Genomic DNA, 144,179 nt, shown 5'->3' with positions numbered 1-144,179 from the left:
GTCTAAGGATCAGGAGAACCAAAAATTAAAAACTCAACTGGAAACATTGAGGGCTACTTCTCCTTCTTCTAATAGCGACTTGGCTCAGTTGCAAGAGAAAGTGGCCCTACAAGATCAACAATTGGGGACCTTGAAACAAGAATTGGAGGAGTGCGAGCAATTATTGAAAGATAAAGAGCTTGCAAGAAGAACTTTGGAATTACAGGTGGATCGATTACATTCTGGTCTCCGGCTGGAGATTACTTTAAAAGAGAAAGCTCTCTCAGATGCTTCTAATAAAAGTCTTATTTTAGAGAAAGTAGAGAAGCTTCATAATGTCTGTCTTTATGACCAAGCTCAAGACCTAGCCTCTCACGATTTCACTATCCTACAGGAACAAGAGCAAAGGAAAGCTCAAGATGTTGAATTGTCACTACTCCAGAAGGAATTGGAACAGCTTAAATCAGAAAAAGATGCTCTGAAAGATCAAAACACAAAACTACAGGCTGATTTCCAAAGCTATAAGGAGCAAGAGAAGAGTCGATGGGAGGAGTGGCGACTGGCTTACTTAAAATCTCCATCGTTTGCTCGAGAATTCGTTCGTAGGATAGTAGGTGCTTTAAATCATTCTGATTCGGGAGTTCTTCAACAGTTACGAGAGGGTGGCTATTTACCCAAGGAACCCCCCTTTCTTTCATAAATCGTCGCAGGCTTAACGAAGAACTACCCGCAGATCTGAAAGGTCCTTTTCTAGATGTTTAAAGAAACTATTCATAAAAGTCTTGTAAGTGCAGAACTAGCAATAAAAAGAAGTATAACCAAAGTCTGGCAATTAAATGACCGTGCTGTATAGGAAATTTTTAATACTTACCTATTTTTCTATTGTGCTGATTTGAGAATGTCTCTCTTGAAATGCCTCTGAACATTAAATATAAGCTTTATTCTATAATTCCTTGCTCATCTTTTGAAGTTAAGCCTTGTCTCGCAGATAACATCCAGTGTGCTCTATATTTCCAAAAGAATGAATAATCTCGGCTGATATCGGATAAAGAATTGTATAAAACTCTTGAGCTTCGAGCTGAGTATAATATCCCAGACGATTTTTAAGTAAAGACTTTCATATAGATGGGCTTCCAAATGAATAATGCATCATATGCCTAGAATCCCCTTTTGAATTATGGCTTCATGTCCGTATACCCGCAGACGATTAGGCTTTGAAATCATGAGATTTCTTGATCGACTTATGTTCCATGATGGTTTAAAGTCTCCGGTACCTCCCATGAAGACCCGTCCGAGTTACTTCATGAGATTTCCCGATCGACTATGTTATGTGATGGTTTAAAGTCTCCGGTTCCTCCCATGAAGACCCGACCGAGTTACTTCATGAGATTTCCCAAAAGACTATGTTCTGTGATGGTTTAAAGTCTCCGGTTCCTCCCATGAAGACCCGTCCGAGTTACTTCATGAGATTTCTCGATCGACTATTCTCTGTGATGGTTTAAAGTCTCCAGTTCCTCCCATGAAGACCCGTCCAAGTTACTTCATGAGATTTCTCGATCGACTATGTTCTGTGATAGTTTAAAGTCTCCGGTTCCTCCCATGAAGACCCGTCCGATTTACTTCATGAGATTTCCCGATCGACTATGTTCTGTGATGGTTTAAAGTCTCCGGTTCCTCCCATGAAGACCCGTCCGAGTTACTTCATGAGATTTCCCGATCGACTATGTTCTGTGATGGTTTAAAGTCTCCGGTTCCTCCCATGAAGACCCGTCCGAGTTACTTTATGAGATTTCCCGATCGACTATGCTCTGTGATGGTTTAATGTCTCCAGTTCCTCCCATGAAGACCCGTCCAAGTTACTTCATGAGATTTCCTGATTGACTATGTTCTATGTAAAAATATGATGTTTGTACTAACCTTGTGGCAGTTTTTAAAGTTTCTGGGTTCTTGAGGGGAGCGGAACAGGCCTTTAGGGTTCCTCCCCTGTAAATTGCTCGAAATAGATAATGAAAGTCCTCTCGATATTTATCAATCTGTATGAACCATACTTATTTCCGTGGCGGTATTTGTCTTGCTTGGCTTTTATTAAAAGAAGTAAAGTACATAAACTGTGGGTATACTTGTCCTCAGTCACCGAGGACTTCAAACAATTGTGATTTGTTTCTCCAGACACATTCTTGAGTAGTATGATGTAGTTAGGTTCGATAAGGCTGTAAGTGATTTGCACTCTAGGGACGCTCTAGAATTCTCCCTTCAGTATCTTGGAGATAATATGAACCTGATGTGAGTTTTTCTACCACTTTGTAAGGTCCTCCCCATTGTGGTGCCAACTTACTGACATCTCTGACAGGTTTAATTCACTTCCATACCAAGTCTCCTACTTGGAAAAATCTGGGGATGACTCTTTTGTTATAGTTTTGTCTCATCCATTGTCAATATGATGCCAGGCGAGTAGCGTCTTTATCTCTAATCTCCTCTATCAAGTCTAGCTCCATGAGTCGTCGACCTTCATTGTCCCCATCATATAATTGTCTTCTGTCAGATTCTACTCCCACCTCAATGGGAATTATTGCTTCTCCTCCGTAAACTAATTGATTGCTTCTCCTCCGTAAACTAATTGAAAGGGAGTGATTCCTGTAGCTTCTCGAGGCGTAGTACGATATGCCCAAAGAACGCTGGGTAATTCATCTACCCAGCTACCTCCGACATGATCCAGTTTGGTCTTTAAACCTCTTATGATTTCCCTATTGGTTACTTCTGCTTGACCATTACTTTGCAAATAAGCTACAGAAGTGAAGGCCTGAGTAATGCCGTAACAGTTGCACCAGTCTAAGATTCTATCCCCTTGGAATTGCCTTCCATTATCAGAGACTAATTTATGAGGAATGCCAAATCTGCAGATTATATTTTTCCATAAAAATTTAATAACTGCATCTTCAGTAATCCGAGCAAGTGGTTCTGCCTCCACCCATTTAGAAAAATAATCCACCGCTACCAATAAGAACCTTCTCTGTGCAGCTGCCATAGGAAATAGACCTACTATGTCCATGCCCCATTGATCAAAGGGACATGAAACTATAGAAGTTCTCAATAACTGTGTGGGATGATGTAAGATATTTTGATGTTTTTGACAAGAAATACAAGTTCTTACCACTTTGTTGGCGTCTGCGTGTAGAGTAGGCCAAAAATATCCTGCTAATAAGATTTTTCGGGCTAACGATCTTCCCCCTATATGACTACCACATGAACCTTGATGGGCTTCCTGTAGGATAAATTGTATGTCTTCTGTACCAATACATTTGAGTAAAGGTCTAAAAAAAGCTCTTTTATATAACTGTTCTCCTACCATAATGTATTGAGCAGCTCTCTTCTTAAATACCCTTGCCTGTTCTGCATTACTGGGAAGAATACCTTGCTGTAAATACAATATGATTTGAGCCCTCCAATCACCTTGAATTTCTGCTTCAGTCTGTCTTTCAATACAAGATATTAACAGAGTTTGTTCTACGGGCCGATCTAGACAACATGGCACTATAGCAAAAGCCAAGTTAGCCAATTCATCTGCTACCTGATTTTCAGATCGAGGAACCTTTTGTATATTTACTTCTTGAAACTGAGATTTCAACTTATCGAACGCTTCAACATATAACCGGAGTCTGTCATTATTAATTTCAAAATTACCTAATAGTTGTTAAGCTGCTAACTGAGAATCAGAATAGATAAGGACTCGAACCGCCCCTATATGCCGAGCGGCCTGCAATCCTGCTATCAGGGCTTCATATTCTGCTTCATTGTTGGTAGCTCTGTAATTCAATCTGATGGAGAGTTGAAGTCTGTCTTCCCTTGGAGATATAAGAAGAACACCAATTCCACTGCCTTGTCTAGTTGAGGAGCCATCTACATAAATTTTCCAAATGTTTTCTTCCTCAGGGCCTTGAACTTCTATAATGAAGTCTGCCAGAGCTTGTGCTTTGATGGCTGATCGAGGTTGATACTGGATTTCATATTCTCCAAGTTTCGTTGTCCATTTGATCAACCGACCTGATGCCTCTGGATTGAGTAACACCCGTCCAAGAGTACTGTTGGTTAATACAATAATTTCATGTGATAAGAAATATGGGCGCAACCTCCGAGTGGTCACGACTAGTGCATAAGCCAACTTTTCTAGTGTAGTATATCTACACTTAGCTCCTTTTAATAAATGGCTAGAAAAATATACAGGTTGTTGCTCTTTTCCTTCTTGTCTGACTAATACAGAGCCTACAGCATTTTCATTAGCCGACAAATATACCCACAGAGTCTCTCCTACTATAGGCTTAGCTAATACAAGGAGAGTAGACAAATAATCTTTCAATTCTTGGAAAGTCTTATCACATTCCTCATTCCACTAAAATTTATTGGCTTTTCTAAGTATTTTAAAGAAATGAAAACTGCGATCGGCCGACCTGGAAATAAACCTAGACAAGGCTGTAATCCGACCGGTCAATCTTTGAGAATCTCTCATGTTACGCGGCGGCTCCATGTTCTGAAGTGCCTTGACCTTTCTCGGGTTGGCTTCTATCCCTCGTTCGGACACCATATATCCCAGGAATTTTCCTCCTTTCGCGCCGAACAAACATTTGCTCGGATTTAACTTGAGACCATATTATCTCAATGTCTTGCAGGTCTCTTCTACGTCCCTGCATAGATCAACAGCTTGAAGAGACTTAATTAAAATGTCATCAACATATACTTCTATATTTCTACCAATCTGTTTCTGGAAGACCTTATTCATAAGCCTTTGATAGGTTGCTCCTGCATTTTTTAGTCCGAAAGGCATAACATTATAACAATAAGTACCTTCAGATGTTATAAAACTGACCTTTTCTTGATCTTCTTTAGCTAAGGGAACCTGATGATAGCCTTGATAAGCGTTAGCATAGAGATGTATTCGCATCCCGCAGTGGAGTCTACCAATTGATCGATCCTGGGTAATGGATAATAGTCTTTTGGGCAAGCTCTGTTGAGATCCCGGAAATTAATGCATACTCGCCATTTGTTTCCAAGCTTAGAGACTAAAACCATATTAGCTAGCCAGCATGGAAAATGTGTTGGGTTTTTCGGGCCGCAAAAACCGCGTTTTCGCGTCGCGGAAACCCCGAAAGCCCCAAAGCCAACAGATCCGTGCAAAGAAAAATTTTGAAAAACTACGAATACGAGTTTCTACCGAGATCTAATCCTAGATCTACATAAAAGGATTATACCTTTGAAGCGAAGCCCTTCGCGTTCCCGCTCGTCCAAACGGTGCCGGATCTCAAGAGTATCAAAATAGATACTCCTCTAGAAGTATCCACATGAACTAATTAGGTGGAGAAAAACCTAAACGAAGGTGTGCTAGCACCTTGATAGGTCACGGTAAGAGAGGAGAAGAGGGAGAGGGAGAGCTTGAGAGGAAGAAGAGAGAGTGAATGCACACATGAATGAAAAATTCATTCCACACCACACCATAGTGGCCGGCAACATTCAAAAGAATGTAACTCCCATTTTGCATTAAGTGCAATTAATGTGTAGCCATTAAAGTGAAGAATTGTAACCTTCATGAGGTGGCATCTCACTTAATTAATCATGATGATGTGGAGCATCATCATTGGTACACATCTTTCCAACTCACTAATCATGTGGCAAAAAGTCAAGTCAAACTTGACACTTTCTCTTCCTCTCAAGTCAAGTCAAACTTGACTTAATCTCTCTCATGGTTGATCTAATCCAACCATTTAATTCAAGCCAATTTAATATAATGAATCTAATTCATTTAATTAAATTGATTCAATGAGTCATAATCTAAATTAGACTCATTGAACACATAAATCAACTTGAGTCCAACTCAAGTTAGCCCAATTAGGATTACTCTTAATCCAATTTGATTCATCAAATGAATCTAATCCTCTTGGTTCATCATATGAACCTAATCTCCATCTAATTGTCCTTAGTGTGTGACCCTATAGGTTCTTGTAACGTTGGCAATGCCCCTAAACCTATTTAGGAGCATAAATAATGAGCGGTATCTAGCAACACATCATTACAACCCAAGTTACAACAATGTTGAGATCAAACATCACCTTGTGACTACTAATTGTGACTCCTCACAAAATATGACAAGTGTCCTTCTATCCTAGACATCTAGATTGATCAATATGAGGCATAGACCGTGTCATCCTCTAATCAAACTAAATCTTGAACTCCAAGTAGACTCACTAAATCAAATGAGCTCAATATCCTATATTGACTCATTTGGGCATGGTCATGCACTTCGTGGTCTCACTCTATCAAGAATATTGATGTCACTCCCGTCCTATAGGAGGGATAGATCCCATCTACATCACTCACATCCCTCTGCATAATTCATTACATACCCAGTAATCGCCTTTATAGTCCACCCTGTTACGGGTGACGTTTGACGAAACTAAAGTACATAACTCCTTATGTAGGGATCCATAGTGACTTCAGGTCTAAGGACTATTAGTCATACTAATAGCCACATGAGAAAGTATATGACACTCATATAACGATCCATGATACTTTCTCATAGCGGGTCATTTAGTATACATTCTCTAATGTATACCCATGTGTCAACTTAATATCTCTATATCCATGACTTGTGAGATCAAGTCATCGAGTTGACCTACATGCTAGTCTTATTGCATTAACATTGTCCCTGAATGTTAATACTCGACTAGGAATAATTAAGAGTAGTGTTCCCTATATCATCTCACTATCGGTTCAGCTAACCGATTGATATAGGTAAGAACCTTCTACTCAAGGACGTTATTATACTTAGTTTATTTGGCACCAATACAAGTAAGTATAATAACCAAAAACCAAATGCCTTTATTTATATATAGAATATGATACAACAAGTCCAAAATACAATCATCAAATGATTGGCTCTAGGGCTCTAACTAACAATCTCCCACTAGCACTAGTACCAATCAGTGTAGGCTCTAAGCCCCAATGACCTAGTGTGACCATCATGCTTCCTCTGTGCCAAAGCCTTGGTCAAGGGATCTGTGATGTTAGCCTCTGTAGGTACTCTGCAAATCTTCACATCTCCTCTCTCGATAATCTCTCGAATGAGATGGAAGCGCCGTAGTATGTGTTTGGTCCGCTGGTGTGAGCGAGGTTCCTTCGCCTGTGCTATAGTTCCATTGTTGTCACAATAGAGCTCAATAGGGTCAGCAATGCTAGGAACCACCCCAAGTTCAGTGATGAACTTGCTAATCCAAACTGCCTCCTTTGCTGCCTCTGATGCAGCAATATACTTGGCCTCTGTCGTAGAATCAGCTACTGTGTCCTGCTTCGAACTCTTCCAGCTCACAGCACCACCATTAATGCAAAATACGAACCCCGACTGCGATCTATAGTCATCCTGGTCGGTCTGGAAGCTAGCATCACTGTAACCCTTTACAGCTAGCTCATCATTGTCTCCATATATCAAGAAATATTCTTTAGTCCTTCTTAAGTACTTAAGAATATTCTTGACCGCTATCCAGTGACTTTCACCTGGATCTGACTGGTATCTGCACATCATGATCAAAGCATACAAGACATCAGGTCGAGTACATAGCATGGCGTACATGATAGATCCTATGGCTAAAGCATAAGGGATTTGATCCATGCGGTCTCTCTCCTCTCTAGAAGAGGGACCCTGAGTCTTCGAAAGACTCACGCCATGTGACATCGGCAGAAATCCCTTCTTGGAGTTCTGCATGGCAAACCGTAGGAGTACCTTGTCAATGTATGTACTCTGACTTAGGCCAAGCAATCTTTTAGATCTATCTCTATAGATCTGTATCCCTAAAATGCGGGATGTCTCACCTAAGTCCTTCATTGAGAAACAAGTCCCTAGCCAAGTCTTGACAGACTGTAGCAAAGGGATGTCTTTCCCAATGAGCAGTATGTCATCCACATACAATATGAGGAAGACAACTGTGTTCTCTACAACTTTCTTGTAGATACAAGGCTCATCTTCGTTCTTGATGAAACCAAACTGTTTGATTGCATCATCAAATCGAAGATTCCAGCTCCGAGAAGTTTGCTTTAGTCCATAAATGGACCTATGTAGCTTGCATACTCTACTAGTATGTTGTGGATCTACAAAACCCTCAGGTTGTGTCATGTACACATCCTCGAGTAGGTTTCCATTCAGAAACACAGTTTTGACATCCATCTGCCAGATCTCGTAATCGTGGTAAGCTGCAATAGCAAGCATGATCCGAATGGACTTAAACATCGCTACTGGAGAAAAGGTTTCATCATAGTCAATACCATGAATCTGCTTGAAACCTTTAGCTACCAAGCGACCCTTATAGATAAGTCCAGCCATGTCAGTCTTTCGCTTAATGACCCACTTACACCCTATGGGTTTTACCCCTTCAGGTGGATCAACCAAAGTCCATACTTGGTTGGTATACATAGAATCCATTTCGGATCTCATGGCTTCTAGCCATTTCTCGAAATCTGGTCTCATCACAGCTTCCTGATAGGTGGTAGGCTCATCCTCTATGAGCACAACGTCATCATGGTCAGACAAGAGAAATGAGTATCTCTCAGGCTGACGACGTACCCTATCAGACCTGCGAAGAGGTATGTCTACTTGAACTGGTTGTTGTTCCTCAACTCTTTGTGGAACAACATCATCCACAACATTTTATGGTTCCAGTTCAACTTCCATCGAGGCTTCAGTGCTATTGTTCGCATCTTGAACTTCTTCAAGATCGAACGCGCTCCCACTAGTCTTTCTAGAAACAAAGTCCCTTTCTAAAAAGACCCCAGTTTTTGCCACAACAACCTTGTGCTAACTGGGAATGTAGAAGTAATATCTCTTATTTTCCTTGAGATATCCAATAAAGTAGCACTTGTCGGATTTGGGTCCTAACTTGTCAGAGACTTGACGTCGAACGTAAGCCTCACAATCCCAAATCCTCATGAAAGACACCTGGGCATCTCTCCCAATCCATATCCTATATGGTGTCTTTATCACGGCCTTGGATGGAACTCGGTTGAGTATAAAAGCTGCCGTGTCTAGAGCATAGCCCCAAAGGTATGTCGGAAGATCTGTGTGACTCATCATAGATCGTACCATATCTAATAGGGTACGATTCCTCCTTTCGGATACACCATTCCACTGTGGTGTTCCAGGAGGAATGAGTTGGGATAGGATCCCACACTCTGCTAGATAGTCACGAAACTCATGGCTAAGGTATTCTCTACCTCGATCAGATCGAAGTATCTTAATACTCTTGCCAAGCTGGTTCTGTACTTCATTCTTGAATTCTTTGAACTTTTCAAAGGATTCGGACTTATGTGTTATCAAGTACATATAACCATATCTATTGAATTCATCAGTAAATGTGATGAAATATCTATAACTGCCTCTAGCAGCGACATTGAAAGGGCCACATACAACACTATGTATGAGTCCTAACAAATCAATCGCTCTTTCACTGTGCCCACTAAAGGGAGTCTTGGTCATCTTGCCTCGTAGGCATGACTCACATATCTCATATGATTCAAAATCAAATGAGTCCAGCAAATCATCCATATGGAGCAGGGATAAGCGCTTGTCATTTATATGACCTAAGCAACAGTGCCAGAGGTAGGTTTGGTTCATGTCATTTGACTTGAAACTCTTGGTATTTATGTTATAGATAGGGCTCTCAAGGTCTAGAATATAGAGTCCGTTTATCAGAGGTGCGCTATAATAGAACATATCGTTTAAATAGACGGAACAGCATTTATTCTTTATTGTAAACGAGAAACCTTTCTTGTCCAAACAAGAAACTGATATAATGTTCTTAGTTAATGCAAGCACATAACAACAATCGACTAACTCTAGTACAAGACTAGAGGGCAGAGATAGAAAGTAAGTCCCTACAGCAACAGCAGCAACCCGTGCTCCATTGCCTACTCGTAGGTCTACCTCGCCCTTTGTCAATGCCCTGCTATTTCTCAGCGCCTGCACATTAGTACAAATGTAAGAAGCACATCTAGTATATAATACCCATGATGTAGAAATAGATAGATTGACTTCTATAACATATATACCTGAAGTGGAAGTCTCACTTCGCTTCTTCTTAAGATCCTCCAAGTATACCTTACAGCTCCTCTTCCAGTGCCCGGTCTGACCGCAGTGGAAGCAGGTAGCATCCTTGGCGACCCCTCCTTTAGGCTTCAGTGCCTTGCCTTTGCCCTTGGCTTGGGAATTTCCCTTGCCTTTGGGCTTGCCCTTGCCCTTATGTTTCTGAACCATCAGAACAGTGTTGGGCTTAGCCTTCTTAAGGTTCAGCTCAGCAGTTCACAACATACTAAGCAGCTCGGGTAGTGGCTTGTCAATCTCATTCATATTGTAGTTTAGAACGAATTGACTGTAGAAATCCGGTAAGGATTGCAAGATCAGAAAAGTGGCCAGCTCTTGGCCAAGTGGGAACCCCAACCTTTGTAGGTTCTCTATGTACCCAATTATTTTGAGTACATATGGGCCTACAGGAGCCCCGTCTGACATCTTGCACTGAAACAGTGCCCTTGAGATCTCAAATCTCTCATGCCTCGCTTGACCTTGATACAGTTGACGAAGATGTTCAACCATATCATAAGCGCCCATTTACTCGTGTTGCTTCTGAAGCTCGGAGTTCATGGTCGCGAGCATTAGACAAGACACATCTAATGCGTCATCTTGATGCTTCTTGAAAGCATCTCGATCAGCTCGCGGGGCAGTGGTAGGAGGAGCCTCCGGAATGGGCTGCTCCAGAACGTACAGTTTACGTTCTTGGGTGAGAACTATTCTCAGGTTCCTGTACCAGTCCAGGAAGTTTGCTCCGTTGAGCTTGTCCTTCTCGAGGACAGATCGCAGGGAGAAGGTGTTCGTATTCGACGTCATGGTAATCTACAACAGAAATAAATGCAGAAATAAGTATCATATTCTTAATCATTTAATTAGGCATTTAACTAAATGATGCTCCCACTGAATTCTATAATTCATGTAGGACAAGATCCACATCATACTAACCCTTGAGTTAGCTTTGGCTAATACGCCCAAGACTTAGTATGATCGGTAGGTAATGATTACCAATTACATCTCTATGCAACTCTTGTTTATAGCATCAAAATCCGCATTTATATTAAAACTCGAGTTAGCTTTGGCTAATACGCCCAAGAGTTAATATAAATGTGATTTTGACCTATCTACCAACCATTGGATAATGCCTATAGTTAAACTCGATCCAATTGAGTTAACTAGTTACTCAATCTAATTGAGTTGTACTCACCCATGCGTTGATAGGCGGGACCAAAATTGTCCCTCCGTACCCTACCAAGATAGTATGTGTTGCTCTGCTTTGACAGATTCAACAACAACATGCGATCGAGGTAGTGGTAGGTATCATGGCATGGTAGGCATTACGAGTTGACTCAATTTAGATCTAATCTAAATGATGATGCATATCATATACTCGATAGATCTAATCTAATCGAAGGGTGCATCATGTGCACGACTTAGATCTAATCTAATCGTTAGACACTAATTAATTACTTAATTAACTAGCATGCATCACATACATACAAAAGTAATTAATTAAATAATTTTGTGATTATGTCATGGCCCTACTACGATCTTCTCAAGCCAATGAGAAGATCGGATGGTCAACCTAAGGTCAACAGCTTCTCAAGCTCTTTCCTTTGACCACCTCGTGTTGCTCGCGTCCTCCTCGTAACTCCGTCTCGAGTGGACCTTCCACCGCTTCAAAATTTACATTACATTTTGAAACTCGAGTTACATTCGAGTCTAAATCTAATTTACAACAAGAATAAAAGAGAAAGGCACGACGCGCAGGTCGCGAAAAAAAAAATACAACACGCACATCACATCACGGCACGCAGGCCGTATTATGAATTACAACACGAATTATCCAATCGAATTGGGTCTTTGGAACATGACTATCACAAAAATAATATATAATTTAAAATTATATATTTCTATAATTTTCTGTAATTTTTCTATAATTTTTACAATTTTTACGAGTATAATTTCCCTGCGGTTCCGTTTAGCGGTTTTCGGACGCAATTGCTGAACGAATCCCCTTGCGGGGCCAGGGGCAGCGCCCCTACCCGCGATCTAACCATCGCGAGGGTTCCATTGCGATCTAACAGCGCCTTAGCCCGCTGTCCCAAAAGGATTTGGGGCGAAACTTGGTCATTTTGGAAAAATCTTCCCAGTAGCGCAAGCCTACAAGCGCCGAAACACTTGTGCTTCGCTTCTACGAGAAAATTACCCATAAAAACTATAAAAACCTAAATTTACAGAATATTACAGAACTGAAAAGTTGTAACACCCATGGAGTACTTAGCAAGATTTTAGATATTTTTATCATGAATAAAAATAGGCCTTATGTGGAATTTACAAAAAAATAATAACAATAGAAATAGAACCAAAAAGAGAGATGACCAAGGCTTGAACCTAGGATCTCCTACTAGATATATACATGTGTTAACCAATAGACCAAGAGAAATTATTGTTAAAGAAGGAAGTGACAATATAGTTAAGGGTAAGAAAAGAGATTTTTTGTTTCATTGAGAAGGAGAAGTTAGAGTTGCCTCTCCCTCTCAAAAGAAAAGAGGATTTTTACTTCCTCTTTTCATTAAGGAGAAGTAAAAGAAAGGAGAAGGAAAAATACATTTTCCCTTCCTCCTCTCATGATGAATAAAAGGGGAAATTAAGAAGAAACTTCATTTTTTCTTCTCTTCCTCCTCCCTTCACTTCCTCACCGTGACCAAGGAGCCTCCCCTACCTCTCCTTGCCGAAACCCAAAAACAAGGAAGACCCCTCTCTAGGAAGGCTCCACAAGCAAGATCCCTCTTTCCTTAAGCGAATAAGGATGTAAGTATTCCCTCACCTGTGGTACAAGTTGCTTACGGTTTTCTCGAAAGACTCGAACTCTTAGAATTTGAAATAAAAGAAGAGAAGAAACCATGCTTATGAACTTGATAGGTTATGATATGATTTTAGTTAGAAAGGAAATTATGTGTGTGATGTTAAGCTTAATCTTTTTATTGAGATGTTTATTAACTTTCTCTCCTTTTTATAAGTTTCGGCCATGATCAAAAATATAGGGTTCATGAGCTTAAAACCTAATCTAACTTGCTCCTAGATTTATTTATGATGTACTAAGAAAGTTGCTAGAGATTCATGTTCATATGTTATCTAGAGATTTTATTCTTGCTTGAAGAAAGGTTCGGCTATGATAGAAATATAGGGTTCATGAGGCTTAAAACCTAATCTAACTTGCTCTTAGATTTATTTATGATGTGTTATGAAAGTTGCTAGAGATTCATGTTCATATGTTATCTAGAGATTTTGTTCTTGCTTGAAGAAGGGTTCGGCCATAATAGAAATATAGGGTTCATGAGGCTTAAAACCTAATCTAACTTGTTCATAGATTTAGTTATGATAGGTTATGAAATTTGTTAGAGATTCATGTTCATATGTTGTTTAGAAACTATGTTTTTTGCTTGAGGAAGTTTCGGCCATGATGGAAACATTAGGGGTTATAAAACTCAAAACCTAATTTAGTATGATCATAGACCCCCATGTGATATGTTATGAAATTAACTAAAAAGATTTATGTCTACATGTTGTTCATAAGTTTATTTCCTAGTTGTAAAGTTTCGGCCAAGATAGTGATTTAGGGTTTCATAAAGCTCTAAACCTAATTTAGCATATTTATAAGTCTCCTTGTGATATGTTATCAAATTGGCTAAGTATTCATGTTAAGAGATTTATTAGAAGTCCACTTCTTGTGCATGATGTTTTGGCTATGATAATTTTAACGTTCATGAAGCCCAAAAAAAAAACCTAAGTTAGTATGCTCATAGGTTTCTTGATGATATGTTATAAAATGGGATAGAAACTTGTACTTATATGTTGCTTAGGAGTTCATTTTCTACATGATGGAGTTTCGGCCATGATGAATCCTTAGGGTTCATGAAGCTCCAAAACCTAATTTAGTGTACTTATGGACTTCTTTATGATATATGATGGAATTAGCTAGGTGTTCATGCTACATGTGGTTTAGAAGTGTACATCCTTGGCTTATGAAGTTTCGGCCATGATAATAATTTAGGGTTTCACAAAGCTCAAAACCTAATCTAGCATGCTTATAGACTTCCTTATGATATGTTAACAATTTGGCTAAGTATTTATGTTCATGTGTTGCTTAGAAGTTTACTTCTTGTTATGATGTTTCGGCTATGATAAGATGTTAGGGTTCATGAAACTCAAAACCTAATTTAGTATGTTCATAGACTCCTTATGATATGTTATAAGATTTGCTAAGTATTCATGTTGTATGTGGCTTTGGAGTATTCTTTTGTGATGAACTTTCGGCCATGACTATAACTTAGAATTCAAGAAAGTTTTTAACTTAAACTTAGCAAGCCATGAATTTGTTTATGATATGTTTTATGTTAAGTGTGCATGCTTTATGATAAGATCAGTAACATGTTGATTATGTATGTTATCAATTATGCATGATATGATCCTTATGATGATTATATACTCAAGCATGTATGATTTCAACATGTTGCATGCTCATATATGTAAGCTTATGAACCAAGCATGATAAGGGTTTTATATGATGGCCATGTGCCAAGAATGCATGCCTTATGATATGATAAGAAAATGACAAAGAGTTGCTTCCCTTAAGTTGGGATTAAGAGCACTCTTCATGTTAAGACAAGAGCATGACCTTATGATGATATGATATGGCAATTATGATGATATGATATGCATGACATGTATTTTACTTTGTATGGCTTGTACCAAGGGTGGGCTCCATAAGCGCCCCTAGACCGACGGACTATGAACGGGTCTAGTAAAAAGGGATGGCCTCCTTAGTACACCCCTAGACCGACGGACTATGAACGGGTCTAGATCCCTAGCTACCCTGTCCTAGGGATTGCGCGCATTTATGTATGTATGTGGTACAACCGGGCCCTCATGATGATGATATTATGTTCAAGTATTAAAAGATATGTATAAAGACATTTTGCACTCAACATGGCATATGTTTTAAAAAGGTATTTTGCATAATGCACCCCTCCTTATATGATATGTTTCTTTCCATGTTCATGATATGTTATGCTTCTCATGGTTTACCTCATATGATTACTTTGTTTATGATATGTTAGAAACATGATTCATAATAATATGTTATGATAAGAAACCATGCTCACATAGTGATGATTATGTTATTTGTTCATTGATGATATGCTTGTATGATTATGTTTGAGATACGGATTTTTGTGAGTAGGAAAGAATCTTACTGAGCTCGTGTGCTCATAGCTTACTTCCTTGTACCACAGATAAAGGCAAGGGATGGATGACCTAGGGGAGCTGCAGGAGAGGCAAGGAGGTGTGTGTGGCAGTGGCTCGGCTGGGACGAATAAGACCTGCTATAATTGTCACGCCCCCAAAGGAGTCTCTGCCAGACAAAAATCCGGCAGCACCTCCCCAGTACCGGTGACAATCTGAAGCATCACTACAAGCAAAATACATCAGCCACATGCGGCTGGAATATTTATATACACAACCACGCAGTTATAATAACAGCCCACACGGCTGGAATGAAACAATCACAACCACGCAGTCATATATAAAACAGCCCACACGGCTGTACCAAAACACAGCGGAAAAACGAAGGAAAGCCCACACAACACAAATAAATACAATGCATGCCGGCACGGCTTAAACACAAATACAACACCAAAACCATAGGATAGCCACATGGCTATACGCAAATACAATGCCAAAAATAATAAAAGAATATACAAAAGAAAATAAGCCCGGTCTTCGGATGTGACGTAGGACCCGGCAGACAGGATACTCCGAGCGACACCAACCATCTACAAGCTACCTGAAAACATAAATGTATACATGCGGTGGTGAGTATAGGTAACTCAGCGGGTAATAGAAATGATAGTGCATGGTCCATAAACAAAACATGGAGATCAAAAGTATACAGTCTCAGTAGGGAAACAAATAACATGATCATACTATCATAATCAACGCATCTGAACATACCTGACGTGGTAACCCGACATAATCATAACTGACATACAAACTGCACAAACCACTACGGACATAATGGTAAATACATACCCAATCTGAAATCAGCGTAAGGTACCAAGATCAGTAACCTCACTGGATCTGCAACAGACATACCCGTGACACCTGTGCAATATAAATACGACTGCAAATACATGTAAAATAAATGACATGTATGCAGCATGACAACCATATGCAACAATCATATCGCAAACAAATGCAACATACCACAAACACATGCAACTAGTATCTACTAGGCATGTATGCAAATATATCTCCAAAGATGCACCGCGCATCAAATGTCAATGTGCATGCATGCTCCATGGTCACCCCCGCCACCTCTCTAGACACCACGACCCCTGTATGGCCGAGAGGCTTGGGTCTGTGACAAACCGTACTAGCCTCCAGAACAAACACCGCTATAGGCGGCCGAAGCGGACGGTCAGCTAAGTAGTTATATAACCACCTAGCTAAGGGTCCCTGACCACTCACATCTCTAGCCCTCTGACACTGTACCCTCAAGACTCACTACTCCAGAGTGGTCGAGGCTGACAGAACACTGAGCAGCTGTGTAAGCGCGACAGGACTAGCTCCACCCCAAACTACCACTCTCCATCAGTGGCCGAATGGACGGCTATAAAAGACTGACAACCCTCTCAACTACAAGGGAGACGATAGTCGTCAGTATGACATGAATGATGAACATGATGATATACATATATAATCATGATACGGACACCGTCATCATCCATGCAACTCTAAATCCACCTAAGTGTCCCACAACATGAGTATAATCATCATGATATCTCCATATATCCCACCAAACATATGTATATAACCACACATGTATAGTCAACCAAAGATCTCCAATAACCTCAACAGACACACCTACACAACCCCACGTGTACAATCAACATGTATCCTCCAGTAAAAACACATCAAACACGTGTATAAACCACAGACATACAATCAACACGACTCCAATCATCACACCGGACAGAAGTATACCCGACATACGGATGGATAAGCCTCATATGAATACCGCCAATGAAGTAATCCCTACCATACATACTCTACATGTACACAAATACCACAGAGTATAGATAATCCAAAGTGTAGACTGTATAAGAATTAAATAGATCATCACAAGGGTCAAGCATCGGTATCAAGCAGGAAAGCAACAAACGAACATGATATAAGATAAAGCATCCTAAACCATCTCATAAAACCATGCACTAAGCTCAATAAAATCTACACAGAGGCAAGGAAGAAATACCCGCCTTTATCTGTAGATCCAGTCAAACCATCCCATGTCGAGACGCTCGTCCCGAATCCAAGTCCTGCGATCAATATACATACATTTTATTTAGCTAAATTCATAAGAATTAAAATAGCTAAATAAAATCCCTAACCCAATTAGGATAACTCCAATCAAATCGGATCTCTGATTAATCCTCCAAATAATCCTTAATCACACAACTCAAATTCATTCCATTAATCAGATCTCATCATAATATCTAATCCATCCCTACAAATCACAATATCTCCCAATACAATAATCATCCAATCAACCTATCAACTAAATCATCAAACCACAATCAACCATAAACTCTAACCATCCTCAATCAACAAAATTATGCCCTCCTCCAATTCATATAAAAATCTACAAGTCCTCAATAAATCCAACGCACCTTAAATCAATTTCTACAATTCAACTCCACTAATCCAACAACTATAGAAATAAAATTAATCTTCAAAACTTACCTAAACCCGGAAGATCAGGTGGTGATCCACCGCTGAAGATACGCTTGCTTCCGAGACCAAATGTAGCCACTACCACCAACCTTAACCCCTAATCAACACTATATCAAGATCAAATACCCAAATCCAATCCAATACTTAAAATAATCAATCCATAGCACCACTTACCCAAATTGGATCAAGGTGAAGATGTGCCTACTGCCAGAATTCGTAACCAAAGCAAGGAGGAAGTTTGCTTCAACCCAAATGCCCCCAACTGATGCTCCACTACTGGAGAAGGTGGCTGCCGGAAAGGAGACAATGCAGGTGTCTACCTCTTTGCTTTGATCAAGCTGCGGTCCACCAACCGGATACCCCACCGTACACATAACCTCACCTCCTGGAATTCTTCCCCTCTGGTTGGATTAGGAAAACACCCCGGGTGATCAAAGAAAAGAGGAATCGATCACACAATATCTCAATAATCAACATAACTCGATGCCTTACCTCCAAGATCGTAGCTAGGGCACGGATCGCAACAAGAACACGACCACAGCGAGAAAAAGGCTCTGTTGCTTACCCTCGGAGCCCTAAATGCCTCTTCACGCCGACGATCAGCTCCCTTGGTGTCGGCGTCGGGGAAGGAGGGTCGGTAATTGTGAGAGGAAGGCTCGGGAAAGGCTTGAGAAGAGAAGATCAGGATGATCCGACCTCCTTGTTCAACCTCTGGTAAGCTCCAGCGACAAGCTCCTCCGGCGATGTCGACGATCGCCGGGGATCCGCCGGCTTTGATTCATTCGCGAGATGGAACGAGAGACTCGGGAATGAGAAGGGATCTGGAAATCGCCGAGGAGAAGGAGAGGGCACGGGTTCAGTTCGGCGATGGGTTGGCGAAAAAGGAATTTATACATAAAACATTTCCCCACTTAAATGTCGTATCCCAAACAGGCTTTATCCGAACCCATAAATTCGTCCCTGCAAAACTCGTCGTACAAGTTCCGAAAAATTTCCAGAAAATTTCTAAAAATTATGGAAAAATCCAATAAGATTTTTCGTCCAATAATATTTATTATTTAATTTTGCGGTATCTTACAATAATGCTTTGTTATGTTTGACATGAACCATTGTATTTATGTTACATTCCAGTATAACTCTATGACATTTCCGCTGCTTTAAGTTATAAGAAAGAATTTTTGAATATGTATGTATCCTGGAATGGTTAAGTAAGTAAGTAGCCCCGTCCCTTTGAGTAGCAGGGAGGGCGGGCGTTACAGTTTGGTATCAGAGCCAAGTTAGCCTTCCCACTGCACACACACCGAGTCTCTTTCTGCAGCTCCAAGTAAGAAATTATTTTTATGCTTAGTAAAATTTCGTTACAATGCTTATGCTCAGTCTAATTATTTCTTTTATGTCTATGCTCAGTTTATATGTTTATTTCTTATGATGCTTATGCTCAGTTTATTTACTTATTTTATGATACTCATGCTTAGTTTATTAGTTATTTCTTTTATGCTTATACTCAGCTATTTATTTATTTTATTCATAATGTTATGCTCAGTTTATTTAATTATTTTTATTTATAGTACTCTAATAGTATGCATGATTACTTTATTCGTTTAAGTCACAATTTTAGTTTAGGTTGCATGATGGTAGGTTAGGGATGAAATAAGACAACAAACTTATAACTAATTAGAAATGACATTGACCTTTCGTTAGTCCGGTTAGGAATGATAATAACTTACGCTAGCTATGTTGTCATTAATGAAGATAAGGATGGCTAGAAGACGTAATACCAGAGCAGAGGAAACAGTACCTCCACCTGATTTGATGCATGTAGTTACCGAGCTCCAGCGTCAAGTTACGGAACAGCAGCAAATGATCACTGCTCTGCTAAATCAACAAGGAAATCCTATTACTCCACCAGAACACTAGAATGTAGTACCAGTAATACCTACAGCTGTTCCAGTACCGCCAGCACCTGCACCACCAGTAGGCCCAGCTCCAGTGGTTCGTCAGGAGGCATATCTGATACAATGGCAGAGACTGAAGCCAGAAACTTTCTCCGGAAACTGTGAACCATGGGACGCACAGGCCTGGTTCAAGACGGTGGAAAGCCTAGTAGAGTTACTGGATTGGCCTGAACATGAGAAGGTTAAATGTGCATCGTTCTGCCTTACTGGAGATGCCAGAATGTGGTGGGACAGAGTAAAGGTGAAAAGACAAGTAAATCAGATGATGTGGACAGACTTCGAAACAGAATTTTTCGAAGAATTTTTCCATATGCGAGTCACAAATAAACACTTTGATGAATTCACCGAGTTCCGGCAAGGTGATCTATCCGTCAATGAAGCCGTTAAGAAATTCAACCGCTTAGCACGCCTGTGCCCAGAGTTGGTAAGTACAGAGAGAGAAAGAGTCAGACTTATGCTGAAGATGCTCAGACCTGAGATAGCCTTGAACGTAGCCGGCGGAGTTAATAGACCGCAGACCGCCGAAGAATTAATCAGCAGTGCCCTGATCACGGAACACTATCAGAAGGCAATGAATGAGGGCAAGAATCAGACTCAGTCAGGGGGACATAAATCACAAAGTAACCGCACCAGCTGGAAAGGAAATCCCAGTGGCAAGAGGAAGCAATGGGGTGATTCCAAGAGTGGTCCAGCCAGCAAGCAACTTATGTTCCCCCAGTGTACTACTTGCGGAAAGAAGCACCCAGGGGTATGTCGTATAGGTACAAACAGATGCTACAACTGTGGAATGGAGGGACACATGGCTCGGAACTATTAGCTAGAGCCCTAGAGCCAATCATTCGATGATTGTATTTTGGACTTATTGTATCATATTCTATATAAATAAAGGCATTTGGATTTTGGTTATTATACTTACTTGTATTGGTGCCAAATAAACTAAGTATAATAATGTCCTTGAGTAGATGGTTCTCACCTATATCAATCGGTTAGTTGAACCGATAGTGAGATGATATAGGGAACACTACTCTAAATCATTCCTAGTCGAGTGTTAATATTCAGGGACAATGTTAATGCAATAAAACTAGCATGTAGGTCAACTCGATGACTTGATCTCAGAAGTCATGGATATGGAGATATCAAGTTGACACATGGGTATGCATTGGAGAATGTATACTGAATGACCCGCCATGAGAAAGTATCATGGATCGTTATATGAGTGTCATATACTTTCTCATGTGGCTATTAGTATGACTATTAGTCCTTGGACCTGAAGTCACCATAGATCCCTACATAAGGAGTTATGTACTTTGGTTTCGTCAAACGTCACCCGTAACTGGGTGGATTATAAAGGCGATTACTGGGTATGTAACAAATTATGCAGAGGGATGTGAGTAATGTAGATGGGATCTATCCCTCCCATATGACGGGAGCGACATCAATATTCTTGATAGAGTGAGACCACTAAGTGCATGGTCATGCCCAAATGAGTCAACATGAGATGTTGAGCTCATTTGATTGAGTGAGTCTACTTGGAGTTCAAGATTTAGATTGATTAGAGGATGACATGGTCTATGCCTCATATTGATCAATCTAGATGTCTAGGATAGAAGGACAATGTCACATATTGTGAGGAGTCACAATTAGTAGTCACAAGGTGATGTTGGATCTCAACATTCTTGTAACTTGGGTAGCAATGATGTATTGCTAGATGTCGCTCATTGCTTATGTTTCTAAAGGAGTTTAGAAACATTGCCAACGTTACAAGAACCTATTGGGTCACACACAAAGAACAAGTGGATGGAGATTAGGTTCATATGATGAATCAATTGGATTAGGTTCATATGATGCACCAAAGATTGGATTCAAATTAGACTTATTGAGTTAGACTTAATTAGATTCAATTGTTGAATGAGTCTAATTTAAATTTGATTCATTGAGTCAATTTATATTAATGAATTGAGATTCATTAAATTGAAATTGACTTGAATCAAAGGTTGGATTTAACTCAACAAGGAAGAAATTGGTCAATTTTGACTTGACCAAATGGAAGTTGAAACATCAAGTTTGACTTGATGCATTGCCACATCATGTAGGTTGACTCATCCTACATGGCATGACACATCCTTGCCACATCATCACCACCTCATAATGGTGTGCCACCTCATGGAGGTTACACACCCATTCCTTTTAATGTGGCCGGCCACATTAAATGAGGGGGTTACATTTGTGTGGCCGGCCACACACTTGATGATGGGTGAATGCAATTGATTTGCATTCATTCTAGCTTCTTCTTCCTTGGATGCTTGCTTCTCCTTACTGTTGCCATGGGGTTTTGGAAGGTGAGAAGGTGTTGAGTTTCATCCAAGAAAAGATAAGAGAGTGTGAAGGACACAAGAAGAGGATACTACTAGTTGAGTATGTGAGAGTCTTCTTGTTTTTCTCTCCTTTTCTTTTTCAAATTCTATCCGAGAGCTCTAGAAAGTGCTAGCACACTTGGGGCTCTCTTCTCCATCCTTGAGTGCTAGAGAGCACTCCTTGTTCGTGTGGATATCACTAGGCTTTGAGTGATTCGGGGTTTTCGCGACGCGAAAAGCGGTTTTCGCAGCCCGAAAAACCCAACAGGAACTGCCCTACTCAGATCCAGACATCTATCCCTCCGCAGGTTCAGAACAAAGGTGTGCTTCCACAGCTACATATGATGCAAGCTGCAATAGAAGGCCCGCAGATAAGTCAAGGGAGACTTGAAGCTCCGCCAGTAGCGACGAATGCCAGAATTTTCTCTGTCACCAAGGAGGATGCGGCTAATGCTTCCGCAGTCATCACAGGTCAGCTGCCTAACTTTAGTCAGCATACTAAAGTCTTATCTAATACTGAAGGCGAATCAATAGTCAAAATTTTTGAGAAGCCTAGGAACATTACACGTCGCTGGGTCGAAAACATGTCCGGACAACTCTCCACTTTAACCTTAGCACCGACATTGTTCGACAATATGTTAGAGAAGCAAACTAGCGACCAAAGTCTCCAAAGAATTAAGCAAGAAACCTTAGAAGGAAAGAATAACGGGTTTCGTATCGCAGATAGTGGAATATTATACTTCAAGGACCGATTATGTATCCCTGAGGATCCAGGGCTGCGAAAGAAAATACTGGAAGAAGCCCATACAACACCCTATGTGATGCATCCGGGTTCCACTAAGATGTACCAAGATTTGAAAAAGAATTCTGGTGGTCCGGTATGAAAAGAGATGTGGCTCAGTATGTCAGTACCTGTTTGACCTGCCAGCAGGTTAAAACAGAACACCAGAGACCTGGAGGATTACTGCAGCCAATCCGAATTCCAGAATGGAAATGGGAAGATATATCTATGGATTTCATTTCGGGTTTACCCAAGACAACAAATGGCTACGACGCTATATGGGTAATTGTGGACAGATTGACAAAATCTAGCCACTTTCTGGCAATTAAGATGACCTATTCTGTTGAGTAATTAGCCCAATTATACGTCAAATAAATTGTCAGATTACATGGGATTCCTAAGACCATTATTTCTGACCGAGATGGTCGTTTTGTCTCACATTTCTGGGAATGTGTTCAAAAAGCCCTTGGCACCAAGCTATTGTTCAGCACCGCCTTCCATCCCCAGACGGACGGACAAACAGAAAGGGTAAAACAAGTACTAGAAGACATGCTACGGGCTTGCGCCTTAGATTTCAAAGGGAGTTGGTGTCGATATTTAAGTTTAGCGGAATTTGCCTACAACAATAGTTATCAAGCTACTATTGGAATGGCACCCTACGAGGCTCTGTACGGAAGGAAATGTAGGTCCCCTATATGCTGGTACGAAGGTGGTGAAAAGAAGGAGATGGGAGTTCAAACAGAATTTATTGACAACACCACCTGTGCCATACAGAACATCCGCCAACTAATAGAAACAGCTCAGAGTCGACAAAAGAATTATGCAGATACGAGACGAAGGCCCTTAGAATTCAGTGTCAGAGATGCAGTGTTCCTCAAGGTAGCTCCGATGAAAGGAGTGATGAGGTTCGGAAAGAAAGGAAAACTAAGCCCACGTTATGTAGGCCCATATCAAGTTCTGAAAAGGGTGGGCAAGGTGGCCTATGAACTAGCGCTACCTCAGGAGATGTCTACTATCCACAATGTGTTCCATGTTTCGATGTTAAAGAAATGTATTCCGAGCATGGACCAGGTGATTGAACCGTAAACCGTACAAGTGCAAGAGGATCTAAGTTACGTAAGTCGACCGGTACAGATATTGGATCGAAGTATCAAAAGACTAAGGAACAAAGAAGTACCATTAGTAAAGGTTCTGTGACAAAATCAACGGTTCAAAGAAGCCACATGGGAGCGAGAGGACGATATGAAGCAGAAGTATCCGGAATTAATTTAAGTTCGAGGACGAACTTTTCTGAGGTATGGGGGACTGTAACACCCATGGAGTACTTAGCAAGATTTTAGATATTTTTATCATGAATAAAAATAGGCCTTATGTGGAATTTACAAAAAAATAATAAAAATAGAAATATAACCAAAAAGAGAGATGACCAAGGCTTGAACCTTGGATCTCCTACAAGATATATACATGTGTTAACCAATAGACCAAGAGAAATTATTGTTAAAGAAGGAAGTGACAATATAGTTAAGGGTAAGAAAAGAGATTTTTTGTTTCATTGAGAAGGAGAAGTTAGAGTTGCCTCTCCCTCTCAAAAGAAAAGAGGATTTTTACTTCCTCTTTTCATTAAGGAGAAGTAAAAGAAAGGAGAAGGAAAAATACATTTTCCCTTCCTCCTCTCATGATGAATAAAAGCGGAAATTAAGAAGAAACTTCATTTTTTCTTCTCTTCCTCCTCCCTTCTCTTCCTCACCGTGACCAAGGAGCCTCCCCTACCTCTCCTTGCCAAAACCCAAAAACAAGGAAGACCCCTCTCTAGGAAGGCTCCACAAGCAAGATCCCTCTTTCCTTAAGCGAATAAGGATGTAAGTATTCCCTCACCTGTGGTACAAGTTGCTTATGGTTTTCTCGAAAGACTCGAACTCTTAGAATTTGAAATAAAAGAAGAGAAGAAACCATGCTTATGAACTTGATAGGTTATGATATGATTTTAGTTAGAAAGGAAATTATGTGTGTGATGTTAAGCTTAATCTTTTTATTGAGATGTTTATTAACTTTCTCTCCTTTTTATAAGTTTCATCCATGATCAAAAATATAGGGTTCATGAGGCTTAAAACCTAATCTAACTTGCTCCTAGATTTATTTATGATGTACTAAAAAAGTTGCTAGAGATTCATGTTCATATGTTATCTAGAGATTTTATTCTTGCTTGAAGAAAGGTTCGGCCATGATAGAAATATAGGGTTCATGAGGCTTAAAACCTAATCTAACTTGCTCTTAGATTTATTTATGACGTGTTATGAAAGTTGCTAGAGATTCATGTTCATATGTTATCTAGAGATTTTGTTCTTGCTTGAAGAAGGGTTCGGCCATAATAGAAATATAGGGTTCATGAGGCTTAAAACCTAATCTAACTTGTTCATAGATTTAGTTATGATATGTTATGAAATTTGTTAGAGATTCATGTTCATATGTTGTTTAGAAACTATGTTTTTTTGCTTGAGGAAGTTTCGGCCATGATGGAAACATTAGGGGTTATGAAACTCAAAACCTAATTTAGTATGATCATAGACCCCCATGTGATATGTTATGAAATTAACTAAAAAGATTTATGTCTACATGTTGTTCATAAGTTTATTTCCTAGTTGTAAAGTTTCGGCCAAGATAGTGATTTAGGGTTTCATAAAGCTCTAAACCTAATTTAGCATATTTATAAGTTTCCTTGTGATATGTTATCAAATTGGCTAAGTATTCATGTTAAGAGATTTATTAGAAGTCCACTTCTTGTGCATGATGTTTTGGCTATGATAATTTTAGGGTTCATGAAGCCCAAAAACCTAAGTTAGTATGCTCATAGGTTTCTTGATGATATGTTATAAAATGGGATAGAAACTTGTACTTATATGTTGCTTAGGAGTTCATTTTCTACATGATGGAGTTTCGGCCATGATGAATCCTTAGGGTTCATGAAGCTCCAAAACCTAATTTAGTGTACTTATGGACTTCTTTATGATATATGATGGAATTAGCTAGGTGTTCATGCTACATGTGGTTTAGAAGTGTACATCCTTGGCTTATGAAGTTTCGGCCATGATAATAATTTAGGGTTTCACAAAGCTCAAAACCTAATCTAGCATGCTTATAGACTTCCTTATGATATGTTAACAATTTGGCTAAGTATTTATGTTCATGTGTTGCTTAGAAGTTTACTTCTTGTTATGATGTTTTGGCTATGATAAGATGTTAGGGTTCATGAAACTCAAAACCTAATTTAGTATGTTCATAGACTCCTTATGATATGTTATAAGATTTGCTAAGTATTCATGTTGTATGTGGCTTTAGAGTATTCTTTTGTGATGAACTTTCGGCCATGAATTATGCATGATATGATCCTTATGATGATTATGTACTCAAGCATGTATGATTTCAACATGTTGCATGCTCATATATGTAAGCTTATGAACCAAGCATGATAAGGGTTTTATATGATGGCCATGTGCCAAGAATGCATGCCTTATGATATGATAAGAAAATGACAAAGAGTTGCTTCCCTTAAGTTGGGATTAAGAGCACTCTTCATGTTAAGACAAGAGCATGACCTTATGATGATATGATATGGCAATTATGATGATATGATATGCATGACATGTATTTTACTTTGTATGGCTTGTACCAAGGGTGGGCTTCATAAGCGCCCCTAGACCGACGGACTATGAACGGGTCTAGTAAAAAGGGATGAGCTCCTTAGTACGCCCCTAGACCGACGGACTATGAACGGGTCTAGATCCCTAGCTACCCTGTCCTAGGGATTGCGCACATTTATGTATGTATGTGGTACAAGCCGGGCCCTCATGATGATGATATTATGTTCAAGTATTAAAAGATATGTATAAAGACATTTTGCACTCAACATGGCATATGTTTTAAAAAGGCATTTTGCATAATGCACCCCTCCTTATATGATATGTTTCTTTCCATGTTCATGATATGTTATGCTTCTCATGGTTTACCTCATATGATTACTTTGTTTATGATATGTTAGAAACATGATTCATAATAATATGTTATGATAAGAAACCATGCTCACATAGTGATGATTATGTTATTTGTTCATTGATGATATGCTTGTATGATTATGCTTGAGATACGGATTTTTGTGAGTAGGAAAGAATCTTACTGAGCTCGTGTGCTCATTGCTTACTTCCTTGTACCATAGATAAAGGCAAGGGATGGATGACCTAGGGGAGCTGCAGGAGAGGCAAGGAGGTGTGTGTGGCAGTGGCTCGGCTGGGACGAATAAGACCTGCTATAATGCTTTGTTATGTTTGACATGAACCATTGTATTTGTGTTACATTCCAGTATAACTCTATGACATTTCCGCTGCTTTAAGTTATAAGAAAGAATTTTTGAATATGTATGTATCCTGGAATGGTTAAGTAAGTAAGTAGCCCCGTCCCTTTGAGTAGCAGGGAGGGCGGGCGTTACAAAAGTTTTCATAAAACATAAAATAAACTCGTATTCGTCTTTGCACGTGGCTCTGATACCACTGTAGGGTTTTTCGGGCCGCGAAAACCGCGTTTTCGCATCGAGAAAATCGCGTTTTCGTGTCGCAAAAACCCCGAAAGCCCCAAAGCCAACGGATCCGTGCAAAGAAAAATTTCGAAAAACTACGAATACGAGGTTCTACCGAGATCTACTCCTAGATCTACATGAAAATGGTTATACCTTTGAAGTAAAGCCCTTCACGTTCCCGCTCGTCCAAACGGTGCCGGATCTCAAGAGTATCAAAATAGATACTCCTCTAGAAGTATCCACACAAACTAATTAGGTGGAGAAAAACCTAAACGAAGGTGTGCTAGCACCTTGATAGGTCACGGCAAGAGAGGAGAAGAGGGAGAGGGAGAGCTTGAGAGGAAGAAGAGAGAGTGAATGCACACATGAATGAAAAATTCATTCCACACCACACCATAGTGGCCGGCCACATTCAAAAGAATGTAACTCCCATTTTACATTAAGTGCAATTAATGTGTAGTCATTAAAGTGAAGAATTGTAACCTCCATGAGGTGGCATCTCACTTAATTAATCATGATGATGTGGAGCATCATCATTGGTTCACATCTTGCCAACTCACTAATGATGTGGCAAAAAGTCAAGTCAAACTTGACTCTTTCTCTTACTCTCAAGTCAAGTCAAACTTGACTTAATCTCTCTCATGATTGATCTAATCCAACCATTTAATTCAAGCCAATTTAATATAATGAATCTAATTCATTTAATTAAATTGATTCAATGAGTCATAATCTAAATTAGACTCATTGAACACATGAATCAACTTGAGTCCAACTCAAGTTAGCCCAATTAGGATTACTCTTAATCCAATTTGATTTATCAAATGAATCTAATCCTCTTAGTTCATCATATGAACCTAATCTCCATCTAATTGTCCTTAGTGTGTGACCCTATAGGTTCTTGTAACGTTGGCAATGCCCCTAAACCTATTTAGGAGCATAAGTAATGAGCGGTATCTAGCAACACATCATTACTACCCAAGTTACAAGAATGTTGAGATCCAACATCACCTTGTGACTACTAATTGTGACTCCTCACAAAATATGACAAGTTTCCTTCTATCCTAGACATCTAGATTGATCAATATGAGGCATAGATCGTGTCATCCTCTAATCAATCTAAATCTTGAACTCCAAGTAGACTCACTAAATCAAATGAGCTCAATATCCTATATTGACTCATTTGGGCATGGCCATGCACTTCATGGTCTCACTCTATCAAGAATATCGATGTCACTTCCGTCATATAGGAGGGATAGATCTCATCTACATCACTCACATCCCTCTGCATAATTCATTACATACCCAGTAATCGCCTTTATATTCCTCCCAGTTACGGGTGACGTTTGACGAAACCAAAGTACATAACTCCTTATGTAGGGATCCATGGTGACTTCAAGTCTAAGGACTAGTAGTCATACTAATAGCCACATGAGAAATTATATGACACTCATATAACAATCCATGATACTTTCTCATGGCGGGTCATTCAGTATACATTCTCTAATGTATACCCATGTGTCAACTTAATATCTCTATATCCATGACTTGTGAGATCAAGTCATCGAGTTGACCTACATGCTAGTCTTATTGCATTAACATTGTCCCTGAATGTTAATACTCGACTAGGAATGATTAAGAGTAGTGTTCCCTATATCATCTCACTATCGGTTCAGCTAACCGATTGATATAGGTAAGAACCTTCTACTCAATGATGTTATTATACTTAGTTTATTTGGCACCAATACAAGTAAGTATTATAACCAAAAACCAAATTCCTTTATTTATATATAGAATATGATACAACAACTCCAAAATACAATTATCAAATGATTGACTCTAGGGCTCTAGCTAACAAATTGTACTTCCCTGATGTAACCGGCTTCCATAAGTTTAGTTATTTCTTCTTTGATGATCTGGTTTTGTTCCGCGCTAAAACTCCTTTTTCTTTGCATGCCCGGGCGGGCATCTGGGAAGACATGCAAGGAATTCTCCATGACTGTAGGAGAAACACCCGAGACTTCTTTGGGTGTCCATGCAAATACATCATTATTCTTCTTCAGGCATTACACCAATTCGGCTTTTAGAGCAGGATCAAGATCAGTCGCAATATATGTAGTAGCTTCAGGCCGGCCGGCCTGGATTTGCACTTCTTCCTTCTCTTCATAAAGCAGGACGGGCTGCTTCTCCCGAATGGCATTAACCTCCATTCTTTGAATCTTTCGAGCGGTGTTAGCCTCAGTTCGAATTATTTCCACATAACACTTTCGGGTTGTCTTCTGATCACCTCGCACTTCCCCGACTTGGTCATCCACAGGAAATTTAATCTTCTGACAAAAAGTAGAAACGACCGCCCTAAACTCGTTTAAGGCGGGTCGACCCTGTATCACGTTATAAGAGGATGGAGCATCTACTACCATGAAATAAGATCTTCTTGTTCTCATCAGAGGCTCTTCTCCCAGAGATATGGCCAACTTAATTTGGTCCAACAGTTGTATTTTGTTGCCTGTGAATCCATATAGAGGAGTAACTGTAACACCCACTAAGCTTTTAAGAATAAATATGAGAATGATGAATTTGCCTTAGAAAAATAATAAGAAGTGAGTTGAAGTAAAAAGAAATAAAATGAAATAAAAAGAAGTGATGGTCAAGGATTGAACCTTGAACCTCTTATATTATAATTCATAGAATTAATTAGTAGAAACCAATTGGGATAGAGAGAAGATATTGATAGCAAAGGAGGGAAACTCATGATAAAGGTGAGAATAAAAGATAGCCAAAAGAAAACAAGAAAAGAGCAAGAGAAAGGCAACTTGCCTTCCTCCCTTTCTCTCCCTCTTCCTCTTTGATCTTGCCGAAATTTTTAAAGAGGAGTTAAGGGGATTCATTCCCCCTTATTTTATCATGAATGGTGAGAATAAATGGAAAATAAGATAAATAAAATAAAAATAGAGAAAAAGGCTAAGGAAGAAGGAAAGCAAAAAATCAAGTTTGCTACCTCTTCCCCCTTAACATAAAAGGGAGCAAGAAAAGAGAAAATTATTTTTCTCTCATTTTTCTTTCACTCATCCTCTCCCTCACCGAGAACACCACAGTTCCCTCTCCTCCATCTTCGGCCCCAAAGCCAAGTTTGTCCCTAAGAAAGCCTAAGATACAAGGAGGACTTAGCAAATGAATCAAGGGAAAGGAACTAGAAGAAGAGACTATTTCTTCTTCACCATACCTTAGATCCACAAGCGAAAAGGATGTAAGCTTCCCCTCACCTGTGGTACAAGGCGTTTTATGTACTTTTCGGATTTTATGAGGATTTTAAAACCTAGAAATAAGTTTGAGAAAATTCGGCCAAGAAGAGCTTTCAAAATCTAATGATGTTTAACTAGTCCTCACTATATGATAGATTTTTCTATGCTATGTAGAGGGGTTCTTCTTCATGCTTTTATACCTTTATGATGCTTGATCAGAGGAGTACTGAACTCTAGAATTTCGGCCAAAAATATTCTTAAGAGGCTAAGGAAATTTATTGTTTTACCCAACTAGTACAAGGTTCTCCCTATGAAATATTAAGGATTATGTATTGGTTTTCTTCCTTAGAAGATATTTGAAACTAAAAGAAAACCCACTCATATGTTTTGGCCAAGGAAGGGTTTAGGATTAGGAAGGCCTTTAAATTTAAATAACCATGCTCATGCTATAGAATACAAAGATCTTAAAGGATTTGTATGCTTGAATATTGCTAGAATTTCATGAACTCCTTCTTAGTGTTTTTCGGCCATGATGAGATGGATAGCTTAGAAAGCTTAAACAAAATTTTAAAATGCTCAAGACCTCTGTGCTGTTTAGATATGAAAGTTGTTTAATGCCCTCATGCTTAATTAGGGTGTAGAAAAATTAGTAGCATAACATATATCATGTATGACCACAAGGGGTTCTAGTTTACTCATGAACCAATTTGTATATATGTTTCTTAGTAACTTTTGCCATGAAACTTACTTAGATTTTTCATGCTTTAGGCCACTTAAAAACCTAGCTAAAGAATGGTAGGTTTCGGCCATGGGAAAAAAATAAAAGAAAAAGAGAAAAAGAAACCTAGAAAGCCTAAGACACAATTCATATGTATACTCATTAGGCTTGTCTTTACACATGCTATGAAACTCGTATGACTTCACATGTTTTTTTTATGTTATTGAAGCAAGTTTAAGCACTGATGAGTTTCAGCTAAGTAGGGTTTAAATGACCTAGAGGCCTTAGAATTTAAACCAAAGGTGTTAAAATGCTTCTTATGAAAATATGATAACCTATTGATTGTGTCACATGCTTGTATAATTTTTCCATGATATAAAAGGACTATTGTAAGTCTCGGCCATGGAGGTTTAGACACCCTAGGGACCCTAGGACTTAAATTAAATATGCTCATGTCACCCTACATGAAATGTGATAAGTAGAAAGCCAAGGTTCAATTGCTATATGTTGTTTTATGACCTAAAATGATGCTAGGGTATGTTTCGGCCATAACTATTGTATGATGCTTTGTATGAATTTATACATAATGTTAGTCCAAGTTCACATGCTTGTATGCTTGTTTGTAGCCCTAATGAGAACTTGTTAAATTTCGGCCATGACATATGTTAAGGGCTTAAAGAACTTAGGAACTAATTCAAATATGTCAAATGTGTTTACCTTATTTCTTGGTAAAAATGTTATAGATATGATTTCAAGCTGTCTATGTTTTTATGTCATATGGAACCTTGTTTCACACCTTAAGGTTTCAGCCACATGAAATTAGGGACTTGAAGAACTTAGAAACTAAGTTAATCATGTTTATAATGCTTCCTATGAAAATGTTATGATGATAATTTAGGTACCACATGCTTGGATGTTGTGTTTAGCCTAAATTGAGCTCTAAAGGGGTTTCGGCCACAAGGGTTTAGAAAGCTTAGAACCAAGATAAATATGATACCATGTTTCCTATGATAGGATAATCACAAGATACACCCTTATGCTTAATATGTATGCTTGTGATTTATGACTTATGATATGATATGCATGCTTTTATGATATGATATGCTTTGTGCTTAAAATATGCATGCTTTTATGATAAGCTATGTGGATAAAATATGCATGCTTGATGATATGCTTTATGCTTAAGATATGCATGTTTTATGATCTATGCCTAAGTGATGCATATTGTTATAACATGATGTATGCCTAAGTGATGCGTAACTTTATGATATGATGTATGCCTAAGTGATGCATACCTTTATGACATGATGTATGCCTAAGTGATGCATACTTTTATGACATGATGTATGCCTAAGTGATGCATACTTTTATGATGTGTGCCTAAGTGATGCATGCTTTTATGATACATGATATGTATGACATGTACTTTACTTTATGTGTGAGTGGCTTGTACCAAGGGTGGGCTCCATAAGCGCCCCGGGGACTAAGGACCTTGTTAGGGATGGGCTCCTAAGTGCCCCTAGGACTAAGGGCCTAGTATGTTTGCCTCGTAGGGTTCAAGACTTGCTACCTTGGACCTACAAGGTTGCGCGCAATATGTAAGTGGTACATAGCCGGGATTCCCCTTATGTTGAGATTATTTTCAAGTATATATACATATAAAAGAGAATGGTTTTAAAGATCATGAGACATACACATGTTTTTCGGATACATGTTTTCCAAAATCATATTGCATACACCTTTTGATTATGCTATGTTTCATGCTATGCTCTTGATTATGATATGCCATGATAAGGTATGTTTATGTTATGTTCATGCTATACCTTATAGACATGTTTCGGCCATGGATATGTTGATGCTTGATATATATAGATTTCGGCCATGGATTTGATGATACCTTGATGTACATATTCGGCCATAGTTATGATGCTTTGATATACATGTTTCGGCCATGCTTTGATATACCATGATACTTGTTTGTTATGCTATGTCTAGCTATGTTTTATGCAATGCACTATGTATATGTTTCGGCCATGATGATGTTTGATATGCCATGACTAGTTGTGATTATATTATGATGCATGATAAGCTTGAATAGAATGTTATGTTATGCCATGATTAGTTGAGATTATGACTTGTTGATACATTCTTGATTATGTGCTGATTGTTGGCTTTAGTGAGTAGGAAAGGAACTTACTGAGCCATGAGTGCTCATAGCTTACTTTCCTTGTACCACAGATAAAGGAAAAAGCTGGATGAGTTAAAAGAGCAGCAGGAGGGGCAACAAAGATGTGTGTGGCGGTGGCTAGACAACTAATTAAGAACCTGCTTTAAAACCTTTAAGAACTATGCTTTGGTTTTGTGAAATGTAATACAATATGAGTGACTTGATACTAAGTTTTTATTTATTTCGTTATCATGTTATGAAACCATGTTAGTGTAGTTCGGTTTTAATTAAGTTAAGAAAAATAAATTTTAAGTCTTCCGCTGTAGTACGTACGTAGAGTATCGTAGCCCCGTCCCTTAGGGTTAGCAGGGAGGGCGGGCGTTACAGTAACGATCTGTTGAAGCTCACTCGGATCGATTTGCAGTTGATCGAAAGTCTTCTTGAATATAATATTGACAGAACTGCCTGTGTCTATGAAGGTACGAGCAACGGCGTAGTTGGCTATCACAGCTTTGATGATCAGGGCATCATCATGGGGTATTTCTATCCCCTCGAGATCTTGGGCCCAAAACTTATTTCGGGATCGGCCGCTCGTTCCATGCAACATCCCACGGCATGAATTTCCAGTTTTTGGGCATGTGCTTTCTAGCTCTATTAGAATCCCCATCAGTGGGTCCGCCCGTAATCATATTGATATTGCCCCGAGCAACATTGCTCCTGTTTTCTTCCTGCCGAGTCGTCACAGGTTCAAAGGGTGCTTTCTCTGACACTTGGCTGGTACCGGCCGGGACTGGTATTGCCTCCTGCCTAGGATCGACCGAGCGATATTCCAGTTTGAGTGGACTTTGCTGCCTGGGGTACTGTTGTCGATAATAGTTCTGCCTCTGATAACGCTCCCTATTAGCTCGTTTATTTCTTAAAACAAAACAGTCTTCAGTATGATAACTGCTAGTTTTATGATAAGTGCACCATCTCCTTGGTGTCTCTGGTTGTATCTCTACATGTTGTACAGCTTGTGGATGATACTCTGTTTGTCGATGGGGTGGATGAGTTATTCTAGGCCCTCTTGGTGGAGGCACAGGGGTCGGAGCTTTCTCCTTAACCTGGGTAGGAGAAGAGGTAACACCCTCCTTTCTACGAGCAGCTTGAGCTTCTTCCACATTAATGAACTCGGTGGCATGCTCAATTAAGGAATCAAAATTAACAAGAGGATTCCTTACTAAATCTTTAAAGAAATCATTATCATTTAAACCTTGAGAGAAAGCGCTAACTAATATTTCAGTGGTAGCATTAGGTACATCAATAGTTACCTGATTGAACCTTTTGATGTATGCTCGGATGGACTCTTTAGATGCTTGCTTAATTGAAAACAGGCTCCAAGGAGTCTTATGATACCTTTTGTTGCTGGAGAAATGGTGTAGAAAGACTTTTTGAAATCTTTAAATTTCCGAATAGACTTCTCTGTGCAGCTCCTCCGAGGGTAGTGAGAAACATCCGACACTTCACCCCGTCAGAGAATTGTTGTAATAATGCTACGTTCTCGAATTTCAACAGATGATCTTCTGGATCTGTTGTTCCAATGTATTCTCCGATCTGAAGATTTTGATACCGCTTAGGAAGCGGATCATCTAGTACACTTTGAGAGAATGGGGAGATGACTTTCTCTGGTGAGCTATCACTAATTATCATTTTGATCTTACGCTTTTCTCTATCTGGTGCTTTACCAGAGGACTCTTGGAACACGGGCCTCTTGCCCCCTTGATCCATGGGAGTGCGAAGAAAGGCTCATGGACGCCTTGTCGGAGAAACAGCAGCTGGAGGAAAATACGCATGTTCTTCTTCTTCCATCTCCTTTCCTTTCCAATGCTCGGTAGTCGATATTGCTGGATTATGAGCTGTTGGTAGAGTAGCTCCGGTGTGGGCTTGAAGTTGTTGTTGCTGCTGTTGTAAGACTTTCTGAACGTGAGAGTTGATGAGGAAATCTAAATCCTCACGACTGATAGTAAGTAGGTTTGATTTTCCGGCTTCTTCCATCCTGTAGTCTCAGATTCAGGTGAAGTTCCCACAGACGGCGCCAAATTTGATCCTGTCTAAGAAGCTGGGCAGGACGGAGATCCGGAAGAAGGAAACCCACCGCGCTGATGAAGAATAATGTCCACAGAATACCGATCAGAGAAACCCAAAGCGGATCGAGAAAAATAGAGTCACCGAAAGTCCTCGCACGAAGACCCGATGACGAAGAAGAAATCCAAATCTGAAGAGAAAAAACCCAGATCCGAAGCTTCCAAGACTTCCTGCCCACAAGAGACCAACCAACACTACCGTCAGTGACCTAAGACCGGGGTGGAAATCCCTGGCTATGCCCTCCGACACTCAAGTCAGTGATCTCTCTCTCGGTGTGGAAGAAGGAGGAAGAATATGAACAGTAGTTGAGGAAATTAGGGTTATGAGTGTGTGCGATGTTGTGAACTTACCTTGCCAACGGAGAGGATTCCCCTTTTTATACCACTTCATATAACTTCCGTAGTCATGAAGTGGACCCCGATTTGTTAGAGTTTGTTATGAGATGACGTAAGCTGTGTACTTGTGGTAAATGACTTTTAAGGAATCTTTCTTGTACCCCAAATGTACCTCCTTTGTCGTTTAGCACCTGCAAAATAATCTAAAAGCACATTTCCTGCCGAAATATATAACACCTGTCATGTGGTTACATATTGCAGATATCCTCATTAATTGTCCTATTTGAAATATTTATCTCTACTCTTCCTTATGAGACTTCTGTCCGCGCCCTTCTATGTTATTTATCCTAACTAGCCATAGGCTATATTTTATCAGGTATTTTTCCCAAGGTGTTGGTCGACCTGGCTGATATTAACCTTCCTTCTTCAGGGCATGTCGCGATCAATACTATTCTACATTCTTCAGAAGTATCTCCCGGCCGATATTAGCCTACTTCCTTTGAGGTATATAGATCTTCCTCCTGAGAAGCATATTTTGGTCGATATAAACTTATTTCTTATTTAGGTATGTCCCGACCGATATTAGCCTACCTCCTTTGAGGTTTACGCCAAGTGATATAGATCTTTCCCCCTTGAAGGCATATCCCGACCGATATTAGCCTACCTCCTTTGAGGTATATAGATCTTCCTCCTGGGAAGCATATTTCGGTCGATATAGACTTATCTCTTATTGAGGTATGTCCCGGCCGATATTAGCCTACCTCCTTTGAGGTATATAGATCTTCCTCCTGGGAAGCATATTTCGGTCGATATAGACTTATCTCTTATTGAGGTATGTCCCGACCGATATTAGCCTACCTCCTTTAAGGTATATAGATCTTCCTCCTGGGAAGCATATTTTGGTCAATATAAACTTATTTCTTATTGAGGTATGTCTCGACCGATATTAGCCTACCTCCTTTGAGGTTTACGCCAAGTGATATAGATCTTCCCCCCTTGAAGGCATATCCCGGCCGATATTAGCCTACCTTCTTTGAGGTATATAGATCTTCCTCCTGGGAAGCATATTTCGGTCGATATAGACTTATCTCTTATTGAGGTATGTCCCGGCCGATATTAGCCTACCTCCTTTGAGGTATATAGATCTTCCTCCTGGGAAGCATATTTCGGTCGATATAGACTTATCTCTTATTGAGGTATGTCCCGGCCGATATTATCCTACCTCCTTTGAGCTATATGCCAAGTGATATGGATTTTTTTTCCCCTTGAAGGCATATCCCGGCCGATATTAGTCTACCTCCTTTGAGATATATAGATCTTCCTCCTGGGAAGCATATTTCGGTCGATATAGACTTATCTTTTATTGAGGTATGTCCCGACTGATATTAGCCTACCTCCTTTGAGGTATATAGATCTTCCTCCTGGGAAGCATATTTCGGTCGATATAGACTTATCTCTTATTGAGGTATGTCCTGACCGATATTTGTTGGTTGCCACTCGGAAAACCTAGAGGTTCCACTGTACAAAAATTTTGTACAAAAGTCTGAACCTTTTCCTAGCTACCATGTGTTCTTTTAAATTAAATTTTGGATCGCCTGCGGAACTTAACACGTTTGATCCAAAACTTAATCTATTCGTTCTTTTAGGTTTTGACTTGGGCCTCCTGCGGAACTTAACACGTTCGACCCAAATCACCTTAAGTTATTAATTCCATTAAATATTAATTTCCATAATCGGTTCCCAGTACTGACGTGGCGAGGCACATGACCTTCTTGGATATGGGAGCAACCACCACCGACTAGACAAAACCTTTTATAGAAAGCTAATATTTAATTTCCTAAAATAACTTTAGGTTAACCGAAAAGAACAATCAAATCACAAGGAAAAGAAAAAACAAAAGAACACAACATCGAAAAACATATTCGAAATTCTAGAATTATAAGCCTCTTGTATTTGGTATTTTTCCAAAAATAACTAGTATGATGCGGAAAGAAAAATTACTAGTTATACCTTTTAGAAAGACCTCTTGATCTTCTACCGTATTCCTCTTCTAACCTCGGACGTTGTGTGGGCAACGATCTTCCGAGATGAGAAACTACCAACCACCTTCTTCTCCTCCTAGCTAGGTTCGGCCACAAAGAAGCTTTACCAAGGATGAAGAACAAAACACCAACCAAGCTCCAAGAGATCCAAGCTTTCTCTCCTTCTTCTTCTTCTTCTCCAAGTAGTATCCGGCCACCACGAGAACTCCAAGAGGGATGAAGTATTCGGCCACCACAAGAGGAAGAGAGGGAGAAGATGATGGCCGGCCACAACACCAAGGAAAAGAGGGAGAGAAAATAATAGAGGTTATGTCTCATGAAGGCACCCTCACCCCTTCTTTTATATTCCTTGGCCTAGGCAAATTAGGAAATTTAATTACAATAAAATTTCCTTAATTTCCTTGACATGATTTAATTGAGAAAAATAAAATAAAATTTCCCAAATCAAACTCTAATGGTCGGCCACATCAATGAAGGAAAAAATTAGACAAGTTTAAATCAACAATTAAAACTTCCTAATTTGTTTCCGGAAATTTTAAAAATAAAATTTCTCTTTAAAAATCTCTTCATGGTTGATAAAAGGAAATTTCTATAATTTTAATTTTATCAACATGTGGATAATTTTAAAGAAAAAATAAAATATCTCACCAATCTACAAATAAGGAAAGAAATCTAATCTCTTTCTTTAATCTTTTGTAGATCTTTTACAAGAGAGATATTTTAATTTTAATTCTCTTTAATAAATTATTTCTTCCACATAATAAAAATTAAAATTAAAATCTCTTTTAATTTAATTTGGCCGGCCCCACTAGCTTGGGTTCAAGCTAGGGCCGGCCACCCAATTTTATACCTAGGCCGGCCCTAGCTTGGTTCCCAAGCTAGCTTGGCCGGCCCCCTATTAGTGGGTATAGAAGGTGGGTATAGGTGGGTATAGAACTCTATAAATAAGAGGCTACGATAGGGACCGAGAGGAGGAATTGGTTTTGGTCTCCCGATAAAATTAAGCATCCCGTGTTCGCCCCGAACACACAACTTAATTTTATCAATAATAATTCATTCCACTAGAGAACTATTATTGAACTACCGCACCAATCCCAAATTATATTTTTGGGCTCCTTCTTATTATGAGTGTGTTAGTCTCCCTGTGTTTAAGATATCGAATGTCCACTAATTAAGTGAGTTACTGACAACTCATTTAATTAATATCTTAGTCCAAGAGTAGTACCACTCAACCTTATCGTCATGTCGGACTAAGTCCACCTACAGGGTTTAACATGACAATCCTTATGAGCTTCTCTTGAGGACATTATCAACCTAGTATCTCTAGGACACAGTTTCTTTCTATAATCAACAACACACACTATAAGTGATACCATTTCCCAACTTATCAGGCTTATTGATTCATCGAACTAAATCTCACCCATTGATAAATTAAAGAAATAAATATCAAATATATGTGCTTGTTATTATATTAGGATTAAGAGCACACACTTCCATAATAACCGAGGTCTTTGTTTCTTTATAAAGTCAGTATAAAAGAAACGACCTCAAATGGTCCTACTCAATACACTCTGAGTGTACTAGTGTAATTATACAGTCAAGATAAACTGATACCTAATTACACTACGACCTTCTAATGGTTTGTTCCTTTCCATTTTGATCGCGAGCTACTGTTTATAATTTGATAACATTATCTTCTGCATGTGACACCACATACTATGTTATCTACAATATAAATTAATTGAACAACTACAACTAAATGTAGACAATTTAACCAAATGTGATTCTTTATTGATAATGAATGTTTACAAAGCTTAGGCTTTCAGTATACACTCCAACAATCTCCCACTTATACTAATGACTAAGCTGCCATATCTTCTACCATACATCTGATTCTCATTCCCTCCACATGCCGATCAAAAGCTTTCGCCGGAAGGGCCTTAGTGAAAGGATCTGCCAGGTTATCTGCTGATGCAATCTTGGCGATGACAACTTCTCCTCGCTTCACGATATCTCGTATCAGGTGGTACTTGCGCTCTATATGTTTACTTGCCTTATGAGCTCGTGGTTCCTTCGAGTTTGCAACTGCACCGCTATTATCACAATAAATTGTGATGATTTTGGGCAAACCAGGAATCACATCTAAGTCCATTAGAAAGTTCCTGAGCCATCGCTTCTTTAGTCGCCTCAAAGGCTGCTACATACTCATCCATGGAGTCCGAAAGCATTTTGCTTAACACTCCTCCATGAAATGGCTCCACCTCCTAAAGTAAACACATAGCCGATGTAGACTTACGTTATCCCTATCGATTGGAAATCAAGTGTAACCCACAGGGAGCAGATCATCTGCTTGGTAAACTAGCATATAATCTCTAGTCCTTCTCAGGTACTTTAATATATGCTTTACCGCAGTCCAATGTCCTTGTCCAGGGTTACTCTGATATCTGCTGACCATGCCTACGGCAAAACAGATATCAGGTCTCGTACACAGCATTGCATACATTAGGCTTCCTACAGCCGAAGCATAAGGAACTGCTTTCATGTCCTCTATTTCTTTTGACGTCTTTGGAGACATCTCTTTATATAGAGCTACTCCATGTCTAAAAGGTAAGAAACCTTTCTTGAAATCCTGCATACTAAAACGAGCAAGGATTGTATCTATATATAAAGCTTGGGACAGACACAACATTCTTTGCTTGCGATCCCTTATCACTTTGATCCCAAGAATGTGTGCACACTCTCCTAAGTCCTTCATATCAAATTATTTGGACAACCATACCCTTACGTCTGATAATACTTTGACATTGTTGCCAATTAACAAAATATCATCTACGTATAGTACAAGAAATACCACCACGTTTCCGTTACACTTCTTGTATACACAAGACTCATCCGGACACTGAATAAATCCATACGACTGGATTACTTCATTAAACCAGATGTTCCAAGACCTTGAAGCTTGCTTCAGTCCATAAATGGACCGATTGAGCTTGCACACTAGATGCTCTTTGCCTTTTTCAATAAACCCTTCTGGTTGCTTCATATGGATGTTCTCTTCAAGACTTCCATTAAGGAAAGCTGTCTTGACATCCATTTGCCAAATCTCATAATCCATATGAGCAGCAATGGATAAGAGTATCCGGATAGACTTAAGCATGGCTACCGGTGAAAAGGTTTCCTCATAATCGATTCCCTCTTTCTGAGTGTACCCTTTCGCAACAAGCCTAGCTTTGAAGGTTTCTACCTTCCCGTCTGTCCCTCTTTTCCTTTTGTAGATCCACTTGCATCCAACGACTTTTACACTATCAGGTGGTTCTACAAGCTCCTAGACCTTATTAGAGTACATAGACTCTATTTCAGAATTCATTGCCTTTTGCCAAGATGTTGCATCTATATCTTGGAGTGCTTCGTCATATGTTCGTGGATCAGGTTCATGTTTACCCGGGATCAAGTCCGAAGATTCTCCCAAAAACATGAATCTTTCAGGCTGCCTTACAACCCTCCCACTACGACGAGGCACTGTCTGTGGTTGTGTATCATGTGTGACACGTGTTGCAGTCTCTTGTGGTACTTCATCTTGTACTGTTGGTACTGAAATAGACGTGTCCTCTCTAAGTTCTTCTAAAACAACTTTGCTACTGGGCTTGTGATCCATTATATAGTCTTCTTCTAAAAACTGGGCATTGGTGCTAACAATGACCTTCTGGTCTTTAGGACTATAAAATAAACCACCTTTCGTTCCTTTGGAATATCCTACAAACACGCGAACTTCTGTACGTGATTCTAACTTATCAGCATCTGGTTTTAGCACATGTGCTGGACTACCCCAAATCCGAATATGTCTTAGACTGAGTTTTCGCCCATTCCACAATTCTATGGGAGTAGTAGAAACTGATTTAGAAGGTACTAAGTTCAAAACATATACTGCTGTTTCTAGAGCATATCCCCAAAACGAATTTGGTAATTCTGAATAACTCATCATCGATCTAACCATCTCCATAAGAGTCCTATTCCTTCGTTCTGTCACACCATTCTGTTGGGGTGTACCAGGTGCGGACAGTTGGGATTGAATCCCAGCCTCTGATAAGTAATTCCTAAACTCTCCTAAGAGGTATTCGCCACCACGATCTGACCGTAGTGTCTTGATACTTTTACCTAGTCGTTTCTCCACATCAGCCTTGTATTCTTTGAACTTATCAAAGCACTCGGACTTGCGGCGCATTAGGTAAATGTATCCATATCTTGAATAATCGTCTATGAAAGAGACAAAATATTCAAAACCTCCTCTTGCCTGGATAGACATAGGACCACACAAATCAGAGTGAACCAATTCTAACACTTCTTTGGCTCTATACCCCTTGGCCTTGAACGGCCTCTTGGTCATTTTACCTTCCAAGCAAGATTCACAAGTTGGAAAATTTTCCAACTCTAATGAACCCAAAAGTCCATCGGCTATAAGCCTCTGAATCCTACTTAAGTTAATATGACCAAGCCTTAGATGCCAAAGATATGCTTGGTTCATTTCCGAAGGTTCTTTTCTTTTATTTGAGTTAGAAGATGAGTTATAAATTTCCATGTTTTGCTTTGTGGAAGAAATTGGATTTAAAGTATACAAATTGCCAACTAATGTACCAGAACAGATAATCACTTTATTTCTCTTAATAACTACATCGTTACTGAAAGAAACTGAATATCCATCCAAAAACAGTTTAGAAACTGAAATTAAATTCTTTCTAAAACTGGGTACATAAAGACAATTTCTTAAAACCAAAATCCTATTTCTACTAAAAGATAAGTAGACGTCTCCCACTGCAACAGCTGCCACCTTAGTAGCATTGCCCATGTAGACGGTAATTTCTCCTTCAGATAGTCGTCGAGTTTCCTGGAACCCCTACAAGGAATTGCAGACATGATCAGTGGCTCCCGTATCTACACACGAGGTGTTGGTAGATAACACCGCTAAACATGTTTCAACAACTAGAGCATGAGATATACCTTTGTTTTGGTTCTTACGAGGACAGTCCGCCTTCCAATGTCCATGAAGCACTTGCCCTTCGGCTTCTTCACTCTAGCTTTAAATCCCGTACTCTGAGACTTATTCACTTTCTTTGCTGAGCCAGCTTGTTTCTTCTTCTTCTTTCCTCTCGGTTTAGAAGTAGAACCATATCAGCATAGTGAATTTGAGAATTGTGACGAAATAATCCTTCTGCCGCTTGAAGTTCTGTCAGTAGTTCCCCTAATGAATAAATCCTTTTATTCATATTATAGTTCAAGCGAAAACTTCTAGGTAGCGTTTGGAGGATCATATCGATCTGGGTTTCCCCATCAATTTCTCCTCCAAGGATCTGTATCTCGTTCAGATAAGCCATCATCTTTAGGATATGATCCCTTACAAGAGTACCCTCTTGCATGGTGGCTGTCATTATCTTTCTCATGGCTTCTTGCCTAGAAGCCCTATCCTGATGACCAAAGAGTTCCTTGAGATTGTTCATGATATTATAGGCTGTTGGTAAATCTTGATGCTGATGTTGCAATACATTTGACATTGAAGCCAAAATGTAACACCGCGCCATCTCATCTGCTTTTACCCATTTCCTATGATATTCAATCTCCTCTTGGGTAGATTCATCAGTAGGTGCATCAGGGCAAATTTATAGCTTTCAGCAGTAAGAACAATGTCCAGGTTCCTTTTCCAATCTATGTAATTAGGTCCAGTAAGTCTATTTTGTTGAAGTATGATGGACAGTGGGTTGAAAGTCATCCTAAGAATCACAAATAACTTTTGGTCAGAACTCTAAATTTAGAATAATATTGATTTCTCAAACAATACTATTTTAAATTAACCAACACCTCATAACACCGTGAATTTTGTATGCCACGTTAGTGTGGACGTATACAAATTCAACATTTGTAAAAGGATGGTTTTAACCCATTAAATTTATTATCTTGTCAACCTAACTTTTTGACAAATAAAATTAATAGTTGGTATTATTTGGTCACACAAATAATAGCAGTGACTCCGATGGGGAGGATACTATTAGATGTGTCTAAGTGTATACCATTACTTGACACTAAGTCCATTAATAAGATTATGCCCCTTCCGTTGGGGAAGATCACACGCTCTTAATTAACTTCCTATAGTCATCCAAAAATGGAAGTTTGTTCTAGTGATCCACAAACAAGCTCATCCGTTATGGAGGAAGGCACTCAGAGCCAACGCGCAAGCTTGTTTGCATCACTTACAAACCAGTAATGGAGACCATGGGATTTACTTAAAAATCCCTCTCCCACTTAGTTATTTATAAATGAGGAATTTTAACTATGCTAGTCTACTAAGCATGTAAACTAACACATACACACAGCACAATATAAAAGCAATAAATAGAAAATCTAATTTTCAACTATTATGACTTTTATCTCTAGTTGTCCTCCGTGTGTTGTCATCCCAAGCTGCTGCCATATTTGGCCACCGCCACCGGGTCTAGCTGTCGCATCCATCTTGCTCCTAGTTCCGCTGCGCCTCTGGTCCTTAGAAGGTTCCACGCTTTACAAGATTCGATCCGCGACATAAATAGAATTTTACATTTTTGATCCTATATTCCATAAAAGGAATGTACATGTATCTAGATCAAAAATAAAATCCTAATAAAACTAAATACAGCTCCTGCTGTATTTTAATACAATCATGCACACACATATAAATGCCCTTGACATGTCCAAGGGTCCAATCACACACATAATAACTAAAAGCCATAATAGTTGGATCCTGCATCCACAAAGTTAGCACATCCTACTATTAACCTTCCTAAATTATGTATGACATGTGCATAATTAAACTAATACCAAATACACAGAGGCAAAACCCTAGCTCTGATACCAATTGTTGGTTGCTACTCGGAAAACCTAGAGGTTCCACTGTACAAAAATTTTGTACAAAGGTCTGAACCTTTTCCTAGCTACCATGTGTTCTTTTAAATTAAATTTTGGATCGCCTGCGGAACTTAACACGTTTGATCCAAAACTTAATCTATTCGTTCTTTTAGGTTTTGACTTGGGTCTCCTGCGAAACTTAACACGTTCGACCCAAATCACCTTAAGTTATTAATTCCATTAAATATTAATTTCCATAATCGGTTCTCAGTACTGACGTGGCGAGGCACATGACCTTCTTGGATATGGGAGCAACCACCACCGACTAGACAAAACCTTTTATAGAAAGCTAATATTTAATTTCCTAAAATAACTTTAGGTTAACCGAAAAGAACAATCAAATCAAAAGGAAAATAAAAAATAAAAGAACACAACATCGAAAAACATATTCGAAATTCTAGAATCATAAGCCTCTTGTATTTGGTATTTTTCCAAAAATAACTAGTATGATGCGGAAAGAAAAATTACTAGTTATACCTTTTAGAAAGACCTCTTGATCTTCTACCGTATTCCTCTTCTAACCTCGGATGTTGTGTGGGCAACGATCTTCCGAGATGAGAAACTACCAACCACCTTCTTCTCCTCCTAGCTAGGTTCGGCCACAAAGAAGCTTTACCAAGGATGAAGAACAAAACACCAACCAAGCTCCAAGAGATCCAAGCTTTCTCTCCTTCTTCTTCTTCTTCTCCAAGTAGTATCCGGCCACCACGAGAACTCCAAGAGGGATGAAGTATTCGGCCACCACAAGAGGAAGAGAGGGAGAAGATGATGGCCGGCCACAACACCAAGGAAAAGAGGGAGAGAAAATAATAGAGGTTGTGTCTCATGAAGGCACCCTCACCCCTTCTTTTATATTCCTTGGCCTAGGCAAATTAGGAAATTTAAATACAATAAAATTTCCTTAATTTCCTTGACATGATTTAATTGAGAAAAATAAAATAAAATTTCCCAAATCAAACTCTAATGGTCGGTCACATCAATGAAGGAAAAAATTAGACAAGTTTAAATCAACAATTAAAACTTCCTAATTTGTTTCCGGAAATTTTAAAAATAAAATTTCTCTTTAAAAATCTCTTCATGGTTGATAAAAGGAAATTTCTATAATTTTAATTTTATCAACATGTGGATAATTTTAAAGAAAAAATAAAATATCTCACCAATCTACAAATAAGGAAAGAAATCTAATCTCTTTCTTTAATATTTTGTAGATCTTTTACAAGAGAGATATTTTAATTTTAATTCTCTTTAATAAATTATTTCTTCCACATAATAAAAATTAAAATTAAAATCCCTTTTTAATTTAATTTGGCCGGCCCCCACTAGCTTAGGTTCAAGCTAGGGCCGGCCACCCAATTTTATACCTAGGCCGGCCCTAGCTTGGTTCCCAAGCTAGCTTGGCCGGCCCCCTATTGGTGGGTATAGAAGGTGGGTATAGGTGGATATAGAACTCTATAAATAAGAGGCTACGATAGGGACCGAGAGGAGGAATTGGTTTTGGTCTCCCGATAAAATTAAGCATCCCGTGTTCGCCCCGAACATACAACTTAATTTTATCAATAATAATTCATTCCACTAGAGAACTATTATTGAACTACCGCACAAATCCCAAATTACATTTTTGGGCTCCTTCTTATTATGAGTGTGTTAGTCTCCCTGTGTTTAAGATATCGAATGTCCACTAATTAAGTGAGTTACTGACAACTCATTTAATTAATATCTTAGTCCAAGAGTAGTACCACTCAACCTTATCGTCATGTCGGACTAAGTCCACCTGCAGGGTTTAACATGACAATCCTTATGAGCTCCTCTTGAGGACATTATCAACCTAGTATCTCTAGGACACAGTTTCTTTCTATAATCAACAACACACACTATAAGTGATACCATTTCCCAACTTATCAGGCTTATTGATTCATCGAACTAAATCTCACCCATTGATAAATTAAAGAAATAAATATCAAATATATGTGCTTGTTATTATATTAGGATTAAGAGCACACACTTCCATAATAACCGAGGTCTTTGTTTCTTTATAAAGTCAGTATAAAAGAAACGACCTCAAATGGTCCTACTCAATACACTCTGAGTGTACTAGTGTAATTATACAGTCAAGATAAACTGATACCTAATTACACTACGACCTTCTAATGGTTTGTTCCTTTCCATTTTGGTCGCAAGCTACTGTTTATAATTTATAAGGTACTGATAACATTATCTTCTGCATGTGACACCACATACTATGTTATCTACAATATAAATTAATTGAACAACTACAACTAAATGTAGACAATTTAACCAAATGTGATTCTTTATTGATAATGAATGTTTACAAAGCTTAGGCTTTCAGTATACACTCCAACAATATTAGCCTACCTCCTTTGAGGTATATAGGTCTTCCTTCTTCGTTCGACTATCTCCTTCCTACATCCTTGACAACCCATCCTATAGGTTTCATTATCTTGCCTTTGCCCTTGGCTTGGGACTTTCCCTTACCTTTAGGCTTGCCCTTGCCTTTATGCTTTTGCACCATCAAAATGAAGTTGGGCTTTACCTTCTTAAGGTTGAGCTCAGCAGTTCTCAACATGCTTAGCAGCTCAGGCAATGGCTTGTCAATTTCGTTCATGTTGTAATTCATGACAAATTGACTGTAGCTCTCTAGCAAGGATTGCAAGATCAAGTCTGTGGCCAGCTCTTGGCCAAGTGGGAATCCCAACCTCTGTAGGTTCTTTATGTACCCAATCATCTTGAGCACATATGGACCTACGGGAGTCCCATCTTGCATCTTGCACTGAAACAGTGCCTTGGAGATCTCGAATTTCTCGTGCCTTCGCTTGTCCTTGATATAGTTGACGAAGATGTTCAACCATATCATAAGCAGACATCAAATCATGTTGCTTCTGAAGCTCAGAGTTCATGGTTACGAGCATGAGGCATGACACATCTAATGCGTCATCTTGATGCTTCTTATAAGCATCTCGGTCAGCTCGCGTGGTAGTGGCAGGAGGTGCCTCAGGAATGAGCTGCTCTAGGACGTACAGTTTTCTTTTTTGAGTGAGAACGATTCTCAGATTCCTGTACTAGTCCAGAAAATTAGCTCCATTGAGTTTGTCCTTGTCAAGGACAGAACGCAGAGAGAAGGTGTTCGTGTTTGTCGACATGACAATCTACAACAGAAATAATGCAGAAAGTAAATATCATATTCCATTTATTATTTAATTAGGCCTTTAACTAAATGATACTCCCACTGAATTATAGAGCTTTTATAGAATCATGTCATGGATGTGGTCAAACCACACTACTAGATTCATACCAATTCGCTATAATTTTCGTGGGACAAGATCCATATCATACTATGACTTGAGTTAGTTTTGGCTAAATCGCCCAAGACTTAGTATGATCGATAGATAACGAATTTATCAATTACATCTCTATGCAACTCTTGTATATAGGATCAAAAATCTCATTTATATTAAAACTTGAGTTAGCTTTGGCTAAATCGCCCAAGATTTAGTATAAATGTGATTTTTATCCTATCGTCCAACCGTTGGAAAATGCCTATAGTTTTACCCGATCTAATTGAGTTAACTAGTTATGCTCAATCTAATTGAGTTTGTACTCACCCAAGCTTTGATAGGCGGGACCAAGGTTGTCCCTCCGTACCCTACCAAGATAATATGCGTTGCTTTGCTTTGGCAGATTCAATAACAACAAATATCGAGGTAGTGATGGGTATCAAAACTTGGTAGGCATTTCGAGTTGACTTGATTAAGATCTAATCTAATCGTGAATGTGTATTATATACGCATCAAGACACTAATTACCCTACATTATCATGCATCACATACACAAGCAATGATAGATAATTAATTATTTTGTGATGAGGTCATGACCTTACTACGATCTTTTCAAGCCAATGAAAAGATCGGACGGTCAACGTAGGGTCAACGACTTCTTCAAGCGCCTCCCTTTGACTGTCATGTGTTGAAATCACCCTCCTCGTAACTCCTTCTTGAGTGGACCTTCCACCGCTTCATTTTGTACATTACAAATGTGAAACTCGAGTTACATTCGAGTCTAAAATCTATTTACAACAAGAATATAAAAGAGAGGCACGACACGCAGGTCGCATATAACATATACAACACGCACAACACAAAAATGGCGCGCAGACCATCTTATGAATTACAACACATTTTAACCAATCATATTGGGGTTTTTGGGCCATGACCATCATAAAATCACACATAATTCTAAATTATGTATTTTACATAAATTTCTATAATTTTATTACTGATTTTATCGATTTTATGAGTCACAACTTCCCGCGCGGTCCCGTTTAGCGATTTTTCGGGCGCGATCGTGGGACAATGCCCCTTACGAGGTTAGGGGCAGTGCCCCTTCTCGCGAAATGAATATCGCAAGTGTCCCATCTTGATCTAACAGCACCTTAAGCCGTTGTCCCAAAACAATTTGGGCGAGACCTTGCATTTCAGAAAGTTTTTCTTGGTAGTCGAAGCTTACAAGTGTCCAAGCACTTGTTGTTTCAGTTCTATGAGAAAAATATTCACAAAATCTATAAAAATAGCAAACTTACAGAAACTTACAGATCTGAAATATTTTCATAAAATTTAAATATAAACTTGTACATGCTTCGCACGTGGCTCTGATACCACTGTCGGGACTTTCAAGCCGCAAAAACCGCTTTTTACGTTGCGGAAACCTCGAAGTCTTTCCACGGATCCGTGCGAAGATATATAAAATAAATCATGTACATGTTTCTAACCTAGATCTACCTTAGATCTACATGAACAAGAAGTATTACCCTTGTTGCGAAGCCCTTTGCTTATCCCGCTCGACCAAAAGGTTGCCGGATCTCAAGAGTGTCAAGCGTACACTTCTCTATACGTATCCACACGGATAAGAAAAATGGAGAAAACACCTTAGAGTGTGCTAGTACCCCAAAGGAGTCATGGCAATGGAGGAGAGGGAGATCAAGAAAAAAAGAGAGGAGGAAGAAGAAGGCTTGAATGAGAATTCACTCACCACACTAATGTGCACTAATGTGGCCGACCACTTAATGAGGGGTTTTAAACGTCCATGTAATACCAAGAGTCATGACTCTTGATCTCCCTCATGAGGTGGCACACACTTGATGTAGCCATGATGATGTGGAACATCATCATTGGTTGGCCCATGCCAAGTCACTCATGAGTTTGCATTTGGTCAAGTTAAACTTGACCCTTCATCTTCCCTCTCAAGTCAAGTCAAACTTGACCCATTTATCTCCCATGGTTGATCAAATCTAATCATTGATTCAAGTCAATTTGATTTAATGAATCTCTATTCATTAAATTAAATTGATTCAATGAGCCATAATCTAAATTAGACTCATTCAATACATGAATCAAATTGAGTCCAACTCAATTAGTCTAATTTGGATTACTCTTAATCTAATTTGGTTCATCATATGAACCTAATCCTCTTGGTCCATCATATGAACCTATTCTCCATCTAATTGCCCTTTGTGTGTGACCCTATATGTTCTTGTAATGTTGGCAATACTCCTAAACCCATTTAGAAGCATAAGTAATGAGCGGTATCTAGCAACACATCATTACTACCCAAGTTACAAGAATATTGAGATCCGACATCACCTTTGTGACTACTAATTATGACTCTTACAATATGTGACAATGTTCTTCTATCCTAGACATCTAAATTGATCAAATGAGGCATAGACCGTGTCATCCTCTAATCAATTTATATCTTGAACTCCAAGTAGACTCACTCTAATCAAATGAGCTCAATATCTCATATTGACTCATTTGGGCATGGACATGTACTTAGTGGTCTCACTCTATCAAGAATCATGATGTCACTCCCGTCATATAGGAGGGATAGATCCCATCTACATCACTCACATTCCTTCGCATAATTTGTTACATACCCAGTAATCGTCTTTATAGTTCACCTAGTTACGGGTGACATTTGACGAAGCCAAAGTATGCAACTCCTTATGTAGGGAACCATAGTGACTTCAGGTCCAAGGACTAATAGTCATACTAATAGTCACATGAGAAAGTAAATGACACTCATATAATCTATGATACTTTCTCATGGCGGGTCATTCAGTATACATTCTCCAATGCATACCCATGTGTCAACTTGATATCTCTATATCCATGACTTGTGAGATCAAGTCATCGAGTTGACCTACATGCTAGTCTCATCGCATTAACATTGTCCCTGAATGTTAATACTTGACTAGGAATGATTAAGAGTAGTGTTCTCTATATCATCTTACTATCGATTCAACCAATCGATTGATATAGATAAGAACCTTCTACTCAAGGATGCTATTATACTTAGTTATTTGGCACCAATACAAGTAAGTATAATAACCATGAAGAAATGCCTTTATAAGTATATAGGAATATGATACATCTAGTTAATACAATAATCATCATATGACTGGCTTTAGGGCTCTAACTAACACTGCTTGTATTGGAACTCGATGGTATAGGAAAGTAGTAAGGGTGTGAAATCTCCAACATCCAGTTGGGAGACGGAGATGATCGCAGAGGTGGGTAACTTGTCTAATATTCTCGATGGCAGCTCTACGATGTCGGACTCCGACGAAAGCCTTATATAGTAAAGCGTGATTTCCGACCGAGGGCGATTGGGAGGAGAGCAAAAGAGTAGAAGGAATAATTGGGAGGAAATAAGAGAAGCGGAAGGGGGAGAAGAAAGGGGGTGTGGCTGAGCGGAAGAGAAGGAAGAGAAGGAGGAGGAGGAGAAGAATGGAGGAGGCTTGGGCAGGTGGGGAAGAAGAGGGACGGAGAAGAGGTTTGGATGGAGAAGAGACTTGGACGACTTAAGGCCCGGCTGTCTAAAAAAAAAGCGAGAAAAGAATGGATTAGTAATAACTTAGGGTAGGGGTTATGAAATTAGGGTATCATACCTTTTATTTTTAGGGGTGTAATCAATCGAGTTGAGCCGAACTCTTGAATGTTTGAATTTGACTCATTTATAATTGAGCCGAACTCGAACTTTATTTAACGAATATATTATGACTCAAGAGCTTATTCGAGAGCTTAAACGAATTTAATAAATATAAATTATAAATTTAAATATTTATTAAAATTAAATTATATATTTAAAAAAATTATAATATTCTTATTAAAATCTATAATTTTATACTAATAAATAAATTTAATATATTTATTTATATAAAATATAAAATCTATAAATTTAATATCAAAATTTAATTTATTAACCTAATAAATCTCATTAAACGAGCTGCTCACACCTCCTCCGAGTGCTCCTGCCGCAAACGACTCCCAACGCGATCTACGAGAAAGCTGCTGTGTGTAAATCTTCTCCTCTAGTTTTAAGTTTATGTGGTTTCGTCTTCCGTCACCCTCACCTCCTCTTTGACAAATCTCTTATGCTTCCATCTACTAGGTAGAAAGAGGATGAGGGGATCACTAGAGAAGCTCATTGCGGGCTCTCTATCCGTCGCCGGAAGATGGCAAAATCAGCAACTGCGGCGGCTCAACATCCACGAGTACCAGGTCTCTCGTCGGTGTTATTTTCTCATTTTTTCGATCAACTTTTCTTATTTGTTTGTGTCTTATGATCTGAAAAAAAAAGGTATTGAAGGTCCGATTCTTTTGTTTACTTGTGATATTCAAGGATTTTTTTTAAAATAATTTGGTTGCAAGATTTGGTTTGTTAATGGACATATTAAATTCATCTTCATTTTTCCTACCCGATCAGATCAAGTACTGCGGTGTGCTTGAATTCTTTGATGACCAGAAAACCTTTTGCTTCTGTGGCAGGGTGCGGAATTGATGAGCAAGTATGGGATAAATGTGCCAAAGGGTGTGGCTGTTGCATCCGTTGAAGAGGTCAAGGAGGCTGTCAAATCTGTTTTCCCAAACGACAAAGAGGTGTGCTCATAAATAAGACAAACCAGACTATTTTTACATGATTACTATAAACTAACTTTTTTGGATAGAATTTTCAGTTGATCTTGCAAAGATTTCTTTTCTTTCTGGTTCCTATAAACAATATATATTTCATGGAGATAAATCTATTTCCTTTGGGAGGTAGACATTTATGGTAATGGTTTTCACAATCTGAAACTGAAATTTCTCCCAAGAAAAGATACACTACTCTTGTAAAATAAACCTTTTGTTATCTTGTTTGTTGTCACCAAGTCCTGGAAGCTATTTAGTAAATGTTTATGTGACATCAGATAATACTTTATGCTATATGGTGAAAGAGTTGTACTCCACTAAGATGTTGATGTTCAATAACCTTGGGATATGGTAGATCAGTTACATGCCCTAGAGTGTTTTCAAACTGTCATCCTGTAATTGGACACAGACTGATTTGAACAATACAACACTGAAAATTGAACTTCTATGGTGTTTCGACAGATTGTTGTCAAAAGTCAAATTCTTGCTGGTGGGAGAGGTTTGGGGACCTTCAAAAGTGGTCTAAAGGGCGGAGTGCATATTGTTAAAACTGAAGAGGTACCAGATGTTGCAGGTAAGTATTTTGTTTAAACGTTATGCCTATCTGGATAACATGTCTAGTTTGCCTTGATTTTCTATGCAATTATCATGCACTCTAACAAGTTAGAAGAACAAAATCTAGCTAGTTTGTTAACATACATCATTCTTATTTGATTTTGTATAATAATACGGGAACAGGAATCTGATTATTAAGTGGTGCTGCAGATATGGTGAATGAGTGTGATGTTTATAAAGCCTTAAAACACTTTCCTCATGACATGTTATTGAGGCCTTGGTGCTTTAACTAATTAGTTATTAATCTGGTCAAAAGTAGGTGTAAATATCTTCTCCATTGGTGACGAGTTGTTTTTGCTGTTGGGTAGTTCATCTGTTTAAATTTTAGCAGTGCCTTGCCTAAAATCTAAATCTATATATGAAGGCATAAGGTGATTAACTCCCTTCCTGGTTGCACATCTTTTCTCCTTATATTCCATCCCCCTTTTTCCCATCTAGTCACGCATCATTTGTGCCTTTATAAAGTACTTTAGCAGGTGTGAGTATTTACTTTTTGGAGTGAGGATTAGATAAATAATAATGGTTGTGACCACTATTTGACTTTTTGACAATAGTTCAACAATGCATTGGGTAAAGTTGACAAGATTTTTTAGAAACTAACTGTTTTTACCGTCTTCCACTAGTTTGACCATTACTCTGTAGTATTTCTGGATGGTTTCAAATCCTTTAATAACAAATAGAGTTAAGGGTGAATTGGTGGACTTATATGCCCTTCCACATTTTCGGAACTCTTTTATAATTTTTCTATGTCTGAATAGTTTTGGCTAACTCTGAACAATCAAATTGGAGAGTATTTTTGTCAAGAAGTTATTCAAATATTTGGATAAGATTTTTGCATGTCAATGATAGCAAAATATTGCATGCAGGGAAAATGCTCGGCCAGATCCTTGTTACCAAGCAAACTGGTCCACAGGGAAAGATTGTGAGCAAGGTTAGAAGTTCATCCATCAAAACAAATTGTTAAATTACTTGTCATTTTCAACTTTGGTAATCTGCTTATCTCCTTTCTTTCATTGTTGAGTACATTTAAGTTTAGAAGATGAGGCACCTAATTTAGTTATATGGAGAATTGCTAGGTGATAATGTTACATACCTTGATGGGCAAACTTCATGAACTTTGACTTTGGCGTTAGCTCAATTGGTTCACATCTTATCAAGTTAATTAATTTTCTTTCATTGGGCTGGGTTGCGTAAATTGTATCAAACCTACTCCTAGACTAAGTGGGAAGTTGCCATTGCATTTTAGTATATAACCACTGTTGAGCCACATCTAGATTTGGGCTTCAAAAAGGATGTCAAACTTCAAATGTGCTCTGGCTTAGTCCTATATGGAGGAAAATATAGGTCTTAATGTTATTTTGTTCTCCTTTTGATGCATTTCATCCTTGAATTTAAGCTGATGATCATAAGGTTCTTTGCTAGACATTGTTCAATATTTTTCAGCTATCACAAAATTTCTCAGTGAAATATATTCCATTCTTTTGCAGGTTTACCTCTGTAAGAAGTTATCCCTTGTCAATGAGATGTATTTTGCCATCACTCTTGACCGAAAGACTGCTGGTCCAGTATGTTTTCAGTGTTAAAACTTTGATTATGTGATTCAATTTAATTCTGAAAGTGGTGAATCTGTTCTCTAAGAGTAGGTTGCAAATTTAGTGAATCGTACTGTTCTTTTCTAATTTGAATATTGATTGCTCCTTACATTTGTCTAATAATGTTTCCTATTCTACTTTGTTTTTCTTATTTAGGTGCATTTGTCCTGAACTTGTATCTTAGTCCTCTTAGTGTAGCAAACAATCTCCTCATATCATAACAATTTGGTACTTGTCTCTTTTCTTACTTCTTACTTTTGAGAGTATCATTGTTTTTATTGTTAGGAAAAAAAAAAAGAGTAGCCCGGTGCACGAAGCTCCTGCCATGCGGAGTTCCGGGGAAGGATCCATTGTACGCAGTCTTACCCTGCTTTTTGCAAGAGGTTATTTTCAGGATTCGAACCCGTGACCTTTTGGTCACATGACAACAACATTACCGTTGCGCCAAGGCTCCCCTTCTGTTTTTATTGTTAGGAGTTAAAAAAAAAACTTATTTAGTGTTCATACTTATTTTTATTGTCATCATTGTAGGTATTTATGGTTTTTTTTTCTAATAGTAAATGTGTTGTCCTTAAGTTACTCAGGTGGAAAGATAGGAGGGTGAGACCATGAAAGGAAAAGAGTATATATATTATTTGTCGAAGTATACTGTATATCCAGAATAAGAGTAAGACGATATCATGTCCTTTGTGATGATGGTTTTGGACCTTTTTAGACTACAGGAAGGATCACAAAGGAACACATTGATTCATCAGTGTTGTAAAAAGTGGTATGTGGTGGTGGGGCGGTGATCGCCTATTGCCTCGGCCGCCTAGGCGGTTGAATTTTTTTTAGGGTTCCTACAATACAAAAAGATAATCTAACAAGATAATTAATAAAAATTCATTACCATATTAATAATAAAAAGTAATATCATTTCTTATACCAAAAGTCTAAGTTTAAAATTCAAAGTTTCAATTCAGCATGACAACGAGTCAACAAGGATTAAACTAAACATAACTAATCTTCTAAATCGTCTACACATGCACCATCAACTACATCCATAATCGTCTCATCATCGGACTCAAAATCAATATTTTCTTCATTCTTTTCCTTCGTTGTATCTAAATCCTTATCAAGTTCTCTAATGGGCTCCTTGGTTGGAATATTTCATTCGCTCTCGAGGCCTCGGACACTATTCTTCAAGTAAGTTCTGAACCCGACTCAACCTCATCTTCATCACCATCATCAACAAGCCAATCTTGAGTTTCACTAGCTTGAGATGATAAAAGCAAATCTCCGTCTATTTCTCTTTTACTCTCTTTCTTTATAAGATTGGTATTCAATTTGATATATACAAGATCATTCAATATTAATGTCTATTCCCCTTCTTAGTACGTATCTAAACAATTAGAAAGTTATTAAAAATAATGAAAAGAAAGAATAATAACATAATATATGAATTACTACTTACCCTTCAAATTGACTCTAATTTCTTTTACACCCTGATGAACTACTTGTTAAAGAAAGAAATCACATTACCTTTTTTTTTTTTTTTTGTAATTGGTAGTCCAACTTAAAAAAGTAAAAAAGCAAATAAATAAATAAATAATAAATCTAAAAATAAGTAAAAGAGACATGTATACTAATGAATAGAAATAAATGAAAGAGATATACCCGGATCAAAGTCATGGTTCACATCCACCTTCTCATATGCCATGATTATATTGTTTTCCCAAAGTTTCTAGATTTACTCTTATACTTCAACAATTCATTATTAGAAATAGTAGATTGTATGTTCTCGTCGGTGGAAAAAAATTCTCTCAATACAATTTAAAACTGATTCATAATATTGATGTCATTTTATATGCTTGGATCTTTGAAATAAAAAATTAGATTCAACAAGTGGCATAATCTAAAGGACTATCAAGTCTACCTTTAGATTTCTCATCAATAATCTTCAAAATAGGGATGATATTTTCTTATTTTTTGAAAGTTTTTCTAGTCTCGTCTTTGGCTTGTTTAAGTGCACCCAATAAAAAGGTCATTGATGGCTTTTGGTGATCAACAAAGCGTAAAAATTTCATTAAAGGGGTGAAAACATTCAAAGCCAAATAAACACCATTCCAAAAAGAGATACTTGTGACTGTTGCCTCCGCCACTTGCCTCTTCACACTACTTAATTTTGTGTTGCTCCACTCCTTAGATGTAAACATAAGTCTCAATTGATCTTTCTTGCCTTTGAGACTTTCCAATGTCAAAAATGAAGTAGCAAATCTAGTCAACATGTACCTCATAATTTCCTCATAATAGCCAAAGTTCTATGATGTGCATAGATGAATATTGTTAAAGCTTTTTACTTTTTTCAAGTATTTCGTTAAACTTGAGTAGCTTTCTAATTGCTTCAAGCATAAGGTTTATTGTATGAGTCACCCAAGAGGTCCAAAAAAAATTTGAGGTTGTGTAACCTTTAACAATTCCACGACTACCATATTGTTTGTCACATTATCTGACACTACTTGAACCACATGTTGAGGGTCAATTTCATTGATGTATTTTTTCCACAAACTCAAATATGTAAGTCCCGATATTTGCCTTCATGGATTCTTCAATAAAACCAAAGAATGAAGTACCTAATTTTCAATTAACACAAATTTATAATGCTTCTCCTTTGGCAATCCGTCCATGCATCAGTCATAATTGACCATCCATTTTTCATCCACTCTTCATCATGCTTTTTTAGAGATAATTCAAAAGTGGCTCTCTTAGAAGATATTGACTTGGAGGTTTGTAGCACAGATCGAATTGGCCAATTGCCTCTATAAATTGTCTAAAGCCTTAATTGTTAATTGTATGAAAAGGAATCCCCGAATCATAAATCCATTTTGCAAGGTATTCATGCACATCATTTGTAAACTTTAACTTTAATGCATCATTTATGTTTTGTTCTTGCCTTTGTTGGATCGATTGCGGATGCCCACTTATCAATAGGCCCGAGGTACTTGGACTTTTTTTTAGAAGAATCTCCCTTCACTTGACAATCTTCATCCTCTACATTAACACATATATTTACTTCCTCCCTCTTTTCTTTTAGTTCTTCCATCCTTTCTCCCTTCTTATTCTTGTTATTTTCAATATAAACTCTTACTTTTTTTTTGTCTTCATCAGATACTTTAGGACATACTTCAACTTGTCCTACAATACCCGCAATATGATGCTTCATTCGATAAACTCCTCCCTTGATAAGTCTTTTACATAATTTGCATGTGATTTAATCTCTTTTGTCCTTTGCAATACTCTACCCATAATCTCAAATAATATCATTAGACTTCCGCTTCAATTCCACCTTGGTTGTTTCTCATTTTCCGCCATTAATCTTCAATAATCAAATAAAATATTAGAAATTTAAAATTAGAACAACAATTTATTCTAAATATTAAAAAAATTAAAGATATAATGGTTATGCCACCTGATTTGTGCATTTGAGATTTTTTTTATCAGTTTTTTTAGCTTGTGGGTATGCCATTTAGAGTTTAAAGGTTGGGTTATAATACTAAGTACAAAAAATTTCCAAATTGAAAAAATATTTTAGTTGTGGACGGGGTATGCGGTGTAAGTTATGTTTTAATTAGGTTTATTTAAATTATCTCTATCATAGTTAGAAATTGATTAAAATTATTAATATAAAATATTCAATTAAATTTGATTAAATCTTAAGTTTAAAAACAAAACAAAAAAAAACCTAAATCATGTTTTTGTCGTAAGAGGCTCGTGCAACGGACTCTCGCGGGACTGGTCGCGTATGGATAGATGTGTCGCTTGGACCTGGCGAGGCCTTCGTGCACACGCAACGGGTCCGGTGAAGCGCCCTTCCCACAAGCCTATGAAGGAAGCGGAAGCACGTAGAAACTTCAAAATCTAGGTTTTTGAAAACCTTACCTAATGATAGCGGCGACGAGCGACAGCGGAGGACGACAGTAGCTGCGAAGTAGAAGGAGGCGAAAGGCAACGAAGGTTTTTTTTTAAACCAATGTGTTCTACCCCACCTTTTAAGGTCGCCTCCGATAAAAGTGGGGTGGGTGAGCTCCGCCTCCCGCCTAGACACTACCTAGGTGGCTGCCTGCAACGCCATTTAGATCACTGCATTTCATTATGAAATCATCAATTAACTTAACCATGTGCTTGCACCACTGACAGTGATTAGCTCAATAATGTAGCTTGAACTTTCTGGACAACTATATTGATGTCTAACAATGAATGCCACATGATATGACAATCTTAATGAAACTGTTTAGAGACGTGGACTGATGTTTATTCAATAGAACAATAGGAAATCACACTAATGGTTATCAAATTTTGTGTAAGGCTTATTTCCAAATGTTTATTTGTGCATAATATTATATTGAGGTGTTTTCTCCTTTTAAAAACATTTTAAGGAATGCATAGGGAGTCATGGGATTCTAATTGGTTCTAGCTGAATTTGGATTTGGGTGATGTAAAAGTTGAATAGCTACATGTTGGATTTCCTATCCAAGTATATCAAGATTAACTAAACAACGCAAGATACATACTTATTAGCACTAGGATAAGCCCTGGTTCAATCATAATGAATTGTGTTAAATTATAGGTCAATGATAGTAAGAGAAAATAGTATTGTAGTGAGGAGAAGATGAGGAAGGTCAGTTTGGTTTGCCTTTTTTGTTATCTCTCCAATTTTTTTTTCCAACAACAACAACCAAGCCTTTTCCCAATAGATGGGGTCGGCTGTATGAATCCTTTTACGCCATTGAGCTCTATCTCCGACTATATCAATATGTATATTTAAATAAATTTTATCTTATTTTATTGTTCCTAATCAAGTCTTTTTTGGTCTTCCTCTTCCTCGTTTGATATGCATGTTTATCATAGTTTTACATAGCTTAACTGGAGCATTTATTGGTCATCTAAGTATATATCTGTACCATCTTAAACGTGTCTCTCAGAGTTTTTTTTTCATAGCAAACATTTATCTCCATATAATATAGCAGGTCTAACTGCGATTTTATAGCACTTACCTTTAAGTTTAAGAGGTACTTTACGGTCACATAAAACACTCGATGCTCTCCTCCATTTCAACCATCCTACTTGTATTCTATATAAGACATCTCTCTCAATCCCTCCATCGTTTTACAAAAATAATTCTAAATATTTAAATATCTCAGTTTCGGGCAACTTGTCCTCTCTTATTTTAACAATTGTCTCATTACTTCTAATATTTCTAAACTTAAATTTCATATATTCTGTCTTTAATTTACTAAGCTTAAAACCCTTCCCTTTTAGTGTTTCCCGTTAAGATTCAAGTTTAACATTTACTCCTTCACATGTTTCATCTACCAAAATAATATCATCTGCAAATAATATGTACCACGGTACTGTGTCTTGAATGTGCGTAGTGAGTTTCGTCCATAATTAGTGTAAAAAGATAGGGATTTAAAGTTGATCCTTGATGTAACCCTATTTTTATTAGAAATGCTTCAGTTACTCCACCCGAAGTCTTTTCTAGAATTCTCCATATAATTTCTCTTGGGACTCTATCATAAACTTTTTCTAAGTCTATGAATACCATGTGTAGATCATATTTTTACTTCCGATAGTTTTCAATTAATTATCTAAAAAGATGTATAACTTCTCTTGTCGATCTTCCAGGCATGAATTCAAATTAATTTTCGATCACTGTGGTCATTCTTCCTTAATCTTTTTTCTATTATTTTTTTCCAAAGTTTCATAGTATGATTCATTAGTTTAATACCTCTATAGTTTGTATAATTTTGTACGTCCCCCTTGTTCTTATATAAGAGGACTAGAGTATTGATCAGACATTTTTTTCGTTTTCAATATTATGTTAAATAATTTTATAAACCATTCAATACTTTGTTTCCCTAGACACTTCTATACCTTTATCGGAATATCATCTGGTCCAACGACTTTTTCATTATGCATCTCATTTAAAGTTTGTTTTACTTCTGAAATTTGAATTCTATGATAAAAATTAAAATTTCTATACTTATTTGACCTACTTAAATTACCTATGTTAAGTTGATCACTTAAATTTTCATTAAAAAGTTCATGAAAATACCTCTTCCACCGCTCTTTTATTTCTCTATCGTTTACTAATACCCTATTACATTCATCTTTAATACATTTTATTTGGCTAAGATTTCTTGTTTTCCTTTCTCTCACTTTAGCTATTCTATAAATGTCTCTTTCCCCTTCTTTTGTATCCAATTTTTGATATAATCGTTCAAAAGTTTCATTTTTTTTCTTCACTCACTACTTTCTTATCTCTTTCTTGGCTATTATATATATTTTTTTAAATTTTTCTCTTCTTACAAATATATAATTCCTTATAAGCTATTCGTCTTCCCTTCATTTTCTCTTGTATTTTCTCATTCCACCACCAAGATTTTTTACTTAGTGATACATGTCCCTTTGACTCACCGATTACACTCTTAGCTACTATGTTTAACTTTGATACCATCTTATCCTATATTGTATTAGAGTCATCATTTGTTTCACCTAATGCTTGTACTTATACTTTCTCCTTAAATATATTTTGCTTCCCATCCTTTAATTTACACTATTTAATTTTAGAAATCGTATATATTTTTTTTCTATTAATACTATGTTTGAGGCGTATATCCAACACTACTAACCTATGTTGGATAGTTAACCTTTCTCTAGGGATGACTTTGTAATCTTTACAAATCTTTCTATCCTTCTTTCTAACCATAAGAAAGTCAATTTGCGATTTATTATTCCCACTTTTGAATGTGACTAAGTCTTCTTCTCTTTTCTTAAAAAACGTATTACCTAATATAAGGTCATATGCTATCGCAAAATTTAATATAGTTTTCCCTTTCTCATTTCTCGTTCCAAACCCATAACTCCAATGTACCCTCTCATATTTCTTATTTTTCACTCTGATATGCCCATTTAGATCACCTCTTATTAAAATTATTTCATTTGGTGGAATATTTTGTAATATTTCATCTAAGTGCTTCCAAAACTTTGATTTGGTAGCTTCATCTAATCCTACTTGTGGTGCATATACGTTAATTATGTTCATAGTTTCTTTTACCACTATTATCTTAAGGGCTATAATTCTATCCCCTTTTCTAACTGCTCCTACAACTTCATCCTTTAACAAACTATCTATAATAATACCCATTCCATTTCTTGCTTTACTCTTACCATAACTTAAAACCCGAGTTCTCTATCATCTTTGCCTTCTCGCTTACCCATTTTGCCTTCTCTCCAATTCTTTTCCATTTGACAATAATCTTATAGATTTGTTACAAATTTGCCACTACCCTGATTTTGTATTTCTATAGGATATATTCATAATTATATTTGGCCTTACACAAAGTTGAATGATAGAATAAGATCCATGTAATTGACCCTAAATAGTTTGGACTCATGGGTTGTCTTTGTCATTATAATCTTAACTCTAGTGATAATGTTTACTTCAGTTCCTATGAATTGAAAATTTTCCCACTATATGAATGATTACCTGGCAAGCAATCCACATACACCATGGGAAGGACAACCATATGTGAGATACATGGTTGATTGCAAATCTGTCATTTCTCCAAGATTACGGAACACAAATTTGAACCTTAACAAATTCCTTGGGCGGGCAAGAGTAATGTCGTAAGAATACAAGTTGGGTAATATTAGTAATTACTATAGGGAAAAATAATTTGTTAAGTGTTTAGTTGAAAAATCCCTCTCATTAGGTTGCGTAATACCTAAACATTATTAGGCACTCGATATAGTAATGTGATGTTCATGTTATGTTGTTGCTAATAAGAAATTCTTGTTTTTTTTTAATTTGCATCTTTTCTGTTTCATTCATGGTTTAAAATCTCATACTGTGCCGGACAACATAAGCAAAATATCTTGTTCTGCCCGTTGATCGGTACGACAACACCACTGTATACCCCACGCCTCAGCACGCAGGGCCTCATGCAAAGTGTTTGCAAGGCCAGGTGGCCGCGCAGGTCCTCATGTCATAGCGAAGGCTTTGTGGGAACCTCATGCCTGTCGCGGAGCCCTCACGCTAGCTACGGGGCTTGTAGGCCTTATGGGAGCCCTCGTAGCCATTGCAGAGGCTTCGTTGGAGCCTCATGACGGACACAGAGGCCTCATGCGAGCCGCGGGGCTTGCATGAGGCCGAGTTTTGTTTGTTGAATTTATTTTTTTCTTTAACTATAAATATTTTTTAGGTAATTTTTTTTTAACTTATTTTTTTTTTAATAATTAATTCTTAGCCCTCTAAATTATTTCTCCTTCTCTAGATTTTTTTTTTATTTTTATGATTTTTTAAAATTTTCTCTTATTTATTTTTTTTTGAAAAATCTCTCCCTAAACTTATTAAAATAAATTAAATGTGAATTTAAGTTAAACTTACATGATCCTAATCATTACGTTTAGATTTTACAACAACCAGCCTTATCTGACTAGGTGGGGTCGGTTATATGAATCCTTCTACGCTATCCCCTATTAAATCATCATCTATACTTAAATAAATTTATTTTATTTTATTGTTGCTAATCAAGTCTTTTTTATCTTTCTCTTCTTTGTTTGATGTGCGTATTTGCCAGTTTCACTGTTAGCTAGAGCCCTAGAGCCAATCATTTGATGATTGTATTTTGGACTTGTTGTATCATATTCTATATAAATAAAGACATTTGGTTTTTGGTTATTATACTTACTTGTATTGGTGCCAAATAAACTAAGTATAATAACGTCCTTGAGTAGAAGGTTCTTACCTATATTAATCGATTAGTTGAATCGATAGTGAGATGATATAGGGAATACTACTCTTAATCATTCCTAGTCGAGTATTAATATTCAGGGACAATGTTAATGCAATAAGACTAACATGTAGGTCAACTCGATGACTTGATCTCACAAGTCATGGATATGGAGATATCATGTTGACACATGAGTATGCATTGGAGAATGTATACTGAATGATCCGCCATGAGAAAGTATCATGGATCGTTATATGAGTGTCATATACTTTCTCATGTGATTATTAGTATGACTACTAGTCCTTAGACCTAAAGTCACCATGGTTCCCTACATAAAGAGTTATGTACTTTGGTTTCGTCAAACGTCACCCGTAACTGGGTGGACTATAAAGGCGATTACTGGATATGTAACGAATTATGCAGAGGGATGTGAGTGATGTAGATGAGATCTATCCCTCCTATATAACGGAAGAGACATCGGTATTCTTGATAGAGTGAAACCACGAAGTGCATGGCCATGCCCAAATGAGTCAATATGAGATATTGAGCTCATTTGATTTAGTGAGTCTACTTGGAGTTCAAGATTTAGTTTGATCAGAGGATGACACCGTCTATGTCTCACATTGATCAATCTATATATCTAGGATAGAAGGACACTTGTCATATATTATGAAGAGTCACAATTAGTAGTCACAAGGTGATGTTGGATCTCAACATTCTTGTAACTTGGGTAGTAATGATGTGTTGCTAGATACCGCTCATTACTTATGCTCCTAATTGAGTTTAGGGGCATTGCCAACGTTACAAGAACCTATAGGGTCACACACTAAGGACAATTAGATGGAGATTAGGTTCATATGATGAACCAAGAGGATTAGATTCATTTGATGAATCAAATTGGATTAAGAGTAATCCTAATTGGGCTAACTTGAGTTGGACTCAAGTTGATTCATGTATTCAATGAGTTTAATTTAGATTATGACTCATTAGATCAACTTAATTTAATGAATTAGATTTATTATATTAAGTTGACTTGAATCAAATGGTTAGATTAGATCAACCATGGAAGAGATTTGGTCAAGTTTGACTTGACTTGAGAGGAAGATAAAAAGTCAAGTTTGACTTGACTTTATGCCACCTCATTGGTGAGTTGGCATTGATGTGGACTAATGATGTTACTCCACATCATCATGGGGTGCCACCTCATGGAAGTTACAAAGTCATTCTCTTTAATGACTTCACATTAATTGCACTTAATGCAAAATTTGGGAGTTACACTTGGGAAGTGGCCGACCACTTTTGAATGAGAAGAGAATTCATTTTTCTCATTCAAGTGCATTCACATCTTCTTCCTCTAGGAGCTCTCTCTTCTCCCTCTCCTCCTCTCTTGGCCGAACAAGACAAGGTGCTAGCACACCTTTGTTTGATCTTCTCCATCAAGGATTGTTCGTGTGGATACTTCTAGAGGACCGTACGCTTGACGGTCTAGAGATCCGGCACCTTGGACGAGCGGGATTCGCTAAGGGCGCGCTTCAAAGGTATAACCTTTTCTTCATGTAGATCTAGAAGTAGATCTAAGTAGAAACTCGTACATGTAAATTTTTAAAATCTATCATTCGCACGAGATCTAGTGGCATGGGTGATTCGGGGTTTCCGCGACGCGAAAAAGCGGTTTTCGCAGCCCGAAAAACCCAACAGTGGTATCAGAGCCACGTGCGAAGGCGTGTATGAGTTTGTTTTTGATTTTTATGAAAAAAATTAGCTTCTGTGATTTTCTGTAAATTTAGGTTTTTTATAGTTTTTATGGGTAATTTTCTCGTAGAAGCGAAGCACAAGTGTTTTGGCACTTGTAGGCTTCCGCTACCGGGAAGATTTTTCCAAAACGGCTTGGTTTCGCCCTAAAACTTTTTGGGACAGCGGGCTAAGGCGCTGTTAGATCGCAAAGGAACCCTCGCGATGGTTAGATCGTGGGTAGGGGCGCTGCCCCTGGCCCCGCAAGAGGATTCGTTCCGCGATTGCGCCCGAAAACCGCTAAACGGAACCGCTGGGAAATTGTACCCGTAAAAATTGTAAAATTATAAAAAAAATTACAGAAAATTATAGAAATATAGAATTTTGAATTATATATTAATTTTGTGATAGTCATGGCCCAAACGACCCAAATTGGATTTGGAAATGTGTTGTAATTCATAATACGGCCTGCGTGCCGTTATGTGATGTTATTTTATTTTATTTTCACGACCTGCGCGTCGTGCCTTTCTCTTATATTCTGGTTGTAAATTAGATTTAAACTCGAATGTAACTCGAGTTTCAAAATTGTAATGTAAATTTTGAAGCGGTGGAAGGTCCACACGAGACGGAGTTACGAGGAGGGCACGAGCAACACAAGGTGGTCAAAGGAAGAAGCTTGAGAAGCTGTTGACCTTAGGTTGACCATCCGAGCCAATGAGAAGATCGTAGTAGGGCCATGACACAATCACAAAATAATTTAATTAATTACTTATATGTATGTGATGCATGTTTAATTAAGTAGTTAATTAGTGCCTAGCGATTAGATTAGATCTAAATCATGCACATGATGCACCCCACGATTAGATTAGATCTAAATTAAGTATTTGATACGCATCATCATTTAGATTATATCTAAATCACGTCAACTCGTAATGCCTACCATGCCGTGATACCTACCACTACCTCGATCGCATGTTGTTGTTGAATCTGCTAAAGCAGAGCAACATATACTATCTTGGTAGGGTACGGAGGGACAATTTTAGTCCCGCCTATCAATGCATGGGTGAGTACAACTCAATTAGATTGAGTAACTAGTTAACTCAATTGGATCGAGTTTAACTATAGGCATTATCAATGGTTGGTAGATAGGTCAAAATCACGTTTATATTAACTCTTGGGCGTATTAGCCAAAACTAACTCGAGTTTTAATATAAATGCGGATTGTGATCCTATAAACAAGTGTTGCATAGAGATGTAATTGGTAATCGTTACCTACCGATTATACTAAGTCTTGGGCGTATTAGCCAAAGCTAACTCAAGGGTTAGTATGATGCGGATCTTGTCCCACATGAATTATAGAATTAAGTGGGAGCATCATTTAGTTAAAGGCCTAATTAAATGATTAAGAATATGATATTTATTTCTGCTTTTATTTCTGTTGTAGATTACCATGACGTCGAACACGAACACCTTCTCCCTGCGATCTGTCCTTGAGAAGGACAAGCTCAACGGAGCAAACTTCCTGGACTGGTACAGGAACCTAAGAATAGTTCTCACCCAAGAACGTAAACTGTACGTTCTGGAGCAGCCCATTCCGGAGGCTCCTCCTGTCACTGCCCCGCGAGCTGACCGAGATGCTTTCAAGAAGCATCAAGATGACGCATTAGATGTGTCTTGTCTAATGCTCGTGATCATGAACTCTGAGCTTCAGAAGCAACACGAGTTAATGGGCTCTTACGATATGGTTGAACATTTTCGTCAACTGTATCAAGGACAAGCGAGGCATGAGAGATTTGAGATCTCAAGGGCACTGTTTCAGTGCAAGATGTCAGACGGGGCTCCAGTGGGCCCATATGTACTCAAAATGATTGAGTACATAGAGAACCTACAAAGGTTGGGGTTCCCTCTTGGCCAAGAGCTGGCTACTGACCTGATCTTGCAATCCTTGCCGGATAGCTACAGTCAATTCGTTCTAAACTATAATATGAACGAGATTGACAAGCCACTGCCCGAGCTACTTAGCATGTTAAGAACTGCTGAGCTGAACCTTAAGAAGGCAAAGCCCCACTCTGTTCTGATGGTTCAGAAACACAAGGGCAAGGGCAAGCCCAAAGGTAAGGGAAAGTCCCAAACCAAGGGCAAAGGCAAGACACTGAAGCCTAAAGGAGGGGTCGCCAAGGATGCTACCTGCTTCCACTGCAGTCAGACCGGGCACTGGAAGAGGAACTGCAAGGTATACTTGGAGGATCTTAAGAAGAAGCGAAGTGAGACTTCCACTTCAGGTATATATGTTATAGAAGTCAATCTATCTATTTCTACATCATGGGTATTAGATACTGGATGTGCTTCTCACATTTGTACTGATGTGCAGGCGCTGAGAAATAGCAGGGTATTGACAAAGGGCGAGGTGGACCTACGAGTAGACAATGGAGCACGGGTTGTTGTTGTTGCTGTAGGGACTTACTTTCTATCTCTGCCCTCTGGGCTTGTACTAGAGTTCGTCGATTGTTGTTATGTGCCTGCATTAACTAAGAACATTATATCAGTTTCTTGTTTGGACAAGAAAGGTTTCTCATTTACAATAAAGAACAAATATTGTTCCGTCTATTTAAACGATATGTTCTATTGTAGTGCACCTCTGATAAACGGACTCTATATTCTAGACCTTGAGAGCCCTATCTATAACATAAATACCAAGAGGTTCAAGTCAAATGACATGAACCAAACCTACCTCTGGCACTGTCGCTTAGGTCATATAAATGACAAGTGCTTATCCCAGCTCCATAAGGATGGTTTGTTGGACTCATTTGATTTTGAATCATATGAGATATGCGAGTCATGCCTACGAGGCAAGATGACCAAGACTCCCTTTAGTGGGCACAGCGAGAGAGCAACTGATTTGTTAGGACTCATACATAGTGATATATGTGGCCTTTTCAATGTTGCTGCTAGAGGCGGTTATAGATACTTTATCACATTTACTGATGACTTCAGTAGATATGGTTATGTGTACTTGATGACACATAAGTCTGAATCCTTTGAAAAGTTCAAAGAATTCAAGAATGAAGTACAGAACCAGCTTGGCAAGAGTATTAAGATACTTCGATCCGATCGAGGTGGAGAATACCTTAGCCATGAGTTCCGTGACTATCTAGCTGAGTGTGGGATTCTATCCCAACTCACTCCTCCTGGAACACCACAGTGGAATGGTGTATCCGAAAGGATGAATCGTACCCTATTAGATATGGTACGATCGATGATGAGTCACACAGATCTTCCGACATACCTTTGGGGCTATGCTCTAGACACGGCAGCTTTCATACTCAACCGAGTTCCATCCAAGGCCGTGATAAAGACACCATATAGGATATGGACTGGGAAGGATGCCCAGGTGTCTTTCATGATGATTTGGGGTTGTGAGGCTTATGTTCGACGTCAAGTCTCAGACAAGTTAGGACCCAAATCCGACAAGTGCTATTTTATTGGATATCCCAAGGAAACTAAGGGATATTACTTCTACATTCCCAGTCAGCACAAGGTAGTTGTGGCAAAGACTGGGGTCTTTCTAGAAAGGGACTTTGTTTCTAGAAAGACTAGTGGGAGCACGTTCGATCTTGAAGAAGTTCAAGATGCGAACAATAGCACTGAAGCCTCGATGGAAGTTGAACTGGAACCACAAAGTGTTGTGGATGATGTTGTTCCACAAGGAGTTGAGGAACAACAACCAGTTCAAGTAGACATACCTCTTCGCAGGTCTGATAGGATACGTCGTCAGCCTGAGAGATACTCATTTCTCTTGTCTGACCATAATGACATTGTGTTCATAGAGGATGAGCCTACCACCCATCAGGAAGCTGTGATGAGACCAGATTCCGAGAAATGGCTTGAGGTCATGAGATCCGAGATGGAATCCATGTACACCAACCAAGTATGGACTTTGGTTGATCCACCTGAAGGGGTAAAACCCATTGGGTGTAAGTGGGCCTTTAAGAGAAAGACTGACATGGATGGACTTATCTATAAGGGTCGCTTGGTAGCTAAAGGTTTCAAGCAGATTCATGGTATTGACTATGATGAAACCTTTTCTCCAGTAGTGATGTTTAAGTCCATTCGGATCATGCTTGCTATTGCAGCTTATCATGACTATGAGATATGGCAAATGAATGTCAAAACCATGTTTCTGAATGAAAACTTGCTCGAGGATGTGTACATGACACAACCTGAAGGTTTTGTAGATCCACAGCATACTAGTAGAGTATGCAAGCTGCATAGGTCCATTTATGGACTAAAGCAAGCTTCTTGGAGCTGGAATCTTCGATTCGATGATGCAATCAAATAGTTTGATTTCATCAAGAATGAAGATGAGCCTTGTGTCTACAAGAAGGTTGTAGGGGATATAGTTGTCTTTCTCATATTGTATATGGATGACATACTACTCATTGGGAAGGACATCCTTATGCTTCATCTATCAAGACAGGGAGTTGCTTCTCAATGAAGGACTTAGGTGAGGCATCTCGCATTCTAGGGATATAGATCTATAGAGATAGATCTAAGAGATTGCTTGGCCTAAGTCAGAGTACATATATTGACAAGGTACTCCTTCGGTTTGCCATGCAAAACTCCAAGAAAGGATTTCTGCCGATGTCACATGGCGTGAGTCTTTCGAAGACTCAAGGTCCCTCTTCTAGAGAGGTGAGAGACCGCATGGATCAGATCCCTTATGCCTCAGCCATAGGATCGATCATGTACGCCATGCTATGTACTCGACCTGATGTCTCGTATGCTTTGAGCATGACGAGCAGATACCAGTCAGATCCAGGTGAAAGTCACTGGATAGCGGTCAAGAATATTCCTAAGTACTTAAGAAGGACTAAAGAATATTTATTGATATATGGAGGCAATGATGAGCTAGCTGTAAAGGGTTACAGTGATGCTAGCTTCTAGACCGACCAGGATGACTATAGATCGCAGTTGGGGTTCGTGTTTTGCATTAATGGTGGTGATGTGAGCTGGAAGAGTTCGAAGCAGGACACAGTAGCTGATTCTACGACAGAGGCCGAGTATATTGCTGCATCAGAGGCAGCAAAGGAGGCAGTTTGGATTCGCAAGTTCATCACTGAACTTGGGGTGGTTCCTAGCATTGCTGACCCTATTGAGCTCTATTGTGACAACAATGGAGCTATAGCACAGGCGAAGGAACCTCGCTCACACCAGCGGACCAAACACATACTACGGCGTTTCCATCTCATTCGAGAGATCATCGAGAGAGGAGATGTGAAGATTTACAGAGTACCCAGAGGCTAACATCGCAGATCCCTTGACCAAGGATTTGGCACAAAGGAAGCATGATGGTCACACTAGGTCATTGGGGCTTAGAGCCTACACTGATTGGCACTAGTGCTAGTGGGAGATTGTTAGCTAGAGCCCTAGAGCCAATCATTTGATGATTGTATTTTGGATTTGTTGTATCATATTCTATATAAATAAAGGCATTTGGTTTTTGGTTATTATACTTACTTATATTGGTGCCAAATAAACTAAGTATAATAACGTCCTTGAGTAGAATGTTCTCACCTATATCAATCGGTTAGTTGAACCGATAGTGAGATGATATAGGGAACACTACTCTAAATCATTCATAGTCGAGTATTAACATTCAGGGACAATGTTTTAATGCAATAAGACTAGCATGTAGGTCAACTCGATGACTTGATCTCACAAGTCATGGAGTCATGGATATGGAGATATCAAGTTGACACATGGGTATGCATTGAATAATGTATACTGAATGACCCGCCATGAGAAAGTATCATGGATCGTTATATGAGTGTCATATACTTTCTATGTGGCTATTAGTATGACCACTAGTCCTTAGACCTGAAGTCATCATGGTTCCCTACATAAGGAGTTATGTACTTTGGTTTCGTCAAACGTCACCCGTAACTGGGTGGACTATAAAGGCGATTACTGGATATGTAACGAATTATGCAGAGGGATGTGAGTGATGTAGATGGGATCTATCTCTCCTATATGACGGGAGAGACATCGGTATTCTTGATAGAGTGAGACCACGAAGTGCATGGCCATGCTCAAATGAGTCAATATGAGATATTGAGCTCATTTGATTTAGTGAGTCTACTTGGAGTTCAAGATTTAGTTTGATCAGAGGTTGATACGGTCTATGTCTCACATTGATCAATCTAGATATCTAGGATAGAAGGACACTTGTCATATATTGTGAGGAGTCACAATTAGTAGTCACAAGGTGATGTTGGATCTCAACATTCTTGTAACTTGGGTAGTAATGATGTGTTGCTAGATACCGCTCATTACTTATGCTCCTAATTGGGTTTAGGGGCATTGCCAACGTTACAAGAACCTATAGGGTCACACACTAAGGATAATTAGATGGAGATTAAGTTCATATGATGAACCAAGAGGATTACATTCATTTGATGAATTAAATTGGATTAAGAGTAATCCTAATTGGGTTAACTTGAGTTGGAATCAAGTTGATTCATGTTTAATGAGTCTAATTTAGATTATGACTCATTAGATTAACTTAATTTAATGAATTAGATTCATTATATTAAGTTGGCTTGAATCAAATGGTTAGATTAGATCAACCATGGAAGAGATTTGGTCAAGTTTGACTTGACTTGAGAGGAAGATAAAAAGTCAAGTTTGACTTGACTTTATGCCACCTCATTGGTGAATTGACATTGATGTGGACTAATGATGTTACTCCACATCATCATGGGGTGCTACCTCATGGAAGTTACAAAGCCATTCTTTTTAATGACTTCACATTAATTGCACTTAATGCAAAATTTGGGGGTTACACTTGGGACGTGGCCAGCCACTTTTGAATGAGAAGAGAATTCATTTTTCTCATTCAAGTGCATTCACATCTTCTTCCTCTTGGAGCTCTCTCTTCTCCCTCTTCTCCTCTCTTGGCCGAACAAGACAAGGTGCTAGCACACCTTTGTTTGATCTTCTCCATCAAGGATTGTTCGTGTGGATACTTCTAGAGGACCGTACGCTTGACGGTCTAGAGATCCGGCACCTTGGATGAGCGGGATTCGCTAAGGGCGCGCTTCAAAGGTATAACCTTTTCTTCATGTAGATCTAGAAGTAGATCTAAGTAGAAACTCGTACATGTAAATTTTTGAAATCTATCCTTCACACGAGATCTAGTGGCATGGATGATTCGGGGTTTCCGCAACGCGAAAAAGCAGTTTTCGCGGCCCGAAAAATCAACATTCACATCGCTTAATTGGAGGATTTATTAGCAATTTAAGAACATGTCAGTACCATCTTAAACGTGTCCCTTGGAGTTTTTCCTCAATAGATCTGACTTTATCTCTAATGCTCTCTTTTATTATTCTATTCATCCTCGTATGTCTACACATTCACCTTAACATCTTCATCTCTACAACTCTCAATTTCTACTTATAAGCTCGAATTATAGCCTAACATTAAGCGTCAAATAACATAGCAGGTTTAACCGTCGTTTTATAGAACTTTTTAAGTTTTAGAGGTATTTTATGATCATATAAAACACCCAATGTCTTCCTTTATTTCAATCATCCTGCTTGTATTTCATGTAAGACATCTGTTTTAATTCCTTTATCATTTTGTAAAAATGGTTCTAAATATTTAAAACTCAGTTCCGGATAACTTGTCATCTCTTATTTTTATTTTAACAATTGTCTGATTGCTAAACTTAAATTCCATATATTTTGTCTTTAATCTACTAAGTCTAAAACCTTTCACTTCTAGTATTTCATGCCATGTTTAGCATTTACTCATTTACGTGTCTCATCTACCAAAATAATATCATATGCAAATAACATGCACATTGTGTTTTCTATTGTTTACATGTGTCTATATTGATGATGTGTTAGTCTTTTTAAAAATAAAGGATGAACACTTTGCTCATCTCCGTACTATTTTTAACCTCTTCGAAAAACATGGATTAATAATACTTAGAAAGAAAATGCAACTAGCGACCAAACACATAGATTCTCTGGAGCCGAAATTGGACAAGGAAAAATCTCCCTCCAACCTATATTTCTTCCAAAATTCTCACCTTTCCAAATAAAATGGAAGATACTAAAATCTTACGTGTCTTTTTGGGCCTCCTCAATTATGCTTGCCATTTCCTCGAAGATATTGACAAAATTAGTGGACTTATATAATAAAATGTTCATTTCAATCAACATGATATCTACTAGTTAAACAAATCAAGGACTTAGTAAAAACTATTCCAATGTTGCCTTACCACTAGATTCTAACTACTTGGTAATAGAAATCGACACTTGTGAAATCGGCTTGGTGATATTTTATTTAGAAATATTTCCAAGGACAACCCTAAAGACTGAATTATTATGCCGATATGCATCTGGAAAATACAAAGAAAAATGCCATTTAACTTCTTTAGATTATGAAATACTAGTAGTCAAGAATTTACCATCAGGACAGATTGTGAAGTTATACTAAAATATAGCCAACAAATAAAAGAATTAAGAAAAGGATTAAGTACTACAAGATTGCTCAAATTTACTAAAGGATTACAAATTCAGTGGAAACATATTAAAGAAATAAATAATTCCCTAGTTGGTACGTTATCTAAACTTTTACATTAACTTCTCTGTTATTTCAGAAAAATGGATAGACAAAAGAAAGTATTATGCACTTTTGCAAAAAAAAAAAAATCATGAGCTTTGGCAAGTCCAAGACTTACAACAGTTTAGACAATATGAAGGCCAGTTCCACTTCCAGTCTCGAGAAAAACTTGACCACATACAAAACTACCTACTTGACAATATATAAAATATCCCCTAAATACCCGACAACTGTAGTTACAAAATTATTATTATCAACGTCTTATCGAATTACTTTATAACAAAAATACAAAAGTCTAGGCAAGAAATTCTCTTGCTATGTAGTTTTTTCTGGAACATAAGTCGAAGTTTACTATACTTGGAAAAAGCCAACCTATCTATACAAGACTGTGAACATCCTTTTTCAAAGGCTTTTATTCTCTTGACAAGGCTTTTACTGCTGCCAAGGGCAATCTCGGTCTTAACTTTTTCATTAGTACTTTACTAAAAAATGCCAACCAACCGCTAAGATGTATGCTCAAACACTCACTGAAGACAATCTCTAACGCAGCAACACCTACATCCTCTTCAAGCTAAATCCACTTGCCTAATTATTTAACTTTGACCCAATTTAAAGAAAGAGCCAAGGCTACATCAGAACAACGATCTTTCGAAGCCCGATTGTTGGGCTCTCAAATATAATTCTAGAAGACATCTCTTCTTATGTTCGTAGCATGGTTGAAAAATCTGCATTCTAGACTTTTATAGACTTATGTGAAGCCCTTAAAACCTTCTATAGAAGCCCTCCCTAAGGGATGACTATTGTATATGAAGCAGAATTCATCCCTGCATTAAAATGTCAAAAACTCAGCAAAGCTTGTGCTGGCTTAGCTAAATATGATTGTCCATGCCAGTTACTCTACTCATTCCGCAAAATCAATATTGACTTCGAGACATATTACTCATGCCAGTTGCTCCAACCTTTAAAGGAAAACTTATTACACCATTTACATTAATGGATTACGAACTTCTATACAAGCTATGGGTACATGATCCCAACTTAGTTAAAGATTTCCCAAAGAAGATGGGCACTATTATCTCTCTCGCTCGAGAAGAAGAGGAAACTTTTGTGGTTTGCACTTTCGATAGATCTCCAGAATGGGTAGAGCTTAAAATCGAACCTGCTTGACATCTAATCAAGATAGATATCAATGAAGTATGAGGTTTTTGATGTGCCTATTTTATATAGGTGTTTTGTTATGTTTTGACACATTTTTTGACCTACTTTGTATGCATGTATTCCACGATATTCTATCTTTATGTTTCATTTTGATATAATTCTATCTTGGAATACTGCCCTCGTGTATTTTTGTGATAGGGTGCGAAATGGAGCGATAAGGGAGATCGAAGATTTGTGCTTCATTCTGTGCACTAGACCAGAGGGCCCGTACTAGCGGGCACGAGCCGTGTTTGTACTAGACACCAAACCAGAGGGCCCATGCCAGCCGACATGGGCCGTGCTCAGAGCCATTGAAATTGGTCAGTGCTTGACATGTGCCGCCGGGCACAACCCATGTTGGGCAATCACCCCTTTGCCTATTTAAACTGATTCAGACTTTCGGATGAGGGATCTCAAACGGGTGTCATCCAAGGGCCCCAAGAAATCTCTAGGAGGTGACCTAGAGCCGATCCGAAACCTTCTATGCAAGGAGGGAAGATTGAGAGCCGCTTGGAGGAAGATTGATCGCATCAAGCTTAAGCTTTTCTCTTCATTTTCTGAATTTCTGAACTTGCATTAGAATTTGTGATTTGAACATGATTTGTGGTTGTTACCTCGTCACTAAGGGATAAACTCTGGATTCTAGAATTAGGGATTAACCCTTTTTGATGTAAATACGATTTTGATCGATCTATGCATGTTTGATTTCTTCTATTTCGATGATATGTTGAATTATGGTCCGGATCTATCATGTAAACACAATTTCGATGCCAAAAACACGAGTTTGGTATCCTAAGAGGATTCGAGGGATGGACTGAAAGGGGAACCTCATCCTCCGACCCATTGAAAACTGAGACGACGTGAGTCGGCTACGAAAGTATATCAATGCGCCGTGAGGAACTTTAGACTGTAGTCTAATGGATCAACCCTAATTCATCAGCGCATGTAGGAGATTGGTCACTTGGGGGATGTGGGATCTCGTGACAGGTTCCCCTTTAGAAATGATCTTTAATTCTGACCGTTTTGAAATGTGTAATTGGGATTGGTACGTTGGTGTAGTTCCAAAAATTTGCATTAAATTCATAGGATTATCTACCTACACGAATCACCATTGAGAATAGGATACTCAAACATGGATCAAGTGTTTACTAATAATGTGGTGAAATCAAAATTCTTGAATTGCTTTTACTAATTATCTTCTTCTGCCTTCTACTGCCTAGCATTCTCTTTCTTTCACTCTCTTCTCTTCATCATTGTTCTCTTAATTTTCTCATTTACAACACTTACATTATTAATTAGTCTAGACAACTAAGTCTGATTAATAAGCTAGTAAGTACTTGATCACCAATTCTTGTGAATTTGATCTTTTATTACTTGACGACATTTCCTTGCACTTGCGGATTTATCTCATTAAGTTTTTGGCATCGTTGTCGGAGATTAATTTTGATTGATTTTAGTTGAAATTTAGATTGGTTGGATTAGACTGTTTCTTTGCATAGATTTCTATTTTTGCATTTATTTACATTAGTCTTAACTTTGTTTCCTAATCCTTTCAGGGATAATCAAATTGGATTTGTAATATGATTGGTGATTAAGAGGAAGCCATGAGGGTAGTCAACGATACCACACTTCTCAAAGATTTCTACACACCTCTATCTCAGAACTCGAGATCTTGTATTGTTAGGCCCTTGATCGAACCTAGAGACTTTGAATTCAACCCGAGGCTAATTCTTATTATTCAACAACAAAAATTTGGGAGCACACTTTCGGAAGACCCATACCGGTATTTAGATTGTTTTTTGACATGTTGTAATACAGTAATACAGGATGGTGTTTCAGAAGATGCAATTAGATTATTGGGATTCATTTTTTCTTTAACAAGCAAGGCTAGCGATTGGTTATACTCACTTCTATCGAAAAGTATTATGAATTGAAGATAGATTGAGAAGTGCTTTCTAAACAAATATTTTTCACTGACTAAGATGGTAGAATTGAGCGTCAAATCACCAATTTCCAACAAGCAGAAGGAGAATCGTTATTTACATCTTGGAAAAGTCTTGAAGGATGTTGATACAGTGCCTTTATTACGGTTGAGAAGATTGACTCGTAATTCATCTATTTTATGCGGGAATCTCTAAAGTAGCTAGAATTACATTGGACTTGGCGATAGTGAGTTCTTTAATGAAGAAGAATGTGGAGGAAGTCTATTCACTTATAGAGGAAGTGAGAGGGGGGGGGGGGGGGGCATATAAGAGAGAACCCCTCCCACGGAGGCGAAGAAGACGTAGAGACTATCGCACAATGCGTAGCTATACACAAGATGAGCCGAGAAACAGACATACAACAATTGAAGACAAATGTTGAGGTTAAGAACTAGGGCATCAATGAGAGAAGACAAAAAGTTGGGAGGTCGGTTTCCAAGGGGATAGAGCATCCGTTAGACTGCTTAAATCAAAACACTCCACTCGGGATGATGGTAGGCAAGTCAGATCACCAAAAGAATGGGGTTTCTCTAGTTTGGGAAGAATTTCATATCAAGGCAACTTTACAGAATAGAATGCCACAACTGCCAAGTTATGCAAAATTCTTTAAAGATGCATTGACCCTAAAAGGTAAACTGGAGGGATAAAGTGATGTGACATTGTCTAAAGAATGAAGTGCGTTAATACAAGATGGGTTACCTTTCAAATTAAAAGATCTTGGAAGCTTTTCAATACCATGCACTATTAATAACATCCATATTAATAGAGCTATTTGTGATTTGAGATCCAGTGTGAGCCTTATGCCATACGTATTATTTAGAAGAATTAGATTGGAGCAATTGAAACCTATAAATGTGTCCTTACAGCGGGTGGATCACTCAATCCGCCATCCTTTAGGGGTGATAGAGAATGTGCTATTGAAGATAGGAGGGTATATGGTGCTGACGGACTTTATAATATTGGATATGGAAGAAGGCATGCAGATTCTCCTAATATTAGGGAGGCCATTTCTAGCCACAACTAGTGCGATTATTGACGTTAAGAATCATTAACTCACATTAATGATAGGTGGAGAGGAAGTTGAATTTGATTTATCTAAGGCTATTTAATTGCCTTCTGAAGTGGACACATGTTGTAGAGTGGAGATATTGAATACAATTGTTCAAGGAAAGGTCAATGAAGAGCTATTTCATGAGGAAGAAGATTTTGACTTATCATAGGTATAGATAGAAACCCAGACCTATTCAGGGTGAAAGAGAGTGTTGAGAACTTTGAATCAAGTGAAGATAAAGAAGTAAAGGTTAAAGTTCCTCATGCTAAGTTGAAGCCACTACCTTTAAACCTTAGATATGAATTTTTGGGACCAAACTCCACTTACCCCGTGATTGTAAATGCGGATTTGAATGAGACTGAAACTCAGAAATTATTAAAAGAGCTCAGAATATGCAGAAAAATCCTGGGGTGTACAATTGAAGACATAAAAGGAATAAATCTGTCCTATTGTATGCATAGGATTTTATTCGAAAATGGTTATAAATCTTCCATAGAACATCAGAGATGGTTCGGAAATAAATGTTGAATTGTTGGATGCAGCAGTGATCTATCTTATTTTAGACAGTGAATGGCTAAGTCTAGTTCATGTAGTTTCGAAAAAAGGTGGAATAACAATGGTTAAAAATAGAAATGATGAGTTAATTTCAGCTAGAATAGTTACAAGATGACGAATGTGCATTGAAAACTGAACAAAGAAACTAGAAAACACCATTTCCCTTTGTCGTTTATTGATTAAATATTGGAACGTCTGGCCAAACACTCACATTATTCTTATTTGGATGGATATTCGAGATTTTATCAGATTCCAATTCACCCAATGATCTAGAGAAGACTAGTTCACTTGCCCATATGAGATATTTGCTTATAGAAGGATACCCTTTGGCATTTCCAATTCTCCAGCTACTTTTCAACGATATATGATGGTTATCTTTTCAGACTTCATTGAAGATATAATGGAGATTTTTATGGATGATTTTTCTGTATATGGGATCAATTGACTTATGTTTGGCCAATCTTTTTAAAGTATTGCAGAGATGTGAAGACGTTAACTTGGTCTTAAACGTGAAGAAATGTCATTTTATGGTTAGAGAAGGGTTAGTATTGGGGCACATAATTTCTAAGAGGGGCATTGAAGTGGACAAAGCCAAAATCAAAGTTATAGAGAGGTTATCTCCTGGTAAATGTGAAAGGAGTACGGAGTTTTCTTAGGCATGTTGGATTTTATCGGCGATTCATAAAAATTTTTTCTAAAATTTTCAAGCTATTGACCAATTTGCTTTTGAAAGATGCTGATTTTAATTTTAATCTGGAATGCTTGGAGGCCTTTCATAGAATAAAGAAAGCTTTGGTGACAGCTATGCAAACTCCGGATTGGAATCGACCTTTTGAAATTATATGTGATGCTAGTGATTTCGCTGTTGGGGGTAGTATTGGGACAAAGAAAAGATAAAAAATTGAATGCCATATACTATGCTAGCAAGACACTCGATGATGCACAAGTTAACTATGCCACTATTGAGGAGTTGTTAGCCATAATATTTGCATTCAACAAATTCAGATTATACCTGGTGGGATTTAAGGTGATAGTATACACGAACCATACAACAATTCAATATCTTTTGAACAAGAAGGTGATGGAATATGTCTGATACAGTGTGTGTTAAAAATACGTTTCATAAACATGCACAATGGAAGATTTAACGATAAATAAACTAATTTATTACATCACACACATCGCACGCATGCAAGATACAATCGCGCAGACAAGATCATAAAACAAAAACGAAATCGAATAACAATTATTCTAGGTATACCTTACGGATGACCTGTAACGAGAAGGGTATCATCCTTTTATGACATCATCGAACCTCGCTTCTATTCGTATCCATACCGAGCTCTTCAAGACAACTCCAAGAGAACAAGCTTCACCTTCGGAAGATACTAGCCATGAGTGAAAGAGAAGGATTAAGAAGAGGGAGAAGAAGGCTTACGACAACAAGAGAAGAACCTCTTGTTGTGGTCGGTGGCAAGGGAGAGGGAGGTATTGGGTTTAGGTTTCAAAAAACCTAATCAAGCCAATAATGAATTTATATTAATTTTCTCTTAACCATATTAATATATAGTTCTCTTTAATGAGTTAGATTAGAAAGCTCAAATCCAACTTATTATGCCTTAACAAAAAATTAGATTATTAACCCCTTGGTTTGGTTCATAACTAAATCAAGTTGATTCATGGTTAAATCAAATAGGGTCTCAACTCTTTTATAAGAGATGTGACCCATCCGTGCTTCCGTTCCGATAAATATTTTCATATTTGTCTTATGTATGGTCCAATCAAACATTTATCTTTTGATATGAGAATCCTATTCTTTAACTTATTTTACGTCTTTTAGAGACTCGTAGTGTATGCGATCCAATAGGTTCTCAGTTTATCTTGCCCATCTATAATTAAGTACTTAATTATGGAATGATCATGAGTGACACCTAGTATTTCATGATCCCCAATTAATCGAAAATCACAGTTGATCTCAGAATTAATTTTGAACCCTTCAGCAGCTAGTCATGCCTCATTCCTTTCACTCATCTTATACCTACTTAGTTCAGGACATGGTCTATGAGTTTGCCCCCGCTAGACTAACTACGTCACACCTAGTCCAAGTAATACTTTCTCGTTATGTGGATTCAAATTACTACATATGTACGTACAAGAATCCCATACTCTTAACATGTGATGTTTTGACCAAAGATTTTGAGTAATAATCCTAACTAGTGGTCATAGGGTATATGTCTCCTCGCAAGGAGCGATAAATCCTCTATGACTATCCAAACACTTTCAGACACTTTAATTTATACCCAATCTTCTCAGGTTCACATCTCCAAGGAGATGTTTGCTTAAGATGTCAAAGTATAAGCTTCCATGATCAAGGTGACTTGTATACCTCAAATATAAGGAAACTTACACTCCAGTTGCAGTAAGAACTTCACACACACATCTATATGTGTAAAGAATTATATGAAGTCTTACAACAAGTCACTCCAATAAACTGGTTACCATAATTAGTATCCATGTTTAACTCTCGACATCCCAATGTCTCTAGTTAGTGAGAAATAATTGCTTGGACGAACCAAGGAGTATAACCCATGCTAATTTTACAGAATTGATGATGTCTGAATGCACTAATTCGACAACTAGAGAAGTTTTAATACGTTCATAATTGCACATGTAGAGATAATCATAAGTTGTGACCTAATTACAAATTCTCTTATGCTATAAACTATATTACGGATATTCAGTAAATGAGTTTAAGACTATTTAAACATATAATATGCAATCAAATAGTGAATATATATTTATCAAATAAATAGTAAAACTATAAGGTGATTCCTTAGGACATCCTTTAAAATTTAACACTCCTACTTGGCCTAATGACAATCTCCACGGTGTCTTAAACAGTAATCCTAGACGTGACTCTCATGTTTGCTTTATGGTAGAGCCTTTGTCAAAGGATCTACTAGGCTGCTTTTAGTGAGAATTCTCTCGGGTTGTATTTTTTTCCTACCAATGATCTCTCTGATCAGATGATAACGGCGAAGCATGTGTTTGGATCACTGATGAGACTCAGGTTCTTTTGCTTGCGCAATGGTTCCAGTGTTGTCATAATGCTTCATCAGTGGATGGAACCATACCAAGTTTGGTAATGAACTTCTTGATCCAAACTACTTCTTTTGTTGCTTACGAAAATGCAATGTATTCCGCCTCACAAGTTGAATCTGCAATAATGTCTTGCTTGGAACTCTTCCAACTAACTACGCCTCTATTTAATATGAATATGAATCCAGACTGGACTTGGAGTCATCCTTGTTCGTCTGGAATCTGACATCCGTATACCCATATATGATCATATCACCATCTCTATGTACCAAGAATATTTCCTTAGTTCTTTTTAAATACTTAAAGATTGTCTTGACAGCTGTGATCCATTCCTGGATCTGACTGTATCTGCTCGTAACATTCAGATCATACGATATATCAAACCTTGTACATAACATAACATAACATACATGATATATACCCTATTATGGACGCATAAGGTATCTTATCCATGTAAATCCTCTCGTCTTTTGTGCGTGGGCACATAGACTTTGAAAGGTGAATTCCATGCCTTATAAGTATGAAACCTTTCGTGGATTCAGACATGCTAAACCATTTTAGCACTCTGTCTATATTTGTCGACTGTGAAAGACCAAGCAACCTTTTCGGTCTATCTCTATAGATCTTCATCCTTAGGATGTAAGTTGCTTCTCCCATGTCTTTCATGGAGAATGTCGTGGATAACCAAACTTTCACTGTAGAACTGACACATTGTTTCCTTTAAATAATATGTCATCAACATATAATATTAGAAATACGACCACACTTTTACTAATCTTGTGATACACATAAGGTTTGTCTGGATTTTATGAGAAATCAAACTCTTTGATCGCCCCATCAAAACGGATATTCCAACTCCTGGATGGTTGCTTCAGTGAATGGACTGTTGAAGTTTGCATACTTTATTTTTGTTAACAGATATAAAACTGTCGGGCTGTATTATATATACGTCCTCGAGCATGTTTCCATTAGGGAAAGCTATTTTCACATTCATTTGTCATATCTTATAATCATAATGAACTGATATGGTCAGGAGTATCTAAATAAATTTAAGCATGACTACAAGAGAATGTTTCATTATAGTCAATGTATTGCCTTTGATGATAGCTTTCCGCCACCAATCTTGCCTTGTAGGTAATTACATTACCATCTATGTCAGTTTTCTTCTTGAAAATCCACTTGCACCCTATAGTCGTAATGCCTTCAGGTGGGTCCACTAAATTCCAAACTTGATTTTTGTACCTAGAATACATTTTTGACTTTGTGGCTGTAAGCCGCTTATCCTTTTTTTGAACTATTCAGAGCTTCTTCGTAATCAGTAAGGTTTTCATTCTCAATGAGTAACACGTCATTCGATTCTCTTACAAGAGATCTGTATCTCTAAGGAATATTGCGTGTCCTACTTGATTTACGAGGAGGTTGTGTCATAATCAGTTGTCATAATCAGTTGCGATTAGTGTCTATTAGAATCTCTTGAATTTCATCAAGTTCAACAATACTCTCTTTTGCTTCCTGCAAGAGAAACTCTTTCTCTAGGAATGTTGTTGATATGCGTAGATTATATACTCTTTTATGCAAACTTTAACGCACATCTACTTATATTTTATGAGCATAATCTATGTTTATTGTACCCTATTTTATATAATGTCATATTTACACTCCTTTTGTTCGGAGATTTTCTCTTTACATTGTTTTGATTGACAGGACGCGCTTTTAGAGCAAAAACGATGCTAGTAGACGACTCGGAGAACAAATGAAGAAAAAATCCCAACGGTGTGGAATTCACACGGTCGTACCACACTCTAGAAGAGGAAAAGGCTCCGGTTGTATGAACTCACATGACCGTGCCACATTCTAGAGGCAGATCATACCTCGACCGTGTGAATCTACACGACCGTGTGGATTTTCCAGAGCCGGAGCTGAACGTGGCCGTATGAATTCAAACGGCCGTGTCGCCGGACCAGAGCCTAGGCAGATTATGGCCGTGTGGAATCCACGTGGCCGTGGCACGGGTCGTGTCGTGCCGAAAATAGGGTTGTGTTGAATCCTGGGCAAACTGCTGACTTATTTTGAAACGGCCATAACTTTACGCTCGGTTGGAGTTACGGGCAGTTCTTTATACCGAAATATAGCTAATTACAAGATCTACAACTTTGCTTCAGGTTCAGCAGAGAGAAAGCAAGGTCTAGCCGTGTTAAAAAGCATGACCGTGCCTCCAAATCGCGGGTTTATCGGGACCTCTGCCCAAATTGCAGACCAAACTTTGAATCACCATAACTTTAGATTTGGTTGGGGCCAGAGCTCGATCCAAATAATGGATTGTAGATAATTTAAAGGGCTACAATTTTGGTTCAGGATGAATTATGAGAAAATCGGTTTAACAGGTGAAAAACTCGATTTATCGGACCCCTATAATCCTGATTTTCCTTTGCAGTTTAGAGGAGGTATAAAAGGATCAAGAACCCCATTCTTTGACTCATCTTAGATTTGGGACCTTGTCCCTCTCCTTGGGGAAGGTTCTCCCCTTAGGGGGAAATCCTAGAGAGGCCAGTTCATCATCTCCGATGATTCGTCTACCTCCAGAACAAAAAGTCCAACCTAGAAGACCAGCGACACACCGATAAACATTCTTTTCTCTTTCAATTCATGTTTTGAGTTGTAGATGCTATTTTTTATTATCTCTTGGTTGTATTTTTCTTGCAATGATGTAGATTCTCGATCTAGGATACAGGAACTAACTACGATATAATGTGACGTATGAACTATGTATTTAGACATTTTCTTATTTAATGAAGTGTTTATGTCATGTTTTATGTATGTTGTATCTTCTATGTGTTTTATGAAATGTGTGAATGATGTAAACATATAGATGTGTATTGATTGTTCACCCTGTAGGGGGAATGCCCTAGATCGTATGACCGAGAGGCCCTAGTGACAAGGGTATCCTGTTTCCGGACATCTAAGGCATTGCCTTGAAAGGGAGGACAATTCTCCACAAGGAAGCATCTAATTAGGTTTAATGAGTTATCTCTAATCCTGTGTTAATAAGTGTTCTGTGTAATCTAGTGATTGTATAACCGGGGGCCCTAGTGACAAGGGTATCCTTTTAATCAGACTAGGTAGGTTACCTCTTCTACTTAGTGGCATCGGAGTAGCACTCCGACATGACCACCGCGGGGTAGTGTCGATATTTAATTAGACTTCCTACATGTGCATAAGGATAGAGGTAAGAAGATGAATAATGCATAGGAACATTAACTAGCATCATAGTGAAATAGAAATCCTAGAATCGCTTCCCAAACTATTTCTCACATCCTCTTAAGCTCAACCCCTCTCAAGATCAATTCTTCTCTCTCTTTCTCTCCACCTTCTTCCCATTTCTCAACCTCTCCTAGCATACGTGAACCACATTTCGATTGTCTAGAAAATTCATTGTGCGAAGTTAATTTGTGCTTAATCAGTAGTCCTCGTGGGATCGATATTTTTATTACTTGACGATACCCATGCACTTGCGGGCACACATCAAGTTTTTTGCGCTGTTCTAAGGACTGTTTGCATTAACATTAGTTGATTAACATATGAGTTATTCTATACTTGTTAATAAATTTTTTATTTATTTGTTTTCTTTTATTCCTGTATTTCTTTTTTTGTTTTTCATTATGCATTTTTCTTCTTATATATAATTTTATATTTTTGGTTTTCCTCATGAGCACTAACATGTCAAACAGACTTTTAAGAGAATTTTTCATACCCATGAGTGCAAGATCAAGATCTCCCATTAAAGAAAATTATGATTCAGATGATGATCAATTTGAGTTCTTTTGTAAAGTGTGTGATAGTACGTCTCATCCATCTGCTATTTGTCACTTGTTCCAAAAAGCTGCTAATACTCCGGAACTTCAGTATTTGTTTCAACCTTAACATCAAGATACATATGAGCAAGTTCCTGATACTTATGACTATGACTGAGGAGATTATCAAATTCAAAACCTTCAACCCCTGCTAATTCCAAAGCAGAGTGAGCAGTCACTATCTCAGCAGTAGATCCCTGACTCACCTTACTACTACAATCAAAATTGGGCGGATCATCAAAATTTTGATTATAGAAACTTACAAGGTGTTGATCAATCTTTTCAAGCATCTCAGAGTCTATCAGAATTTCAGGATGATTTAACACTAGATGTACCACATCATTTGCAACCAGATAAGTCGACTGACTGGGAAGACTCCTAAGACCCAAATACTCCTACTCTTAGTTAGATGAAGATCACAATACAAGATTCTGAAAAGCTAATAGTGCAACAGGGATTCTAGTTCTACGAATATTACAATAAATTTTTACTAATGTTGTTGATCCTTCTATTGATGATATTAATATTAGTGCACTCTTCATTGCTAAATCTATTGATGTTGTGGATGAAAGTGTAGAGACTTTTGCTATGGAGGCAACAATCCAAGAATCACCTCTTTTGATCAAACACCCGATTGACACTATAGAAGTTGTAAGAATGAAATTAGTTGATGATAAATCTGTAGGGACTTGTGCAATAGAAGTAAAGCCCTAAGAATCACCACTTTTGGAGGCACCACCACTTGAGCTAGATATAGAGCCACTACAAAATTCTGAAAATGACACATTTGCATGTTTAGAACTTCTATGTGCCTCTCCGAAATGTAAAGTATCACTAGTGATCTTTTAGAAAATTTCATCGAGGTACCCATTATTGATTATATTAGATGTGATTCATCTTTTGATATATGCTCCGTTAAAACTAATATTTTGATAGTTCTTTCTTATTTTCCTCTTGTATGGGAGGTGTGCTCTTTTTTTTTGTGTGCAAATTTCACTTGGGCTGAAAATTGGAAGCTCAAACTGAATCGTCTTTGACCACCTGAAAGAACATTCAAGAAGACGAAGATGGAGAGAGTGATACTTCACTTTGTAGCTGCTTTGATGAAAGCTCTCTCAATAAAAACTTTCAATAAGAGCCCTTGTAAGAAGGTGTTGAAATATCTTACCCTTCCAAGAGCGAGATTTTGATGAGTCTAATGAGGTGGTCGAGCTAATGACCTAAAACAAACACATCTTTGAAGACAACCCAAACTCTTTCTTATTTTTGTTTTCATACTTCCTTTTTTTTTATTTTTCATTAACCGAATCCCTCTACTTAATATATTTTTTTTGTCTAATTTCTTTTTATAGGTTTCAAAGTTATGGAGGAATGTGAGCATCAGATAGAGGAGTATTTCCAAGCATGTGGCGTAGCCTTAGAGCTAATCACTTGGTAACTTCTCTTATTTCAAATTCTCCTCCTTATTATATTTCTAGTTTTCATTGGGATAATGAAAATTTTAAGTCTGGGGGATGTGTTGGGTTGTAGTTTAGCTTTTGTACATTTCTTTTTGGCATGGGGGATGTGTTGGGTTGTAGTTTAGCTTTTGTACATTTCTTTTTGGCATGAGTGCGTAACTAACTGGGATAGCACATCAAGTTTTTGGCATGCATAAGGAATGTAACATGCCTTGAAATAAACACCTTTTGTTCCAAGGGGTGATAGAATTAGTAACCCTTAGTTTTCTTAAGGTATCCAATAAATAAACACTTATCAGACTTAGCATCCAACTTATCTGATACAATCCTCTTCACATAAGCAGGACATCCCCATATCTTCAAATAAGATATGAGGGATTTCTTACCAGTTCATACCTCATATGGAATAGTTGAGATTACTTTCGTCAGAATTTTATTTAGCAAGTAAACAACTGTCATGAGTGTATAACCCTAAAAGGTTTTGGGAAGATTTGCACGATCCATTATTGACCTAACCATGTCTAACAGGGTTCGGTTATGCCTTTCTGATACACCATTATGTTGTGGCGTATAAGTCGGAGTCCATTAAGACAATATATCATTGTCCCTTAGATAATTTTGAAACTCTTGCTTAAATACTCACTACCTCAATCGGATCGAAGTATCTTAATACTTTTACCAAGTTGTTTCTCTACTTTATTTTTAATTTCTTTAAACTTTTTCAAAGGCTTCAGACTTGTATTTCATTAGATACACATACCCATAACGAGAGTGATCATCAATGGAAGTAGGTTCACATATATCAATATGTATGAGCCCAAGTAACTCATCAACTCATTCACCCTTTCCAGAAAAAGGTAAGTTTGTAATCATGCCTTTTAAATATGAATCGCATATATCAAATGTATCTAATTCGAATGATTCGAGAACTACAATCTTTTGCAATTCGGATATGCATTTCTTGCTTATATAACCAAGGCGATAATGCCACGAGTAAAAGGTTAATTGATTATCTATTCGAGCGCGTTTATTACTCGTTTTGATATTGAATACGTCACCAGATGTATCTAATGTGTAGATGTCATTGCATAAAGTCTCAGTGCTATAAAGAAAGTCTTTTAAAGTTATATAACAATAATTGCCACTAAAAGTCAAATGGAAACCTTTTCTATTTAAGCAAGAAATAGAAACAATGTTTTTTATTAATGCAGGAACAAAATAACAATTATTCAATTCCAAGATAAGTCCACTAGGAAGCTTTAACAAGTATATACGACTGTAGCAACCTTTGCTCCGTTCCTAACTTGCAGACTTTATTCTCTCTTGACGAGTCCTTTGCTATTCCTTTTATATATATGTGAGTCATATCCAGTATCCAATATCCAAGTGGTTGAGGAAATAACATGACAATCAGTAACGAAAATACCTGAAGAGAATGTGGCATCAGATGCCTTATTCTTCTTTATGGACTCAAGATATATTTTGTAATTTCTTCGTCAGTGGCTCATCTTGCCACAATGATGGCATGGACCCTTTTGTGTTAGTTCTACTGTCTTAGTCTTTTTACTCTTCCCCTTAGCTTGATGTTTTGGCTTCCTCTTAGAACCTTTAGAGGAGTTCTACTAGCATCACAGTTTTTTGTTCACCTTTAACAAAAGACTACATATTAATCATCTCGGGGATGGTTGATTTCAAATTGTTCATCCGATAGTTTATTTTAAATTGTGAACGACTTTTCGGTAAACTATATAGAATTAAGTCAATATTTAACCTATGATCCATCGTGAAACCGAGTGATGCTAAACGTTCTATATAGCCGTTCATCTTTAGTAGAAATTGTACTGCAGACGAACCATCCTACATCTTTAAGCAAAAGAGAAACTTTGAGACCTCGAACCTTTCGGATTTAGCTTGCTCATCAAAAGTTGACGAAGATGATAGATAATATCATAAGCATCAAAATGCTCATGTTGTTTATGTAGTTCAGGAGTCATAGCAGCTAGCATGATACAATTTACAAGTACAAAATCATCCTTATGTTTCTGAAGGGCCAACAATTGATCCGCAATTGTATCGCCATCAAGACTTGTGGGAAGAGGCTGATCAAGGACATATGTTAGTTTCTCAACTTTGAGAATAATTTTTAAACTTTGAAACCAGTCTAAGAAGTTTGCCCCAGTCAATTTGTTTGAGTCTAAAATTGAACGCAGATTAACAGAAGTTATAATTAAATGATTAACCTAAAAATATAAAAATGAGAGTGTATGAGAGACATTATTTTATTTACGTAAACAATTTATATGTAATAAAAGCCTCATTGTTTATCAAATTCAGAAACTCTTATTTTGAATTTAGGAGATATAGGTTTTCTTCAAGTGGATTGATATCCATCATAGATATGAACAACCTTGATTTTAGCCAACAAGTCATTCTTAGCTATAGCGGTAGGTAACAAGTTTACCGATTGCATATCGTTTATATTCGATTATCACATTATGTTAGCAACTAATTGATTTTCGCATAAACATCGGGTTGTTAATATATTAATAAATATACATCAAATGCATGTTATCCAACTTCATCTTTATCCACATTGATCATGACTTTGGCATAAAAAATCAACGCTTCAAGTTTAAAACTAACCTGTTAATCATGAGATTGCATTTCTATGGTTTTAATATATTTAATTTTAAGTTGAGCTTGACTTTAAATAACAACTCAAATAAGAACTTAAACTCTGATTCTTATTATATTAGTAGAAGGTGTAGGTTTTAATATTGTGTAAGAGATTTGATCTCATCTGTAAATATTCTATTTATATGACATAAATGATGACATGATATATCGTATTTATGACATAGCACGACACATCACACATACAACAAGATCTAATCACATCTCACACATGATAAAATCTAATCATGTCATAATTAATGCATCTACATGACATACAATATGACATAAACATGACATAAATTTAAATATGTTATAATTCTATTTTAGAAATAAAAATATGTTATAAATATGATTTTAATAAATTAAGATTTATTTAATCAAATTAGGAAACTAATTTTTAAATTTAATAAACATATCGCATTTAGAATTTTTCTATAAATGAAGAATCTTTAATTATTTTAGAAATAAATTTTTAAATTAATTTCCTAATAATTTAAGAAATAAATAATTAATATTTTTATTTTATTACATAATAATTTAAATCTTGTTTTTTTTGTGATTTTTCAAATCTTTACAAATATGGTATTTTCTAACCATTTAGAAAACTTTCAAAAAATAGAATATTTTATAAATCCAAAAATTCCAGAAAAGACAAAAAAGGCAGCCCGGTGCATGAAACTCCCGCCATGCGGGGTCCCGAGGAAGGATTTATTGTATGTAGCTTTACCCTGCTTTTTGCAAGAGACTGTTTCCATGATTCGAACTCGTGACATTTTGGTCATATGACAATAACTTTACCGTTGCGCCAAGACTCCCCTTAAAAAATTCTAGAAAAGACAATTTCTATAATATCTAAAGTCTGGATTTTTAAAGAATTTCAGAATCTTTCTAAATTTGATATTACCTAATAAATTTAAAAAATTTTCAAAAATGAAATATTTCTTAAAATTCGAGAAAATTTCAGAAATGATAATTTCTAAAATGACAGAATATTTCTAAATTTAATTTTTCGAAATTATGTTAGAAAATTTTCAAAAGTGGAATTTTCTAATAATTTAGGAAACTTCTAAAAATAAAAAATTCTTAATAATTCTAGAAAAATCCCAAGAATTAATTACAATATTAATTATGAACTGTAAAATAATTTTACGATCATGTCGAAGCATAATCAGATTCTGATACCACTGATGGGATATGCCCGATGTGGTGTGTGCTAAGATGACTTAACGATAAATAAACTAATTTATTACATTACACACACCGCATGTATGCAAGATACAATCGTGCAGACAAGATCATAAAACAAAAACGAAATTGAATAATACGTATTCTATGTATACCTTACGGATGACCTGGAACGAGAAGGACATCAACCTATTGCAACGTTATCGAATCTCGTCTCTATTCGTATCTACGCCGAGCTCTTCAAGACAACTCCAAAAGAACAAGCTTCGCCTTCGGAAGGTACTAGCCACGAGCGAAGGAGAAAGATTAAGAAGAGTGAGAAAAAGCAAAAGAAAGATTTTCTTTCTTTGGGTGGCTCATGACAGCAAGAGGAGAACTTCTTGTTGTGGTCGGCGGCAAGAGAGAGGGAGAGGGAGAGAGAGCTATTGAGTTAGTTTTCGAAAATCTAATTAAGCTAATAATGAATTGTATATTAATTGTTTCTTAACCATATCATTTATAGTCCTCTTTAATAAGTTGGATTAGAAAGCCCAAATCTAACTAATTATGCCTTAACCAAAAATTAACCCATTAACCCCTTGGTTTGATTCATAACTAAGTCAAGTTGGTTCATGGCTAAACCAAATAGGGTCCAACTTTTTCATAAGAGGTGTGACCTATCTGTGCTTCCGTTTCGACAAATATTTCCATATTTATCTTATGTATGGTACAACTAAGCATTTATCTCTTGATATGAGAATTCTATTCTCTAACTTATTTTACGTCTTTTAGAGTTCATAATTAACTATTTAATTATAGAATGATCATGAGTGACACCTAGTAGTACATTATGATCTCCAATTAATCGGAAAATTATAGTTGATCTAAGAACTAATTCTGAACCCAGCTATAGTGAGTTGTGTCTCGTTCCTTTCACTCATCTTATAGCCATTTGGTTTAGGACATGGTCTATATGTTTGCCTCCACTAGGTTGACTACGTCACACCTAACCCAATTAATACTTGTTATGTGGATTTAAATTAGTCGTACATGTGTATAAGAGTCTCATACTCTTAACATGCGATGCTTTAGCCAAACACTTTGAGTAATAATCTTAACAAGTGACTATAGAGTATACGTGTCTCCTAGTGAATCATTTGTGGGCTATCCAAACACCTCGAACACTTCAACTTATATCTAATCATCTCGGGTCTACACCTCCAAGGAGATGCTTGCTTAAGATGTCAAAGTCCTTGATCAAGGTGACTTGTATACCTCAAGTCTAAGGAACGTTACACTCGAGCTGCAGTAAGAATTTCACAGATATATTCATATATATAGAGGACCATATGAAGTCTTACAGCAAATCATTCTAATGAACTAGTTACCATAACTAGCATTCATGTTTAACTCTCGACATCTCAATGTCTCTAGCTAGTGAGAAATATCTACTTGGATGAACTAAAGAGTATAACTCGTGCTAATCTTACCAAATTGAGGATATCTGAATCCACTAATTTGACGAGTAGAGAAATTCCAATATGTTCATAATTACACATATAATGATAATCACAAGTTGTGATCTAATCACAAATTCTTTCATGCTATGAATTTTATTACGGACATTCAGTAATTGACTTTAAGGCTATTCAAATATATAATATATACTTAAATAGTGAATATATATTTATCAAATAAATAATAAAGTAATAAGGCGATTGTCTTAGGACATCCCTCAAAATCTAATAGAAGGATACAAAGCCCTTATTGGTTGTTATCCGGAATATCGTACTGGTTTCTGTACAAAAATTTTGTACAAGTCTTGAGCCTTTCCTAACAACCTATTGTGTTCTTTAGAAATTAAATTTGGAATCGCAAACATAACTTAACATTATTGATTTCAAATTCAACTTATCTGTTCTTAGAGGTTTAGACTTGGATCGCAAACGATGCTTAACATTATTGATCCAAATCCATCCATGTTACAAATTCAATTAAATATTAATTTCAGAGATCGGCTTCCAGGTTAAACATGGCGAGACACTAGGCCTTCTTGGGTATGGGATCATCCACCACTTCCTAGACAAAGCCTTTCAACGAAATTCAATATTTAATTTCTTTATAATAACCCTAGGTTTAACCAAAAAGAACAATCGAATCACAAATTCAAAAAACAAAAGAAACACAAAATCGAAAACATAAATTCGATAACCTAGATTCATTAGCCTCTTGTGTTTGGTATTTCAAGATCTAAATAAAAGAATGAACTAGTTATGATGCGGAAACTAATAATTAGTTATATCTTTTATAGCTTATAGACCTCACGATCTTCTGTCATATTCCTCTTTTTATCTCGGACGTCATGTGGGCGACGATCTACCGAGACGAGAATCCACCCAAGCCTTCTTCTTCTCCAAGCAAGTTTCGGCCACCATAAGAACTTCAAGAGAAGATGAGGTTCGACCACCACCACCAAGCTCCAAGGGATGCTAGAAACAAAGCCTCCTTTCTCTCCTTCTTCTTCAAGCAAGTTTCGGCCACCACAAGGACTCTAAGAGAAGATGAGGTTCGACCACAAGAAGAAGAAAAGGGAAGGAAGAGGGCTGACCACACCAAGGAAGAAAAAAGAGGAATAGAAGATAGATTGTTATAAGGTGAGACACCTCTACCCTCTCTTTTATATTCCTTGGTCTTGGCAAATAAGGAAAGTTTTAATAAAAACTTCCTTATTATCTTTGCCATTGAAAAAGAAAATTTCCTTTTCTCAATCAATGTGGCCGGCCACCTCTAATCCTCCAAGTAAGGAAAATTTTAAACACAAAAGTAAAACTTCCTAATTAGTTTCCGGAAATTTTAAAATAAAAATTTCTCTTTAAAAATTCCTTTCATGGTTGGTTATAAAAGGAAACTTTTATAAATTAAAATCTCTCTATTAAAACATGCGGATGATTACAATAAGGAAAGTTTTCTCAAAATTAAAATCTTCCTTTCAATCTACAAATAAGGAAAGATATCAAATCTTTTCACTTAATCTTTTGTAGAAAACTATAAAAGGAAAGATTTAAATTTTAAACTCTCTTTTAAAACCATGACTTCCACATAAGGAAACATTTTAAAAAATAAAATCTTTTTAATATATTGTGGCCGGCCACACTAAGCTTGGGTTCAAGCTAGGGCCGGCCACCAACTCACCTTGGTTTGCCCGACCCTAGCTTGGGCTCCAAGCTAGGCTTGGCCGACCAACTTAAAGTAGGTAAGAAGGTGAGTATGAGTGGGTATAACACTTTATAATTAAGAGGCTACGACAGGGACCGAGAGGAGGAATTGATTTTGGTCTCCCGATGAACTTGAGCTTTCCGTGTTCGCCCCGAATACCCAACTCGAGTTCATCAATAATATCTCATTCCATTAAAGAGTTATTATTGAACTACCGCACAAATCCCATGTTACTATATGAGCTCGTTCTTATCATGAGTGTGTTAGTCTCCTTGTGTTTAAGATATCGAATGTCCACTAATTAAATGAGTTACTGACAACTCATTTAATTAATATCTAATTTCAAAAGTAGTACCACTCTACCTTATTGTCATGTCGGACTAAGTCCACCTGCAGGTTTAACATGACAATTCTTATGAGCTCCTCTTGGAGGCATTATCAACCTAGATTGCTAGGACACAATTTCATTCTATAATCAACAATACACCATATAAATAATATCATTTCCAACTTATTGGGTCTATTGATTTATCGAACTAAATCGCACCCTTTGATAAATCAAAGAAATGGATATTAAGTATATGTGTTTGTTATTATATCATGATTAAGAGCACATACTTTCATAATAACAAAGGTCTTGTTCTTTTATTCAGTCAGTATAAAAAGAACTTACCTTAAATGATCCATCTCAATACACTCTGAGTGTACTAGTGTAATTTTATAGTCAAGATAAACTAATACCAAATTACACTACGACTATTCCAATGGTTTGTTCCTATCCATCTTAGTCATGAACAACTGTTTATAATTTATAAAGAACTGATAATATGATCTTCTGTGCGTGACACCACACACCATGTTATCTACAATATAAATTAATTGAACAACTACACTTAGCTTATAAATGTAGATATTTGACCAATATGATTCTTATTTCTAAGTAAATGTTTATACAAAAAGCTAGACTTTTAGTATACATTCCAATAGCCCTGACTCATTCGCTAGATATTACTACTTCAAAAATTTGATTTAGAAATCAAAGATAAGAAAGGGACGGAAAATATGGTCGCAAACCACCTCTCTCGATTGAACTAGGATTACGAGGAGATGAGTGGCAACTTGCCAATCAATGATTTCTTTTCTTGATGAGCAACTTTTGGTAGTGAGAACTTCAGGAATTCCGTGGTATGCAGACTTAGCCAATTTCTTAGCATGTGGTATTTCACCCTAGGGTACACTTATCAACAAAGGATAAAATTCTTGGCAGATGTAAAATATTTTATTTGAGATAAACCATTCCTATATAAAAGATATGCAGATGGTATCTATAGAAGGTGCGTTCCATATGAGGAGATTCGTGACATCCTTTACCATTGCCACTCTTCAACTTATAGGGGACATGCTGGGGTTATGAAAACGGCAACAACAGTTTTGCAAGCCAGATTCTATTGGCCTCACATATTCAAGGATGCTAGAGATTTTGTAATGACATTTGATTGCTGTTAGAAGACTGAGAACATCGCCAAGAGACAAGAAATGTCACAAAATGCTATTTTGGAAGTTGAACTTTTTGACATTTGGGGCGTGGATCGTGTTCGGGGTGAACAAGTACATCCTAGTAGCTATCGACTATGTCTCGGAGATGCCAAAACAGTTATCAATATGTTTAGAAAAATTATCTTCCTCAAATTCGAAATCCCACAGGTAGTGATTAGTGATGGGAGATCTCATTTCATCGAAAGACAGTTTAGAAATCTGTTAAAGAAATATGGAGTGAGATATAAGATAGCCACCCCGTATCATCCTTAAACAAGCGGACAAGTGGAAATATCAAATAGAGAGATTAAATGTATTTTGGAGAAGATGGTCTTAACATCTCGAAAAGATTGATCCCTTAAATTGGATGATGCATGTGGGCATATCAAACAACCTATAAAACCCCATAGAAATGACTCTTCGGCTTGTTTATGGAAAGCCTTGCCACCTCCCGGTAGAAGTGGAGCATATTGGGCTATTAAGTAGCTAAACTTTGATCCGAAGATAGCTAGAGAGAAAAGGAAACTACAACTGTGTGAGTTGGAAGAAATTCGGCAGGTTACGTATGAACATGCCAAAGCATACAAGGAAAGAATCAAAAGATGACATGACAAACATATCATGAGAAGAGAATTCTGTGAGGGTGACTGAGTATTACTATTTAATTCAAGATTTAAGTTCTTCCTTGAAAAATTGAAATCAAGATGGTTAGGGTCTTTTTAAGTGCAGAGGGTGTATCCATTTGAAGCCATGGACATTTGGGACAAAACATCAGAGTCATTTAAAGTGAATGGATAGAGATTGAAGAAATACTACTCGGACATGCAAGTGGAGGAAGGCAAAGCACAATTCTTCCTTGAACCACCTAAGAGAGTAGGTTAGTACTCGAACCTTTCTTTTGTAAATATGATTAGGTGTTTTCTTTCTTTTTCTTTAAGTGTGATTTCGTTGTCAGTTTCATGTTAGAATTGTTTAGGCTTGTTAATCTTTTTGCATTTAAGATGAAGTATAATATGTATTGAGTTGTCCTTTGAAACATGGTTTACACGATATGGCAATGTGATACCATATGAATATGTTCTCTAAATTTTGTAAGTGCCCCATGGTGGTTTTGATGTGATCAACCAAATCAAGTTAGGTATATTGCCTTATGTCTAAGTGTGTAAGAACTTAGAAGCACAAGAAGTCGAGAAAAAGATGCAGCTAGCGAGAAGGATGACACGGGAGAGAGTTAACGGGCTTGGTGTGTTCGTGGGACGAAGTGCTATGGAAGAGTACGCTAGCGGATGAGAAGGAAGCGTACGACGTTTCCGAGGGACGAGAAGCTGGAGCAGAAGATTGCTAGAGGAGAAGACCGGAAGATGGTTCGGGTGAGCCCAATTCCGGATAGCCGAAATTACCCAAGCGAACGGAACCAAAACAGAGGAAAAATCGGATAGTCAACTTGGTGTTTGACTATCCGGGCGCTCGGACTGGTCCGGGCTCTCGAACCCCTGGGCACCCCGAGGGGTGCCTCCTCAATGCGATGCCGAGCGAGGGCACGTTAGCCGTGTTCGAGCGCCCTGACCAAGATAAGTTTATCCTTTGCGAACCGTTGTTGGTGTGGATAAAGTTTTATCCACGTCTAGGTGCCCAGATCCGATCTAAGCACCCGGAGCTGCCACGTCAGCAAACGATCATATTCGACCAACAGACTATAAATAGAGCCCTAGTCTTAGTAGTTTCAATTTCTAGTTTTGTTCTTTACTATTTTGAGCTTTTAACGTTGTAAGAGGCTACTCTGCCTTTGGAAGAAGGAGATTTTAGTGAGCTACATTTGCCTTGGATTAGCAATCCTCTGATTGTAAACCAAGTAAATATTCTTACCTCTTTCTTTACTTTTATGCATTTAACTTTTTGTTTCTTAACAAGCGTTTGCCTAATTTAGTCTAAAGATTGAGAAAGGGTATTATTTTAATTTCAGGCAATTCACCCCCTTTTGTCGACCGTCTAGGAACCTACAACTAGTATCAGAGAGAGGACGCTTCAGAAGGACTAACCGCTGACCGAAGCAAAGAAATCAATGGTCGGACAAAGGCTCAACCTGCCAAAGTTCGAGTGGGAGTTTGCACACTTGAAATGCTTAATGGAGGTATTCCTACGAATTAATTTCAAAATTCTTTTATTAATAAAATATGATTTTGTAGTTCCTAAGGATTAATAAGAAACTCAATGGATAAAGAAGGAAAAAGATGATTTCATAGCCAATAGCAGAGCGGAATACCACTTGGTAAGTGTATTACCACTTCAAGAAGTCAACCGTATCGGAAGCTACTCCTTAGCCAAAGAACTCTCGGAAAAATTCCTAGAGCTCCATAAAGGAACATCCGAAGCGAAGCTCGCACGACGAGACATTTTTCAGAATCAACTAACAAACTGGAAAAAGGTGAGAAGGTAGCCTAACTACATGCTAAGATCAAGGAGCTGATCACCGGATTGGTTAACCTTGGTGAAATGGTAACCAATCGAGACTCGGTTTGCTACGCGCTCAACGCCTTTCCCAGAACCCCAGAATGGACTTTGATCATAGACGCCTACTACATCTCTAAGGACTTAGAGGTAAGTACTTTAGAAGAACTTTTTTCGACTTCAGAATTCTATGAATCCAGATGTGTAGGGACAAGTAAAGAGTCAAGCCAAAACTTGGTACTAAGAGTTACCAAGGACAAACCCAAATCAGACTCAGATATTGATACAGACCAAGAAGCTTATATAGTAAGGAAATTTAATTTTTTTTTAAAATCTAATAAATTTAAAGAAATGCAGACCCACAAAAAATCCAAGAAACAAGAGAAAGGTTATGCTACCATTGCCAAAAAGGACATATAAAGGAAGACTGTCCAGAGCTCAAGAAGGAAAAAGACAGGCTAAAGCGAAATAAGCACAAAAATCTCAAGGCCACTTGGGACGAAAGTTCGTCATCCGAGTTTGAAATAGAAACATATGCTAGACTAACACTAATGGTTAATCACGACGAACCAAGCAACTCAGAAGCTAGCATCGATAAAGGGGGAGCGACATCAGATGAATGCAACGATACAAGGGGAGAATCTAGCTTCAGATCCGACATGACAAGTGAGGTATTTCTTTTACCTCCTGATCAATTGTATTTTAGTCTAAAATCCATATCTAAGTCAATGTGTAAATTGAAGACCAAAAATGAAAAATTGAAAAAGGAGAATTTAGAAATAAAAATAATCTTAGCAAAATCATGTTTAATAGAGGATTTTGATAATTAAAAATTGAAAATACTAATTTGAAAGAATAAATAGAAAATTTTAAAAAATTCTACATGTTCAAATTTTGCTACTTCAAATTTTAGAAAACTTAATTAGTATTTCAAATATCATAAACGCCAAATTAGAAAATTATCAAAAAAATATATCCCTAGCAAGTATTTGATGAATCCAGTAGGAAGAAACCTAAATTGAGTTCCAAAATCATGCCTAGATTAAATCTTTTTATATGTTTTATTTTTTAATTTGATTTAATAGTTTTTTGGTTAAAATTGTCTAACTTTTTTCAAATATTTTTTTTTTGAAATCCTATCTGCACGAAATTAATTAGATATTATTTTTTTTTTTGGTGAAAAAGCATTTTATTACTTATATGTAGGAAAACTTTAATTTTTTTTTTTTTTTTTTTTTGACCATTATTGAATTTTCTATGAATTTTTAATATTAAAACTTCTCGAACATTTAATTTTCAAAAGTTTTAGAATTTTTCACAATTAAAAATAATATTAAAATTATTTCTTCCAAAATTGGTTTATAAATCGTAAAAATTCAGATTTCCCAAATTTTTTCCGTGTTAGGAAAAAATTGTGTAATCCTTAGTATTTTATTTTATACCCCTATTTTTAATGTGATCAAAGGGGGAGAATTATAGATTAAGTCTAGGGGAGGTACATTTTAATTTGCATATTTAATCCTTTAAATTTGCTTATTCATTTACTTAAATGTTTTGTTTTACGCTAACTTAACTTGGATTAATTCACATCAAAAAGGGGGAGATTGTAAGTACCCCGTGGTAGTTTAGATGTGATCAACCAAGTCAAGTTAGGTCTTGTGTATGTTTGATGCCTTGTGTCTATGTGTATAGGTCCTTAGTAGCACAAGAAGTCGAAAGAAAGACAAAGCTAGCGAGAAGGATGACAGGAGAAAGTTGACTGGCTCAGTGCGTCTGAGGGACGAGGTGCTACGGAAGAGTATGTTGGCGGACGAGAAGGAAGTGTGTGGCATTTTCTAGAGACGAGAAGTCGGAGTGGAAGATTGCTCAAGAGAAGGTCGGAAGATGGGTTCGGGTGAGCTCAATTCCGGATGACAGAAATCACCCAAGTGAACGGAGTTGGAACGGAGGAGAAACTGGATAGTCAACTTGGTGCTGGCTGTTCGGGCGCTCAGACCCTTGGGTAGCCCCAGGTGTGCCTCCTTGACGCGATGTTGAGAGAGGGCACGTCAGCCGCGTCAGGGCGCCGTACCATGATAAGTTTATCCTTTGTGAATCGTTGTCGGCATGGATAAAGTTTTATCCACGTCTAGGCGTCCGGACCCGATCCAGGGGTCCGGAGCTGCCACATCGGCAAATGGTCAGATTCGAGCAACAAGCTATAAATAGAGCCCTGGTCTCAGTTGTTTCGAACGATACTGGTAAACAAGTTCTGTACTTCAATTTCTAGTTATGTTCTTTACTGTTTTGAGTTTTCAACGTTGTAAGAGGCTACTCCACCTTTGGAAGGAGGTTTTAGTGAGCTACATTTGCCTTGAATTAGTAATCCTCTGATTGTAAACCAAGTAAATATTCTCGCCTCTTTCTTTACTTTTATGCATTTAACTATATGTTTCTAACAAGTATTTGCTTAACTTAGTCTAAATATCGAGAAAGAGTATTCTTTTAATTTCAGGCAATTCACCCCTTTCTTGTCGGCCTGACCTACAAATTTTGGTGATTTATATTTTTCTATCTTATAGTAAAATTTCACAAAAGTGTTGTTGAGTCGATTTTTATTTCACCATAAGTCTACTTGATGGTTAATCATTATACCCCTTTGAGATCGAGTTAAGTTACTGAGAAAATTTATCTATTTCTTTTAATATCGAGCCTACATTTGAAACTTTATATTGGGGAGAGGGGATGAATCTCGCGTATGACAGGTAAGTGCCTAACACTGGAAACTTTGGGAGCACAATTGAATGATGACTTGACTAGGAAAGAATTTGAACCCTTAGGAACAAACCATGCATCTTGCACGTAACTAGCTTGTAGGCTTGGTAAAACTAATTGAATGCCTTCGCTTGAAGATGATAGATACCATATGATAGGATTAAATGAGTTTATTGAAGTTTGGGAGAATTCACATGCATTTTGGATTAGTGTTTGCTTGAGGACAAGCAAATGTTTGGTCTGTTGGATTTTTGATGTGTGTGTTTTATATAGGATTTTTGTTATATTTTGATATATCTTTCGACCTACTTTGCATGCATGTATTCCACGATATTCTATTTTTATGCTTTCTTTTGATAAAATTCTATTTTGGAACAAGGTTTAAAATTTCGACCCGTGCCGAGGTTTCGGTCCTGACCGGAACGATACAGTTTCGGTATCGTATTGTGCCGTGCCGATATAATTTTGGTATTTTTTAAATATAAAATATATTAATTAAAAACTAAAATATTTAACATAAATATTTAAAAAATAATCTTTTAAAAAAGGAAAAGATATGAAAATAGATAAATAAATAAATAATGATTTTATTATAAGTTTTAAATTAAAATAAATAAAATATAAAATTAATTAGATAATTTTATTAGGGTTTAATAAAGTTTCTTTAGATTATCTCCATCATAACTAGGAGTTGATTAAAAAAATTAACCTAAGTTTAATTAAAAAAATTTGAAATCTGACACCACTCGCGAGCCCGCACGACTTCAGTGTTGTCGCAGGATTGTGCGACCAGCCATAGCTGCGGGGATTGCATGACTCCTTCGGCGCGACCACGTTGGTCTTGCGACCCCTCTGCAGTGACCGCAAGGTTGCACGATGCCTCCATGGCGGCAGCGAAAGGGTTATGCGACCTCTCCGCTACTGTTGCAGGGTCGAACGACCCCTCTGCTGTGACCACGGGGTCACGCAACACGTCACACCTGTCGTGGGTCTGGTGCCGGGGTCGTGCCGATGCCGGTCGCTGAGCGGACGAGACGTTTTGCCCGTTTCGACCGTTTCGGCATGACACTTTAAACCATGTTTCGGAATACTGCTCTCATGTATTTTTGTGATATGGTGTGAAATGGAGCTAAAACGGAGATTGAAGATCAAGTTTTGGAGGCTCTACCACTTGACAGGGGTGCTCGTGCATGCCGGCACTGGCCGTGCCCGTTCGACCACGGTATCAAATAGTCCGTGCCCATCGGCACGGGCCGTGTTTCACACTAGACACCAAACCAGTTTGGCATGGGGTTTGCTTAAAGCCACCAAAATCGATCAGCGCTCAACACGACGCCCGTGCCACCCCAGGCATGACCCATGTTGGGCAATCACCCCTTTGCCTATTTTAAGCTGATTCAGACTTTCGGATGAGGGATCTTGAATGGGCGTCTAAGGGCCCTAAGAAAACTTTAGGAGATGGCCTAGAGCAGATCTGAAGCCTTCTACGCAAGGAGGGAAGATCAAGAGCCGCTTGGAGGAAGATTGATTACATCAAGCCTAAGCTTTTCTCTTCGTTTTCTGAATTTGTATTCAAATTTTTGTGATTTGAACATGATTTGTGGTTATTACCTGTCTCTAAGGGGTAAACTCTGGATTCTAGGATTAGGGGATTAATCCTTTGTATGTAAACACGATCTATGCATGTTTGATTTCTTCTATTTCGATGATATGTTGAGTTGTGGTCTGGATCTATCATGTAAACACAATCTCGATGCCAAAAACACGAGATTGGTATCCTACGAGGATTCGGGGATGGACCGAAAGGGGATCCGATCCTCGGACTCGTAGAAAACCGAGACGTGGAGTGTTGCTACGAAAGTAGATCGATGCGCCGCGAAAACCCTAGGCTGTTATAAAGTCTAATGGATCAATCCTAATTCATCGTCACATAGTAGGAGATTGGTCACTTGGGGGTTATGGGTTCTCGTGACAAGGTCTCCCTTATGAAATGATCTTTAATTTTGACTGTTCTGAAAATAGGTGATAATTGGGGTTGGTATGCCGGTGTAGGTCCAAAAGTTTGCATTGGATTCATAGGATAGTCTACCTACACGAATCATCATTGAAAATAGGAAACTCAAATATAGAGCAACTATTTACTAATAACATGGTGAAACCAAAATCCTAGAATTGCTTTTACTGATTGTCTTCTTTTATTTTCTGTTGCCTAACATTTGTTTTCTTTCACTCTCTTCTCTTCATCACTGTTCCCTTAATTTTCTCATTTACAACACTCACATTATCTATTAGTCTAGACAACTAAGTCTAATTAGTAAGCTAGTACTTGATCGATCCTGCGAATTCGATCTTTTATTACTTAACGATATTTCTGTGCACTTATGAATTTATCCGATTAGTTTCTAATCAGAACTTAAAGACTATCCCTCTGAACCGAACATTGACAGTGAAGCACTTCCAACACCTGCCGATTAGCTTAAATATTTGCGAGCTTTTGTCCACGTAACAAACTGGCTCGGGACTAAATGGAATACCTGATAACTATTTACTTGTCGGTGAATCTTATACGGAATAAATTTACTAGCTAAAAGATATGGGTACTCGATTTTTTTCGTTCGATTTTACTTCCCAACATACTATCCTTCTACAACATTACCAGAGAAAGGACGAAAGGCTAATCAACAAAAAGCTAGCACTCTCAGCCAGAGCCTACCAAGCAGCCCTGCACCGCATCCGTAACTCTACCCATGCTAGTAGTTCCAGAGTTCCATCATTAGACTTGGTTGGTGAACACAACCTTGAAAACATGATGGAACCCTAACATTAGCCATGATGTTATAATAGCTTAAAGTGTCGTGAGCCATGATGTTATAATAATTTCAAGCTTCAGCCATGATGTTTTACAACCCTATCCTTTCAAAAGCAACTCCACTTAGCTCCCCTCTTTTTCTCTCCATCGCTCCTTTCTAAGAGAAACAACCCCACTCTCCTTTGATGGACAACAGTGCCTTTTCTTTCCTTCCTCCTGCAGCAACCCTCTTCCAGCTTTTCTCCTCTCTCTAGTCTATAAAAAGCCCCCATCTCTCCAAGCAGAAGGCATCTTGAAGGTCTATGCCTGTTAAGCATTCTCATAAGTTTGTAAGCTTTTTTATGTTAGTTTTTTCTATCTAATGTAATTATGTACATTAAGCGTGTATGTTAAGTACTGTAAGTGTTATGTTCTATGAACATTAAGTGTGTATGTTAATTACTGTAAGTGTTATGTTCTATGTACATTAAGTGTATTTGTTCTTTCTTTTGTCTAGTACAAGTTTAATTATAAAGAACTAACTTTTTTCTAGGTCAACAAGAGGCTCTACTCTGTTCTGTCTGCTTGCTTTACTCCTCAGTCCTTATCCTAATAACATTTGTGAATGGTAACTATATAGGGATAGTAGTAAATAATCGCGTAAGACCTGTGCTGACTAATTAAGTAAGACTTGTTGCCTATACTATGAAAAGAGCCAGGGCATCGGTTTGACAGTTAGTTCCTCTACAGGAGAAGCTAACTGGAATAAAAGCAAGAAGACAAACAGTAGAACATTCTTTCTATGACCTAGCTACTAAAACCCTTTCTACCAGAAGCACACTTAACCATCTAGTTAAGGAACAAAAATATCAATTACTGAACAGTTTGTGAACCGTAAAAAGTGAATAATAATTAATATTTTTTGTGCCTTAACTAGAAAGTTAAGTGTGCTTATGGTAAAAAGAGTTTTAGTGGCTAGTCTATAGAAAGGATGTTGTACTGTTTGTCTTCTTACTTTTATTCCAATGAGCCTCACTTGTAGAGGAACCAATAGTCGAATCAATGCCCGACTCATAAAGCAAGTAGAGAGAATAGAGAGTAGAGCCTCTGTTGACCTAGAAGAAAATTCGTTTTTTATAATAAAACTTGTATTGTACAAGAGAATTAATGTACATAGAACAAAACACTTACAGTACTTGACATACACAATTAATGTACATATACATAATTACAGTAGACAAAAAATTGACATAAAGAAAGCTTACAAACTTCTGAGAATGCTTATCAAGCTTAGACTTGCACACACTATCAAACTTTCTTTGGATGCCTTCTGCTTGGAGAGCTAGGGGCTTTTTATAGACTAGAAAGAGGAGAAGAGTTAGAGGAGAGTTGCTTTAGGAGGAAAGAAAGAAAAGGCACCGTTGTCCAAGAGGAGTTGAGTGGAGTTGTTTTTGAAAGGATAGGGTTGTAAAATGTCACGGCTGACGTTTGAAATTATTATAACGTCATGGCTGACGATGCTTGAAGTTATTATATCGTCATGACTGACGTTAGGGTTCCATCATGTTTTCAAGGTTGTGCTCACCAACCAAATCTAATGATGGAGCTCTTGAGATACTGACATGGGTAGAGTTATGGGTGCAGTGTAGGGTTGCTTGGTAGGCTCTGGCTGAGAGTGTTGAGCTCACTAGCTTTTTGTTGATTAGTCTTTCGGCCTTTCTTTAGTAATGTTTTAGAAGGGTAGTATGTTGCGTAGTATAAGTGAACAAAAAAATTGTATCTTTTGGCCAGCATATTTTTTGCGTGTAAAATTCACCTGCAAATAAATAGTTATCAAGATTTTCCATTTTGTCCCAGACCCAGTTAGTTCCATAGGCATAAGCTCGTCAATGTTTAAGCTGGTCGGCAGGTGTTAGAAGTGCTTCCAAGTCAAGGTTGTAAAATGTCACGGCTGACGTTTTTGAAAGGATAGGGTTGTAAAATGTCACGGCTGACGTTTGAAATTATTATAACGTCATGGCTGACGATGTTTGAAGTTATTATAACGTCATGGTTGACGTTAGGGTTCCATCATGTTTTCAAGGTTGTGCTCACCAACCAAATCTAATGATGGAGCTCTTGAGATACTGACATGAGTAGAGTTATGGGTGTAATGTAGGGCTGCTTGGTAGGCTCTGGCTGAGAGTGTTGAGCTCACTAGCTTTTTTGTTGATTAGTCTTTCGGCCTTTCTTTAGTAATGTTGTAGAAGGGTAGTATGTTGCGTAGTATAAGCGAACAAAAAAATCGTATCTTTTGGCCAACATATTTTTTTTGTGTAAAATTCACCTACAAATAAATAGTTATCAGGATTTTCCATTTTGTCCCACACCCATTTAGTTCCATAGGCATAAGCTCGTCAATGTTTAAGCTGGTCGGCAAGTGTTAGAAGTGCTTCCAAGTCAAGTTCCTTGGGGAGGGCTTCTATGGAAGGCTTTAAGGGCTTCACATAAGTCCATGAAAGTTTGGAATGTAGATTTTTCAACCATGCTACGAACATAAGAAGAGATGTCTTCTGGAATTGTATTTGGAAGCCCCAACAATCGGGCTTCGGAAGCTCGTTGTTTTGATGTAGCCTTGGCTCTTTCTTTAAGTTGGGCAAAAGTTAAATAATAGGACCGGTGGATTTGGCATGAAGAGGATGTAGATGTTGCTGCAATAGAGACAGTAGTTTTGAGCATAAGTCTTATCTGTGGTTGGTTGGTATGTTTTTAGTAAAGTACTAATGAAGAAGTTAGAACCGAGATTGATCTTGATAGCAATAAAAGCCTCATCAAGAGAATAAAAGCCTTTGAAAAAGGGATGTTCACAGCCTTATATGGGTAGGTTGACATCTTCCCATGTATAGTTGACTCCGGCTTGTGTTCCGGAAAAAACTACATAGCAAGAATTTCTTGGCCACATGCTTTTATATTGTTGTTATAAAGTAATTGGATAAGGCATTGATCATAACAATTTTGTAACTGGAGCTGCCAGATATTGTAGAGATATTCCATATATTGTTAAGTAGGCAGTTTTGTTTGTGGTTAAGTTTTTCTCGAGACATGAAGTGGAATTGGTCTTCATATTTTGTAAACTGTTGTAAGTCCTGGTTGCTAAACCTCATGGTTTTTTAGGCAAAAGTGCGTACTTTCTTTTATCTATCTATTTTTTTGAAATAACATAGAAGTGTAAAAGTCTGGATAACATATTAGCTAAGGAATTATTTATTCCTTTGATATGTTCGCACTGAATTGGTAATCTTTTATTGATAATTGTATAGTAAATTTAAGCCACCTTTTGGTACTTAATCCTTTTGTTTGTTGGTTATATTTTACAATGATTTCACAATCTGTCCTGATGGTAATTTCTTATTTATTGTAAATAAACGATCGAAAGGTATCTATACAATAAATGACTACTAGTATTTCATAATCTAGAGAAGTTAAATGACATCTTTCTTTGTATTTTCAGCATAATGATTTAGAGTCTTTGGGTTGTACTTGGAAGCTTTTTAAATAAAATACCACCCAGCCGATTTCGTAGCTGTTGGTTTCTATGACTAAGTAGTCAGAATCTAGTGGTAAGGTTACATTGGAATAGTTTTTACTAAGTCCTTGATTTGTTTAACTAGTTCTATATTTTGTTTATTGAAGTATTTTGTCATGTTAGGGATGTTTTATTGTATAATGGTCCACTAATTTTGCCAATAACTTTGACGTAATGGCGAGCATAATTGAGGAGGCCAAGGCATGTAAGGTTTTGGTATCTTCCATTTTGTATGGAAAGGTGAGAATTTTGGAAGAGATGGGGTTGGAGGGAGAGATTTTTCCTTATCCAATTTAGGCTCCCAGAAAGTCTGTGTTTGGTAGCTAGTTGCATTTTCTTCCTGGATATTATTAATCCATGTATTTCGAAGAGGTTAAAAATAGTATGGAGGTGAGGAAACTGTTCATCCTTTGTTTTTGAGAAGACTAACGCATCATCAATATAGGCACATGTAATCATAGAAATGTTTTTAAAAACGTCATCCATCTTTTGTTGAAAGATTTAGGGGGCTACTTTAAGTCCGAATGATAGTACTAGCCGCTCTAATTGTCCTTCGGGACATGAAAAGATTGTCCATTCAATAGAATCAGGATGCATTTTGACTTGCAATATCAAACTTAGAGTACCATTTTGAGTTTTGGATCTTATTAAGTAGTTGGTCTTTTTCGGATATTTTATAACCATCTTCTTGGCAATTGTTATTTAATCTTTTATAATTAAAGACTATTTTTGATTGATCACGTTTTTGTTCAACTCCTTTATTGACTATGAAAGCTAGGCTTCTATGCTTGGAAGTAGATCTTTAAATTGCTTAAGGGTTAATAATTATTTGATATGCATAACACATTCTTCGGTTTCCCAGTTTGTATAGTGTAAGTCTTGTGCTTTTATGGTAAGATCTGGGTTGATTATTGTTAATTGGCAGTATACCTTATTTCTGTCCTAATATTTTATAGGATTTTTTGTAGATAACTTTAAGTTTTTCTAGCCGGGAGATTAGGTAGTCTAAATCTGACTAGTGTGTGTTGATTAATTGAAGTAACTGTGTTGGAGAGAGAATGTCAAGAGGTATATTCTAGCTTGGATGTAGATGTTCAGAAGAAAGGCTTGGACAACCAAGCAGATCTAGTTTTCATGATACTCTTTGAAAGTTAGGGTATGTTTGGTAGGACAGTGGTAGGTTTCAATAAACACTAGGACAGTGTCAAAGGGGGGGGGGGTCTGGAAGTTAAACTCCTTTACCTTTATTAATAGGGAAAGGACAAAGAGTAACAAGTTCGTCCTCGATCAAATTTAACCAGGTTTCTAAGACAGATACCCTGGTTTCAAGAAGCAGATTTCTTGGACTCCCTCTAGTCGGCGGAATTGGTAGAATGGTAATAGAGAAAAATTGTTAGAGACAAATATTGCAAGCCTATTTTCTACAAAGCTTATAGGTTCTGCGTTTGGTAGTTTGATGTGATCAATCAAGTTATTAGATCCTATGTATTTGATCCTTGTGTCTAAGTGTGCAAGAACTTAGGAACACAAGAAGTCGAGCGGAGGACGCAGCTAGCGAGAAGGATGACACGGGAAAAGAGTCAACGGACTCGGTACATCCGAGGGACGAGGTGTTGCGAAAGAGTATACCGGCAGACAAGAAGGACGCATGCGGCAGTCGGGAAGGAAGACTGCTCGAGGAAAAGGTCGAAAAATGGATTCGGGTGAACTCTATTCCGGTTGGCCGAAATCACCGACCGAGCAAAATAGCGGAAGAGCCAAGGGAGAAGACTTGGAGCTCGGTAGTAGCTGCTGAAGACGCCTTTAATCACTTAAAGGCGCCTTAGACTAGGCAAAAACTGCCGTTGGTGAAGGATAAAGTTTTATCCTTTCTTGCCTTGCTGGAGGCACCTTCCAGCTTGTTGGAGGTGCCTTCTAGCCCTGGATAAGATTTTCAAGGGTTATAAAAAGACTCCTGGACCTAGGAATTAAGAATCAACTCTTGTATTCATTTCCTAGCAACTGTTTGAGCATAGGCGTGTCAATTCGGGTGGGTCGGATCGGGTTGGGTCGGGTTGAGTTTTTTTTTATTTAACCCAACCCGAACCCGACCCGAACCCGAGTTCAACCCAAAACACCTCAACCCGAACCCGAACCCGACCAACCCGATCAACCCGAACCCAACCCATATAACTGGAAAATCCTATTCAAAACGACTTTTTTGGGTTATTTTCCCCATAATTCTTCATTTTTATCTCAATACTCCATCATTATCATACAAACATGATATTAATATACATAAAAATATCTAAAATTTTAAAATAAAACTTGATTTAATCCCAAAAAACCAACAAAACCCTATATTTAAGTCAACCCGGGTCAACCCGAACCCAACCTGACCCAACCCGAAACTTTTTTACTCTCCAACCCTCCAACCCGAACCCGACCCGAACCCGAAAATGCCCAACCCGAACCTGATTTTTTTTTGGGTCGACTCGGGTTGGGTCGTCGGGTCGGGTTCATTTTTGACACCCCTATCTGAGCATTCAACGAGTGTAAGAGGCTTCTCCGCCTTCATCGAAAGAGACTTTTAGAGCTTTTTATTTGTCTTGGATTAACAACCATCTAGGTTGTAACCAAGTAAATCTTGTATCTCTTTTTTTATTTTTTAGTTGTTTAATTTACTTGTTATTACTATACTGTTGCTACTAATTTGAGTTGAAAGATCAAGAAAGACATTTTGTTTTACAAGCAATTTACCTCCTCTTGCCGGCCTCGCTGCGCCAACAATTGGTATCAGAGCCCAACCGCCTCAGAAGGACTGACCGCCGACTGAAGCACCCAAACGATGTTCGGACCGACAATCTTCCCACCGAAGTTCGAAGAAGAATTTGCATCTTGGAAGAAACGTATAGAGGTGTTTTTCAAAATTAATTTTGAAATTCTGTTAATAATTAAATATGATTTTGTATCTCCCAAAGACTCCCAAGGAAATGAAAAGGAAGAATGCCAATGGACTAAGAAGGAGCAAGTAGACTTCGTAGCAAACGGACAAGCCGAGTTCCACCTACTCAGCGTACTTCCACCCTAGGAAGTAAATCGGATCGGAGATTACGAATCAACAAAGGAACTTTAGGAGAAATTCCTGGAGCTGCACGAAGGAACTTCTGAAGTAAAGCTCGCGAGACGAGACCTGCTCTGGAACTAACTGACAAACCTCCGGATGGAAGAAAGTGAACATCTGCACTCAAGGATCAAAGAACTCATCACCGGACTCACGAATCTCGGAAAAAAGGTAACGAACCGAGATTCGTTAAGGTATGCTTTAAATGCATTTCCTAGGACACCCAAGTGGATATATATAGTCGACTCATTTTACATATCTAAAGACCTTGAAGTTAGTTCATTAGAAAAACTTCACGAATCCAGATGTGCAGTCTTGCGAAACAAAGGAGAAAAGACAACGCATAACATAGTACTAAAAGCCAATCAAAAGGGTGAACCAGATTAAGACTCTGAGAATTTAATCGACGCAGATGAAGCAATATTATTGGTAAGAAAATTCAATAGATTTATTAAATCTAATAAATTTAAGTCGCAGATAAAAAAGGACTTCAGAAGTAAAGGAAGGTACGATGCTACAACTGCCAAGGAGAAGGGTACATTAAGGACGACTGGCTCGAACTAAAGAAGAGAGAGAAAGATAAGGGAAAAAGACTGACAAGATCGAAGCACAAGAATCTGAAGGCAAAATGGGATGAGTCGTCGTCCTCTGAATCTGAGATCGAGGCCTACGCCGGATTAGCTCTGATGGCAGATCACCAGGGGAACATTGACAGTTCCTCAGAGATGAGCATCGACGAAGGGGGAGGATCCTCTGAAGAAAGCAGCGACAAAGGGGAGCATCAGAACACAAGGTAAGTGAGGTATGTGCTTTACCTCCTGAAAAATTATTTCAATTTATTAAAGTACTTTCTAAGAATCTAGTAAATCAAGATCATGCTTAGATTAAATTGTTATAATCCATTCAACATACTTAAAAAGAAAATTAAATATTTCTTTTCTTTAAGAGACTTTGTCTAGAAGTGGTTGTTGTTCCAATATCCAAGAAGGCCTAATGCCTCGCCACAGTCTGAAAGCCAATTACTGAAATGAATGTTTAATTGCCTAAACTATTAAAAGGTTAACTGTTATAAAATTGGTTTTAAACATTTAAAACATTTTTTCAAACTCTTCATGAATGTTCACCCAAATTTTTTCCAATTTGTGTAACACTTTATTGTATTTTTTTCCCTTTTTTTTGATGTGATCAAAGGGAGAGATAAGTAAAAGTTCAGGGAGATTAAGGGGGAGTTAGGATTTTTTATCAATTTTGAATTTTGTAACTAATTTGTTTAAATTTATTTCAACTTTATACTTATACATTCATCATGTTATTAGGCTATGTTTTTTTTAAACCTTAACTTGAACTTGGGTTGATGCACATCAAAAAGGGGGAGATTGTTGGTACCCCGTGGTAGTTTTGATGTGATCAACTAAGTTAAGTTAGGTCCTGTGTATTTGATCCTCGTGTTTAAGTATGCAAGACAAGTCGAGCGGAAGACACATTTAGCGAGAAGGATGACACGGGAAGAGAGTCGATGAGCTCAGTACATCCGAGGGACGAGGTGCTGCGGAAGAGTACACTGGCAGACGAGAAGGACGCACGCGGTGGTCCGAGGGACGAGAAGCCGGGGAGGACGACTGCTCGAGGAGAAGCCGGCAAATGAGTTCGGGTGAGCCCTATTCCGGTTGGCCGAATTCACCCAAGCGAACAGAACAGTGGAAGAGCCAAAGGAGAAGACTTGGAGTTTGGTAGTAGCTGCTGAAGGCACCTTCAAGTGGATTGAAGGCGCCCTCGAACCCTTCTGATGGAAGGCGCCTTCAAGCACTTGAAGGCGCCATCAAGCCTTCATGGAAGGCGCCTTCAATCACCTTCAACTGGGCAAAAACTGTCGTTGGCGAAGGATAAAGCTTTATCCTTTCTTACCTTGCTGGAGGCGCCTTCCAGCTTGTTGGAGATGCCTTCTAACTCCGGATAAGATTTTCCAGGAGCTATAAAAAGACCTCTGGACCTAGAAATTAGGAATCAATTCTTTTATTCATTTCCTAGCAACTGAGCATTCAATGAGTGTAAGAGGCTTCTCCGCCTTCATCGAAGGAGACTTTTAGAGTTTTTCATTTGTCTTGGATTAACAACTACTTAAGTTGTAACCAAGTAAATCTTGTGCTTCTTCTTTCATTTTTTTGTTGTTTAATTTACTTGTTATTATTATACTATTGCTACTAATCTGAGTTGAAAGATCGAGAAAGACATTTCGTTTTACAGGCAATTCGCCAACAAGAACATTATCCGTTCCTATTTTTAATATCCAATTATGAGGACAGTCGGATAGATCTGGCCATCCTTTAACAGGTGTAAGTTTTAATGTAAGTTGTTTAAACATGAGATCCATATTGGGTAAGCATAAGTCTTCCCATTGAGAAGAAAGCTCCTCTATGTCTTATTTAAAAGAGTCATATGGGTCATGGACTCTATATAGGGTATTTAAGAAGGAATTGATTAAAGTATAATGGAGGTATTTCTTCAAGGTCTTCTACGAAGATTATAGAATAAATAGAGGAAGTATCAGAGATATTTGATTGCTTCCCTAGTATATAATTTTTTTTTGTTAGGACATGCACAACATAAGTGGCCTCACTCATTACACGCAAAGCACGTAATGGTGTTAGCATATATTTTCTTTGGTTTGAATTTTCTAACATATTTGTCTTTGTTGAAATAGGATTTTTTTTCTTGACTCTTTCTTACATAATAGGTTTTCGTGGCATGATGTTATGATGAGTTTGTGTGAGTTTTCTAGTTGGTTTGGTTACCTTATCAGGTTGGCCTATGTGGCGTTGTTTTGGTTGATTTGAGTCCATATTGTTGTGGTGTATAAATTTGGCTAAAAAATCATACTGTTGATTTTAAGTTGTTTTTGTATGTGTATGTATGTACATTTTTATTTCAATATTGATATGATATGTTGAATGTGTACCTCTATGTTATCATATTGAGGTGCTACTTTCATATCCCAAATAGCCTAGGAGTTTACTAAATTGTCGTTCTCCTAATTCATGGTTATAATAATTTCCTGATACTGTTGTTAGTCCTAGGAAGTTATTACAAAATGACTTGATCCAATTCTAGCTAAATAGTCAAAGATGTTCTAAGTCCCTCATAACTTCTCTTTGTCGTATATCTAGACTTATGTTTGCATCTTGAATTGTGAATAACCTATGAATGTTATAACAAAAATTGAGGATGTTGTTTCCTTGGGATGCTATACGAGCTATTTCCTTAGGGTAATTTGTCTTATAGGCTTCCCAAGTCGCTCTAGCCACATCACCAAAGTAATTTTTACCTGTTGGGTTTTTCGGGTCGCGAAAATCGCTTTTTCGTGTCGCGGAAACTTCGAAACCCCCATGCCACCGGATCCGTGTGAAGTAAAACTTTCAAAAAACATTACGAGTACGAGTTTTTATGTTAGTTCTAAACTAGGAGAAGGAATTACCCTTGATGCGAAGCCCTTCGCGTATCCCGCTCTTCCAAGTGATGTCGGATCTCGAGGTTGTCAAGTGTACAACCCTCTAGAAGTATCCACACGAATAAATAGGTGGAGAAAACCTAACACAAAGGTGTGCTAGCACCTTGGTAAGGTTCGGCAAAGAGAGGAGAGGGAGAGCAAGAAGAGAGAGCAAGGAAGAAGATGAGTTGAATGAGCCTTGAATGAAATCAAAATTCCATTTATCACACAAAAGTGGCCGGCCACTATATTGTAACTCCTCTCATTTAATGTGGCCATTAAAATGAGGAGGAGATTTGTAACCTCCATGAGGTGGCACACACATGTTCTAAACATGATGATGTGTAACACCATTATTGGCCACTTAATGCCAACTCACAAATGAGGTGGCAAATAGTCAAGTCAAACTTGACTCTTCCTCTTCCTCTCAAGTCAAGTCAAACTTGAGTTAATCTCTCTCATGGTTGATCTAATCCAACCATTTAATTCAAGCCAATTTAATATAATGAATCTAATTCATTTAATTAAATTTATTCAATGAGTCATAATCTAAATTAGACTCATTGAACACATGAATCAACTTGAGTCCAACTCAATTAGCCCAATTGGGATTACTCTTAATCCAATTTGATTCATCACATGAATCTTATCCTCTTGGTTCATCATATGAACCTAATCTCCATCTAATTGTCCTTAGTGTATGACCCTATAGGTTCTTGTAACGTTGGCAATGCCCCTAAACCCATTTAGGAGCATAAGTAATGAGCGGTATCTAGCAACACATCATTACTACCCAAGTTACAAGAATGTTGAGATCCAACATCACCTTGTGACTACTAATTGTGACTCCTCACAATATATGACAAGTGTCCTTCTATCCTAGACATCTAGATTGATCAATATGAGGCATAGACCGTGTCATCCTCTGACCAATCTAAATCTTGAACTCCAAGTTAGACTCACTAAATCAAATGAGCTCAATATCTCATATTGACTCGGCATGGCCATGCACTTTGTGGTCTCACTCTATCAAGAATATCGATGTCGCTCCCGTCATATAGGAGGGATAGATCCCATCTACATCACTCACATCCCTCTGCATAATTCGTTACATACCCAGTAATCGCCTTTATGGGTGACGTTTGGCGAAACCAAAGTACATAACTCTTTATGTAGGGAACCATGGTGACTTCAGGTTTAAGGACTATTAGTCATACTAATAGCCACATGAGAAAGAATATGACACTCATATAACGATCTATGATATTTTCTTATGGCGGGTCATTCAGTATACATTCTCCAATGCATACCCATGTGTTAACTTGATATCTCTATATCTATGACTTGTGAGATCAAGTCATCGAGTTGACCTACATACTAGTCTTATTGCATTAACATTGCCCCTGAATATTAATACTCGACTAGGAATGATTAAGAGTAATGTTCCCTATATCATCTCACTATCGGTTCAACTAACCGATTGATATAGGTAAGAACCTTCTACCCAAGGACGCTATTATACTCAGTTTATTTGGCACCAATACAAGTAAGTATAATAACCAAAAACAAATGCCTTTATTTATATAAGAATATGATACAACAAGTCCATAATACAATTATCAAATGATTGGCTCTAGGGCTCTAACTAACATTACCTACTCGCATCATAGCTTTACCGGATTCTATGTCAAGTTTATGTCTTGCTTGGTAACATCTTTTGACAGAGAAAATTCATTCTTCTAAGTAGGTGTCATACACTTGAGGATCGTCACATTTAGTGATATTTAACATGACATGGTTCGGACTAAATGATTATTGTTAGTATAGGGTGTAATTCTTGTTTGTGGGGGATTACGTTCTCCATAATCATCGCATTGAACTCTCGGGATATCTTGCTTGCAATGGTTGTGGTCTAGAAGTACTAGTGCTGCTAGATTCTGTAGGGTTCATGAGATTGACTTTTGAGTAGTGCTTTTTAGCAATGATATTTTGGTCTTCATCAAAATATAGGTCCCAATTCAGCTCTAGCTTATTGTGTATTTTGTCAAATGGTGCTAATTCCATTAGGTCCTTGGGGGTTAAGTAGATAGCCATTTCTGCTGGTATGTATAAGAATTTGTCTAGGTCATCAAAAAAACTTGGCTGTGTTATGTCATCTTGGTGTGGGTTTGGTATAGAGTATATTTAATGTTCATTAGATTAACATTGTCCTCATCTTCATTATCCTCTCGTTGTGATGTGGAAGGCTTTAATTGTTAAATCTGACTATTGAACCACTATGTCTGTCCTTATGAATGATTGATTCTATTGATTGCAGGGTTTGTAGTTGTGGATTGAGGTTGAGATTGAGGTTCCAATCTAGTCTTGCTAAAATTTTGGAAGAAAATCTTTGGGTTTTAGAAAATAAATGCATCTTGTAGTTAGACCTTCAATAATGTTGTTTATTTGGTCTATGTTTTGTTCTACATCTATTAGTTCTTCTAACTGATATGTGGATGTACAATTCTTCGCCTGGTTAAGAGTGTTAAATCAAGAGTTAGTGGTATTTGTTTCGTGCTCTCATTGTTTGTGAAGGACTAACAAAAGGTTCAGTTGAGATTATCGGGGTGTCCTTTGTTATATGTAAGAAACTTATAGGCACTAGGTAGTTGTCGTGGGACTATTTTTCCAAGAGAAAGTTTACTAAAGTCTATATTTATATTTCCTAAGGCTTCTTTTAGATCCGTCGCTCGGGTATTCTTATGGAGATGATTGTTAATAGTTGGTTTTCTAGTAATGTTATTCTGTAGTGCAAAGAAGTAAGCAAGGCTAGTATAGTATTATTTTGTTGAACTTACTTAGTCTCCAAGGCATGTTTGGTCAATGCTACACTAGCCGTTATCCTTTGTTTTAGAAAATTATTTTTAGAAATCAAGAGCTTCTTCAGAGTGGGTATTTTTGTACTACAATCGGTTCATTTAAATTTTATTTCGTCTAGTGTTTTATGTATTAGTTTGATCTCGTTGTCTGCTTGGTTTTTGTAGGTGTGAAGTGACTCTTGTATTTGACCTAATAGAGGTTCACAAGTTTGAGATGGCCACTCTCGTGGAAGGTGAGCAAGATTAGGTCGACTTGTTTGGCTAATCCTGTTGTTTAAAGTATCCTATTAAGTTTTTAGAAAATCTAAGTTTTGTCTTAGATGGTTAGGAGTTGGTTTTGGTGTACTTGGGTTAAGGATATTTGTTCCAGTAGTTGGTTGGTATGTTGATGTTGTCCTTCAAGGGCCTCTCCAAGACTAGTAAGTAGGTCTGTGATTGTATTGAGTTGAGGATGATTATTATGTAGACAATGATTATATGCTGAGCTAATATAACACTTATGCTGATATTGATCAGTAGTGTTAATTGGTTTGCCTTGAAAGGGTAGGGCTAGAGTTAAATAATCAAGTCTTTTATGGTTTGTTATGGAAGGCTTTCATTGTCATCTGAAAATCTTGAGGCTCTGATACTAATTATTTTACGTGTTTCGCATCGAAATTATATTTTTCAAAAATTTTAGAAATTTTAGGGTTTATGAATAATAATTGTGAATAATAAAAAGTGAACAATAATTGTTTTTTGCGCCTTAACTAGAAGGTTAAGTGTGCTTTTGGTAGAAAGGGTTTAGTGTCTAGGTCATAGAAAGGATGTTCTACTGTTTGTTTTTTTGCTTTTATTCGAGTGAGCCTCACCCATAGAGGAACCAACAGTCGAACTGATGCTCCAACTCTTTTCAGTGTATAGGTAGCAGAACTTGTTTACTTAGCGAGCACAGGTCTTACGCAGTTGTTTACTATTGTCCCTATACAATTACCGTTCAAGATGCTATTAGGATAAGGACGGAGTAAAGCAAGTAGAGAAAACAAAAAGTAGAATCTGTCATTGACCTAGAAGAAAGTTAGTTCTTTATAAAACATGATTAGTATAAAAAGATAAGGACTTAGAGCTGATCCTTGATGTAATCCTATCTTTATTAGAAATATTTCAGTTAATCCGCTTGAAGCCTTTACTTGGCCGTTACATTCTCATATATATCCTTAATTAGTTCAATATATGCAATGCTAACACTTCTCTTTTCTAGAATTTTCCATATAATTTCTTTTTGGATTCTATCATAAACTTTTTTTAAGTTAACGAATACCATGTGTAGATTTTGCTTTTGCTCAAATACTTTTCAATTTATTGCATGAGAATATATATACTTTCAATACGTCTAGATTTTAGTTAATCCTAAATTAATTTGTATTCAATTTTAATTTTTAAAATATTAATTTGACCTAATAGTAAGTACTATAATAATTAAATATTATAATAATTTTTTTAATTAATATATTTTATATTTAAAAAAGTACCAAAATCGTATTGGTACAATACAATTCCGATACGACTTAAGATTCTAAACCATGGTTTCATCTCTCTTCCTCATTCTACATGAAATTCTTTTATTGCAGTTTAAAATTTTGGAAAAAGTGATCATCCAATCAAGTTTAAAGTACCAACATGAGGTCCCCAGGGCGTAGCATAGTTGGGGGTGCATGGTCTTGTGGCCGAGAGGTCCAGGGTTTGATCCTTGGGGTGTCACGACCTGAGGTTAACGTCTCTGCCATGCACTTTCAACTATATACCTGCATTTACCTCCCTCCATATTCGTGGGACCGGCTCTAGGGGGGTCGTTGATGAGACGGTTCCACATTTTTTTTAAAGTACCAACATGAGTATTTTAGCTCTAATTTTTTTCATGTCACTTGTTAAAAATACTATTCCTATTCAGTTTGGTTGAGGCTTTGACCCAATGAAGTCCTCTAGCTCACATATAAATGGGAATGTTAATATAGAAGTGTATGGATGTGTCATTTGTTTCCTTCGAGTAAAGAAAACCAAGAGGGAAATAATGTGATAGAAAAGCTTTTCCAAATGACACTTTTTCTCCATTTCCTTTGGCAGAGAAAGAGCTGGAAGGAAAAGACCAAAATGTTTTTTTTTCAAATCTATTTTTGTTTTAATGAAATTTTAATTTTCCCTCCCTCTTCCCTTCCCTTTTTTTCCCCTACCCTCTTTCTTTAACTGCTTGTTTCCTTCTTAGGAAACAGGAAGAGAACAAGCATTTGGGATAAATTTTAATTGCCCATTCAAGTCTTTAAGTTGCTATAGCAGCTCTCAATAATATCAAAACTGTTTAATTTTTTCACTTGCAGTTGTGGTGATTCCAAAATTATGCAATTAGGGACAGGTTTCTGGTGGTTGTTTTTCTTGTTTATAATGCTATTTTACTATTCAACAGATCCACCTAGTGGGATAAGACATGGTTGTTATTGTAGTATGCTATTTTACTGTTCTGTCATTTATTCCTAAATATGGGCAATTTTTAGAGCCTCAAAACTGGATAGTGTTACAAACCAGCTTTTTATTAGGCGACAACATGGTTGAGTAGCCTATGAACATAGGACATATTTCTCCACTAATGCTAGCAAACAAATAAAGTGTTTTATCTCATACTAATTGTGATGCTAGTTGTTGCAAATACCTTATTTCATTTATACGACTGTTTACAAGTCAAAGTAATAGTTTATACCTAGTGCCATACTTGTTTATGAAATTCATGCTTTAATTATCCTCTCATTTTGTGAGCCCTATATTTTTTCTGTTTTAGCATAAGTTTAGATCCTTCAATTGATACATGGAACCTAAATTGACATTTTGCTTAGTTATAATTTAGTCTTTATATTGTCATTGCTTTGCAGCATGAAACTTTTATCTAAATAGTTATTATGTTTTTCTAGCTAATTATAGCCTGTAAAAAGGGAGGAACTAGCATTGAAGACCTTGCAGAAAAATTTCCTGACATGATTATTAAGGTCAATTTGCCTTTTTCTTGATCAATGGATATTCTTTTCTACTGGGACTTGAAGGATTCAAGTCCTAATTTTTTCTTTCTTTTGCAAATTGATAAATTCCTTGTTTTTGAATTTAACTTTATGTTTCCTATGAGAAGGTTCCGATTGATGTCTTCAAGGGAATCACTGATGAAGATGCTGCTAAAGTTGTTGATGGTCTGGCGCCTACAGTAGCTGATAGAAATGCTTCAATAGAACAAGTGAAGAAACTGTATCAGCTGTTTTGTGAATGTGATTGTACATTATTAGAGGTATGCTAGACAGATCTCCTTTCTGTTAGTACATTTTTGTGTCAAGTGTTCTCTATTTCCTTTTTTGTTGTCATTTTTTGAATGCTAAATGGGAACTTTCTTGATTAGATTAATCCAATTGCTGAGACTGCGGATAAACAACTAGTAGCTGCTGATGCAAAGTTGAACTTTGATGACAATGCTGCTTTCCGTCAGAAGGAAATATTTGCACTACGGGATCCATCACAAGAAGACCCTAGAGAGGTTAAAATATTTTATTTATAAACTGGAATTTGATCAGCTTTTGAGTTATTTACTAAAAGTTTAGGATTTGCACTTGCTGATAAAATTAAGGATGGTTGCGTCTTAGATTTTGATTCTGTTTATTGTTGTATTTCGTTTTGTTTGTGTAGGTTGCTGCTGCCAAAGCAGATCTCAACTATATTGGTCTTGATGGAGAGATTGGATGCATGGTGAATGGTGCTGGGTTGGCAATGGCTACAATGGACATAATAAAACTGCATGGTGGTACACCTGCCAATTTTCTTGATGTTGGTGGTAATGCATCAGAAGGCCAAGTATGAATTCTCTTATAGTACACACGTTCATTTTTGTACTGGCTTAATCATTTCCATCGCCAGGATATTTAGATACCCTGCCGTTTGGTGGCGTAGAATTTAGAAAACACTACATATTTCTTATCTTCTTTCTCTAATGTTTGTCACCTGTGACTTGTAATGATTGCCCTACTTTGTTTATTGTCTTAGAAAATTGTTTGTCTTCCTAATGTTGCCCAGATAAATTATTGCTCAGGTGGTTGAAGCATTCAAGATCCTAACCTCTGACGACAAGGTGAAGGCCATTTTGGTCAACATCTTTGGAGGGATTATGAAATGTGATGTGATAGCAAGTGGAATTGTCAATGCAGCCAAACAGGTTGGTGGATGATTTTATTGCATTCTCACTTTTTGGTCTCTTACATATCTGCAAAGTGCCTTGGTAGAATTTTTGCTTTGGAGGTTACAGAGCTTGAGACGATTAATACATTTTTCTCCCCCTTGTCTCTGTTCCATTCATATTGTGCTCCACAACAGCATTTTGATTGAAGATTTCAATGTTTTTTTTCCATTGTTTGTCTTAATCTTCCATTCTGATTGACCTGAGACTTATTTAGGTTTCACTTAAAGTGCCTGTTGTTGTTCGTTTAGAAGGCACAAATGTTGATCAGGGAAAGCGAATTCTCAAGGTATTCATGACTCCTAATTAGTCGCTTTTATATTCTTTTACCTCTGTTGGCATATATTCAAAGTAAAACAAGGAGACTTGTGAAAGAGATTTGTAATGTTTCACAGGATAGCGTTATGACTTTAATCACAGCAGAAGATTTGGATGATGCAGCCGAGAAGGCAGTTAAAACTGCTACTAATTAGGTAATATGCCTGCTTTCCTCTCATTCTTGTTTATGAAAACCGCTGATATATTTGTATCACTAAACCTGTGTCTTCCCATAGTAGAGTTCGTAAAGAAGGATTTTCTTATATCAAATAATTGGACTCGGCTGAGTTCCGAGAGCTTGACTTGCAATGTATTCTTGTGAGCGATGATGACATTTTGCTGTTGTGTTATTCAGGCCTGTTTTGGTAGATCATGCTGTTCGTAATTTTCCTAATTATATGAATAATGCGTTGCTTCTGATTCTTACGGGAAAAGCTTAATACTGTAGCTTGCAATTTTATTTTTTCAGTAGCTGAGATATATTTGAGTCATAGTTACAAAACATTACGTCAAATGTTTTTTGTTATCTTCTCGACAAATATATTCCCCACCACTATCACACCAATTTAGTGTTTACCGATTTGCCTCCAACTTAAATTTTATTGGCCAAAAGTCAAAAGGGCCTTTATCATTTGCAAATTTGTTAAATGGTTGTTCCATTTCTAATTAAAGTCAAATGGATATTTCATTTAATTTGAACTTTTCAAAATACCCTTACTCCATATTCTGGTTCAAAAATGTGTTTCTAAACTTGGTTTAAGTTCTGAATCTGGAAGGGTTTAGGGTTTTAATATTGAACCACAGTCGATCAATTAATTTAAAAGGATGTCATTTTTTTTTTAGAGATCATAGGTTGACAATTCTCCCTTTTGTTTGAACTCGTGGCATTAGTTCAGTTTTCCTCTTTAAATACTAAAAATAAATTTGAAGGTATGCAATAGGGTGTTTCGAATAGAAGGTGAAATTAATATAACATTATAGGGTTTCCTATTTGTCGTCTTGAAGCTTTCATTTAAGGTTTAGGGTTTTTACAACATTTAGGTTTTAGTCAAATACCTATTGCTGCTGGTACAAGATTGTAGCAGATGCTTCTACTTTTTAGCAAGAAGGAACTTTCCTTGATGCTACAATTGAACTTGCTAGGATTGTAGCAAGTAGCAAAGATTATGCAATTGTTTTAGCTGTCCAAATTCTTTGGCTGCGAACACATTAGCTATTACAAAGGTAGAAGCTAGTTGCTAGCTTTTACACATTGTATCATAAAGGAAATGAATTTTAATTGAATACCTTAGTAATTGAGATAAGTTCAATTCACCTGATTGTGTCCAATAGTGTTTTCTTAATTTCAACGTCGTGAATAATAAATCTAGTATTTATGATGTATGTCTGAATGGCTTCAAGTGATTTTGAATCTTTGAGGGATGGACATGATAATTATAGAAGTGAAATCTCATGGCATATATAAAATAAATACAATGGAAAATAACTTTATGAAGTCTATGGAACTTAGTGAGCAACAGGTTTAAATGAACTTCATTTGTATGGGTCCTAGATATCTCAAAGAATTTACATATAAAAGGACTGGTGAAGAATATGTTTCATAACTGGGAGGTTGAAGATAGATGTTTCATATTTCAAAATATAAATCTGAATTTCATAAGAAAAGATATTTTTCTAATACCAGGACTACATGAATATGGAGATGTAGTTCCTATTCATATATATACTCTCTCAAGTCAATTATATCTATAACATTTAAAAAATAGAGAATGTTTAAAGAAGGATCTTGAAAAATTGCTTCAGAAAATTAAAAGGACAAAGTTTCTAATGTTGACATTCTGTATCGTTAATTGTTCATATTGTAATTTTTTATTTGTGCATGTTTTTCTACTACTAGCAGTAGACATACGTGACTTACACTATCACTAATAGATTATATAAATGATTTTGATAATATATATAAGTATAATTGGTGTGAGACTATATATGAATACACAAATAGAAGTGATTGGAGTCATTTTGTCATTGAGAGGCAAGCTAGAGGGCTGAGGGCACACAAAAGCCTATGCTCAAAGGCTTTGTACAAATGTTGGTCGTAAGTTGATATAAATTAATAAGTTTGAACATTACCAATATTAATTGTGTGATTTAAATTCCTCAATCAAGTATTTTTGCACTATAGGTTTGTACGTGTGAATTTTAATTATAAAAGTCCAATTGTCTTTTCGAGAGAATTGTCTGTTGGAAGTGGCTTATCTCACGTGTGACATTAATAAAGAAGATGAAAGAGGCCCTTTCATCAGAGAAAATAATTGTTTTGTTAAGTCATGCCATCTATCCTAGTTGACGAAAAAAATGATTAATCATGTCAGAAAATGTCAAACCTAGGATGATCGATACGATTCCACAAAAGTGTTTCATCGATCACTAGGATAAATCAAGAAGTGCTCGCGGCGGATAACCTAGCATCCCTATTGATTGTCTATCCTAGTTGATGAAGACTTTACGAGAGGTCTAGAAGAAGTTGCCGAAACAGTCCATGGTCTGATTGTTAAAAAAAACAAAATGATTGAGTATATATATATATATATATATATATGCGCACAAGGTTGAAGTGGTTGATTTATTAGAGAGCACCACCACTTCCAATGAGAAGCTCATTAATTAAAAGGATAACAAAATAAAGGAGCTTCTTGATTGTTTGGAGAGGATTGTCATGAATAATGAGTTAGTTATTGTTGAGAAGGACAAGATAATTCCTCTAAAGGACAAATTGATAGCTGAGTTGCAAGGCCTTATGAAGTGTAGTGACATAAAAGAGATAATAGCAATCCCCAACTAGGACAAAGGTACACTGCCTCTAGCAGCCACAACTAATTCCAAGCCACCAAATTATACATACAAGGATAAAAAGGTGTGCTATGAAGACAACTAGGCTGTCTTTGGATGTGAAGGAAAGGGGAGAACCATCATCATCCACTTGGTTCATAGGTATACCCAAAAGAAGAAGGGTCAATACTAGACTAATACAAGTTGATAGTACTGGTGGGGTTGAAACTAGAGCGAGAACTGTTGATGAGAAAAAAAGAGAGGAGATTGTAGAGACAATAAACAAGAAACAACACCCTCTTCTAATGCAATTGTAGGATCGTTACACGTGAGAAAGGGGGAGGGTGTGAATCACGTGAATTTTAATTTTTTTTTTTTGACTTTTTAAAATGAGTAAGCAATGGAAAATAAACTAAGTGAGAGAGAACAACACAAAATACAACACTTAGTTCAGAGCCTTATGTGAGTCCTACTCCAAGACCCAAGTCTTTTGGACCATTACGATGGGTAATTCATTAAATTCAAATCTCAAATACACAAATGAGGAAAAGTGTAACACCCTACATTTTCATATGCAAATATAATAATAAGTAAAATTAAAATATACCGACACTTGTAGTGGTAGAGGATTGTAGGTTGAAGTTGGTGAAGTTCTAACTACAGTAGTCGGGCATAGTAGAGTCGTAACAGAGCATAGTATGAGGATGTACGACCGAATGATCAAATAATTGTGTTTAAAAGTTGTGATTTGAATGCTGGCCGAATGCTCATTTTAAACATTGTTGGAGGCACCTCCAGTTGCATTTATATGATCCAATGACTGCGACCTTTATCTGCTCCAAGGCACCTCCAATGCGCTATGATGCACCTCCAGTTCGCTTCGAGGCGCTTACTTGAAGCAAAACTTTATCTTTAAACTCTATTCGCGTGAGGGCGTCTCCACCCTACTCAGGGTGCCTCATTCAACTTTGAGGCACCTCGAGCACTGCTTATCTGAGACTTATTTTTTCATTTTAACTCTGCAAAATATGTTAATCCAAAAAACAAAGTATAACTTGTAAAACAGAATTAGTACATTAAAAATAAGATATATGAATTAGGTCTTGTCTTCCTAAGATTAGGATCTAGTCATAGTCTCAACTCAGACATTCAAAATGGATCAAAGTTGGACCAGCACCTACAACCCCACTAGGGCTCGTCCTCACTAGATCAATCTCCTCCAATACTTATCTCATTTACCATTGCAGACTTACTCAACCATTGACCCATTATGTTTATTGGAGCAATCAGTATGACCCTAGGTTTTGATGTTTGGGCAAATATTTAAGTTAGGATTATTTTTGTATTTTATATGTGTTTGTTGTTGGTGCGGTTAGCACTAACGGTCTAACTCAAGTTTTGATGAATGACAAATCGAGTTAAGTTAGGTTTGTTGTGATCTAACACTCTGACCGAGTGTGCAGACGAAGTCCAAGCGGGTTGACGGACTGACTGGATGCTTGGCGATAAGTCCAGCTAGGTCGACGGGCTGACCGGATAGCTGGCGAGAAGTCCAAGCGGGTCGACGGGCTGACCGGACGCTTGGCGAGAAGTCCAGCTAGGTCGACGGGCTGACCGGATAGCTGACGAGAAGTCCAGACGGGTCGAAGGGCTGACCGGACGTCTGGCAGGTCAATAAAGGTAAGTCACTGGAAGGGAGTGACTGTGAGGGCGCGTTCTCGGGAAGGGAACATTAGGCGTCGATCCGGCTTAGATCCATTTAGGATCTCTAAGTCGAGATCGGTCTCGGAAAGACGAAATCTAAGTCATACTTTTTATGTCAAACTTATAAATTGTGCTAACACTCTGTTTTGCAGGATATATATTATTTATTTGCCTCGGACTAACCTTGTCTTGCAGGAAAGCTAGTTTCTGGAGAAAGGTGGTCCGGGCGCCCGGGAGGCTATTTTTATCCAGATTGCGCGTCGCCACGTGGAGCTCACTGGTTGGACCTGCCATGTAACACCCACAAAACTATAAGATAAGTATATGAGTGTTAGTTGCTTTAGAGCATAAAAGTTAGAAGAATCAAAAAGAAATAAGAGAAATAAAAGAAGAGGTAAAGGTTTGAACCTTGAACCTCCCACAAAGGATAGAGATAAAACTATGTATGATAACCACTAGGATAATGAATAACATGTGAATGAGAAATGATGGAAATTGTAGTTAAAAGTAAAGATATAATTAAGTGAGAGAACAAGAGAAAATCAAGTAGCTTTCCTTCCTCTTGTTTACCTCTTGGTTAAGAAAAGGAGTAGCAAAAGATAAGTTGTCTTCTCCCTTTCCTTCTCTATTTTCGTGGGGTTTGAGGGACTAATGAAGAGAAGAGTTAAGGGGAAGGAATGAAGACACATTCTCATTAGGAAAATACATGCATGCATTAAGGAGGAAAGGAAGCAAAATTCACCTTTGTAACTTCCACCCACTTAGCATAAAAAGGAAAGGAACTAAAGGATTTCATTTTTTTTTTTCTTCTCCCTCACCCTTGCGGAGACTAGAAGCCTCCTTCCTCATCTCCACAAGCCAAGTTTAGGTTTCTCTCTAAGAGAAAACTAAACTACAAGAAGGAGCCTTCAAGGTGTACCCTTCCAAGCAAGAGAAATCAAAAGGAGTGCTAGAAGAAGAAGCTCCCTTCTTCCCCTTCACCAAGGGTACCAATTCTTTAAAGATTTATAAGTGAACACTAGGTAAGCTTCTCCTCACATGTGGTACAATAGTTTATACGGTTTTTCCATGGAGATAGATTGCATAAAAACCTAGGACTTGCTTTGAGAAAATTCGGCCAAAAACAAGAAGAAGAGTCTAAGAAAGTTGTAATTGGATATGCTTGCTATTTTTCTTGTGATATGTACTTTTTGTAAGAGGTTAATCTAAGGTTTCCATGCTAGAATAAATAATGAAAAAAATTAGATCCATAAGCCTTAGACTCTCGGCCAAGCATGAACAAGAAGACTAGGTAAGTTAAGACTCAAACTAAGCATGTTTCCTTATTCTTTTGTTATGTACCCTATGATAATGAGGTTGTTAACCTTTTTCTCTTACTTGTATGTTGTTTGAAACTCCATTTTCCATGCTCATGAATATTCGGCCATATAAGAAGTAAAGGCCTAGAAGAGTTTTAAACCTAAGACTAAGCATGCTAAGATTTTTCCTAAGACAAGATATGAAGCTAAAATGTTATGACATGATTGTATGTTAGTTATGAATCTTATTTCATGCCTATGAAGGTTCGGTTATGATGAGATTTGAATGTCTAGGAAAGTTGAAATCAAGACTAGGAGGCTCATGACCTTCTTGATAAAATAATATGAAACTAGTTGATGTTATTATGGTTGCTTGTTACATAGAATTTTGGTTATATATAACTTTCGGCCACACCAAGTTTTGAAAGCTAGGATGTGTAGATTTGTAACTAAATTTACTCATGTTGTTCCTTGTTATGATACCATGAAAATTGTGTAGGGTTTCCATGCTTTTAGGCCATATGAAAAACAAAACCAAGCTTATATGTTTCGGCCACCTTTGGATTAAAGGCCTAGGAAAATTGGAACTCAACTTATATATGTTCATGATGTTTCTTGTGGTAAGTACTATGAAAGGTAGTTGTGTTTTCCATGCTCTTATGCCACTAGAAACTTAGTTTCATGCTTGATAGGTTTCGGCCAATACTAGAGTAAAGGCCTAGAGAAATTTTGAAACCAACTTACATATGTTCATAATGTTTCTTATGATAAGTACTATGAATTGTAGTTGTGGTTACCATGCTCTTATGCCACTAAAAACCTAGTTCCATGAGTTATAGGTTTCGGCCACCTTGAGTTAAGGGGTCTAGGAAGTTTGAAATTTAAAACAAATATGCTTATGTTGTTCCTCATGAAAATGTATAAGATATTGGCTTAAGGTTCAACACTTCCATGCTACTTGTAACCTAGAATGAGACATGCTAGGGTTCGGCCATGATAAGATTAGAAGCTTAAGGAACTTAGAACCCAAACTAAATATGCTTAAGTAGTTCCTTATGAAATATGATATGATATGAGTTTAGGGTTACATGTTGCATGTTTGCTTAGAATTGATTTCTCTTCATGAAAGGTTTCGGCCATGAAAGAATTAGAAACCTAGGAGGGCTTAAAAATTTAAGTTAACATGCTTATGACCTTCTTATGTTAGTATGTGATGATATCATGAGATTTTTATGTTTGTATGTTGTCTAGAGATCATGCCTCTACTCATGACTTTCGGCCATATGGGTTTAGTGACCTAGATATACCTCACATGCTATGAATGAATCAAGAGATGATATGTAATGATTCCATGAATGGTTATGTCTTTTTATGATATGTGATATATGCTTATAAACCATGTATGTGCTATGTGCTCAAATATGCTTATTTTATGATATGATAAAATGGTACGTTCGTTATGCAAACCTATGATTCATGCATGTGCTGTGTGCCCATATGTGCATGCTTTATGATATGATAAGTGATATGTTCATGATGTATGCCATGATTCATGCATGTGCTGTGTGCCCATATATGCATGCTTTATGATAAGTGATATGTTCATGATGTATGTTATGATTCATGCATGTGCTGTGTGCCCAAATATGCATGTTTTAAGATATGTTAAGAAATATGATATGCATGAAATGATAAGAACTATGATATGTAAGTTATGCTACTTTACTTTATGTATGGCTTGTACCAAGGGTGGGCTCCATAAGCGCCCCAGGGTCGATGGACTAAGAAACGGGCCTCGTTAGGGATGGACTCCTAAGTGCCCCTAGGTCGATGGACTAAAAAACGGGCCTAGTATGTATGCCTTGTAGGGTTCAAGACTTGCTACCTTGGACCTACATAGGACGCGCGCATTTATGTATGTGGTACAAGCCGGGGCCCCAATCATGTTGAGATTATGTTTAAGTATGTATTGTATAAGTTTTCAAAAGACATGTTGCATATGTTGCATGATATATGTTAGGAGTTTACCATGCTTATACTTTATGATTATGCCATGATAGTTATGATGATGTTATGCTATGACAGGATACGTTTGATGATTATGTTATGTTATGCCATGATACTTTATGTTATGTTACGATATGCCATGATATGCTCTTGACATGATACATTTGTCTTTATGCCTTATGACTTGTGATTTTAATATGCTTTACGATTTTTGTGAGTAGGAAAGGAACTTACTGAGCCATGAGTGCTCACAGCTTATTTTCTTGTACCACAGATAAAGGCAAGGAATGGATGTACTAGGGGAGCAGCAGGAGGGGCTAGAAAGATGTGTGTGGTAGTGGACTGGCTAAAAGAAATGACCTGCTTTTGTTTAATAAGAAATTTGCCATGTTGATGTTTTTACTTTATGACTCCATGACCTTAAGTATGTGTTTGGGTATTAAGACTCAAAATTTATGATAGGTATGCTATGTGGTTCTTTTATGTCTATGGTGAATTTTTAAGTAAGAAAAGGTTTTTAAATTCTCTAAGTAAGACTTCCGCTGTGTTTAAGTATGTATGTGTCACAAGTAACCCCCGTCGCCTTAGCAGGAGGGGCGGGGCGTTACATGCCACATCTCACCTGGGTGCTCGGAAGGGATCCGGGGCGCCCCGAGCCTCATATAAAAGGAGGATTAGGGGGGAGCTTCAAATACAACTGAAAAAGAGAGATCTCATACTGCTTGCTCTGCTGCTCTGCGCTCCTGCGACGCTAACAAAGCTCCGACAACGCGCTCTTTCTTCTTTGGTTAATTTTCTTGTCGGTATCGCTTTAATTTTCATTAGCATTTCAGCACTTAGTTTGTAATAATTTTTCGAACTGCTAGTGATTGCCCACCGAAAGCACCCTTGTGTGCGGGCCTTGGAGTAGGAGTCGACACAGGCTCCGAACTAAGTAAAACTGGTTTGTGTTAGCGTTGTTTTTATATTTCCGCTACGCGTAACTCTTTTCGAACGAATTTTTTAATCGATATTCACCCCCCTCCCTATCGAAACTTCACGATCCAACAAGTGGTATCAGAGCAGGTACCGCTCTGATTTGGTGCAACCACCAATCATACAAAGGGGGGAAATTTTCTTTTGTTTTTTTTTCTCTTTTCGCTTTTAGTCTTACGTTTAATTCCAAACTGATACTATTATATTTTTGAAAATTTTTCTCGTCGCAATTAAATCTAAATTGGTGCAACACCAATTTAGTTCCTTTATTATCTTTTAACTCTTCCCGCACTGCTAATCCAAGACCAAGTCTTGGGAATTTGCCTGTCTATTTGTTTAATTGTGTGCAGGGATTAAAATGTTTTAGCTTGAAGGCTTCAGCATAGTACGACCTCCCCTTTTCAATGGGGATGATTTTCCGTACTGAAAGAAGAGAATGGAAGTGTATCTCAAGACGGACTTCGACCAGTGGATGAGCGTCACCAGACCCTACAAAATACCAGTAGACAGTTCTGGGAATCTACTGGATCCAGAAGATTGGACATCAGTGTTGGTTGCTACTCGGAAAACCTAGAGGTTCCACTATACAAAAATTTTGTACAAAGGTCTGAACCTTTTCCTAGCTACCATGTGTTCTTTTAAATTAAATTTTGGATCGCCTGCGGAACTTAACACGTTTGATCCAAAACTTAATTTATTCGTTCTTTTAGGTTTTGAGTTGGGTCTCCTGCGGAACTTAACACGTTCGACCCAAATCACCTTAAGTTATTAATTCCATTAAATATTAATTTCCATAATTGGTTCCCAGTACTGACGTGACGAGGCACATGACCTTCTTGGATATGGGAGCAACCACCACCGACTAGACAAAACCTTTTATGGAAAGCTAATATTTAATTTCCTAAAATAACTTTAGGTTAACCGAAAAGAACAATCAAATCACAAGGGAAAGAAAAACAAAAGAACACTATATTGAAAACAAATTCGAAACTCTAGAATCGTATGCCTCTTGTATTTAGTATTATTTCCAAAAATAACTAGTATAATGCGGAAACAAAAATTACTAGTTATACCTTTTAGAAAGACCTCTTGATCTTCTACCGTATTCCTCTTCTAACCTCGGACGTTGTGTGGGCAACGATCTTCCGAGATGAGAACCACCAAGCACCTTCTTCTTCCTTACAAGTTTCGGCCATCAAAACTTCTCCTAGGATGAAGTGTTTCGGCCACCACCACCATGCTCCAAGGGATGCTAGAAAAGAGGCTTCTTTTCTCTCCTTCTTCTCCTTCTTAGATCCGGCCACCAAAGCTATCTCCACCATGAGAAGGTTTCGGCCACACAAAGGAGAGGAGAGGAAAGAAAGGGTCGGTCACACCCAAGGAGAAAAGAGAGGAAAAATAGAATAGAGTTGTTAGCCTTGAAGCCTCCTCTACCCCCTCTTTTATAATCCTCGGTCTTGGCAAATAAGGAAAATTTAATAAAAACTTCCTTAATTCTTTTGCCATTGAAAAGGAAAATTTATTTAATTAAAATAATTTTCTCTTTTCAAATTATAATGGTGCCACTCTTCTCCCCAAAACAAGGAGAGTTTTAATTAAAACAAAATTAAAACTTCCTAATTTGTTTCTAGAAATTTATAAAAATTTCTCCAATAATTTTAATCCCTTCATGATTGGTTAATAAAAGAAATTTTATAAATTAAAATCTTTCTTTTAAACATGTGGATAATTTTCAAAAGGAAAGTTATCTCTAAAATTAAAATCTCCTTTCAATTTACAAATAAGGAAAGATATTAAATCTTTTCTTAATCTTTGTAGAAACTAATAAAGAGAATTTTTAATTTTAAACTTTCTTTTAAATCATGAATATAATTAAAAGGAAAGCTTTTACCAAAATTAAAATCAACCTTGTAATCTACAAATAAGGAAAGAGATTTTAACTCGTCTCTTAATCTGTTGTAGAATCTTATAAAAGGAAGGATTTAAATTTTTAAACTCTCTTTTAAATTATATTATCCACATAAGAAAAATTTAAAATTAAAATTCCTTTTTATTTTAATAGGGACGGCCACATGAATTCACCCATGAACATACCCATGGCCGACCCTAGCTTGGTCTCCAAGCTAGCTTGGTCGATCCCTATAGGATGGGTAAGAAGGTGGGTATAGGTGGGTATAGTACTCTATAATTAAGAGGCTACGATAGGGACCGAGAGGAGGAATTGGTTTTGGTCTCCCGATAAAATTAAGCATCCCGTGCTCGCCCCGAACACACAACTTAATTTTATCAATAATAATTCATTCCACTAGAGAACTATTATTGAACTACCGCACCAATCCCAAATTACATTTTGGGCTCCTTCTTATTATGAGTGTGTTAGTCTCCCTGTATTTAAGATAACAAATGTCCACTAATTAAGTAAGTTACTGACAACTCACTTAATTAATATCTAGCTCCAAGAGTAGTACCACTCAACTTCATCGTCATGTCGGACTAAGTCCACCTGCAGGGTTTAACATGACAATCCTTATGAGCTCCTCTTGGGGACATTCTCAACCTAGATTACTAGGACACTTCCTTCTATAATCAACAACACACACTATAAGTGATATCATTTCCCAACTTATCGAGCTTATTGATTCATCGAACTAAATCTCACCCATTGATAAATTAAAGAAATAAATATCAAATATATGTGCTTGTTATTATATTAGGATTAAGAGCACACACTTCCATAATAACCGAGGTCTTTGTTTCTTTATAAAGTCAGTATAAAAGAAACGACCTCAAATGATCCTACTCAATACACTCTAAGTGTACTAGTGTAATTATATAGTTAAGATAAACTAACACCTAATTACACTACGACCTTCCAATGGTTTGTTCCTTTCCATCATGATCGTGAGCCACTGTTTATAATTTATAAGGAACCAATAACATGATCTTCTGTGTGTGACACCACACACCATGTTATCTACAATATAAATTAATTGAGCAACTACATTTATCATAAATGTAGACATTTGACCAATGTGATTCTTATTTCTAGATAAATGTTCATACCAAAAGCTAGGCTTTTAGTATACACTCTAACAATCAGACCTAAAAAAGAAGGCATAACAGAGAACAAGACAATCAACACCCTACAGTGAGGATTGACTAGAGAAGAACTAAACCGGGTCGGACCACATAAGAACGCCAAAGAGTTGTGGGACAAACTGATCGAGCTGCACGAAGGAACTAGTGATGCTAAGGTAACAAAAAGGGATCTACTCTTAAATAAAATATTTAATATAAAAATGCAGGAAGGGAAAACTGCAAGTCAGCTGCATGCGAGGATCAAGGACATCCTCAACGGGCTCCACGCAATAGGCCACCAAATGGAGAACAGGGACTTAATAAGGGTGTAGCTTTGTTTGCAGGTTCCTCCAAGGAGAAGATAAAGAACAAGTCTGAACCTGAAGGCGACTCTGATCAGAACTCTGAAGATGAAGAGCACCTGGTGAACTTGGTAAGGAAAATGTTCACCAGGAAGAAAAGGAGCTTCAACAAAAATGACCTTCAGAGGATCAATTCTCCAACCGACCCGAAGAGCGTGACATGCTTTGGATGCAACAAAAAGGGCCACTACAAGAACGAGTGTCCGAAATTGAAAAACGAGAAACCAAGGACGACCAAAAAGAAGGCCCTTAAAGCAACGTGGGATGACATTTCCTCGGATGAATCGGAAGCCGAAGAACAGAAGAACAAGAGTTACCTTGCGCTGATGGCCCGCGAAGAAGAATCGGAAGACGGTTCCGAACCCGAATCGAGCCACGAGTCCGTACTCGTTTCTGAAGGTCTTGAAGAGGTATACCAAAATTTAAATAAGAAATTTTTTAAAATTATTTCTTGCTTGAACAATAAATTAGTTAAAATAGAAAAAGAAAATGAGTTGCTCTTTGAAGAAAATCAAAATCCCAAGGAACAAATAAAAAATTCAAATCCAATTCAAGATCTAACACTTGAGGAGGATAATTTATCACTAAAAAAATGAAATTAATAATTTAAAAGAAATATTAGAAAAATTCACAACAAGATCCAAAAACTTAGATTTAATATTAAATAATCAAAAAGTAATTTATAATAAAACCGGACTTGGCTATAAGTCAAGCTCAAATAAAACGTTCAAGTCATTAATAACCCAACACAAACCAACAAAACAAGCTTGAGTTCCGAAAGCGTATTTAATTACGCAAGTAGGACTTAATCAATACTACATACCTAAAGAAAAAATATTTTATATAAACTCAAATAAATCAAATCAAAGACCAAAATACAAACCTAAACAAAAAAAATTTAAAATCTAAACGTATTAAAATTCAACAAAATGTAAACTATCACCAAGTAAAATATAATTACAAAAGAAATAGACATAAACCAAGAAAAAAATTAAACTAAAAGGCCATTAATCCAAGGGGAGGCTCCAGAATAGCTGGCACCTCCAAAACTAATATATCCGGCAGGATAACTGTAACCAACCTGCCCGATAGGGTAATTAGGATTAGTTAAAAAGGGTTCAAGTTTAACTTGAAAAATGGTACTGGTGAAATATTGGATGATAGTACGTTAGGGAAACTTAGTCTATGCATGTCTAGGAAGATATGACTTCGACCTGGTGCATTTGGCTAAGTGGAACTGACCGAAGCTACCCTTTATGAATCCTAACCAGTTAGACCAAGCTTTTGTACTAAGTCCAGTGGATAAGACTATTTGGAAAACCTCGAAGGCATAGTTACTTTAATGATGTCTGAGTGACTCACCATAGCCCAGAAGTTTATCAAGAGAACGCCTATTTGTTGAACCTAAAGCTAAACCTGAATCTAACACAAGTTAAAAACAAACTCCAAAATTGAATCTAATTCATCTCACAAAATTATAGGATTCCCTGATTGAAAACATAGATTGGGTGAGATGACTAAGAAAATTTAAAATTAAATTAAATTAAAATTAAATTAAATCAAATTTAAAATTAAATTAAAATTAAATTAAATCAAATTTAAAATTAAATTAATTTAAAATTAAAATTGAAATTGAAATCAAATTAAAATTGAAATCAAATTAAAATTAAATTAAAATTAAAATTAAATTAAAATTAAAATTAAATTAAAATTAAAATTAAAATTAAATAAAATTAAAACTTATTTTTTATTAAAACTTAATTTTTTTTAACTTAAATTTTTTTTAAAAATTAAAACTTAATTTTTTTTTAACTTAAAAATTTATTTTAAAAATTAAAATTTTTTTACTTAAAAATTTATTTTAAAAAATTAAAACTTAATTCTTTTAAATTTATTTTAAATTAAAACCTAAATCTTTATTAAACTTAAAAATTTAATTTAAAAATTAAAACTTACTTAAAACTTATTTTAAAACTTAATTTATTTAAAAATTTAGTTTTTTTTGTCCAATAATTAGACTCACCCCAACTTCTACCTATTGTAGGAAACTAAGTGGATTTTGGATAGTTGTTGCTCCAAACATATGACTGGAGATCACACAAAATTCACTCAACTCACCTACAAAAACCTATGAACAGTTGCCTTTGGGAACAACGACAAACTCAAGGTACTTGGTATAGGTAACATCGAACTAAAAATTGACTTTATCATTACAAATGCTTTACTTGTCGAAAATTTCAAGTATAATATTTTGAGTATTAGTCAACTGTGTGATACTAGGTATAAGGTTAGGTTTTTATCTACAGAATGTTTAATCAAACACCTATACAACCCTAACATAAGCCTAAAAGGGTTTAGGAAAGACAACATCTATGCGATTAACTTAACCACTTCTTCAATTAAGTGTTATTTAACACAAAAAGAAGAAACCTGGTTATGGCATAGAAGAATACCACATACAAACTTCAGAAATATAAGCAGACTAAATGGACTAGTTAGAGGATTACCAAAATTACCTAACCTTGTTTCAACCATATGTAATGCTTGTTAACAAGGTAAGCAAACAAAATCTACCCACAAACCAACTAATGAATCACAAACCAACTCAATCTTAGAACTATTACATATAGACTTATTTGACTCTTATGGAGTCAAATCAATAAATGGAAGTCTATACTGTCTAGTTATAATAGATGACTATTCTAGGTTCAATTGGGTAAAATTTTTAAAAAATAAGGATTAAACTTTTGAAATTTTTATAAACTTTTGTAAACAAGTTGAAAATAAAAAGAACCTTAAAATTAAAAGAATTAGAAGTGATAATGGGGGAGAATTTAAAAATCATAACTTTAATAAATTCTGTCTTGAAAATGACTATTATCACGAATTTTTGTGTCCTAAAACCCCCCAACAAAATGGAATTGTAGAAAGAAAAAATAGAACATTACTTGAGGCCTCTAGATCAATGTTAAATGAATACAACTTACCTAAATATTTTTGGGCAGGAGCTGTTAGTACAGCTTGCTATGTTCAAAACAGAACAACACTAAACAAAACCCTTAACAAAACATGTTTTGAAGTTTATTACAATAAACAACCTAATATAAAATACTTTAGAGTGTTTGGATGCCCAGCTTTTATCTTAAACACAAGAGAACATTTAAGAAAATTCACCTCCAAGGTTGAAAATGGAATTTTCTTAGGATACTTCCTGAATAGTAGAGGCTACAGGGTTTACAATAAGGTTACATTAAGAATTGAAGAAACCACTAATGTGAAATTTGAAGAATCCAAACAAAACCTAGAACAAACACAACATCAATCAAGTGAATTTATTCGAGAAAACAATAACTCTGAAGGAACCAACCAAATCCTAAGTCATAAAGAAGAAGAACAACCTCAGGAAAGTCAACCCCCTAGAACAATAAGAGTCAATCCAAATCACCCAACTGATCAAATAATTGGTGACCCAGATCTTAGGGTTCAAACTAGATTCTCCTTTAGAAATCTAAGTCAAATATCCTTAATCTCAAAAATTGAACCCAAAACCATAGCCGAATCACTACTTGACCCAGATTGGGTCATAGCTATGCAAGAAGAATTAGCTCAATTTGAGTGTAATGAAGTTTGGGACCTGGTACCACCACCCAAGAATAAGAAAATAATAGAAACAAAATGGGTATTTAGAAACAAACTAAGTGAAACTGGTGAAATTACTAGAAATAAGGCCAGACTAGTTGCTAAGGGGTTCAGTCAAGTGGAAGGACTTGACTATGATGAAACATATGCCCCAGTAGCTAGACTAGAGTCCATTAAGATGTTACTAAGTTATGCAGCACACAAAGGGTTTAGACTATACCAAATGGATGTTAAGTCAGTATTCCTAAATGGACTAATAAAAGAAGAAGTCTACGTAGGACAACTACATGGATTTGAGAGTCTAGAACACCCCGATTATGTCTATAAATTGAAGAAAGCCTTATACGGACTTAAGCAAGCACCTAGGGCTTGGTATGAAAGATTAACATCTTATCTAATATCTAAAGGATTTAACCAAGGACAAATTGACCCAACCTTATTTGTCAAATTAATAAAAGAAGATATTTTTACAGCACAAATTTACGTAGATGACATAATCTTTGGTTCAACAAATTCAGAATTCCTAAATGAATTTACAAGTTTAATGGAACACGAGTTTGAAATGAGTCTGGTAGGCAAATTAACCTACTTTTTAGGATTACAAATTAAACAAACAAAAGAAGGTAACTACATTTATCAACAAAAATATACTAAGGAATTACTTAAGAAATATGAAATGGAAAACACCAAAGAGATGAAAACACCTATGGCGGTAAATACAATCCTAGATGATGATCCCAATGGAAAACCAGTTGATCTAAAGCATTATAGGAGTGCCATAGGTAGCTTACTATACTTAACTACAAGTCGACCAGATATCTTATTTGCAGTTAGTATGTGTGCCAGATACCAAACCCGTGCTAAAGAATCTCATTTGACTCAAGTCAAAAGAATCTTTAGATATATTAAAGGAACAACAAATGTAGGTATTTGGTATCCTAGGACTAATAACTTTGAACTAATAGGGTACTCTGACTCAGATTATGCTGGATGCAAGTTAGACCGCAAAAGCACAAGTGGCGGATGTCAATTATTAGGTCCATCACTTGTCAGCTGGTTTAGTAGAAAGCAACATTGTGTTGTCCTATCTACAACTGAGTCAGAATATATAGCAATAGGAGAGTGTGTTACACAATTATTATGGATGATGCACACCCTAAGGGTGCGTTTGGTTCGGGGTTATTCTTGATAACCTTGATTATCCATCCAAGGTTATCAACAAAAACCTTGTTTGGTTTATGTATTCGATGATTCCCGAGTAATGTTCTATGTCCGACACGTCAGCAAAAGGGTCATGCAGCCCGGAATCGGAAAACCTCAGAAAACTAAGGGTACGTTTGGTTTGCACCGTTTTCATTTTCATTTTCTGGAAAACGCGCGTTTTCTAGAAAATAGAAAATGACTTTTTGTCATTCTCTGTTTTTCTAGAAAACGATAGCCAATTTTTTAGAAAACGCGTGCGAAAAACGTAAACCAAACACCGTTTTTCAGAAAACGTGCGTTTTCCCGAAAATGAAAATGGAAAACGCGCGTACCAAACGCCCCCTAAGGTTTTTCTTGATTCCGGGGTCAACGAATTTTTTTTACCAAAAATACCCTCCGATAAGAAAAAACATGGGAAAAAGAGAAAAATGTAAAAAAAATAAAAAAATGTTTAAAAAATTTTAAAATTTAAAAAAATAAAAAATTTAAAAAAATAAAAAATTTAAAAAAATAAAAAATAAAAAAAAATTTAAAAAATAAAAAATTTTAAAAAATATAATTTTTTAAAAAATCTATATTTTAAAAATAAAAAATTTTAATTTTAAAAAATTTTAAAAAAATTTCAAAAAAATTTAAAATTTTAAATAAATTTTAAAAAAATTTAAAAATTTTAAAATTTTTAAAAATAAAAAAAATTAAAAAATAAAATAAATAAATAAAAATTAAAATTTTAAAAATGAAAAAACTAAAAAAATATAAATATAAATAATATAAAAATATAAAAACATTAAAAAAATAAAAAACCACATAAAAAGTAAAAAAATATACAAGAAAAAGAAAAGTAAAAAACACATAAAAAAATAAATAATAATAATAATAATAATAATAATAATAATAATAATAATAATAATATGTATAGTTATTTTGTAACTGAGGGTAATACGGTAAAATATTAAACTAAGATATTCATTAAAACCTTCAAACAAACAAGTTTTTGTTGCATTATCTAGGTTGAACCAAATAACATTTGATTATGTTTTATTCCCCATATCCTTAGTTATGTGATTACCTAGTAATCATATAACCAAGGTTATATATGATAACTTGAACCAAACACACCCTAAAAGATTTCAATTTGAACCTCACAAATGTCAAAGTCTTAATTGATAACATTAGCTCAATTAACCTAACAAAAAATCCAGTGCATCATTCCAGAACTAAACATATTGAAATTAGGCATCACTTCATCAGGGATCATGTTACTAAAGGGGACATTGAACTCAAATACATTGAGTCCAAATCCAATTTAGCTGACATATTCACAAAACCACTCCCTGAGAGTGAATTTAGCAATCTGCGTAGAAAGTTAGGAATGTGTTTAATAGACTAGGATTTTTAAAATTTAAATTTTTTAAAATTGGCTGTTTTAAATTCTAGGTCAAAATTGTTTTATTTTTTTTTAAACCTTCCTACTTTTAGAATTTCAAAACAACTTTAGCCTTAGACTCAAAAAATCCCCTTAGAAATCATGTTCCCCTAGAACTAGTATTTGAGCATCTCACCAACACCCTAGATTTACTTTGCTTGTGATTGACAAACATAGAAAGGGGTGAGATATATAGGTTAATTGCTTGGACTTAAGATGCTTATGTCAGTGCATCGATATAAGTCTGGGCGTTAAATACAAAACAAACATTGATCAAGCTAAGTTACTCAGTTAAGTCAACCACTAACTGATTACAATGAACTTAACTTGACTAACCAAGTGAAAGCTGCTATCTTCTAATAGTCAGTAAGTACCTAATTGGTTAGACAGCTATTTTAGATGTCAGGTTTAGGGGAAGGATTAAATCAACAATTAACACCAAAATTACTTTCCTCACCTTAAACATAATATTTTTTCTAATATTTTTTGTATTCAAATTGGTCTTTGGTTTCAAATTTAAAATCTTTACAAGCTTATTAAGTCTTGAAAAGAAAAATTGTTCAACATTAGTTTTTGAAATCTTATTTGTCAAATATTTTCTTAAAACTAGCTTTTATTAAATTCTTCAATTAGATTTTATAAAACTTAGATTTTTTTTCAATCAGTAAATATCTTTTAAAACTCAGTTTTAAAATTCTTTTTCAAATCTGAAATCTTAGTCTTAAAACTTTGACTGTCAAAACTCATGTTTGAAAAACACTTCAAAATTGAAACATATTTTGAAAATTCACCTTGATCCTAAAATTTGAAACTTATACTTATATTAGAAAATTAGCATTTCAAATTTCTAATTTGAAAATCCTCAATGAATTTGCAAAGTCATTTTTGAAAATTAACTTTTGCAAGTCTTTAAATGCTTTGCCACTCTTTCAAAACTTAGCTATTTTCCAAAAGACTATTTTGGCTACCTTAAAAACTTAGTCTTAAAAATTAATTTAACATTCTAAACAAATCTTCGAATGTTCAAACTCCCCCAAGTTAACTTGACATCGTTTTCTACATATTTTTTTTATTCTATATTCTTAAGTTTAAAATATATCATTGTTTGATGAATACCAAAGGGGGAGGGATAGATGGTTAAGTTAGAAAAACAAAATTAAAAACTAACTTAAACCTCATGCTAGAACAAAATGTTTAATTTTTTTTCTCTCACATATTTTTACTAACTTAACCAGGTTGTCATTCCATCAAAAAGGGGAGATTGTTGGTGTGGTTAGCACTAATGGTCTAACTCAAGTTTTGATGAATGACAAATCGGGTTAAGTTAGGTTTGTCGTGATCTAACACTCTGACCGAGTGTGCAAACGAAGTCCAAGCGGGTCGACGGACTGACCGGACGCTTGGCGAGAAGTCCAGCTAGGTCGACGGGCTGACCGGATAGTTGGCGAGAAGTCCAAGCAGGTCGACGGGCTGACCGGACGCTTGGCGAGAAGTCCAGCTAGGTCGACGAGCAGACCGGATAGCTGGTGAGAAGTCCAGACGGGTCGAAGGGCTGACCGGACGTCTGGCAGGTGAATAAAGGTAAGTCACTGGAAGGGAGTGACTGTGAGGACGCGTTCCCGGGAAGGGAACATTAGGCGTCGATCCGGCTTAGATCCATTTCGGATCTCTAAGTTGAGATCATGATTAGATTCCGGTCTTGGAAAGACAGAATCTAAGTCATACTTTTTATGTCAAACTTATAAACTGTTCTAACATTCTGTTTTGCAGGATATACATTATTTATTTGCCTCGGACTAACCTTGTCTTGCAGGAAAGCTGGTTTCTGGAGAAAGGTGGTCCGGGCGCCTGGAGGGGATCCGGGCGCCCGGGAGGTGATTTTTATCCAGATCGCGCGTAGCCACGTGGAGCTCGCTGGTTGGACCTGCCACGTCTCACCAGGGCGCTCGGAAGGGATCCGGGGCACCCCGAGCCTCATATAAAAGGAGGGTCAGGGGGGAGCTTCAAATACAACTGAAAAAGAGAGATCTCATACTGCTTGCTCTGCTGCTCTGCGCTCCTGCGATGCTAACAAAGCTCCGACAACGCGCTCTTTCTTCTTTGGTTAATTTTCGTGTCAGTATCGCTTTAATTTTCATTAGCATTTCAGCACTTAGTTTGTAATAATTTTTCGAACTGCTAGTGATTGCCCACCGAAAGCACCCTTGTGTGCGGGCCTTGGAGTAGGAGTCGACACAGGCTCCGAACCAAGTAAAACTGGTTTGTGTTACCGTTGTTTTTATATTTCCGCTGCGAATAACTCTTTTCGAACGAATTTTTTAATCGATATTCACCCCCCCCCCCCCCATCGAAATTTCACGATCCAACACTTGTGAGCGTACAGGATGTAGGTACAACAAGGAAAGTCCAAGTGTGATCTTGACAAAGGCAAAGTCCAAGTGGGATCTTAGCAAAGGTGAAAGTCCAAATGGAGTCTTGGCGGTGTAAGTCCAAGTATGTAGTCTTGGCAACGTAAGGCCAAGTGTCGCTTGACAAGGTTGAAGTCCTGGAGCGAGGAGCTCTTGGCAATTGAAGAACCAACAACAAGGACAAGGTGGATAGGGAAGCATCTGAGGGATGTAAGGATGATGGAGGAGGCTAGAAGGCAAGGTCAAGGTTGTGCGGGCGAGGACAAGTACTGAGAGAATGTACTCGGGGTAAACCCTAGGTTTAGGGTTTACCAGTCGACTAGTGTATGTACTAGTTGACTAGGGAGAGAATAGAATATTTCTGTTCTCTCAACTGATATGAGGCCGTAAGTATACAAGTGTCTTTGAGTAAAAAAAGATTATTTATCCCATGAGGACTGGTTATAAGCATTAGCGATTACTCACGGTAAATTAGCTAAACGATCGATGGTTGAGAGTCACGCACTAAGTAAAGAGAAGTAAGATTGAGAAAGAGAGAGAAAGAGGGTGTTGAGGAACTTGGTTTGGGAAATGTTCTATGGGTTCGATTTCATTGTGATGTTAATTAATGTATCATGGATCACTTATTGCCTATCCTTTATTATACACTTGTAGGAAGTTAGATTCATTACCAGCTCTTTCTCTTGGAGGTCAAGCCAGAATGCTATCTTAATCCATATCCTACGCTACTAAATGAAAGTGATTCCTATGAAGTCCAGTAACATGATACTCTTGTCACTAGAGCCCCTTGGTTATAGATCACGGGAACACTCTAACACTTAATAACAAAGAGATAGAAATAACAATTATGTCTAATTCCTTACTTTCTTATAGAGAATTGCTTCTTCTTTCAAGACACTGTCTTAGATGTCCGGAAATGGGATACCCTTGTCACTAGGGCCCTTTGATCATATGATCTAGGGCATTCCCTTTATAGGATTAGCAATGCTACACAAACATTCAATCAAACATGAAAATTAAGCTGAAGCACATTGTACACACATAAAATCAAATAGATACAAGACATAACAATATCATATAGATAGGAAATTGACAAATCCATGAGTTTATACATCTTGTATCACAATTACTCCTTTAATCCTAGAACAAGAGATCTACTCCATAACTAGGAGGAAAGAATCCAAAGACATAAAGATCTAAGCAAAAAATACTAAAACTCAAGAAAGAGATAGGAAGAAGGCTCATACTATATGAAGAGTGGTTTTTGGATCTAATCTAAGCTTCTGGAGGTAGAGATGCTAAATTTGATTTTAGATAATTCAAGAAAGGGTTGAAGAAGTCCAAATCTTGCCTAAATTAGATTTTTCCAAAGGGAAGAACCTTCCTCTCCTCAAGAAGGGGAAGAAATCCCTTTAAATAAAGCTAGGCATGGCCCTGCCACAACCCATGCCATGATCATATGGGATCCACACGACCAAGGTCTGTCTGGGCTCTCGTTCGGT

The 144,179-nt window shown here is 37.1% G+C and overlaps 1 protein-coding gene across 3 annotated transcripts; it reads left to right on the top strand.

Annotated features, from left to right (window-relative positions):
- The first annotated feature begins 52,355 nt into the window (after positions 1-52,355).
- LOC121969959 (succinate--CoA ligase [ADP-forming] subunit beta, mitochondrial-like) lies at positions 52,356-129,914 on the top strand. Of its 3 annotated transcripts, XM_042520296.1 has the most exons (14): positions 52,393-52,447; positions 52,546-52,655; positions 52,923-53,033; positions 53,526-53,637; positions 54,545-54,609; positions 55,166-55,243; positions 120,130-120,204; positions 120,342-120,494; positions 120,603-120,737; positions 120,887-121,051; positions 121,287-121,409; positions 121,648-121,719; positions 121,826-121,903; positions 129,861-129,914. In XM_042520296.1, exons 2-13 carry the CDS (start codon positions 52,557-52,559, stop codon positions 121,901-121,903), a joined length of 1,266 nt encoding a protein of 421 aa, XP_042376230.1. In that variant the 5' UTR covers positions 52,393-52,447; positions 52,546-52,556; the 3' UTR covers positions 129,861-129,914. The 3 variants fall into 3 exon arrangements, with proteins under 3 accessions (XP_042376228.1, XP_042376229.1, XP_042376230.1); XM_042520294.1 differs by lacking the exon at positions 129,861-129,914 and having other exon boundaries at positions 52,356-52,447; positions 121,826-122,174; XM_042520295.1 differs by lacking the exon at positions 129,861-129,914 and having other exon boundaries at positions 52,386-52,451; positions 121,826-122,174.
- Positions 129,915-144,179: the final 14,265 nt, after the last annotated feature.

Source organism: Zingiber officinale, chromosome 4A (assembly GCF_018446385.1).
Source record: "Zingiber officinale cultivar Zhangliang chromosome 4A, Zo_v1.1, whole genome shotgun sequence".
Lineage (NCBI taxonomy): Eukaryota > Viridiplantae > Streptophyta > Magnoliopsida > Zingiberales > Zingiberaceae > Zingiber > Zingiber officinale.
The sequence above is the reverse complement of the archived record's forward strand: the minus strand, read 5'-3'. Positions and strand labels throughout refer to the sequence as shown.

What these genes read in the sequence shown, in the direction of transcription:
- LOC121969959 (XM_042520296.1), top strand. Translation starts at nt 52,557, where the DNA reads ATGAGGGGATCACTAGAGAAGCTCATTGCGGGCTCTCTATCCGTCGCC. An exon ending in AGAGGTACCAGATGTTGCAG is followed by an intron (nt 53,638 to 54,544) that starts GTAAGTATTTTG and finishes TATTGCATGCAG; the next exon opens with GGAAAATGCTCGGCCAGATC. An exon ending in ACCGAAAGACTGCTGGTCCA is followed by an intron (nt 55,244 to 120,129) that starts GTATGTTTTCAG and finishes ATGTTTTTCTAG; the next exon opens with CTAATTATAGCCTGTAAAAA.